The sequence below is a fragment of the Monodelphis domestica genome, chromosome 3 (assembly GCF_027887165.1).
Source record: "Monodelphis domestica isolate mMonDom1 chromosome 3, mMonDom1.pri, whole genome shotgun sequence".
NCBI classification, from domain to species: Eukaryota; Metazoa; Chordata; class Mammalia; order Didelphimorphia; family Didelphidae; genus Monodelphis; species Monodelphis domestica.
The window spans coordinates 136,963,076-137,107,254 of NC_077229.1; the positions used below are offsets into that span (position 1 = coordinate 136,963,076).

The 144,179-nt window shown below is 36.7% G+C and overlaps 1 protein-coding gene across 2 annotated transcripts; it reads left to right on the forward strand.

Annotated features, from left to right (window-relative positions):
• Positions 1–15,557: 15,557 nt before the first annotated feature.
• Positions 15,558–75,514, forward strand: TMEM65 (transmembrane protein 65). Of its 2 annotated transcripts, XM_007488295.3 has the most exons (8): positions 15,558–15,873; positions 33,581–33,661; positions 50,016–50,060; positions 56,109–56,176; positions 60,506–60,560; positions 63,135–63,177; positions 68,281–68,386; positions 69,377–75,514. In XM_007488295.3, exons 1-8 carry the CDS (start codon positions 15,558–15,560, stop codon positions 69,470–69,472), a joined length of 810 nt encoding a protein of 269 aa, XP_007488357.2. In that variant the 3' UTR covers positions 69,473–75,514. The 2 variants fall into 2 exon arrangements, with proteins under 2 accessions (XP_007488357.2, XP_003340714.2); XM_003340666.4 differs by lacking the exon at positions 33,581–33,661.
• The last annotated feature ends 68,665 nt before the right edge of the window (positions 75,515–144,179 follow it).

Sequence of the window (144,179 nt, forward strand, 5' to 3'; positions counted from 1 at the left end):
CAGAAGAGGACAATGTAACCCTGTTTGTTATCAGATTTGTTTGCTTCTTACTGATTTGATAATTTCTTCTATAGTCTACATCAGGGTCCCCAAACTTTTTACCCAGGGGGCCAGTTCACTGTCCCGCAGACTGTTGGTGGGCTGGACTATTAAAAAAAAACCTAGGCAGTGCACCCCATGGAAGACTCCAGGGAGCTGGTTCTGGGAGAATGTAAGACTAGAGCATGAATGAATATTTTACCTTCGCCTACCACATGGTTAGAAACAAGTTGAGTTTGGCTTAGGGTTGCTTCCTTTCCCTGGTCTTTAGTTTTTTCATTTATTCTTTTCCAGTCTAGGCATAAGAATCTCTAAACAGGCCCTATGCTATGGCTATGGCTGTTTTGTAGTGTAGGAATCAAGGCTGGGGGTTGCAGCCAGAACAGCAGCAAGGCCCCGAGAAACAAGAGTCCTAGGATAGACTCTAGTCCAGTAGATGCTAGCACTGACGCTGACTTTGGATGTGAACTTGATGAGACTAATACTATGTAGGATTTGAACTATAAACCCTAGAATAGACCATCCCCCTCTAGTGCCTCTCCCTGACAGGCAGTTAGGGGGTACAGTGGATAAAGTACTGGGCTTGGATTCTCCTGTCTCAGATACTAAGTCTCGGTCCCCTTACCACTTGAGAAGAATAAAGGAGTTACCTCCTCCCTCTGAAAGGAATGTCACAAAAGTGTCACCTAGTGCTGCCTCAAGCCCTTTGAAGAAATTTGTACTTCTCTGCAGCAAATGGGAAAAAACTACTCCTAACCACTTGGTTGGCTAAAGTAAGCTGTGTTTTCCTGGATGTCATTTAACTTATTATCCTCAGTTTTCTCATCTATAAAAATGAGGATAATAATAGATCTTAACTTCCAGGGTTATGAAGATCAGATAATATTTACAAGTCACTTTGAAAATGTTCAAATACCATATAAATGCTATTATCATGGAGGGGGATTATGCCCCAAGTTATTGGGAGAAGGGGTTTGAAGGAGCTGAGAAGACTCTTCATTGACATTAACTCAAACCCCCTCTAGCAATGTTCTCATTTTTAAGGACCCAGTAACTAGCATGCTTGTTCCATTTAACCACATCATTTTAGTTTATACAAAAGAGTGTTTTCTTCAAAAATACAACGGGTCTGCCCCTGAGTAGGGTCAGTCAACCATGTTACAGTAGCATATATTATTATGCAACTTTGAATAAGTGGCCTAGAGAAACATGTAGTTGTAAAAAGGAAGGGCTGCCTTGTTTTCAAGGATGGATTTTCTAATGTCATTATCCAGAAACACTGATAGAAGTACACAATTTCATTTTCTTTTCTTTGAGTAGAATTTATTTTGATGGTGTAAGTGTCTTAAGTCATGGTTTTGACCATACATTATAACATTTATTTGAAATATCACCACTGCTCCTTCCATGATCTTGGGACTAACCACATCCTAGACATGAAACTGCTGAAGATGTGGAGGGTTATGACTATATGCAGATTCTGAGAAAGATTCTAATCAGAACTTCTGACTTATTCTCAGCAATGCATTCTATCTACTCTGTGGTGAGATAAGAGTGGCTGATATTTCTTGATTTCTTGTAATTGTGGTTCTAGATGAACTCTACATTTGCATTGATTTTATGGAAAGCTACGCTCAGAATGGTTCTTAAGATTGTTCTGCTCCAGTTGTGTATATGGAAGGGGCATATAATCTTTACTTAGAAGATCCCATACTCTGTAGGATAGGTATACCCAAGAGAATGGGGAAAGACTTAGAAGACGCAGTCATTTCCACAGAACTGCCCTAACTTTTGACTGTGGAAACAGTAGACAGATTTTATGTTGTATTAATAGGAGAGCAGTTTTTTGGAAAGAGTCACAAGAATTAGGAGATCTGGGTTCTAGTCCAACTTCTGCTATTTATTGGCTTGGTCAATTCATCAAGCCTTTTTGGGAGTTGATTTCCTAATCTGTTAAAAGAAGAGTTAGGCTATATGACTTGTGAGGTTTTTTCCCCAAGCTCTCATATTCTATGATTCTATATTTCAATTTTATCTTAGTGTCCCCAAAGGCTAGCACAATACCTGGTATACTGCAGGTACTTAATAAATATTATTGGTTGATTGATTCAAAGTTGATTCCACAATTGTGTGATAATTAGAAAATGTCCTTAAATGAAAGTATGATTTGAAATAGCATGCAGCTATTGTGACTTGCTTCTTATGAAATTTATAGTATTTCTAATATAATTTTGTTGTTTAGTTGTTTTTCAGATGTGCAACTCTTTGTGACTCCATTTGGGGTTTTCTTGGAAAAGATACTGGAGTGGTTTGCTGTTTCCTTCTCCAGTTCTTTTCCAGATAAGGAACTAAGGCAAAGGGGATTAAGTGATTTGCCCAAAGTCACAAAGCTAATAAGTGTCTGAGGTTGGATTAGAATTCAGGAAGAAGAGTCTTTCTGATTCTAGGCATAGAACTCTATCCAGTGTGTCACCTAGCTGCCCCTCTGACATAATAATATGGCTAGAATTTACTTAATAGTTTAATTTACAAAGAGCTTTACACATTATCTCATTTGAACCTCACAACAACCTATGAGGTGGATGCAATTATTATTCCAATTTTATAGATGAGGAACTTATAGACATACAGATAGTAAGTGTCTGAGGCAGGATCTAAACTCAGACCTTCCTATCTTCAAGTTGATTACCTGATCTACTATACCCCCTAGCTACCTGGGTACTTTATTTTTTCAGAGAGCTATTGTATATATTCTTCAGTTTCCTTTTATCTATGATTTAAATATAGCTAAAGAGGAGATCAATTTAAATTATTCCAAAAAAGCCAAAAGGAAATCAATTGTCCTGTTTCATTTTTGTGCATTTATTTCAAAATCTTGGCATATATATTAAATACTATAAGTCTGTGATGGTGAACCTTTTAGAGACCTTAGAGATCAAGTGCCCAAACTGCAACCCTCAGGTGGCAGGTGAGCCCCCAACCTTACCCCAGGCAGGAAAGGAAGGAAGTGCTCCCATTGGGCTGCTGGGCAGAAGGGCAGGTCATGTGAGAAATGTCTTCAGGTGTGCTTAGAGAGGGAGAAGGGAGCAGCCCCCTCCAGCATGCTCTAGCATGGGTGCCATAGGTTTGTCAACATGGCTCTAAGTCCTACATTATGTCAAACATCTAAACTAATGTGGGCTGAATGATATTGTGTCTGGTAGGCCCTTAAGATTTCTATATCCTGAAGAAAACATTTATATGTCCCTAAGCCACAGTATCCAGGTTTACTATGAATTATCCCTTTGTCTCTGTATGCAGAGTTGTATGGTTGAATTTACTTAAATAAATTATATGCTTCATGTTAATTAGCTTGTATCACACAGCAAAGTGAAAGGCAGTATCTAAATGCACTAAATGATAGGGCATCATGATGAAAATGTCCCCGATACATTTCTTTGATTTTTCTTTTAAAAATTTTAATCTTTTGGGGGCAGCTGGGTAGCTCAATGGATTGAGAGCCAGGCCTAGAGATGGGAGGTCCTAAGTTCAAATTTGACCTTAGACACTTTCCAGCTGTGTGACCCTGGGCAAGTCACTTGACCCCCATTGCTTAGCTCTTACCACTCTTCTGCCTTGGAGCCAATACACAGTACTGACTCCAATATGGAAGGTAAGGGTTTAAAAAATTTTTTTTTAAATCTTTTTTAAACTTATCTGTTTTTCCAAAAATCACATTTATTTAGGAATACATCTCTTCCCTGCTACTCCACCCAGAAAATCATCCTCTGTAACAAATAATAAAAAAAGGGAGAGGAAAAAATGTTCCTCAAAACTGACCAATGCATGTGGCAAGTCTGACAGAATAGGAAATATTGCCTTCTTGTTGACTCCCACCTCTAATCTTGTCTTCCAAATTTTATTCTTGAACTATTTTCATCCCTGTGAGACTGGAATTCCCTGTAAAATTTTAATCCATGGCATCCTACTTATATGTCCTCTGACTCCTTTGAAATCACCTTTCCCCAAACTAGGGTACATATAAGACTATATCTGTATTTCCTCTCTACCTGTCTGCCTATTTAACAGCTCCCTCACTCCCTAATAGTTTTCCTCAAATGTTTCCTTTTCTAGGAAAACTACTTCCTATCACTAGGGAAACTGCTCTATCAGAAACTAGAGTTATGTGTATAGGATAGAGGAGGATTTTAAATAGTTTTGTATTGAATGGAGGTTTGGGCCTTGATTTGTATTCTAAATTACTCAAAATAGCCACAGTGAATTTAGGAAAAGTAGTAAAGGGCTCCTGAGTAATAAGTCTTAGAAATATGAGTACCAATTGTTACAAAAGAATAAATCTTCTAGATCAGAACAGTCTAGTGAAGATATGGGTTCCATTGGGATGTAGTGAAATTTCCCCAACATTAGAGGCATTAAAGGATTGATTATATCATGATGGGGATTCATGCATTAGTTAAGGATTTGGATTCAATAAGTGCCAAATTCTTCCCCAAATTCATTTTTTTCTAAGTGAATCCTAGGGTTGGATCCCAGAAAATCAATCACCCAGAAAACACAAAAGAGTTATTGCCCTACAAACTACACAAGGTTTTTGTATCTCTCTCCTGTCCACCCCTCTGGATCATCTGTAACATTGGGAACAAATGGGAAAATGTGACTCTTGATTGACTGAGAGACTTCTGAGAGAGAGAAGTATGTGAAGAAAGAGAAAGGGGGCAAAGATAGGCAAAGGCATATTGAATGGCAAGTAAGAGACTGATGGAACTTCAAGCATGTGGGGAAAAGCTGGTACCATACCATGTCCTAACATTCCTTGTACCTGAGAGCACTAAGAAGCAACTCATTGGATGAGATGGTTCTCTTCTCAGTTAAGTTGAAATTTGATCTCATTTTGGGTCATATTGCTCCCTAACTCTTGTGTATTTAATTGTCTAGACCAGTGATGGTGAACCATTTGGAGGGGTAGGTGAAATGAGAAATGTTCTCAGGTGGTCTATGGAGAGGGAGAGGGAAGCATCTTGGCTCTGAGTACCTTTGGCTTTTTAGTAATGAACTCTGGTGAATTCTGTACTGGGGTGATGGTGTGTGTGACAACAGAGAGGGCTCTGAGTGCCCCCTTTGGCACACATGCCATAGGTTTGCCACCATGGATCTAGACCAATCTGTATGCCTTTTCTGGTTGCTTTGATGTGTTTGCTCAACCTCTGTAATTGTCTTTTGTGTAACAAGGGTGTGGTAGGAGGAAAATTCACTTTAGAACCTGCATCTAAAAGACCTAATATGATTTGTTATTTAATAGAACCTGGGCGGCCTAGAATAAACTACGAAATTTTGAGTTGAGGAGCTTATGTTTGAATCTTGCCACTGCCATCTACTACCTTAACTTCTCTGAGACTCAGTTTTCTCATCAACCAACATAAATACTATATATATTCAAATTTGTTCAGTGAAGCTACTCATGAAGGACTTCCAAAAAAAGGAAGTAAGTTTTGAGATGTCTTTGGAAAGTTAAAAGACATCATTCTTGTTATGGAGAATAATAAAGATAAGAAATTTAAAAAAATATTAGTGATAAAAGTATGTTCAGGAAATTATAAAGTTCCAAAAATATATTTGATTGGCTGGAGTAGAAACTGGATGAAAAAGTCCAAGGTATGGGGTTTTCTTCTGTGAACTTTGGGTGTTATCTCCTGTGTTGAGTTGAAATATTCTGCCTTTTGAGATAATGGGAACCTTGTTAGTATTGGTTATATTTCCTTATTGTCTTTGGATAGGAAGAAAAAGTTGGCTAAGTATTACTTGTACTACAGGTGGAGCCTGAAGATCTTGATTGAATATGAAATTGCCTTTGGAAAAATGGACTAAGTTTGATCTAGAGTCCAGGTGGATGAATTTCTAGACTATAAATTCTCTATAAGTGAAGATCTTGTTTTATAAAACCTATCTTGATAACTTTATCAGGTATGAACACCTATGATAGATCAATCAAAGGCATTAAGCTAGATAGGCCAGGTGCTATACCAATTTGGGAGGAATGAAAAGCACTGAATGAATAATAATAGCTAGCATTTATAATAGTGTTTTAAGTTTTCAATGCCACTTACATGTGTTATCGCACTTGATCCTCACAACTACCCTATGAAGTAACTTTTTTTTATTATTATATTTATTATTAACCCTAATTCATAAGTGAGGTAATTGAGGTTGAGATACATTAAGTGACTTGCCAAGGGTCACAAGGTGTGAAGCAAGATTTGAACTCAGTTCTTCCTGATTCGAAGTCTAGAACTCTATCCACTGTGCCACTTAGCTGCCTATATGAAAAGAAATGATGTTACACAGGAAGCAGTGAGATTAGCTCAATCATGCCCAGTGGGTCCTTGATAAAAGTCACAAACCAGTTCAGAACCCTACATTCCCATGACTGGCCTGAAAGAAGAAACCGCTTGAACTAAATCATGTCTCCATCTCTCCTCTGCCTTTCTGATCAGAGAATGACCTTGAGATGTTCAAGGTCAAAAGGTTTTTACTTCCTTTAGGCATCTTAGTACTATCCCTGAAACAGCAGTCAGTAATGGCAACATTTGTACTGGGAGCCAAGGACAAACTAGATACACTTAGGAAAGGCATCTTCAGTTTTCTAAAAGGAGCCATGCAGAAAACTAGAGGATATCAAGATACCACAAAAGGAAGAAAAAAAAAAGACTTCTATCTACCCTAGGGCTATGAATCACTTCATTGTCCCACAAGCTCAAATCCCCTTCCCTCTGGGCTACTGATATGCAGATACATTTTACAGATCTGGGAACTTGGGGTCAAAAACCTAAAGTGAATTGCCCAAGGTCATCTTACTTGACTTTTCCCCAATTGTTATTTTTTCCCCAAGCCTGGAGAATTGCTTAAAGTAACAGTAATAGGAATAGTAATAGTTTTTCTTAGGTTATAGGCAGAGGCATAAAACTCAAATTTGATTTGTTTTTTCAAATCAAACAACCTGATATAGAAAATTGAGCACTGGATTTGAAGTCAGGAAATGGTTTTGAATCCTAGGCTTTGGTAGTTAATAGCTATGTGACTATGGACTTAATCTCTCTGAGACTCCATTTCCTCACCTGTAAAAGAAGAATCACACGTGGAATTGATAGTGTCAACATGGAATCTAGGAGTCCCAACTCTACTGAGTTCTGATGAACCCCAAGTTTCAAGTCTAGCTTATAGGTTGGAGATCCCAAAGCTTATACTTGTTCCCTGTTCCCATGGGAATCTACCCTGAAGGGAATCCCAGGCTGGCAGTTTCAGACTCAGTGGGGGACCTCAGGAGAATGACAATCCTAGTTGGGTGAGATAAGCATATACTAAGGATCCTCTTTGTCTTAGGTAGTCTCCCCTATTGTAGCAGAACCTTTCCCAAGAAGATCCACACCAGGGCAGGAACCATCTTTAGTATCCATTGTAAGTAGCCCCTTCTCTTACACCCTAGCCTCTAGCTATGATTCCTTTCCCAAGCTTGATTGTATCCTGTCAATGTAGTTTGAACACTCCCATTTTCTTTGTAGCTATGATCTCCCAAATGGTATATAGGCTCCCCAATTTCTTTTGTTCCCTGGAGTCCATCTTGGGTGGTGGTGGTACTCCCAGGGGTCAGTGACCAGAGAGGCCAGAGTTCAGTCCTGGGACTCTGTGCAGTCATGTGTAGCACGCAGCTCTGTTGTCAAGGCCTACTAGCACTGAACCCCTTTTGCCCTTGATTAAAGAGTGATTTTGACTATAAAATAGTTCTGTGTTTTTTCCCAGTTAACAGTAGCCACCCAGGGAACACCAAAAAAAAATGAAACATTTTATTTAGACAGGAAATGACTTGTTATTAATATGGGCTTGCTGAATCTGCTATCTGTTTTTTTAGTCAGACCATTGATTCTTCAAAGATAACAGAATTAGTAAAAAGAAAAGAATAATATATAAAAGATATGGAGTATCATAGAAAAATCCAAATCTTATATTATTAAAAAAATTGATTGATATTAAAATGGGAAATGAAATTACATTGACATAAATTACAATAACTTTATACAGGGGTTTAATCAACTTACATAAATTAATTGCCACAATAAAGAGACTAAAAGAAACTTAATCAGAAAACAGCAGACTTACTAAATGGAGAGATATGGTTGCCAAAGGCAACATAAACATAATATATAAACTTATCAGTAGAATCTTAATCAGTAGAAGGATGACAGATTTTGAGTAAAGAGAGAGAAAGAGGCAGTAGAGGGTTAAGTCAGTTTAAATAATGCTTGGCAAAACATTCATTTAAGCAAAACCATCCTAAGGGTATTTAAGGAAATTAATAGGTCAACAAACAGAAGGAAAAAATAAAAAAGATTTGTAAAAATCATAACCAATTGTTTTCTCCATCAAAAACTACCATTCCTGTAACTTAATATGACAATGATATATTTAAAGGGGGAGGTAAAAACTCCACTAAAATGGATAAAGATGGAAAAAGAGGCTAGATTTGGCCAAGTGTATATAGAGGAGTGTGCTGGATACATATGCTGTATAGAAGACAATTTTAGGGGCATTGTGAGGGACCAAAATGCAAAGTAACTGAGGGTATCCACATCAAAGATGTAGAAACAATCTCAAACCTTACTAATAACAAAAACATAACCAAAAGAACACCAAAAACTACTGACCTGCTCTTCCATCTATATAAAATATTTATGAGAATTATTTACATATCAACTGAAGGCATTCTAGATGCCTCTTACAAGCAATATTCAACTTTTTCAAGCAAAATTTAATAGGTCACATTGTTACCATTTCACAATTTACTGAAATGCAGATATTCCACTAAGTTTATTGCCTGTTAATAATGAAAAATTGGAAGACAAAGAAATCTGTTGCACAAAGTTGACAAAGAGTATCTTGGATACACCTTTGGTGCCTTGGCATATCATTCTAATCTCAAATGTGAAGGTCTAATCCATGCAAAGGGATGTAGCAGTTCAATCCAGTAAAGTGAGATACCACTTTATAGGTAGGTTCTTTTTCAGCAAGGCATCTCTTAGCCATCTAACAAAATCATTGAAGATTTCTCAAACTATATAATAATAGAAATAACTGACGAATCTCTGATCAGAAATATTAGGTGATGCATAAGACAAGAAAAGGTAGACTTCCCAAAGATATTCTCCATTGTGATGGAAAAAATTTCCTATGTATGGGTGGTGAGGCCCTACAGATTTTCATATTTACAGATGGCAGTGTGCTGATGGCATTAATCTCAGATATACTTCAAAGCCTCCTGGTATAGAATGGTAATCACTCAGTAAAATTTGGTTTGACCATCCACACAGGGAAAAAGCTAAATGGACAAAGTTTAATCTTTTCAAGATTATATTGTACTTTCCTATTCAGTAAACTGGATTCGATGAAGTAGTAGAGCACCCTGAGAAAGAGGTACCAGGTAGCATGTGTCAGTTGGGTCAAACCATTATCATTGCCCTTGACCACCATTTCCCTTTAACCTTGATAGAGACCCTGGACCCAAGAGGTTTGGGAACAGCAGTATACTCCAAATCACACTTGCTTTTAATCTAGCCCTCATTACTGAGCAGGAGGGATCACTGTTGAGAAGGGGCTCTCTCTGAGCACCATCAGTACCAACCACAATCACAAGGAGGAGCCCTGGAAATGTAAGTAATTCCCTTCCCCTTCCCCAATTTCTGGTTTTAGCTTGCCCTCACAGCCATTATCTAGGGAAACAAATCCTATGGAAAATCTGCTAGTCATTTCTACCCACTGTCAACTAACTGGCACCTACAGGACAGGGTGTACATAGTGTTTCTTCAGTAGGGGCCACAGCAGCTAGGACATGATGGAATTGGGGTTGGAGGAATGGAGTAGAAAACTAAAGTAGTACAGGGATTAAAATTAATGGTTTGACTGAAATATATGAAAATTATAAATAATAATTGTGGTCGCCAATTCAACGTATCATTATTCAAAGTCAAACTGCCTTTATTAGCTTTTATTTACAAAAGAGGTGGAAAGAGTGAAAGCAGAGAAATACAAAAGGGTAGAGAAGACATTAACCTATTTAACTAAATATTAAACTGGCATTCGACTCAGCCAGGACTTGTTGACCTTCAACAAGAATTAAACTCTCTTCAGAAGACAGGAAAGGAAAGCCAGCTATCCACTCACCTAACTTCCCTCCAAGAGGCAGGTCAAAACAATGACTTGAGCTGAAGGTTTACTGAGGCCAACTTTCTTCCTTGAGCTAACCTTCTTCTTGAAGCTGACTTCCTTCTTGAGGTCAAACTGTCTCGCCCCAGAAATTCAGAGCCTTTTATAGTGGCTTTGTGTCCCTTCCCCTCTTCACAAGGGTCAATCACAGCTTCCAAATTGCCTAGTACTGCCCAGGGGGCAGTGTCTGTGGGATCCACTTCTCACCTTCTAGAGGTGTGAATTCTCATCAAAAGGGTTCAGTTTCCTGGCTGATTGCGTTTCTGAGGGTGTGAATTCACTAAGTGGGCAGTCCTGTGCAATTTGCATATAGCAGGTTCATCAAACTATCCACCACTACCTTGACTAACCATCTCTCCTTGGAACCCAATGGGGATAGCCCTGGACCCAGAACCCAAGGGCCTTGGGAACAGCTACCCAGCTTAATGTTCACTGCTGTCATTCTGGGAAGTAAACCCTTGTGGAGATACAGCTTAGTAACTGTTTCTGTATAGCTACTGAAGACCCAGAAAGGAAAGTTCTTTTCACCAAAATCTTTGGTTTTGTTAAATTGTTCAGAATCAGAAACCAATGTGATTTTATCAATGGAAATTACATCAGAGAAAATGCTTCACCTGCTGCTTCACTGCTGTACTCTAAGGCCCCTGGGGCCTTTCCATCTGACTTGAAGCTAAAGCCTTCCATCTGTGTTGTCTCTCCTATGAGAATGTGAGCTCCTTGAAAACAGGCCTATCTTATTTTACTATTTGTTCTCTAGTTCTAAGCACAATTCTTTGAGTACAGGAACCACTTAATACTTTTTTCATTCATTAATTTAACAGGAAAAAAGTAAGTTGTTTGGAAGACCTTTTTGTAAAATTGCAAAGCTTCTTTAATAACCTCAAGCTTAGCAGAAAGCAAAGGTTTGCCTTTTTAATACCATTATTCTACTGCTATTGCCATGTAGAGGTAAGACATGGAGCACCAGACTCTGAAGCATTAAACTTCAATATCACAAAGAAGGCAATAGAGAGGTGCACAATAGGTATGCATAAATGGCAAAATAAAACCCATCAGGAACTCCAAAGAATAAGTAGTAAAGATATCAAGAAACTCTATGATCTGGCACATATGGAAATGTTTTGACTTCACAAATTGCTTGCTTTCTTAAGGAGAGGGGGAGAAGAGAGGCAGAGAATTTGGAATTCAAAATTTTAAAAAATGAATGTTAAAATTTTTCATACGTAATGAAATAAAGGTATATTAAAAAGAAAAAAATATATTAAATATATAAACATTAAAATATGTAAAAATATCTTTTAGAAAGAGAAAGGGTTCCATTACCCTTACAATGTAAGGGGAAAGTGAGGAAGGCCTCCAGTGTTTTGATGAACATTCTCTGGTGAATTGAAGGCCACAGATTTGCAGGCATGGATTGGTTTCAAGATATTGACTAGAGGGAACTTCCAAACCAATGCTATCATAGGTCCATTTGAGTATTCAAAATAATTTAAACAGGCCTTTCCTGATTTCTGAGTTGTAAGGATGCTTCTTCCCTTAGAATGCAAGTTCTCAGGGGCAGCTGGGTGGCTCAGTGGATTGAGAGTCAGGCCTAGAGATGGGAGGTCTTAGGTTCAAATCTGGCCTCAGACACTTCCCAGCTGTGTGACCCTGGGCAAGTCACTTAACCCCCATTGCCTAGCCCTTACCACTCTTCTGCCTTGGAACCAATACACAGTATTGACTCCAAGACTGAAGGTAAGGGTTTTAAAAAAAAAAGAATTCAAGTTCTCTGAGAGCAAGTACTGTTTCATTCTTTTGTTTGGCTCTCTGCTACCTAGTATAAGAGCTAACACATAGTAGGTCCTTAAAGTTTTGCCTGAATTGTGTTCTAGTGAGAAAAGTGCATTCTAAACCTTAAAGAGCAACAGGAAAATGAGCTTTTACATTTGTCTTTATTTATCATCCTCCAAGGTTCAGCCTTTAGATGATGCAGTGGGTAGAATGCTAGGCATGAAGTCAGGAGGAAAGACCTGAGTTCAAATTTGACCAAATCTGCTTAACAGCTGTGTGACTTTGGGCAAGTCATTTAACCCATCAACCTCAGTTTCTTCAAGTATAAAAATGGGGATAATAAAAGCACTTACTTCCCAGTGGTGTTGTGAGAACAAAATGAAATAACTTGACATATAGTAGCTACTTAATAAATGCTTGTTCTCTTCTCTTTATTAAAAGAGCTCTAAACTTCATTAGCTTTGTGAAAAACCTGGGTTCAAATCATGCCTTTGACATCTTGAGACCATGGGAAAGCCACTGAACCTCTCTGATTCTGTTTCTTCACCTATAAAATGAGAATAATAATACCTACATAATAAGTACCTATCTCTTGGGTTGTTATAAAAATCAAATGAAGTGAGAAACTCCTTTGCAAACCTTAAAGTTTTATATAATTTTCATTTTTATTCTTTTTGTAATAAGAGTTGCTCAGGGGAGCCTTTGAATGATCTGACAAATTCCCTCCCTTACCCCTAAATTAAGAGAATGAGATCCAAAGGCATTATGACTTTTGTATAAAGGGAGTATATCCCATGGAGATAAGATTTTGCCCTAGACCTTAGTTGAGAGACAAGAGCCCTAGCATAACAAGCTGAATAGTTTTATAGTTATTTTAAAGTTTGCAAAGTACTTTATATCTCATTTCAGAGTTACAAAAAAACCCTACAAGTAGTATAGGCATTCTCCTTCTGACCCCACATAGGTTAGGAATTTGGAGCTCAAATAGGTGCTCAAGGTCACACAATTAGTTGTGCCAGAGATGACAGATTGGAATCCAGGTCATCTTGACTTGAAGTCCAACTCTGATTGTATCCATTTTGCTTAAGTAATAAGCTATAAGCATAAGTGAGGGCAAATATTAAAATGGCTATTATATATAAGATTCAATGACCCAACTCCAGACATAAGGACTCTGGGAGGCAAAATTATAAAAGCTTAAAAGGAAAACAATAACTTGGTGCATAGTAATCAAGAATAAGGCTGCAGAAAATGTCAGGAGCCCTGCATTTTTGCCAGGAATGATAAACAGCTTAAAAAGGAATGACAGCTGAGTACTGGACTTTTCACTAACATATGCAGGATACAGTGATCATTATCAGAGGCATGATTTTAAACCGGTAGGGCTGTTAGGGTCTAATCTAGGCAAAATTATAGAGTAGGCATATTTATTTAGAACTTGTACAGATTCCCCTTTCTATATTCCTTCCCCTTCTCTTAGCACTCTTCCCTTTAATCCTTCTTGCTGCTCACTCATAAGACTAAATCTAGAGCTAGAAGGGTACTCAGAGACCTTCTAGACCAGCAATTCTCAACCTCTCAATTTGTAGCAATGAGGATACATATTGCATATCAGGTATTTACATTCCGAATCATAACTGTAGCAAAATTACAGTTTTGAAGTAGCCACCAAAACAATTTTTTGGTTTGGGGTCACTGCAACATGAGGAAGTGCATTGCGGGGTCACAGCATTAGAAAGGTCGAGAACCACTGTTCTAGACCAATCTCTTTTTACAGATGAAGAACCTGAAGCCCAAGGAATTTAAGTGAACAGTCCAAGATCTCTGATTGCCAAGAGCTCTCATTGGTTTCTCATTAAGCCTGTTTCCTTCTCCCTAAATGAAGGACTTCCAAATTTTTCTCTCCTCTTGCCTTTATCCCTCTTTCCCTAAGTCAAGGTTCAAATGTCTTAACTCTCCCAGGGGTATGTACAATTTAAAACCCCAGTTTGTTAACTCAAAGGAATCTTTCTTCAACAGTGAAATTTCAGAGCGAACACTTTTGTACAGAGGAACTTCACAGCTTGTCCTATCCTCTGACCTATGAACAACCTTCAGGGTGGTATTAGAAAATATGCATTTCCCTTTTTCCTTAGCTTTGGCCTGCCAGGGTCAGAAAGCAGACAGATAATTACCAGGCATAGGAAGAAAAAGCCTGTTTGTAAGAACTTGCTTGTTCCAGTGTCCTGCAGCTGTCTGTAGAGCCAAGCAAGGCTAGTGGGAACTGAATGAAGATTCCTGCTCCTAAACATTCCTGGGGGAGGGGGCATCCTGGGTGGCTGGGACTAGTTAGACCTGTCTAGCCTCGCCTGGCTGACTTTGCAATGGACCGGGATGCCAAATGAATGTCTGTGGATGTTCAGGATTGAGCTGTTGAGGCACAAGAGGCATGCCCAGCAGGGCTTTACCGATGCAGTGCAAAAGCCACGATCATCTGGGACAACCCCTAGTATATCCCAACCCAGCACCGAGGGGCAGGGGTAGTAGGGCAGGGGTAGTAGGGCAGGGGTAGTAGCGTGGAGGTGGTGGTGGTGACCAAGCCGCAGACGGCCCCCGGGGCATTTCTGGACGGACCTCAATTTTAGGCTGCATCCCCACCTCTTTCCCCATCCCCGCGGGCTTAGGGAAGCAGTTTTTGCCCAGGCCGGGCAGAAGGCCCGAAGCTCCTTCCAGCCGCTCAGGGTGTCCTTCTGCCTCCCAAACACCTTGAACTTCCAGGGGCTCAGCTTGGCGCCTCGAGCCCCTAGGCCCGGGTCGCGCGCGCGCGCCCCTCCCGCGGTGGGAAGTGGGGGCGGGGAGGCAGGGAGAAAGGCAAAGAACTTGCGCACCGGGAGAGGAGGGTGAGTTAAGGCCCGAAGGGGACGGGACTTTAGCTACAGTGACGCGCCTGCGCAGTTAACGCCCTCTTTTGCTGCCCGCCCCTCCGCTCCGTTCAACCCCCCCCCACCCCATTTCAGCTTCCTAGGGCGGCGGCGGCGGCGGCGGCTGGGTCGAGGCTGCGCGGGTGCCTATAAGACGTGGAGCCCCGTGGACTGAACGCTGAAGTCTGGGAAGAAGAGGAGGAGGAGGGGGAGCCGCCGAGGTGGCGGGAGGGCGGTGTGTGGCTGACTCATCCCTCTCCGCAGCCGGGGAGACTAGAGGCACACGCACACATATACACACAAAACCCGCCCGACCAGCTCCTGCTCAGCTCGCGAGCCCGGCCGCCTGTCCTGGCTCCATCCGTGTCTGCTCGCCTTTGCGCCCGCCCGGAGAAAGTTGTGCCCAGGAGGAGCCGCAGGGGGACGAGAAGTCTGTAGCGGCCGTCCGCCGGTCCCGGGGAGTGGATGGTGTCCCGCGCCTCTGCTGCCTGTCAGGAGGGCATCGGGGCGGGGTCGGGTTGAGCCCGGGTCGGAGTCCCTCCCCCGCGGCTCCTTCCCTTGGCCTCCCTCCTGCACCCCCTCCCATCCCCCAGCATGTCCCGGCTACTGCTGCCCCTGCTGAGGAGCCGGACTGCGCACAGCCTGCGGCCCCTGCCCGGCTGCCGCCCGGGCTTAGGAGCGCGGGCCTCGGCGCTGCTCCTTCAGCCGTCCCCCGCCTTGGCCGCCCTGACCGCTGTTGCCGCCGCGCCGCGCCCCTCTCGGGGGTTGGGCACCCACCCCCAGCGTGAACCCATGGAAGCGTTAAACACGGCGCAAAGAGCCCGCGACTTCATCTACAGTCTGCACTCCACTGAGAGGAGCTGCCTGCTCAAGGAGCTGCACCGCTTCGAGTCTATAGCCATTGCCCAAGGTAAGGGGCTCGAGCCCAGGGTCCTCGGGGCGGCGCGCTCCTCGCCTAGTGGGCACTGTCTCCTCGCCTCGCCTCAGCCAGCTGCTTGGCTGCTGCCCCCTGCGCCAGCTTCGCGTCGCTCCCGGGGCGGCCAGCGCATCGCCCTTCCCAGGCTAATTAGATAAGTGTGAAACCTGCCAGGCTGCGAGGGGCGTGACCTTCGAGATGCTCCTTTCTCTAGCCTGGGAAGCTTCTGCCTTCCAGAGCCATCGGAAGTCTGGGTTGGGCATTTTTTTTTTAAGGGGTGGGTTTGGGGTTAGGCAATGCTTTTCCTTCATACTCCCCTACACTAAACTAACTCTTCATCGTATTAGTGCAGGGAATGGCAAGTCTACCTGCTCCAGTAAGTGCTACATTTATGACAAGAATTGACCCTTTTCTAGAAACGGGACATTTGACTCGGCATTTTTTTAGCCGCTTGTTTTCTTAAAATAAAACTCGTGTAAGCTGCTCAAGGGAAATATTTCCTTTGAATGGAGAGAAGGTAGCTCAGCAATTTTCTAAGAACCAGCTTTCCAGAAGGAACAAAAAGTCAAAAAATTGAAGTTTCTGCTGATATAGATTAATGTTAGTACTAGTGACTAGAAAACACGGATTCTCAGATCAATAAATTGAAATAAATGACCCAAACTTGTGCTTCTGACTGACTCAGTTAATATTTTCTCTAAAATGGTGAATATGCAGCGTTTATTTCAGAGCATGAAGTTAGGGGCAAAAAAAATCAGGAAACTGAAATGATGACAGTGATGGACAGCCGAGATGAAGAAGAAACTGAGATGAATCAGTTTTTAAAAATATTATGTAAACAGGAGAGAAATTCTGATACGATCTAAAGTAAAAGGATTATCTTCTTCCTAGTAGAAATGGTACAAATTTTATTTAACCAGTTCACACTTTACAAAACATTGGTTTGGGATGGGAGATCTTTGCTGAAAGCATTACAAAAATATGACAGACTTATTTGGTAGCCATGGTGCAAAATGTTGTCTGCCTTAACCAAATAATACTAAACTGTTTTTACATGGTTTATCTGTGCTACTTTCTATAATTCCCAGTTGTACTTTTTACCAGCTTTTTTTAGTGCAGGGATTTTATAGTAGTTTGGGATTCCACATGCTGTTTTCATTCACCTGCATTGGACTATGGGTAAAATCCTAAACTTAAATTATTAAACACTTAGAGCAACCTAATGCTGTGTGAGACCATTTAGTTGCGTGCATATGTGTATTTGGGTTTATTACTATATAGAGACACAGACTAGGCATTTTCAGAGCAAATCATGTTTATCTTAATTTCTAATAGTTATGGTCACATTATAGCATGCTATGTTTTTGAATTTCCTCTATAAACTCAAGGCCCTGATTTTTCCCTGACTTATAAGGAGCTACTTTAAAACATTTTAAAAAGAAATATTTGACATTGCTGTAAGGGTCTATGGATATGATTATATGGCAATTCTTGAGAAACGTTTGAAAAGTTTATTTTTATATTGAGTTTATAGGGAAACTTACAAACTTGAATGTGAGGACAAAAACTATTATAATCATGTTCCAGGGTGTCTTGCTTGTGGTAGTACTCAATAAATATTTACTTGAATAGGACTGAATACTAAACACAGTTAACATTTTTTAAAGTAAATGTAATTCTTTGCATAAAGGGCCTAAAACTTTCAGAGATGGGATAGTGTTGAGTTAGTACCTATTTTTTTTTTTTTGACATAAAGGAATGCCATTCTATGGATTTTTACTAAAACCAGTGGTCAACATTGGACTTATGGAGAAATATTGGTAGGAATATATATATATAAGTGAATAGTACAATAAACTCTTGTGAAGTGTTTGAGTAGCTAGATAGTGTTGATTAATCATAAAACTTCGTAGATGTTCCTAGTAGTCACCAAACTGCTACCTTATCTTTAAATGCCATCTGAATCATTAAAGATCCAATTGTTATGTTCAATATAGTTTGTGTTTTAATATTTTGTATTCTAATCCAAATAGGTAATTTGATATAATATTTAGCTAGGATATTCAGTTTATCTTATTCATCTATTCTTGCTGCAAGAGAATTTATATTTAAAATATGTAAAGCTCATCCTGAATCTCCCAGTTTTCTTCTAGTACTGATTAACAATCAAAATACCTAAGGCTGATCCCCCCTTAATATGTATTAGTATTATAAACTTAACTGCTAAGGAAATAGGTTCATATTTAGGATGGGCCTTTTATGAGGTTAGAAATCCTCTATATGCTTGAAAAGGATACTTTATATAATAAATGATGTGGAATTGATGAGGAAACACACAGAAAATAGAAATCATCAGTAATCAGTCTTGGCTATAGGATCTGGAGAAAGTTGAGTGTTTTTAATTAGGCATTTCATCTATGTAGCAGGCTTAAGTATGACAGTATGAATATTGGGGAGAGATCTAGGTGTAGGCATTATTCAAGCATTCCTATTGAACATTCCTTCAAATGCTTTCATGGACATTATAATATTTGATCCTTAAAAAATCCTTACAGTTTTCTTGTAAGTAGGTTTTTTTTTGTATTCCTTTATATAGTTCAAATTTGTTTATTCATGATGACTTAATTCATTTAAAAATTATATGATACTTTTCATTATATACTTTTCAAAAAGTATATATATATATCACATATATATATACTTTTTGAAAAGTATATATGTATATATATACTTTTATATATATATATTTATATATACATATATACTTTTTAAAAAGTATATATATACATATATACTTTTTAAAAAGTATATATACATATATATACATATATACTTTTTATTATAGATTTTCCCATTTATCACAATCTCATGAATGTTGTGATGTGTTAAGGCAGGTTATATAATACAATTTGGATATCTTTTTGTTTGGTTTATAATGTCCATGAAAGCATTTGAAGGAATGTTCAATAGGAATGTTTGAATAATGCCTATTTGATAATTTTGTTAAAAAGGATTATATCTGAGTGATAATTTTTAGTAGAGAGAAAATAGAAAAAAAGTGGTATTTCTTATCTTTTCATTTTTGTCTTAAGGGTAAACATTTCTCAAATCTTTCATTTAATTCAGCTTAATAGTTGAAGAATGAAGCCAGAGAAAAACTATTTAAAATGTGTATAACTAGAATTCTATAATAAGGTGAATGAAGTTCATATGGGTAGTATTTGTCTGTTTCATAACGAAGTCTCTAAGATTTCTGGGTAGGTGCCAAATGGGGCTCTCTTTTCTTTATTACTACTCCTTGTTGTCTTGAGGTAGATCCAGAAGGCAATGCTGTTGCTGAAGCTAGTTTTAGCTTGATCTTTTTTTTGAGCAGTCTTCTTGGCAGCAGTATAGTTTGAGAAGACAATTATATCATTGCAGCCTCAGAAGACATCTAGTCCAAACTTTACCTGAACATATAAGCCTTCTCTATAGCATCCCAGGCATTAGTAAGTCACATCTTTTTCTTGAAGACCTCTAGTGAGAATTATGACTCTTCATTGCTCCCTTCATTTATTGTTTCCTTGACATTTTCTTAATCTAAGTCTTTTGAGTTTTAATTTTCAAGTCGATCCATTTCAGCCAGAAGTAAGCTGGTTTTCTTTACTGAGCAACATTGCTGGTCCTGTTTTGGGCAGTTTGCACAGTTGACAGAATAGAATTTGGTTATTTATTTTGTATTGCTTAAGAAAAGGTTTAGCACCTGGTGACTGGTAAAACATTACCGTCCATAGGAAAACTTGATTGAGTTATGACAGTATGAATATTGGAGTGATCTAGGTGTAGGAATTATTCAAACATTCCTATTGAACATTCCTTTAAATGTGTTCATGGACATTATAATATTTGATCTTTAAAAAATCCTTATGAAGTAGACTGGTCCCTGAGACTCAAGTTAAATGACTCACTAAAATTACTGACTCCTTTCTAGTGAGTCACAAGCTAGGACTGGAACCTAAATTAGCTTTTCCTCAGGCCATGTGCTCTTTTTATATCGCATTACAATGCTTCTTTACTTTCTGCTATTGTATATAGAAATACAGGACAGATTATGTTTTTACCTAAAAATATGCTTGCTTCCTCTGAAACTGCCACTGGCCTCCTGTATTTCTATCACCTGAGATCCTTTTCCAGCACCAAATCTATGATACTTTCTGTAACCAGATCCTAAGTGACTGGGTAACAGTAATGTCTCTTAGGTGTAGTGACCAGGTAAGAAGAATGCATCCTTTTGCCCTGTAGATAGTCTTCTATCACTACCAACAACAGTCACTTTGCTAAGTATGTTAGTGGAAAAAAATGAGATAGTCTCTCCTCAAGGGCTGGAACTAGGAAGCAGAGGTTAAGCTGAACCTTAGTTATTATAGAAAGCTTTTAGTTAATTGACAGGGATATATTAATGACAAGTTAATGTTCTAGCACTATTCTGGATGTTGGGGACAAAAGTACAAAGAATTAAACAGTCCTCATTTACAAGAAATTTACATTCTAATAAGGAGATACAAGTACACATAAATAAATAACTCATAAATATAAAATCAATGCAAGTAATTGAATACTAGGTAGTTGGGGTGGCAGGGCACTAGCATTTGGTGTGGGGGTATCAGGAAAAGTTTTATGATTGCAGAAGATGATGCTGAAGCTTCATCTTAAAGGTGAAGGTTAGGCTGCTTTCTAGACATGTGAGAGTAGTGCTTTTGGGGGGGGGAGTAGAGTTAGGACATTGGGTTTAGGCAAAAAGCACTTTTTCCAGTCGTTTTCTCATCTGAAGGAAAAGGCTTAGAGTAGTACTTCCATTTGCTGACTGAGTTATAGTCTTAACTTGTTCTTATTCTTATATCCAGATGGACTTTTTGGATACTATTTTGTCTTTTCATGAAAAGTAAATATTCTGTGGAAAGGGTTTATTAATTCATCCTCTGGGATGAGTGAAGTGAAGGAAAGGGGCCTGGGGACCTCTATTGGCAGTTTTTCCCCAGGCCAGTCCTTTTGAATTTGGATCCCTGAAGGATGGTGGGGCCTTATTATATTATCCCATTCATCCCAAATAGTGGCCCTATTTTTTCTTTTATTCCCTTTTTAACCCCTTATCAGCCTTAGCACATACTAGACTTTAGTGTTTGACACTATCCTTGAACTATGCTCTGTTTTTGTGCTGATATTCCATCACCTGCTTTTATTATTTTTCTTGACTCTAGGTGAAAGGACTTGTGAAAGTGACAAATTTTTGTTAGGTATAAATAAAAACTTTCTAATTAGTTTTCAAAATTGGAGTGGTTTTTCAGGAAGTAATGCCTTCTTTGATGGAGACCTTCAAGAGCAGACTGAAAAGACTATTTTAGGGGAGAATATTGTAAGGGGATTCTTATACAGGTACAGATTGACTTAGATAAACTCTTGAGACCCCTTCCAGCATTAATTCTCTAAAATATTTGATAGTTTGTCTAAATTTGGAAAGCAGTATCATTTATATTACAAACGGATTTATCTCCAGTCTTTGAAAAAACAATTATCATCATTTGATAACAAATTTTAACAAAATTTTAGTTTTTAAAAATTAGTATTAAAAAAACATTTTGCATGGTGAGTTTTTATTTTGCACAAACTAATATGATTATGTTACAAGTCTTGAGACCATAAATTTAAATGTTCCTTAACTAAAACTATGCTTTTTATATTAATGTGTTTCCTTTTTAGCTAAACTATATCCTTATAGTTAGATAGTTATAAAGTGTTTTTGAAGAACAGTTAACTGGTAATTTCCCAGAAACTCAGGATTTCACAGCGACCATTTGAAGTCACTGCCTGGGTAGGAAATTACAACATCCCTAACTAGTTTACTTGAAAGCTTTTATTTATGAGGGTTTCACTATCTCCCAAAGTAGCCCAGTCCGCTTTTGAAACTTGGGACACTTAGAAACTTGGAAAACAAAACAAAACCCCAAAACCCCTCACCTTTTGTCTTAGAATTATCAGTTCCAAGGCAGAAGAGTGATAAAGCTAGACATTTGAGATTAAGTGACCTTTCCATGATCACATGGCTAGGAAGTGCACAAAATCGAATTTGAACCTAGGATATCCTGTCTGCAGGCCTTGCTCTCTAATCATTGAATCACCTAGTTGCCCCAATACTTTATTTTTAATTAGCTGTTCATTAATATACTTTAATATCTCGGGAATCTATAATCTTGTCATGAATACTCCTTCTACAGACATGGATTTTATTTCTTTTCCAATGTAGTGAATTGTCTTTGAGAATTAACTGTGGCTGAGAAATTATTACTGTAAAACCAACTTGGTAATGAACCCTGAATTTGCCTTGATTGGTTCTCGGGCAGCAGACATACCAGTTATCTACTAAAAAGCATTTCTACCTTGATTGACACTGTGTATTGGTCTGATCACATAAAAAGCATTTCTACCTTGATTGACACTGTGTATTGGTCTGATCACAATCTGAATAGTGATCAGGTATGAATTACAAAGTTCTGAAAATTACTGTAGGAGAAAGTAAGTTTTAAGGTTAGAGATATTTATTGAAGAACAAACAAGATAATTCTAGAATCACTAACTCTGAAGTCTATTCCATCTAGCTTTTAGTTGAAGCCCTATTATTTAACATAGTTGGCCCAGGACCTCACTTTCCTATGCTCTGGGACATGCTGCTCACCTCACAGATACCAAATATATTCACAGTGACAATAAGATACTGCCCAAACACTGGACTGGTCAGTTTCCCTTTGTTGTCCATGTTTCATACCCTCTCACTTGAGAGAGAAATATCCATAAGAATATCATCTGGTAGTCAAGATCATCTCTGATAGTGCTTGGTCAGTCTCTAAGAGGTCCTTAATCTGATTAGCAACCGAAACTGTCTCCATATTAAGTCTATGTCTGGCATGTACAGGCAGGGACAGATTGTGTCAATGAGGAAAGGTGAATACTTGTCCTTGTTTGTTCTGGGCACCTGGGTGATTACTTAAATCAAATTATTTTATTACTAATTAACAAAGTTTATGCCCTTTCTAAGAAAGATAAACATTGTGTATCATGCTATTTATCATACCAAACAAGAATTGAACTGGGCATTGATATAACAATATATTTGTTCCCAGACTGACTGAATTATCTTTCCTTGTGCAGATTTTCTTTGAGGTAGAGGATAAGCACAGGGCATTTGTGTAGAGCAGGGCCCTTGTCTCTGAGAAGGGGTGATGGTGATACAAGAAATAGAAGAAGCTAGTTCTTGAGAAGCAGACATCTAAACATAAAAACAGGGCAGAATATGTGACTATTGTAAAATTAAAAATTAATTTCAAATTGTAAAAATATATTTTAAGGGATTTATTAATGATCATTAGAAACCAAGGGATAAAGAGGATAAAAATAAAAACCACCACGGGCTCATGACTGATTAGCCCATTTAAAATCCCTGCGCTTAGTTTACCACCATGCTTGCTACATCATGCCAAAGAGGCCCAACAGGCCTGCCCACTCAATTTTATTCCCTGTCTACAGGAAGTACATAACGACAGGAAGTCAGTGGGCTCATGGGAAATGTAATGTAGTTTTTTTTTTTTTTTAGGGTAACAAATTTTCAATTACACATGCCCCTCCTGATGATTAATTTAGGCAAGCTAGTCTCCCCAATTTGATCACTTAACATAACCAACTTTAAATTACAGTAATCTGGGGATAAAGGGGAAAAGAACAAACCCATGATTGCTAGGTGCATTGACAAAAAGCCAGTTAGGATGCAATCCCCTTTGGCATAAGAGTATACATACAAAACAAATGCATTCAACCCCACAGTTCAAATCACCACATCCCAAAGTTTACTCTGGATATTCTGGTGCAGTGTGTGGTCTGTGGAGGCATCTTCATGGTACCTTCTCCAAACAGTTCATTTTCTGGATTCAAAGAGGTAGTATGTTTCTTAACATAAAATACTCTCAAAAAGAATTTAAACTAATATATTCCCCCGAAGAGAATGTTGAAAAAACACAGGGATCACTTAGGAATGCATGGCTGAGTTATATTGGCAAGAGAAATCAAAAATGCCCCCCCCCCCCCCAAATCCACATAAAAGAGAAAAGATAGCTTCTGGATGAAATATAAACTATCAAAGTCTGTGTAAACATTTTAAGTAAAGGAAAATAAACCTACAACAGGTCTTTGACTCAGGGCCCAGTTAAAGTGAGATGTAATTATACACTTATCCAATCAGTAGCCAGGACTACAGATAGTTGCCACATTATGAAAGATAGACTAGGGACTAGATTTTTGTGTGATAGGGAAGTGTCATTCCCTGTTCTGATTTTACCTTCACTCTCAGGGATAGGGGGAGCCAGGATGATAGCCATACTTCAGTACTTGTCTGTGAGTATTTCACAGAGTGTGGATACAAGGTATTCTACATCTTAAACATGTATCAAGTGTCAACTTTGAGTCTCACACTAGGTTCAAGTCCTTTTGTATTGGCTTAGAAGTTCATCAATCCTACCTGGATTGGTTTGGTCCTTTATGACCTTGTGCTCAATTGGCACTATGCAAGTAGTTTTGTGCTTCTTTGGCACTGTGCAATGGTTCTTTTTTTTTTTTTTTTAAACCCTTACCTTCCGTCTTGGAGTCAATACTGTGTATTGGCTCCAAGGCAGAAGAGTGGTAAGGGCTAGGCAATGGGGGTCAAGTGACTTGCCCAGGGTCACACAGCTAGGAAGTGGCTGAGGCCAGATTTGAACCTAGGACCTCCTGTCTCTAGGACTGGCTCTCAATCCACTGAGCTACCCAGCTGCCCCCGCAATGGTTCTTTTTGTATTCCTTTCTCCTGGAATTAGACAGAATCATTAAGCAAAGTTCCATAATTTTTTTTAAACAATCATTGGCATCATTTATAGTCTAAAGCTATTTCAGTATGCACTGACATCAGGGCAAATGTATTTTAAACTTATATTACTACAAAATCAAAAATTAAAGAAAATCCCAATACTTGTGACATGTGCTTCAAATACAAAGAGAAAAAGTAAAACTGAAATAGTACTGCATGTGAAAGCAAAAACAAAAATTTTTTAAAATAAAAAATATATAGCTTGTAATCATTGACACACTGTGTCAGCTAAGAAAGGTTTCTCACCCCCAAAATGAGATGTATTTCCTTTTCAAATCTGGCCATGATCCACTGTGAGTGCAAGCAAATGATTTTCACAAAATAACAGTTTTTCATAAAGAACAGTAATACAACAGGTAATGCACATTAAAAAAGTATCAAAATCCCCAAAGTTATAATAGCCCATTTAATGACAATAGCAAACAAACCCACTATCATATTTTGCATTAATCTGCTGTACGACATTTAAAACTAAGGGATACTTGTCACAACTTTTTTCAGGTATAGCAATGTTTCAACCTTGGATGAGGTATTTTAAAAAATCTATTACTGCCATAATTACAAAAATGTGCCAGAGGGGTCTAGAAAAAAACAAACCTCTGTACTGTTGATATTGGATCTAAAAAAATGTCACCAATAATGTAGAGATCATTCTGATGGAAGGTTATATAGTAAGCTGAGGAGTTATAAATGAGGGATATTCTCTTGGGAGCCATCCAGGGGTACCATGCCCTGGAATCAACTTCCCAGCTCCTTTGGTATGAGACTGTAATGTCCCATTCATTCACATTTTAACAACTGCGGGAGGTAGGGATTATAATTGTACTTTACTTCAGCAACTAAAATGGACCTTACCTCTTGTCACAATAACTCAGGCAGGCAAAATGATCAGTCAGTGTTGTTGAGAAAAAAATCTAAAATTCCTGTTTGAAGGTCTCTAAAAATCAGTTTGAGATATTTAGCTCATTAAATTTTCCAAAGGTTATTATACAATTGTAACCAGTTTTGATGAAGTCCATCCATCATCAATGTGACAATTAACAAAGCCAACATAGAAAAAAGGTTGTTTATGGGCTTTTACAATATTTTATGATATTTTGTTCAGTAGTCATAGGGGAAAAGCAATAGAATATAACAGTAGTTAAAACATAATAGATTAAAATGATTCAGTGTAACAGAATAGTATTGAATACATTAATACATTAACTTAAAACCACAAAATTAAATCTTTAACAAAACAATCAGCAAAATACAATAAAATACAGAGGCTTTTACAAAACATTGGAGTCTGAAAAGGCTAAAATTTCACCTCCAGTCTCTTTAAAGTTCCTTCCCTGGGATCTCCCATAGTAAGGGAGAACATGAGTTTGAGGAATCCCAAACTGAATGAATCTTGGCAAAGGGTTGTAGGAAGATGAATTTCTCCCCTGAATCTCAGACAAGATAAGTAAAAGGATCAGTGCACTCATGAATGTAGAAACTGTTTGAAATAGGCAAGGTACTGCTCTTTCATAGAGTACAGCATGCTTGTAATCAACTTCCTGTTCGGAAGAGTAAAAATTTCTCCCTGTCTTCCCTGAGGTAAAACATAAGTTTTCCCAGAGGGACTTAGGAGGCTAAGGAAAAAGCCACCCTGTTTTTTTACCAGCTTCCTGGGAGAAGGGGTCCAAGAACACCTAGCTCCTCTGCAACAGCAATCAGCAGCCCAGCAGGATCAGTAACAGGGGCAGCTACGAGGGTCGGGAGTGGGGTAAGGGGGAAGAGCAGGAAGATAACCTATAGGCATCAAGAAGGTCAGGAGTAGTTGGCTGGGGCAACCCAGGAGGCTATATCACCAGCAGGAGCAGGAGCAGGAGCAAGAAGCAGACTGTTGGGATTTAGTAACTGGAGTGAACAAAATCAGGAGCAGCAGTAGGAGTGGCAGCAGCAAGGAACTGAGGAACATGGGCTCAAGCAGAGTGCAAGAGTCCTCAAACTGAATGGCAACTAGGCAAAAAGAAAACAAACAAATATACAAACTGGCAGGAGCAGGGCAGTAAGAGAGTTTAGAGTCTTTGCCAGTTCCTGGCGGGGAGGGGTGGGAGGGTGGATGGAAAGTCTTGGTAGGAGAAACTTAAAAATTAATCTAGGCTATCTTTAAAAAAATTGAGAATTCTTTTCTCCAAGTGGTTGCTATCACTGTTAAAAGTCAATGGGCTCCTGGGAAATGTCGTTCTTTTTTAGGGTAACGGATTTTCAATTCCACACTATTACAGCATAATGGAGTCAACTAACACTTGCTGTAATCTTCACCTCATGTCTAGACTATTAGGATGGCCTTCTGATTGGTCTTCCTGCCTTGACTCTCCACTTCAATCTATTCACCACTCAGCTTTCAAAATTATCTTCCTCAGGTCTGACCATGTCCTTCCCCTAATCAATATATTTAATTTGCTCTCAATTTCCTCCAGGATCAAACATAAAATTCTCTGTTTCAGGGCAGCTAGGTGGTTCAACGGATAGAGTGCCCAGTCTAACCCTATTCAGATATACTGCCAAAATACCAAATATGTTTTAACTAATGAAGAAAAGAATCATTTCATTTGCACCAAAATAAAAGTAGAAATGCTTTCATTCTCAGCATCATGAAAAAATCAAAAATCTAGAAGGGGCCTTGGAAATCGTCTAGTCCAAGACATACAATTTTACAAATGTGGCTATTAAGGTCAAGAGATACAAAATTACTCATCCAAGGTAAGTAGCTAATGCCATAGCTGATACTAAAACTCAGCTCTCAACTCCTAGTCCAGTGCTCCTTCTGCCACAGCCAAAATAGATCACTGCTATACAATGTATAATGCAGGCATATCTAAAAGTAAAACTAAATCTAATCAGTTTAGAATTATATATAGTAAGTTCATAGCAATCCAGAACTTGAATTTTGTAGACATTAAATATAATTTCTTGACTAGAAATTTAAATTTAAAAACTACCCTGTAATCTCCAACTAGTTCTCAGCAGTATGTGTGCAAAAATAATCACTTATCAACAGTATAGTTAAATGATCTTGGCATCTATTTAATGCACATTACCTAAGAAAAATTTCCAAAAGCCCTTTCTAAGTAGTGAAAAACTACTATTCTTCAAGTTTAAATATCTACAGGTATGCCATAGGAATGGGAAAAGGCCCTGGGCCATCTTAAGCAGGAAATGTTCAGTTAAAAGCATTGGTGCTGAAGTCGGCACAATACAGTGATTTCTCACATTCATAGCATTAGAGTTAAACAATGAAACATGCTATCACAACTCCAAAAAATTATATAAGGCTTAAAAAGTGAGAAATAGTCCAGCTATATTCATTTGCTTCAAAAAATCTTGAGACAAGTAGGTGATGCCAGGGATAGTGCTGGACCTGGACTCAAGAAGATCTAAGTACAAATACTGCCTCCTATTCTTATTATTTGTGTGACCCTGAACATATCTACACATCCCCTCTCGGCCCCAGTTTTCACATCCTGAAAAATGGGGATAATAACTTAGGATTTTTTATAAGAACTAAGTGAGATAATATACAAACCTTAGAGCAGGGGTCCCCAAACTTTTTGCACAGGGGGCCAATTCACTGTCCCTCAGAATGTCGGAGGGCTGGATTATTAAAAAAAAAACAAAACTATGAGCAAATCCCTTTGGATACCACTGGAGGTGGTGCTGGGCCTGTGGACACTGTATACTGCTGTCTGGGATAGTGGAGGCTGCAGCAATGGCTGTGATGGGCCTGTCACACCTTGTACAGGCCCATCACTGCTACCACTATACCAGGCAGCAGTATACACAGTGCAGAATCCCCTCCCCCAGATTGCCATGCTGACATCTTCCATTGTGCAGCCACATAATCCTTTGTGCGGAGCCTCGTTCTCTTTCAGTTACTCTCAGAACAAGGTGCCGCGCAACGGAATATATCACCGGAAGTAGTACTGTACGTGAGCGATGCGCTTTGCATCACCGCCACATACAGCACTCCTCTCACTGATCACCAGTGAAAGAGGTGCCCCTTCTGGATGTAACTGGGAAAATGTGGTTTCTAAGACTGTGAATGCCAAAAACTGTAAAGGTTTCAGCCAAACTGTAAAGATAAATTTTAGTGTCTTGATTTAAAATCTAAAATAAGTGGTCACCATGGGAAAATTCCCAAATATGAAAATACCCAAGTCAGTTGGGTTTTATGGAGATTTTAATTAATATAAATGAAGGAATTAAGGGAAGCACACAGAGAGAGAGAGAGAGAGAGAGAGAGAGAGAGAGAGAGAAGGGCCTAGGCCAAATGGCCTAGGTTTGAGCCTAAGGGAGAGCGAGTCAGTCTTTATCACTCACCACAAGATCATCTTCAAGCTGGGTTCTTCTACTCCGAACAGAAATTAACCTCCAAACTGAATTCAAATTGTAACTGAATTCAATAACCCTGAACTTGTTCCTTCCCTTCCTTTTAAAGAGATTTTTCTCTTATGTCACCTCCCCCAAATTTTCATGTCTACCAATCACAGTAGATGCTTTTCCTCAGGACTGCCCATTCTTAGTTCTCACCACTCTTTAGTTCTCACCTTCTCTGGGTAGATTATATCTTCTGAGTACTTCATACCTCTTTTGTTAAGCTTGCCCTTTGTAAGTTGCTTGACCTTTTAGTGATTAACCTTTATAGGTACTTAGCATCCTTTTGTATTAGATCTAAAAATAGACCACCTAGCTTAAGGTTTTGACTTTACTATAAGTATGAGTTGGGGGTTCAATCAGGAGTTTGCAACTTTATCTTCCCCCAAAGCACTGTCTGAGTAGGGTGGAGTAATTTTAAAAGTTCTCAACACATTCTTGACCAAGTACCTCCATTGTTAAAAATGGGGAATAGCTAGACAAAAATCTTCTTTTTTTTTAAACCCTTACCTTCCATCTTGGAGTCAATACTGTGTATTGGCTCCAAGGCAGAAGAGTGGTAAGGGCTAGGCAATGGGGGTCAAGTGACTTGCCCAGGGTCACACAGCTGGGAAGTGTCTGAGGCCAGATTTGAACCTAGGACCTCCCGTCTCTAGGCCTGGCTGTCAATCCACTGAGCCACCCAGCTGTCCCCTAGACAAAATCTTCTAAAGTACAGTCTGAGTAGTTTTAAGATTCACGTGGAAGTGCAGTGGGGGCCGGATAAATGGCCTCAGGGGGCCGCAGTTTGGGGACCCCTGCCTTAGAGAACTACATAAATGCTATCATTATTAGCCCTATTAAATTGTTTTTAAACAAATGTTATGGAATTGATAAAGTATGCTTCTCCTGTTGGGAAATATTTTCTCCCTTAGATGAGTGAGGGTATGTATGCTCTTGTGTACTAAGATTTCTAGATGAGGCATTTTAAAATAAAAAGAACTCATTATATATGTATATGTATTGGTTTAAACTTTCACCAGAAGTATTACTATGATGCCTCATCCACTGGGTAAAGGAGAGGCTGGGTTCTTAAAAGGTTTTTATACCAATAAAGCACAAACTCTTTAGTTCATATATTTTAACATTGTTCAACATTCAGTAAACTGCCTTCAATAAGGCAGCGGCCTTTTTTTATATTTTGGTATTTTTAGAACTCTAATGCAGTTCTCAGTATTCTTTGGTTATCCTTGTCTCTTTTACTTTCTCTCATTGATCATTTCCAGTCAGTTAGCAAGTACTGTTGACATCTATTGCATCTGTTCCCCTTCTGTCTATACCTACTTGTAGCCCTGTAGTATAGGCTCTCAATCCCATTTGCTTGGACTACTGTAATAGCCTCCTTATAGGGAAGGTCCTACTAACTGTTAATTCCTTCAGTAACCCCTCCTCCCAATATTTATAGTCATTTTTTCTTTTTCACCATTGTCAGAAAAATTTTCCTTATTCATAGATCTGTAGATCTATCTGATTGTGTCATTTTTGTGCTCACAGATCTTTAGTGATATTACCATCAAGAAAAATCTAGATTTTTTTGCCTGGCATTCAAGTCTCTTTAGAATCTGGTGCCAACCTACCTCCCCAGCTCTTTCCCCATAGTATTCCTCTGAATGCACTATAATTTCTGACAATTCTTTAATTCTTTGAACATGTGTTAATGCACTTATTTGTGTCTTCATGTCTTTGCTCACTCTTACCTAGTTTGTCTTCACTCCCACATTTTCACGTGTTGAATTCCCAGAACCAAAAAATACTATTTCTTTTTTGATACCTTCCCCATTTCTTTTCTTCTTGCCTGCCTCCTACCCTCCCTTCAGTTAAAAAACATTTATTAAGCTTCTGTTATATGGAAGACATATGCATGCATTAGTTAGGTACACAAAAACACAAATAAAAATGAAACAATCTTAGTTCTCAATTGAAAGGATACAACATAAAAGTAAAAAATGAATATGAAATGATTTGAGGAGGGAAAGACTAATAACTGTAGTAATTAGGAAAGTTTTAATGGAGGAGCTAGAACCCAAGATGAGATTTAGGATTCTGAAAGATGGGGATAAGGAAATAACATGTTTTAGGCATGGCCTATGGTTAGTCCACATATACAAAAAGAAGAATGATGGAATGGTTATTAAAGGTTCCTCAGTAATTCAAGGCATCTCTGATCTTATTAATGTGGGCATCCTTCACTTAGAGATACTGTTGTTCAGTCATTTCAGGCAAGTCTGACTCTTTGTGGCCATATTTGGGGGTTTTCTGGGTAAAGATACTAGAGTAATTTGCCATTTTCTTCTCTATTTCATTTTACAGAGGAGGAAACTAAAACAAAAAGGGTTAAATAACTTGCCCAGAATCACACAGCTAGTGTTTTGATTTGAACTTGGGTCTTCCTGACTCCAGGTATGGCATTCTATCTACTGGGCTACCTAACTTCTCACATAGAGATACAGTTCTGATACTTTTTTTTTTTAAATGAATTACTTCAGGGTACAAAGGATAGTAAAGGAATAGAAAAAAAATCATGTTTATTATTATTTTCCAGGAAAGGGGATAGATTATAAAACTACTAAGTCACATACACTAATTTCTCAATTTTTTAAAATCTTAATAAAATATTGACCTTGATGAAATTTTGGGAAGGGAAGAACGTGATGGACAAATGACCTAGTAGAACTCTACAGTGTTGCAGATGTATGGTTAGCTGAAAAGTGGAGTGAACATATGGTTCTATTGTGTTGTATTTTGATTTTTTTTTGTTTAGTTTAGCTCAGTTAAAAAAAATACACTCTTAAATCCTTTCTCAAAACAGTTTTTTGGGGTAGCTAATTAGCATGGTAGATGGTCCCAGGCCTGGCGTTGTGAGGTCCTGGGTTCAAATTTTGCCTCACATACTTTCTGGTTGTTACCCCAAGTGCAAGTCACTTAATTCTAATTATCTAGCCCTTATTTATTCCTCTTCTGTCTTAGAACTTATATTTGGTATTGATTCTAAGGCAGAAGGTAGGGGTTATACAAAACAAGTCTCTTCTACATATATTAAGGTCATATATAAGATTCCTTGATGAGGTAACTCTTCAACTACTCCCTGATCATTTATATCAGGGGTTCTCAGCCTGGAGTCCGTGAACTTACTATTTTTAGTATTCCATTGTATCTGGTTTCCTTTATCATCCTATGTGTTTTATTTTATTCATTTAAAAACTCTGAGAAGGGATGCACAGGCTTCACCAGACTGCCAAAGAGGTCCAATGACACCAAAGGTTTAAGAACCTATCATTTACATGCTATCCTAAAGTGATCACTTCAGTTGTAAAGACTGTTTTGCCCAGGGGGCAGCTGGGTAGCCTAGTGGATTGAGAGCCAGGCCTAGAGACAGGAGGTCCTGGGTTCAATTTTGGCCTCAGACACTTCCCAGCTGTGTGACCCTGGGCAAGTCACTTGACCCCCATTGCCTAGCCCTTACCACTCTTCTGCCTTGGAGTCAATACACTGTATTGACTCCAAGACGAAAGGTAAGAATTAAAAAAAAAAAAGAATGTTTTGCCCAGAATTCAAGTGTCAGTTATATGCCCTATAAATGGTGAGGTCTACTATATATTTCTTTTTGCAGATGACATTTTCTTGATTGCATCAAGTCCCAGAACAGTATTGGACTTTGTTAGTAAAGACTGAATCTCCTCAATAGGTCAGTGTAACAGTTCATACAGAAAAAAACCAAATGGATCAAAAATTTCTATTGTCTAGACTATGAGGTACAATTGGATGACTGGTCTATTGAATTAGTTCATGAGATTTTATATGGCACTTTAACCTAGAGCATTTATTATGTAATATAACATTATAGCTATATCTGTCAGTTTTTTATGCCTTCTTATACTGTGATCTCCATGAGGGCAGAATCTGTTGTTGTATCTAAATTTAACATCTACCCCAAGGCCTAGACTATATAAAGGCATGGTGAGGTAACGGTTTGTATCTCTGGATCCCCATATCATTGGTTAAACATGTATGTAAACTATCTTGAAAGCAGGATTCAGTTCTTGGGTCTTGTGAGGGGGGAAGTGTCTCTTTTTGACAGGCACTCTTTGTCAGACAGTTTGTCTTTGTTTTAAGGTGGAAAAAGTATCACCTTTCTCCCTTTTCCCACTTAGGAATATGTGGACAAAAATAGGCATAATTTTTAAAAGGTAATATTTCTTTCTCTGAATGTGTTTGGTGTATTATATTACATATATTGTTATTTATTATTTTGCTAGAAATATATAGCAGTTTATAGTAAAGGCAAACATTATCATGCAACATATAAAACTATTTATTTTGAAAATATTTTAGCATCCAGATATCCCAAACCTGATCTTGCTCTTATTCAGCGAATGAAGCAGGAGACATCACCTGAAATCCCTGATAGTTTCGGTATAGTAAATCTTTCAATATTTAAGTCTGGCAGATGTTTGCATATGCAAAACACCAGTATGACAAAGGCTTTGTGCTTTTTTGGAAGAGAATGCTTTGGAGATTATGAAAAAGTTTGCATTTTGGTTTGTTTGATTTTCTAGATTTTGAATATAATGTGTCTATATTGAGCTTTCATTTTATTATCTAATATTTTGTGAATGATTGAAAAGCCTACTGTTTGCTGTTGCATGTTTTGATAATCTAAAAGAGTCTACTTAGCTAAGCAAATATTCAAAACTACAAAAATTAGCTATATTTGCACTGTAAAAACAACAAAACATCTAGGAAGAGAAACATTCATGAAAAATAGCATCAAGAAATTTTTTTATGCCTATTGCCAATGTGATTGAGGGCCAAAAAAGCCTGAAAGAATTAAGGCTATAAAAAAAAATAATTAGTGTGATTTCATGAACAAAAAGGACTAATTCAGCATAGTCAGCAAATTGCATTAAAAAACTTAACTAACCTGAAGTAAATTTAATAAGGATGTAGGGCCTAAAAATAAAGCTGTACTTTAAGGAAAAAAAATGGACAAGTAAAATTGAGATTAAAATGGAAAATGTAATTTCTATATGTAACTTTTTCCTAGTGGATTTTTAAAATATCAGATATATCATCTCAAAAACCTGTTAATATGAAAAAGACTGATGGACTTTTTAATATGGTTTTTATTCTTTCCTAATTGATTCTCCTATTCCTCACCCTAAATTTTTTCTTTCTTAAACCTCTGTAATACTAGCTCTATATTCTCTCAGCAGGACCTAATTTTATACTACACTACCCAAGTAGGGACCATTTGCTTTGAGCTTTCTTTTCTTCTAAAAACTCCTTTACTTTTTCCATTTTTTTCCTCCTTTATTCCGTTCTTTGATATTACTCCTTTCTTTTTGTCATTTCTCCAAACCATTCCTTTCCATCTCCTGCTAGACTGCTTCCATAATCATCCCTTCAGCTAATCTTTTAAGTTCTTCCTACATGCTACTTCTTTCTCTGCAGCTGCCTGCAAACTGTGCTTATTTCCTTACTTTTAAGTAAGCAAATGAAAAAATTTTTCATTTTACCCCTTCCTATTCCCTCACGCCACTAACCATTGACTCTTTTCAGAGCCAGGATCACTAGAGAAAATTGTCTATGTTCCTTGACTTTTAGTTCTTCTCTCTCTCTTTTAGAGTTTGGCATTTGACCTAATTCTTTTCCATTTTTACAAAACTTATTTTATTCTGCCCCTCTTTCCCTGCCCCATACAATAGAAGGCATCATGCAACAATATCTATATCTGTATTTATATATAGATTCTTTCATGTTTCCATGTCTGTTCAATCTCTGGAGGTGAACATTGACAAGTTATTTTTCAAATAAATCCATAGCTATATATATAATACACTCCTGGTTCTACTTCATTTCACTCTTCATTTTTTCTCATGTGATTCTTTCTAAGTTAAAAAAAATTAATTTGCTTATTTTCAACTGAAATTGTTCTCTTCAAAGTTAGTTGATTTCTTAATTGCCAAATCTGAGGACTTTTTTTCAGTCTTCATCCATTTTAATTTCTTTGTAATATTTGTTTACCACCCTTACCTCCTGGATTCTGTATCTCTGGATTTTTGAGATACTAGTAGTGTCTTGGTTCTCCTATCCATATGACCTTTCCTCAGTTTCTTTCCTCAGTTTCTTTGTTAGATCATTATCCACATCATTCTCTATAATATGGTTATCCCTCAAACCTTTATCTTGTGCCCTCTTTTCTCTCTTTAAGCTCTTTCTTGGTGAGATCTTATATATTGACACTGACTAGTTCATTAGTCCTCTCTATGGAAATGACTTCCAAATCTATCAGACTAATCCTAGTCTCTTGAGTTTCTATTTGAGAACACTTTTAACTAGTTGTTAAATGGGCAGGCACCCAAAGCTCAACATCTAATATTTCAAATGTATTCCATTATAATACACCAAACTCACCTCCCTTTAAAAATTACCCATTTATATTGAGCACCACCCTTCCACTATTCAGGTTCAGAAACTTTGGAGGCTTCTTTGATTCTTCACCCTCCTTCACCCACATGCAGTATGCAGTACCACGGTGATCCTAGTTCAGGTCCTTATTTCCTCTTTCTTGTATTTTTACAGTGACCTTCCTAATTGGTCTTCCTCTCATCTGTTTCTTACCTCCGAAATCCAATCAATACATCGGAACTAAAATAATATTCTTAAAAAAACATAGGTATGACTATTTCTAGAATCATATAAAGATCATAGTAGTCTGGTATGTAAAGCCTTTTACAACCTGGTTTTACATTTTTATTATATAATCTCCTTTACACATTTTCTGGTTCAGCTGGATTGGCCCAATTGATTTTTCTCAAGAGATAACATTCCTTCTCACTTTTGAACAAGTTATCTATCATCAGTGCCTGAATTTATCCCCTTACTTTCCTCCAACTCTTAGAATCAGCCCTTTAGTTTCTCTCAAACTCAGTTTAGTTGTAACCTGCTACATAAGCGCTTGCCTGATTTCTCTCCTTCCCATGTAACTAGTGTTTCCCCCTGCAAAAGAGAGATGCTTTTCTGTTCATTTTGTCTGTATGTTGTTGGCCTGATAAAATACAAGCTGTTGAGGACTTGTTTTGACTTTATATTACATCACCTAATGATTTTAAGAAATTGTAGGTCAGGAGAAGTTAGGCCTAGGTTAAAAAAACAAAAGAAAAAAACTATACAGGGTTTCTAAGGATTTTTCAATAGTGAAAAGATAAAGTCTATTTGCAAAAATAGAGATACATAAGCCATATTACATTTCTTAAAAATCTGTTTAATTTTTGCATAAAATATACTATGACTTTCCTATTCTAATTTAACACTAATTTTTATGATAATATATAAATTAAGCAGGAAATAGTTATATTTTAAGTGCAAATGACTCTTAAGGGTGTTTGGATTGTTCTGTGATTAAATTTTTTATTTCTTTGGAGTCAAATTGTAAGAATTTTTATTGTTTACAGAAGATTACAGTTTTTTCGGTTTACAAAATAATAACAAAGCTTTACAATATATAGCTATACATAAATAATAGTTTAGAAGAATCCTTTGATTTATACACTTATTCTAGCAATTGTTGAGATCCCTATATAGTTTAAGCAAAACAAAACATGCTAGAAAAATTTGAATCTTGAACTTTGCATTTTCCTGTTTATATAGCAGTTCAACTCACAAAATGAGGTGGGAGGGATGACAGAAAGACCACAGGAGGTACTCAGAGAAAGGACAGTGGGGGTATTTCCTTTAAATTTTGTGCCTAGATGGTGTTGTTTTGGAATGTGGATTGTCCAATCTAATCCAATAAACATTTATTAAGGATACATGCTAGGCACTGTGCTAAACTCTAGGGATATAATAAAAAAAAAGCCTTTGCCCATAATTACTCATGATTTTGGGGAGATAACACAAAAATGAAGCAAGAAGGCAGGATGGGGGGATGGTAAGAGGGAAAGACTGGAGGGTTCCCAGAGAAGGGGCATTGGAGGCACCATGTTCAGTGGAGTTGAAACTAGATAAGAGTAGCAAATCCAGATTGGAGTAAGCTGAAAAGTCCAATTTCTGTCCTCTAAAAAGGAGAGCATTGGGAGGAGATTAGAATGCCAACCTTCAGCTGAATTGGTGTCATTTAAGGCTTAATCTGTAAAGGGAATCTTGTTTATTGGAGATGAAACCAGTCAGAGAAGCAGATACAGAGTACAGAGGGTTTTATCACTTAAGACATTACATAAATGAATTGTGCTTTCATCTTCTGGACCAGTTGCTGGTACCTAAGGAAGCTTCCCAGTTACCAGATGATGTGTAATTAAAGGGTGATCAATTCCTTTTTGAGAAGAGAAGAAAAACTCCTAAACTTAATACCATTTGGCAGTGAGGTGGCTCAGTGGATTGAGAGCAAGGCCTAAGGACAGGAGTTCAGTCTGGGTTCAAATCTAGCCTCAGATCTTTCCTAACTGTGTAACTTGTAAAGATTAAAATTTAGGGGAGACTGAGGCAGGTAGAAATTAGTTTCTCTCTGCAAGGAGTATTATATTTTATGAGGTTTATTAAAGTTAAGGATTAAAGAAAATACAGGATAAGAAAAAACACGTGCCTAGGCCAGAGGCCTAGACAAGATAACCTCACATCATGGAAGAGATGCCTCTCCTCCCAAAATGGAAGTCCAAAAAGAGAGACACAAAAGCCTTTGCAATCAGCTTAAATCCCTTCTCCATCTCGCCCCGAGAGAATTCAAAGCATTCTGGGGAAGTGGAGCAAGGGCTTCTGGAGATTGAAGTCCAGAGTTCGAGTCTATTTTTCTACAGACTCTGGGCAAATCATTTAACTCCAACTGCCTAGTGTTTACTGCTCTTCTGAAGCCTTTAAACCAATGCACAGTATTGATTCTAGGGCAGAAGGTAAGGGTTAAAAAAAATCGGTATCTTAATTTTTAGCATAATGTGATGTTAATATATTAAGTTTTTAAAAAGTTTTGAACTATTACTATTTTAGTTTCCTAGCTTCGTTCTTAAGATTATAAGAGCAATTAATTTCTTCTCCTTGTCTCCATCTCATCTCTTATTCCTTTTAGTCAAATTATGTTTTTTTCCCTTTCTTACTCATGGTACTACTCTTCTCATGCACCCAGAACAACCAAATATCCCTATTTCTCAACCCCAAGAACTATATATTTATATTTATATGTATACATAAAAATATAAATATCTGATTTATTTTAGGAAGAATCATGTAAAAAGTATGTTTGAATGTTTTTTCCTATTATAAAATTGGACACAATCCTCAGCTCTGCTCCCTCTATTTAATTTTGATTTTTGTTTAATATTTTTTGTTATTTTTTTATTTTATTTTTATTTTATTTGGTCATTTCCAAACAGTATTCATTGGAAACAGATCATTTTCTTTTCTCCCCCCCCCCCCCACCTCTCCCATAGCCTACTCGCGATTTCACTGGGTATCACATGTGTTCTTGACTCGAACCCATTTCCATGTTATTGGTATTTGCACTAGAATGTTCATCTAGAGTCTCTCCTCAGTCACTTCCCCTCCACCCCTGAAGTCAAGCAGTTGCTTTTCATCAGTGTTTTTACTCCCACAGTTTGTCCTCTGCTTGTGGATAGTGTTTTTCTCCTAGATCCCTGCAGATTGTTCAGGGACACTGCATTGACACTAATGGAGAAGTCTATTACCTTTGATTGTACCACAGTGTATCAGTCTCTGTGTTGTACAATGTTTTCCTGGTTGTTTAATATGTTCTTAATGGAGTAGGAGTTTGAATTTGAATAAGATGATAATTTATCAGTTACTGTGAGCTCTATCAATGCCACCTAATTATTAAGAGCTGTCTCTTTTCCATATCCCATGCCACACCTTTTCCCAACTAGGAATAGTATAATGGCCTCACAAGTTTTGGTTACTTTTGGAGCTCACCACTCTGTGGACCCATGTCTTCACTGAAAAGTCAGCATAGAGTGGGAGTACACACTGCTGCCAACTTACAACCCCCCTCCCCCCACTTGAGGAGACTAGGTGTAGCAAACAATATTCTTGTGGCTCTTTCATTCAGCAATCGTTTATTAAGCATCTACTATGTTCACCCCCTTCCTCTGCTCCCTTGCCTCTCAGATTATGTTGGTGATCTAAAGCAGATGAATATTTCTTATAAAAATAGGAGCAGAGGTTTGGAATGATATCGAGCGGATATATGGGTCCTTTGGTCACTAATCTAGGTACCTAGGTTGCAACCAGCTTACTCAAAGATCCCATTAGGTTTGTCTCCTGGTATAAATTTTGCTTCTTCACATAGATCTGTGGTTCTAATTAAGTTCTTGGATTTTGGTACCACAGGGAAACTTAGGTTACTGACCACCTAAACTCTCTAGCTTTTTGTTTTATACTTCTTTAGATGGTATGCCAATTTTTTTCCCCCAAGAAGTAGGGATTGTTTTTGCTCCCATTCACTAAACCCTCATGTGTAAGCCACCTGTGAGGAATTCAACATTTGCCAGCATAGGTAGTAATAAAGAAGTTTCTGCAGTGTGAGATTGCTTGCTAATTTATAATGAGATTAGAATGCATGCAGATAATGAGATGCCAGAATATTTGTTTAAAATTTCTAAAACAAACTTGGAGAAATATTTTCACTAACATTTACTATATTTTAAATTTATTTTTGAGAGGGTATTGGTTTCTTTTTAAAAATTACTTTTCTGCCTTTTAAAGTTTTTTTCCTTTGCATTTTTTTGCCACATTCATTTCTATTTGTTAAAACTATTGTAGAGCTACTTTTGCATGTCCATGTTTTTATTTGTAATTCCATTTCAGCTATACCTCTTGATTTGTGTTTTAGTAATGTGTTTTTTCTTATCTTTTAAAGATCCTTTTGTTATGGTGCTATGTATAGTTGGGTCAAAGATTACGCATAGTTTGGTTCCAAATTGCTTTCCAGAGCAGCTAAACCAGTGCAACTGTTTTCTTTTTTTCATCTTTGCTATTCTAATAGGTATGAGAGAACTTGATAGTTGCTTTTTTTTGGTATTTAATTAGTGATTTGGAGCATTTTTCATGTGAAAATATCTTAAAAGATCTTGGAACTGATCAACTTAATGTTAAAGTGGCAATCCAAAAGAATGAAGATAAAATACACACACACACACACACACACACACACACACACACACACACACACACACACACACACCCCCAATGTGGCATATACCTCTTGGTAGAGAAGTGATCAACTTAAAATGTAGAATGAGACAAGACATTTTTGAACATAGCTAATGTGAGAATTTGTTATACCTCAATGTAGCTATGGACCTCTAACCCTCTCTACCCTTCACTTCAGGGTCTGCATTTTCCTCAGTTGTCTATCTTGACCCTTTGGTGAACTAGTTCAGTTCTAGCTTGTCCTCTCAAAAGGACAATTCCTTTTATCTCTCCTGCCATATTAAGCCTCTGTCCTGAATTACTTTCATCACCTACTTACTGCCGTTACTTCTACATATGTGCTTCTGAGTGAAGCTGTAGAAAATCATGAAACTACTGACTGGATTTATTACAAATTAATGTTACATTATCTCCATTGGGCCTTCACTGAAGAAGGAAATCCTTTTACACTTCTCTGACTCACAATATCCTGTTCACCACAATGACTCTTAAGTTTTCATACCCTTCTAAAATCTTCCATGATTCCCTAAACACTGTTAGCTTGAGACCCTGGCCTCATATTTCACTGAAAAGAAATGGAGACCTTTTGCTATTAGTTCACCTTTTTCTTTTCCTCATCTCTTATCAATTAGCTACTTTGTGCCAGTTTCACCTCCTTCACTTCTATCTCACAGGAAAAGGTGACCATTCCCATTGCCAAGGCAAACCCATCTATACCTACGTAAGTGATACCATTCTATACTGTTTCCTCCAGTAAGTTGCCCTATTTACCTCATTCTCACTTATCTTTAGTCTCTCCCTGGCTATTGGCTGCTTCCCTATTGCCTACAAACATGCCCATATCTCCCTCAAAAAACCCTCACTTGATCTATCTGTCACTGATAACTATCTTCCTATATCTTTTCTTGCTTCTTTGACTAAACTTGTAGAAAAGGCTATCTACAACGGATGCTTCCACTTCCTTTCATTTCCTCCCCTTAACCCTGTGTAGTCTCATTTCTAACACCTCATCACTCAATTGAACCTACTCTTTCCAAAGTTTCAGTGATCTCTTTAATACAACAAATCTAATGACTTTTTCTCAATCTTTGGCCTTAACTTTTTTCCTCAGCCTCTTCTTAATACTCTTTTCTCTTTGTTTTACTGAAACTTTTTTTTTCCTTTTTCTACTTGTATGACTATTCCTTCTCAGTCTCTTGCTGGATTTTTAACTGTGGTCACAATTTTTAACTGTGAGTATTGAAGTAAATACTTTAGGATGGGGAAGGGTCAAACACAAGGGAAGTACATATAAATAATATCTGATTTATTAACAGATAAAGGGATGAGGGGTTTAGGATGGGAAGAAGGGAAAAGGTAATCTCTAATACTTATCACAGATATTAAACCCACTAATAACTATACTTCATCTAAATTTCTGTTTCCTAAGTTTGGGTCCAACAGGGTACCAGTATCTTACAACCAAATAAAGAGTCCTTGGTGAATCAGAGTTCAGAAGTCCCAGATGATGTCCAACAAATGTTCCCAGCAAGGTAGAGATTTTCCTCCAGTCAGGCTGTTCAGCAGGATGACTGGATATACCCTTTCACCACAGGTGAAATCCTCAGAGGCCAGTTGTTGATAGATGGATGTGAAGGATCTCTTAGCCATACCTTCTTCACCTTGCAGCTTCCAAAGTGGCAGTTCTTCAACTGTCTCTCTCAGGAATTCTAATTCAACTGAGCTCTGGAAAGATTCTGGTCTCATGCCTCTGTCAATCACTTTGCAATAAGCTTTACTTCCCATTGCAACAGTATTCCCCTAAACTTTGTTCTGTGCTCTCTTCTCTTCTCCCTCTATACCATTTTACTTGGTTTATCTCTTCAGCTCCAGTGGTTTCAACTATCATCTCTTTGATTTTCAGGTATATTTGTCCACTTGACTCCTTTGCTAACTCCCAGTCTCCTATTTCCACCTGCGTTTTGGACATTTGGTTTTCATAGACATCTTCAAGTTAGCTTCTCCAAAATTGAACTTGTTTTGTTTTTTCACTTAAAGCTTTTCCCCCTTCATAATTTCCCTGATGATATAGAGAGTGTCCCCACCACCTTCACAGGCACCTTAACTTAGAACCTAGTTGTTACTCTTGATTCTGAGTTTTAGGGTTAGTCCCCCTTAACATTAGTGGCTTCCATCTCTTCTTTCCTATTCATGTATTCATTTTTCAAGCTCTCTGTTGGTTCTACCTCTATAACTTGTTTATACATAGTTGTTTTCATGTTGTCTCTATTAGTCTGTGAACTCCTAGAAAACAGTACTGATTTTATCTTTCTTCAAGGATATGGTATAGTTCTTGCATACAGGAGGTATGTTTAATAAGCATTTGTCGATTGACCACTGAGGGTTCTTTTGCTTTGTTTCTTGATTTTTTTTAAAATTCCAAGATATTTTATTTTCTCAATTACTTGTAATAATTTTCAACATATGTTGAAATATCTTTGTATAAGGCATTGCGAGAAAATACTTGATGTCTTCATTCCCTCTGAATATTTTCAGATGTGTTCTCTTTATTTTTGTTAAATCACTTTTTAAAAAATGTATGGCATGAATTTGCTGTTTAAGGGGAAGTTTAGGTTTCTTTTCCCTTCTAAGTATAATCAATACTGTGATACTATAGACAATTCAAGCAAGAATTAGTAATCATTGTAGTTTACTTTGGTTTTATTTTAGGGAGGGTAAAATAGTATCTTTTAATATATGTCTAGACCTTGTAATCTTGTTAGCTCACTAACCTTGTGGTCTGATAACAGTATGTAGCTATCAGCTGAATAATGGAATTGAATTAATCCTTGGTCTCTAAAATACACTGTTGAGATATCTTAAAATGTTTATAAAAATAAAACAAATGTTTTCCACAATTTTCCATTTTCTTTCCTCCCCCCACTTTAAGATAAGCAATTTAATTTGGATAATAAATGTATTATCATGCAAAACACTTCCATATTGGTCATTGTTATAAGCATGCTCATACAAAAACCAAATCCCAAAATAAAACTGTAAATACATTGATGTGAAAGATAGTATGCTTTGATCTGCATCCATCCAGTTCAACAGTTCTTTCTCTAGAAGTGGATAATAATCCGCCATGAGTCTTTCAGAAAAGTGGTAAGAGCTAGGCAATTGGGGGTTATGTGACTTGCCCAGGGTCACACAGGTAGGAGGTATCTGAAGCCAGATGTGAACCTGGGACCTCCAAACTTGACTCTGTACCCACTAAACCACCTAGCTTCCCCATACATGTCTTTGTATGTTGGTTAATAAATTTACAGTGAAGTCACATAATTCTCTTTATGTAGAGGTAATGACCTCTACATAAAATGACCTCTACAAAAAAAATAGGAGGTAATGACTTCCTCATTGAAATGTTTTTTTTTTTCTTGTTTATTCAGGCTTTCATTCTTAACCAGATCTCTTGGATAGCTATTCACTCCAATGTTAGTGCATTGGATTCTACCTGTCCTTTACATGGATCTTTTTGAAATCTGAACTTTGATATGTCAGATTATACACAGATTTTCTTCATCATCAACTCATGATGGAGTAGTGACTTGCTTCCAGGGTTCATATTATTTCCTTCCTCATCAGTCAGTTCCTCTTTATTGATCAAAATCCTGTACAGAGTATCAGTTCCTTTTCTCTTTCCCTACCTATTTAAGGATGAAACTATAATGAAGACAAGTTGAGAAATTCTAAACCCATCTTGTTTTAGTGAGGGAAAAAGAAAGAGAACAAGTGTTTTAAAGCATATACTGTGTGCCAGGTACTGTCTATGTACTTTACAAATATTTTATTTGAGCTTCACAACAACCCTAGGAGGTAGGTTCTGTTATTATCTCCATTTTACAGTTGAGGAAACTGATACGAATAGAGGTTATATGGTTTGCCAGGGTCACATAGCAGTTAGGTGTCTAAGGCCATATTTAACCCAGTTATTCTTTATTTGAGACCCATTATTGTGCCTTCTTGCTGTCTAGGTAGAAAGAGAACGTATTCCAGTAGATGTGTTCAGATAGTTTTTCTCTAGCACTCACTTAATCTTGCTTCCCTGACATATTTATTTTCTGTTTCCCAAACTTTTCATTGATTTCTTCTCTCCAGGTGAGGAAATTAAATTCAGTTAAAAATCTTTGATTACATCCCTGCTATGCCCAAGATACTATTCTAGGTCCTATGGACACACAAAAAATTTTTTGTCACTGCCCTCTGATTGCTTACATTCTATTGTGAGGCATTGGGAGGGGATTGTTTGGTATATGGAATAATTGTGCCAGATTGTATGTAATGGAGTCTAATGAAGAGATCTTGACAAAATGCTTTAAATTTGAGAAGAGAACACATTCAGTTAAAGGATCAGGATAGATTTCCTGGGCATGGCAATCCTTTTTAAGCTAAGCCTTTAAGACTAGTTGAGCCTTAAGATAAAGTGAGATAATCTAAAAGGCAAAATAAGAAAGGAGTATTTTTTTAGGCACCAAGGACATATTGGAATGTATAAAAGGGAATGATATGAATTTTGGAAACGACTTAATTTTCAATTTGGAAAGGATATAGAGTACAAAAAGAATAATAATCTCAAATAAAGTTGGAAGGATGGCTGGTAGGTCTAGTATAGCACTGGTGAAGAAGTAGTTTGCACTTGGGGAGCTGCTCCTTTCCCCACTGTTTCCCCTCTTCCTGGTACTGGAGGACATTTTTTCATGCCCCACTCCGCTGTCCTTCCTGAAAGCAAGCACTTCCTCCTTCAGCTCTCTGGTGGTAATGGGGGCTCACAGACATCTTGAATTTGCCCTCTGGGCACTCAAATTTAGAAAAGGTTTACTAAAGCTAGTCTAGTCCAACCCCATCATTTTATTGATTCATTGTTTTTATTTATTTTTTAAGTAGAATTTGTTTCCAGATATCTCAGCCCTTCCTTCCCTTTCCTGCACCATAGAAGGCTTCACCTGGCAAAAGATATATAGTGTGTCTTTCATATTCTTATTTATCATTTCTTTCTCTCTCTGGAGGTGAATATTACAAGTTATTTTTCAAATATTGGCCCATCATTTCTTATGGTGTAGTAGCATTCCATCAAAAGAATGAAATTCCCATTGTTGGGATAGTTACTCATATTTTACATGGTGTTATCCAGTTTCAAAGCACTTTGGCTATCTAATAATAGTGATTTGACTGGTTTAAGTAATAGTCTTGTTTTAGAGGGAAGAAAATTGAGGCTGTGAGAAATAGTAACTCTAAAGTAAACCATTTAGTTGGTAAAAGAGCTACCAGTCAAGTCTAGGTATTTGTATTTACCACTACTACTATTACTTACTAAATAGGTAGCATTTGTATAGCTTCATGAGGTTTTCAAAGTGCTTTAGATATGTTTATACCATTTTATCTTTATAACAACCTTGGGAGGTAAGTGTAATTATTAACAGCATTTTGTGGAAGAGAAAACTAAGGCTGTGAGAGGTTAGTGACTTAAGTAGTATGTCTCTGAGGCAAGATTTGAGTTTAAATTTTCTTGGCTCCGGATCTATCACTCTAATGGCCTAAGCAAAGGGTGTCTGAATATATGTCAGAGGTATTGCCAAAGACATTCCAGAATTTGAAAAGGCTTTGGGTTAGCTACCCTTTTGAGTTACCCTTCAACCGATTGAAGGAGAACTTAGAAGTCATTTAGGCCAACCTTTTTATTTTACAGATAATAAAACTGAGGCCGAAGTGATTTGGTCAAAGCCTCATAGTTGGTAGTAAATAGCAGAGCTGAGATTGTGATTCCAAATCTTGTGCTTCTTTCTTGTACCTTATTACTTACTTATCTCTATTGAACACAGAGTATTATTTAATAAAGTGTGTCTTTGAAATAGATGATCAACTCTTTATTTCTAATGTTAATTTCACATTGGCGTGCATCAGTAGAGGGAATTTCCACACCTGGAATTCCATATGCTAATGAAACCACAAATCTGCCCCCCAAAAGATTCATTTTGAATATAATATAGTTCTAGTGGGACATTGTTATTTAATTACCTGTAAATTTTTTCTATGTACCTCCTTATTTGGAGAATAAAATAAGAAATATATTTTTATGAAATCTTTTTTCCCCTCTCCTTTTATCTATTATGTAGTTCCTTTTCTTCTTTGGAACAGCAACTGAGCTGCCAGCGAAAAAAAGCTTATTTAAGCAGAAAATACTGTTTTGCTGGGGCATGTAGGGGCTTAAATTGAAGCCATATGCCTTTGAATGAAGTTGGCATAGAGAACAGCTCCTAAATATTTGTTTCTCTAACTTGGCCTGGCAGCTTCTCACCTTATCTTTGTCTTTTTCTCACCTTCTTTGGATTTTTGTTCTTCCTCTCTGAGTGTACTTCATTTCATCCTCTCCCTCCTCCCTCCCTCCTATCCACTCCCCAGGTGAATGTAAGCTTCTTGAGGGGTGGGACTATTTTGTTTTCATCTTTGTAGCACCTTACCTGGCCAATGGTAGGCACTCTATATATACCTCTTAAATCTAATTGAATAGGAAGATTTAAGTAATGATCTCTTTTAATTGCCTGAGTCTTCTTCTCTTGGACCAGATTCTGGAGAAGAAACTTGAAAGAAAAGAAATCATTAGTTTTGAGTCATTTACATATCATATTCCTTATTTCTCTCTCTCTTTTCTCTCTCTCTGAAAATAAACATATGAGGTTCTGCCACTGATTACTAGAGATAAATCTGCATTTTAGAAAACAAAGGTGAGGGTTAATGAATATTCTTCAGGTTGTAATGGGTGAGGATATATATATATATATGTATATATATATATACACACACATATATGATAATAGGGACCCCATATATATGTGTAAATATATATATATATATTTCATTGTTCAATATTTTCTATTGTTCAATATCTTCTATACTCCTAGTTTAAAAAAATAACCCTAGTTTTTCTTAGATCTCTTTCAGTGTAGGTCACATCAATCTATCTTTAGGATTTGGTATAATATTCTAGTACATGTTTAATCTCTAAGTAACACATTTCTGTCATAAGTTATTTGTTTTCAACTTTTTGAAATGGAAGGTAAACTCTGTTAAGGTTGGTTATAAACTACAAATTAAGTCAAATATTCTGAAGAGTTTTTTTCTCTCTTGGTAAAAATAAAACCCAGGAGCATTCAAATGTTCGAAAATTACAATATAAATTAAAAAAGTATGTATGGATACATCCCTAATATCTTACTTTAATGCCTCATTGGACTTGGAGATAAGTTTAGTTCTTGAAGGCTGTGCCTACAGAGTACAAACTCTGGTAGAGTATCAAACAGAAAGGCTTCTTGAACATGTCAGTGGAGAGACTTTGCACAGGATATTTAATCTTTTGGTCTCAAAGACCTACTATATCTTAGCAGTTTTGCAGTTGGAGGGAGGACCCACATTGATTAAATCCATAAACCCTTGAAGTATCTATGAATTTATTCTAACTAAATTTCTTTCACTTAATTAGAATTCATTATTTTACTTTCTTACTATCAGCAAGTCTTTTAGACAAGAGAATCTATTCTAATCATGGATTTGTTTCATCTATTTGTCAATTCTTCTGTTTCATCTATATATCAGTTCTCCTTTGCTCTATCTTCCTTGCAATATTTCTTTTCTCCCTCCATAACTTTGATTTTCTCATTGCCTTTATTTTTTAGATCTTTATGTGTAGAAGGAAAGAAGAATAATTATTAGAGTACTTGACATTTTCTCTTTACTACTACACATTTATTCATAAACCTGTCCCTTACACCTTTTCTTTTCACATGGTATAGAACATGTTAATATATTTGTTCAGTATTCAGGCAGTTTGAAGAGATGGAAGCAAGGGTTCCATATATTTTCATGCCATTGGGAAGGTCGTGCTTATTGAATTTTAGGTATTCCAAGAAGTTCCAGTCAACTGACAAGGACCTCTCCTCACAGTGTCAGAACTGTGGTGATGATGAGAGTAATGCAACTAACAGATAGTGCTGGTATGTAACCTTTGTTTTGCATGTTTATTTCACCAGAAAAAATATATGGACTACACGGGTAGATTATATTTCGAAAAACATATCAGAAGAAATATATTTGCATGTCTTGAAAATAGGTTGTGGTGTACTGGGAGAAGAGAACCTGTAGGGAAGAAGAATAAAGACTAGTATGTCCAGTTTCTATGATGTCCCCTATATTTCTAACATTAAAAATTATATTCCTGGTTTATTTTCCAACTAATTTGATATCAACTTGACTAATGGTGAATTTTTTTGTGCCTATTTTTAAATGGTTTGATGATATTCTTATTGATGTATGAAGTCACAAATAAATGCTATATTGTTTCCTTTTAATCTTGGATTATAGATCCATCTTGTTTTAATTTTCACTTGAATTCTTATTGGCTCAACTAATATTTTTCTGTTTATGTTTTTCATTTTTTTGTAATAATTAACTTTAAAGCAAAGTTAAATCTTTAAAAGAAAATGAATCCTAACAGTTCTTCCATGTTTGTTCTAAGCTCATTCTTTTTGTTGGAGGCATTAGTTACTGTGTAACAGTTTATTTTTATCTTATAACTGGTGATATTATTACTTTCAGAGTAGACAGGTTGCTGCTTTGCTCATAGAGTAATTATGTAGTTTTTATAATTGATAGTATTTTAAACATTTTTTTCAGCTTTTACTAAAAGTAATTTTGTATAATTTTATTACAAACTAGTATATTTGCTATTATTAGAAATCTTAGTTATAGCACTTGCAGCTTTTTGACTTTGACAACTTAGCTCTTTGAATAAAACTATTTTGTCCCTTGTTAATAATAAACTAATTCTTTTTTATTTCATCTATGAAAAAAAAGATTAAGGCATAGAGCATAAATCTAGGGATGTTACAAATTATTTTAAATATATTCCATGGCTGTTCCTAAGGTTATCTCAAAGATGTGTTTTCTTTTTCCATGCTGTATTTTTTAGGAATTTATGAAAAATTGCAGGATAACTTTCTTAAACCCTTCCCTTCTGTATTAAAATCAATATGGATCTAAGGCAGAAGAGCAGTAAGGGCTAGGCAATGGGGGTTAAAAGTGACTTGCCCAGGTTCACACTGCTAGGAAGTGTCTGAAGTCAGATTTGAACCTAGGACCTCCTGTCTCTAGACCTGGCTCTCAATCCACTGAGCCACCTAGCTGCCCCCAAGGATAACGTTTAATGTAGAGATGAATTTTGTGAATCCTTAATTTAATCAGATTTGATATAATTGTGAATAAATCATTTATGGTATGTCTGATACTAATTGATGCACACAGCTTCCTCAAATTGTGAGTGACCTCAATAATTGGCTGAAGGTCATAAAACGTAGTAGATCCTGGATTATTCTTATTTATTAGCTCTGAATGATCATTTTCCTTCTCCTAATAATAATTGTCTTTAAATATATATAAATGACTAAAATGTAGTGTGAGTAAATTAAGATTTTTCCTCTTTTGAAAATTCCAGCTATTAAAAATAAAATGTTTCATACAGTATTGAAATCAGAGATATATGAAATAGTAATTAATTGCATCATATGCTTTTTTTTCTCCATAGAGAAATTGGAAGCTCCACCACCTAACCCGGCACAGCTGAGATATGGTAATAGTTGTATAAATGTTGAATATATATCTTTTGCAGTTTAATGGTTTTATTCTTCAGTACAAGAAAGGGTTTTGGTGCATTAAATATATATTATGTGTGTCATAGTGGCATATGTGGTTATTATACTGATATACAAAGACCTTGTTAAGAAATATTAGTATTATGAAATATCTTATTGACAAATTGAATTTAAAATACTGTAAGTATAATAAATCCTTTAGAAGGGAAAAAGCTGTTTTGATGGTTGAATTTTTCAATTCCTTAAGAAAAAACATTTATATGCTCTTTTGGTTAATAGGCTCATCTTTTAATGAGTTAGGAATCATAAGACTTGAACATATGGACTATAGGTTAGATTGTTCTCTGGTGGGAAATGCTTTCTCCAAGCATTGGGAAGAGTAAAGAGTAAAGAGTAAGGGTTAGAGTGAGCTGAGAACACTAGAAAAAGCCTTTCTGCACAAACTTGTGTCTCAAGTATATATTGTCTGGAAAATATTGAAGTTTTAGGAAGATTGGAACTGGGATTTAAAACTAAACCTTTGACTTATAGTCAAAGGAAAAGAGGCTTATTTAACTTTTGATAATTTGAAAGGGTTAAAATTTTGAGTTATATATTGAATGTTGATAGAATAATAGTTATGGCTAGATTATGTAAAAAATGGAGACTTGAATCCAGGACTTCAATCCCCAGAGTCCTTGCTCCACTTCCCCAGAATGCTCTGTAATCTCACTGAATTCTCACCTGGGCTGAGAGCAAATCATTATTTAAAGGGTCTCTGCCCATGGCAGGCTCCCTTTTCTTCCTATCTCCGCTGGCAAACAGACCCGTCTCATGATGTGAGTGAAATTTGGGTGGGCCTCATGGCCCACCTGGCATGTGCCTTTTCTTGTATTTTTCTTAAATTCTCAACCTTTAATAAACCTCTAAAAATATCATACTCCTTGTGGAGAGAAACTAATTTCTAATTGCCTTCAGTCTCCTCCCCCAAAAATTTTAATCTTAACAATTATTGAATGGTTATTTTCCTAAAGGGTATATGAGCAGTCCTTATGACTTACTAGGCTAAATTAAAGAGTTAATGGAGTGCAATACTTCGTAATATAGACATTCCATCTTTCAACTCTGGTCTTTTGCATAGGCTGTTCTCTTTGCCTGGACCATTCTCCTTTCTCACCTTTGTCTAGTAGAATATTAGTTTCCTTCAAAGAATAGTACAGGTGTTACTTCAGTCTGTTAATAAATAAGCATTTTTTAAGTGCCTACTATGTGCCAGGCACTGTGCTAAGGGCTAGAGACAAAAGACAGTCTTTGACCTCAAGTAGCTTACAATCTAAAAGCAAATAGGTACAAACAAACTATATGCAGGATAAATAGGAAATAGAGAGAAGGCCTGAGAATTAAAAAGGTTTGGAAAAGGCTTCCTGTAGAAAGTGGACTTTTAGTTGGGATTTGAAGGAAGCCTTGGAATCCTTCAGGAGACTGAAATGAAAAAGAGCATGGCAGATTGTGGGGGACTGCCAGAGAAGGTGCTTGGAGCCAAGAGATGGAGTATCTTGCTTGTGGAAAGGAAAGGAAGCCAATGTTACTGGATTAAAGAGCATATGCTGGGGGAGTAAGGTTTAGTAAGACGGAAAATGTAGGAAGGGCTAGGTAATGGAGGACTTTTAATGCCCAAAAGAGAATTTTTTTGTATTTGGTCTTGGAGGCAATGGGATCCTCTGGAGATTATTAGGAGGAGGACATGATTGGACCTGCATTTTAGGACAATCACTTTGATGGCTGAATGGAGGATGGATTGGAGTGGGGAGAGACTTGTGGCAGCTGTGCACACCAGCAAACTCTTCCAGTATTATGAGGTGATGAGGGTCTGGACCAGGGTTGTGGCAGTATCAAGAGGAGAGAAGGGGATATATTTGAGAGGTGTTGCAAAAGTGAAATCGACAGGCCTTGGCAACAAATTGGATATGAGGGTGAGAAAGATAGTGAGGAAACAACTCCATGGTTGTAAGACTGGGAGTCTGGAAGGATGGTGGTGCCCTTGACAATAATAGGGAAGTTTATAAATGAAGAAAGTTTAGGGGGAAGATGAGATCAGTTTTGGACATGTTGAATTTAAAATGGGCTCTCTACATCAAATTCCAGATGTCTGAAAAGAAGTTGGAGATGTGAATTTGGAAGCTAATAGAAAGGTTGGCAAAAAAGGTAGACTTGAATTGTCAGCATAGAAATGGTAATTAAATCCATTGGAACTGTAATAGATAATAATAATAGACTATATTTGGTTATTAATTTATAACTAACAGATCAGGCAGTTATCTTCTTTCGCCTTCTCTCCCTTCCTCCCATTTCCTCCCTCTCTCCTAGCCTCCCTCTTCTTCAGCCTCTTCAGGTTCTCCCCCCCCCCCCCCCTTCTTCTCTTTATAAATCAGTGAGCGATGATGTTTCAAATGAAATAGTCTTTATCTTTTATCTTAAGTAAGGGGTTTATTTGGGGAAGACAGGAAAGGGTAGAGAATGCAGCTAAAAGGAATGAGGATTTCCCTAAGCCTTAGGTTGGAGGATATTGGGATAGAGTTCAAATTGAGAGGAATGATTGATAGGTCTGGCAGTTTAGTCACTATCATAAACAGAGTGATATCTGGACTATTGTCCCTCTTCCTTCTGCCTTCAAAGCCACCAGGCCACCTCCAGCTTGATTCTCCAGAGTTCCTTCTCTGATACAAGGCAACCAGGAAAAGTCTGCAGTTGGCTTTGCCTTCAACGGTTTGTCCCGGTAACTTTCCAAATGGAACCTTCATTTGATTGATAGCTGCTCCAAACTCAGCTGCTACAAAATCTCAATTTCTCTCTTCCACAAAACTAATGAGTGCACCAAGTGAAGTAGTATAGAAGGTGAAGGAAAGAAGGGTTCAGGATAGAACCCTGAGAGATACTTATGATTGGAGGTGTAATCTGGAGGAGGATTCAACAAAAAGGGGGTCAGATATGAAAGAACAAAACCAGGAGTGACTTCTTCCCTAAGAAAACTTTTTTGTATACCCTCCCATGGGGTGCTCTCCTCACCTCATGACTTTGTATTTATTTTTTCTATAGTTTGCATATACTATTTGGTGCATGAGTTGTCTCTGTACCTTCTCCCTTTCTCCATTCCTTCTTCTCTCATGTAAGCTCAAGGGAGGTTTTTTGTCTTTGTATCAAGGTCTAATATTGTGCTAACACATAATAGGTGTTCAATAAATGATAATGAGCAAGATATGCTATCAAAATGAATTTGTTCTCCCCTTTCCTTCCCATTCTATTGAAAAGTACTTTTACCAAAATCAGCAATTACCTTCTTTTTGTAAATAATAAGAAAATCTACCTTCCCCAAACATTTATGCTTTGTCTTATTTCTTAATGTTAAATAAAACTTAAATTTTCTGTTAAAGTACTATCAGGCTAAGTAAATATGAAGATATTGTATCGTTAAGATTTCAAAGTCATCTTTTGCCATTTTGCTTTCCCTTGATAACTTTTTTTGGAGTGAAGGGTAGGTTTTTTTTTTCTATTTAAAAATAATGACTTTCTGATCCTTTCTTAATAATTAAAAATATTTTATTAGTATATTTTTTATAACATTTATATTTTCTTCTGTACCCTTCTCCCAGAGAGACATTCTTTATACTGAAAAAAGTTTTCATTAAATGTTAAGATATATGTTTATAACTATTATAATTCTATCTTAGAGATTTAGATCAAACCACAAATTGTAAAATAGACTATATAAGGTAGCTTCACCTACTTATATAAATTTCATAGTTACCTCATGTGGTCCTTGTATCTCCATATGAGATCGATTTGATCACTATATTAAAAGATATTTTTCATGAAATGTTTAGAGCTATAGCACCCTTTTTGGCGCTCATAATATAGTTAGTACAATATTATTAGTGTTTGTCAATGACTAATTTTTCTTCTCTTTATAAGAACTGTAGTTGTCTTACATTGTCCTGTCTTATTTCATCTGTCAGTCTCTTTTTCTTCCCCAACCTGTCACTTATTTCTAGCCCAGCTTGCATACTTTTCCCTCTCAACCTTTCTCTCCTCCTCTTCCCCATAAGAGTCAATTTAAGGAATTGTAGAAATAGGAACAATGGATTTAAGTTCCAAAGTGGCAAACTTAGGTTTGATATAAAGAAAAACTTCCTAAGAATTAGAACTGGACTCCAAAGTGAAATGGGCTGCATTCTTAGGGAATGACTTCCTTCTCATTTCAGGCAAAGGCCAATTCACTACTTTTTTGGTGTGATGTGTAAGGCATCTTATTTATTTATTTTTTTGGATAATGGTTTAGACTAGATGGCCTCTGAGTTTTCTTCTCACTCTGAATTCAGTGATTTTGATTACTCTGACTTTTTATGAATTCCTTAAAATGTTAATATTAAATATCAAGTCTATTTAAGGAAGATGAATGATTAGGAGACAGAGGTTGGGTTAATTTATATTTCTTTAATTGAAAGAATCTATTGCACAGTTTTGGAAGTTTGCTGTGTTGTTTTTTAGATTTTTATCATTTCTGTCACCTTTTTATACAATTAAAGATGCTATTTAACTAAAGTATATTTTCCTATAATTCCTACCATAAGTAGATCATAAGACATAGTGAATATGGAAAGAAATTAGTTTATGATTCACTGTTTTTCTCGACCTTAAAATTCTTGGTAGTGACCATGAGTAAGAAGTTCTCTTTACCATTTGCATTTAGCCAAGAAAGATTTTCATTTTTTGGTATAAAGCTCACAACAATGAAAACTGGCTTAGAGTGTTCAGTTAACAGGAGTTAAAAAGAGTTCTAAAAGCATTAAAACATACTACTGAACTTCTTTGGCTATCTCTTGGCTTTGCTTTATAATGTTAACTTTATATTATACCCTTAGTTAAAACTTTGTGCTAACTACTCCTTGACATATGCTGTCATGTAAAATTTGTTTCAATGCTCTTAACAAGTGTCATTTAGGAAAAATGACAGTTTAAGGAGAGTTTTTTTCCTTATTGGTTAAAGAATCCCAATATAATTCATTATAGTTTTTGTAAGTCGAGTAATACAAAATTCTATATAGAATGTTGGGAAATAGGTATGAAACAGTAGAAAGAGCACACTGTCATATTTAAAAATCTTGTCTTTGACACTAGTTTTGTGATCTTAGACAAGTGACCTAATTTCTATGGATCTCAGTTTCCTAATTTGTAAAATGAAAGGGCTTAGAATAGATGACTTCTGAGGCTACTTTTAGATAGTGATTCTATGAACTCCCTCTAAGTGGGTGTTTGTTTATACTTTAAGAGGCTTTAAGACTAATTTCAGATTAATGTGGAAGCTGGATTATTGCTACCTTTGGTAGGGATCCTATTGCTTTCCTTTTAAATAGAGCAGTCTTTGCTATGGTTATGTGAGCTGAGCTCCTAGGAACTGATGATAAGCTGAGAGAAAAATTATATTTGAAAAGTAAATGCCTATAACTTATGTGAGGTTGTCAGTTTCCCATGATATTTTGAAGTGTTCCTTGTTAACCAAAATGATTTTATTTGGAGTTCCTGTTTTGGTAGGCTATTCATTACTAAAGCTTATATATATTCTTATTTTGAAATTAATATACTGTATCTTTATGCATGAGAAAGAAACAGGTTATAGTTCTACCAGCATTGGTTGCGACCAGTTCAAACATGGAAAAGTTGTAAGTGTGTGCCTGTTGAGTTTATACCAGTATAAAAATGTAAATATGGTAAACAAATATTTTTTACATATTATATGCAGTGTTTAGAAGAATTTGGAGCTTTAGTGTCTGTGCCTGTTAGGCACTATGACTATAAATATTTATTAATTATTTTGTTCTGGGAAGTACAGAAATACTGTATTAAACATAAGCTCCATAAGTTTCAAGGACTTTTGGAAGATTTGACCATATGTTTTTCTTTTTTTTCCTTTTTTTTGTGCTAAAGTTGTGGCAGCCTTAAACTATATAAGGTATTTATTGCTTTTCTGTTTTTTTTTTGATGTTTTTCAGTATTCATCCACAATGCATTACCTTTCGTAGGGTTTGGCTTTTTGGATAATGCAATTATGATTGTTGCAGTAAGTTCCTTTTTTTCCCCCCCACTTCTTACTTAGTAAAGGAATTAATGTGATCTTAAACATTTCCTTGTTTATTCATATATGAAATTTTAATTTACTTAATGAAAATATATTTTATTTGTTCTATTTCTTAGAAACTGTTACCTTAGTTAAATTTTAAGAAATGATTCAGAAGAAACATTCCATTGTGATGTGCAGCACTGATTATATCATCAATTTTGTTTAAGTTTATATTTTCAATTGCATATTATGTTCAATCTTATTTTGAATGAAGAAAACAACTCTAGAAATGTGTATGTATATTTGTACTATACATAAATGTATGTACAGGCACAGATATACATATACATGTCTATATTTTCTGATGTTCTTTAGAGGCATATATAGATAATTCCTAGTTTATAAACATATTTTAAGAATGTAAACATTTTCCCTTAAAGCATTTTATATGCCCTTACTTAACCTCATTTGATTTTCATAACAATTCTGTGAGGTAGATATACAAACATTATCCCCATTTTACAGATGAGGAACCCAAGACTCAAAGAAATTGAGAACCCATAATCACATAGCTGAGATAGTATTTGAGGCCTGATCCCTTCAACGCTTTAGGAAAGTACTTTTTTCCCACCATCTCTCAATAGGTGAAGAAAGTTGTAGTTTGTTGAAGAAAGTTGAAAGTTGAAGAAAGTAGCATTTATTAAAAAATGAACAGAAATGAACTTGGTAGTAGAGAATTAAAAGAAATATTCCTTATGCTTTGGAGAGGAGAATAGGAGGGTGAATGAAATCTTTTCAGTTCCCTGAGATATGAAACATATAAATACACTAACTAGGACAATTTAATGTTTTGTGCTTGCAGTCCTCTTATCTAAGGGGATTAAAATGTTTCATAGCTGTGACTCCTCAGTGTTAATAGTAACCCAAAGAAGAAATTGAGGGATAGCCATAGCAAATTAGTTTTGAAAGTGGAAATAAGGTTTATCATAAGTACCAAATAATACCTCAGTCCATATTTCTTCTTCTAAATTTTAAAGGTATGAATGAAAATACTCAATTTCAGAAATGGAAGTCCTTTTCCTGACCCGAGGTTGATTAATTGATTAGAAAATAACAAGAAATCTTGGAATAGAACTTAATATTTAGAAAGTCATATGGAACTTTTATCAAAAGAAATTCACCCATAATGTATTTATATTAAGTAAATATAGTTGAGTATAATAACAATCATTCTAAAAATTTTAAAATAATAACTGAGCATTTAAAAATTTTGTTGTGGTATGGGTACTTGACAATGTACAATCTTATATCTGTTTTATCAAGTCCAAGTATCTAGACATGAAAAACTGAGATGATTTAGATAGAAATCCTAGGACACTTTAAACTTTCTTTAGAACAGCTCTTGACCAGTTTTGTGTTATAACCAGTATAATTATTAAAAAGCATTAGGAAAAAAACACAAATTCACAGATCCCCCTGAAATCTCTCCAAATGCTTCTTTTAGGAAGAATAAGATAGGACTAATAGTGGTGGAAACATTCAACTCTAAAATGTTTTAATTTGTAGTTTAATAATAAGAAGTTGATAAGCATTTTGTCAGAATGAGTGTTTACCAGAAGAAATTGAGACTAACTGGATACTCTAAAAGATTGGAGTAGGTTACATAAGGTGAGCAGTGGATTTCATCTCTTAAGCATAATTTTAAAATCTAGTCATTTTAAAATATCTGTTGCTATTTAGTTGCTTACATTTACATATTAGAACAGAATTTACCATGAAATGTTGATAACTTTTATGTGTCTGAATATAGCTTGTTAAGCTACTTACTTAATGCCTTGTAATATTAAAGTAGTTAAAGAGTTCAAATATAACTATAATAAATATATCCATGATGAATTGTTGATATTACAAAGTAAGGTTAATTTAACATGCTCACAATGTGATATGCCTTTTTTTGTGGCAAAACACATTGTGGCTTCATTATTTTATTTTAAATAAATTCCCTAAACACCTTGTCTATTTAAATATTTATACAAAAGCACACTCTGAAGTCAATCATAAATTTTGGGGGAAATATTTAACATTTTAAATGATTCATTACATTGTTTTTATAAATATGAGAACTAGCTGGATTTAAAGGCTCTAGATATATGCTCCATTGTAGAAGTGCTTCAATGATTCAATTATGCTTACACATTTAATACTGTGGTGTTTGTCTCCAATTCTTATGTAACACCATAACAAAAAATATGAAGCACCAAGTGCAAAGAGAACAATTAAATGGTAACTAACCTGAAAGAAAATTCATCTCATGATAGTAACAATGAAAGTAATACAGAATATCCTATATAGTTTCTCCTGACACCAATAAAAGAAAAGCCATTACTGGGGAATTCTTGCAGTGATAACCAAAAGAAATCCTCCTTGCTTTTTCTTACAGCTGCCTTCTAGTGCTGCTGTGCATAGACCCTGTGTGCTTGGAAAAGCTTCCAAGATTCTTAGTTTTCCTTTCTCCTGTTTCACAGGGCACTTGAGGACCCCTAATTCCTTATTATTTGCTTCCCCAGCAGTGTTCATGGAAAAATTCCCATTCAAAAGTCTGTGAATGTCTCAGGACTAGGATATGACCTTACTGGTTTAGAGCTTTGGCTTATACAAAAATTTCCTCATATGTCTCCCTATCCCATTATCATATTATTCAATACCCTCTTTCTTATAACAGTTTATACACACACACACACACACACACACACACACACACACACACACATATACATATATATAGTATTGAATAACTTTTGATCTGGTTTTATTAGGATAGATATTAGCAGATCTTTGAAATATGAATTATTTAAGTTTGGTTTAAACAATTGTCTAGCTATATTGAAGTAATACTTTGCCCACAATTCTTTTGCTTTATTTGGGAATTTTCAACATCTTCATTGCTATTTAGAAGGCAAGTAAGTCTCTTATGTGATACTGAATTAGTAGCTACTTGAAAAATAATTTTTATTTACATTTTCCTCAGACTTGACTAATGTTGTATCTGCCCTTTCATTGCTCCCAAAGAAGCAATACATATTTTTATATTCCTGAAGCTGCTAGTTATTTCTCCTTTATATGAGTACCCAAGTTACTTTTCATCTATGGCATATTAAAATACATAGTCATACCTATTTTGCTTGCATTTTCATTTTTTCTTTTCTAATTTTATTTCTTTGAAAATTTACTTGGGTTACTACCTTGGAAGCAAAAGTTTCTACTAAATTTTTTTATACATCAGCTTACTTGGGGCAGATGTATAGCAAGTATTAGATATTAAACAAAGAAGTCTTGTGGGGGAAAAACAAAATCAAAGAAGCTAAGGTAAAATTAGCTAAATTTTCTTTGAATCATGTGAAAAATTCCCAACTGGTAGTTTTAATATTCCCTTAATCTGTTTTCAGAGAGAATGTAATATGTTTTCAGAAATGAGATTAGAGATTTCCTCTATCCCCTCTCAGACGGGAAAGAGTGTGAGAGATAACCTTTAAGAGGTCAGTTCCTTTTTAATTGTAGCAGGGTAGACTGGACTGGAAAATGAGAACTTGGGATTTACTTTCTAGTTCTACCTAATCAATCCTATTGGATAATTTAATATTTTGTTGCCCCAGGTCCCTCATCTGCAAAAGTGGAGGTAGTAATATCTAAACCCCTTCCCTTCCTCAGGGCAATAGTGAACACATCTATAAAATGCCTTTGAATACCTTAGATTAAATGTATTATAGAACTAGAAGAGGGCTTTGTTTGATGCTCTAGATTCATTGGCTGAAATATCATTGCTTCTCTTCTTAAAAAACCATCTAGTCTTAAATTGTCTGATACAACACACACACAATTTAATTGTTAAAATGATTATTATTAAAGAATAATTCAGAGGATCCCTAGAATTTGAATGTCTTTTTAACCCTCTTAATAAAAAGTAAATTCACAAGAGTCACCATTCAATATTAAAATCATATATGACCAAGTATTTCCTCAGTTCAAAGATTTTCCAAAATATCTTTCTCTATAAAATATAACTGATTTTGTTTAATATGTAGCGTGGTACATATTACTTTTTTTCTTTCCACAAATAACATTAGCTAATTTTAGCTAAAATATCTTTTCTGAAGTCATCTCTGCTATGTTTTTTATATAATACCAAACTATATGTTAGAAATTTGATTTTAAGAATTTTTAGATATTTTCATTATATAATTGTAAATTTATTTTATGATTTTCTGCATTTTAATTTTTAAACTTTATTTAAAATATTAAATATGTATTTTCCCCATTTTTCACTTTTAGGGAACTCAAATAGAGTTGTCTATTGGAATTATTTTGGGGATTTCAACTATGGCAGGCAAGTAATATGAATAAAAGGTTCTTATCTTATTGTTTATGCCCTGAAAGATTTTCTCCCCAAAAGTTCTTGTTGAAGAAGATAATTTATTCTAAGTAGATTTTGTCATATTATTGAAATATCTTTTAAAATATTTCTCATTTTGTATTTATAACTTTGTAGAACCTCAGAATGTTTTAGTGTATTTTACTCAGCAATAGATTGACTCCCATTGGGCATGCCCTTTGTTGTACAGATTACTCCTTTTTCTCATTCATTTCTCCTTTACCTTCTCTGCAGTACAATCTGTCTTTAATAAAGGTTTACATTTTTGTAACATTTTTGGTTACAAAGTCTTTTATTTGTATTCTCACATGAAATAGGTAGTAAAATATATATTTCCATTCTGAGACCCATAAGTTGATTTGCTCAAAATAACATGGATAAGGGGTAGGGCTAACTCTAAGTTAAGTGACTTCTTTAAGTTCAAACAGATAATAAATATCAGACAAAATTTGAACTCATGACCGAAAACTCCAGGGCCAGTACCATTTTCACTGCTCTGTGGTTGTGCTGACTAGAAATTAGATGTTTTCGAAGATCTGGGGAGAGATAATCCAGGAGGCATTTAGAAATGCAACATTGGCATTCTAAAGAGAGATTGAGGATAGAGAATTTACATTTGAGAGTCATTTGAATAGAGTTGGTAATAATTGTAGATGGTCACCAAATAAAAGAGAAGTGAAGAAAAGAAAGGGCTAACAACAAAACTGTATAATCTCAGTTAGAGAAGCCCCCTCAGAGGCAGTCTAGACCAGTACTTGTCCAAGAATGCTTTCTAATATAGTTGACAAATGGCTGTTTAACCTTGAAGACTTAAGTTCGGTATACAAAGACAGATATAATGTATAGTCTATTCTTGAATTGCTTAAAATCTATTCAAGGGAAAAACATAGGCAAATAATTCTAACATGGGGAGAAAGTGATAAGAAGTGTCTTTTCACTTATCAATAGGGAGTCACTGAAGGGACTTTGAGTAGACTTTCTACTTACTATGTTGGGAGAAGTTTTAGAGTCAGAAGATCTGGGTTCAAATCCTGCCTCTGATATATGACCTTGATTAAGCTATTAACCTTCTCTCAGCCTCTGTTCATATGTAAAATAAGGAGGTTGAATTAGGGTCATTTCCAGCACTAGGTCTGTGATCCTTCATGTACCACACTGCCTGGTTCTTCAGGGTCAAAACCTGAGTCATTTTCATCTTTTCTGTTCCTTCACCTTGAATAAACAGATGTACAAGGGATATGGGGAAAGAGAAGCCTCTTGAGTTTATACATCCTTCTTTTGTATGGCTGTGCTTGTGAACTTTTTACCAATACCAAATCTATCTGCTTCTCTGTAATGTCCATTAATTGCTTCTACTTCAAGCTTTTGGGGCCAGGCAAAACAAGTCTTTTATACATGGCTGCTATTCTACTACTTAAAGATAGCCAAAATGATACATCAAAAGTTTTTCTTCCAGCTCCATGTCCCCAGTTTCTTCAGCTGACACTTGCATGATATGGGCTCCAGTTCTTGTTCCAGCTTGCAATGCCGAAATAAACACAACTTCACAGATGGGCTAATCAGGGAAGAGCATGACAGAACTATCAACTCCCTCATTCTAGGATCCTAGGATCCTAGTTTTAGAATTGGAAGGGAACTTAAGGCCATTTTGTTCAACTCCACTTTTTAACAGATGAGGAACTGAGAGAGGTCCCCTGTGACTTCCCCAGGACTAAACAAACTAGAAAGTGGCTCAGGTGAAATTTAAACTAGTTTATTATTGACTCCAATTCCAGCATTCACTTGTTACCACTATGTTGCCTGTTAAGTGTTGATTTAACGTTTACAATGTGTTTTATTATATGATGATCAAATGATACATTAGGTAAATGCTGCAAATATTTTATTTCTTTCAGAAGAGATCAGGACTCAGATGTTAAATGATTTAAATAAGGATACTGTGCCTCCTAGTGCATACTTGCATGGCATCCAAAAAGCTGTTGGCTCCTTGAACTCATTATCTGGTAGTACCCCTGAGTTCCCTATCTTTTTTAGACCAACAGCTGTCCATCTGGCCCTCCTAAATCCTTTTAGTTTTTTTAACCCAAGAATAGAACTTCATATTTATCCCTATTCCATTTCTTCTTATTTGATTTTGCCTAATCATTCTAGCCTATTAATATTTTGGGATCCTTCCGGTTTCTTGTCATCTGCAGATTTGACAAGTTGCCTTCCATGTCGTGTAGCACAAGACCAAGGAAATATTCCCTAATATTTCTGCTAGAGATCTTCCTTCAAGTTGACATCAGTTGCTAGAACAAAACAAAAAAAAAATAGGACTAATTATTGGAGATAGAATAATATATTCTCAGTGAAATTACTTTTGCTTTTTTATTTGGGGGAGAATTTCTATCTTGGTAAATTTTTTTATGGCCATAAGGTCACATAATTTGGGAAATATATTAACTGTATTGGAATCTCTGAATTATGATTTTTTATAAACATTTTTCTAATTGTACTATTCAAATATATTTTTTTTCAATTTTTTAGCTGCGGCTTTGGGAAATCTTGTTTCAGATTTAGCTGGACTTGGGTAAGTTTGGGATTTTTAAAACTTGAAACATTTGAGAAAATATGAAAATTTTATTTTTAAGTGAGAATGACAGAATTTTCAGAAGTAAGGCTTTATGGTGATCTCAAGAACTTCGGAAACATATGTAATAACATCACAGCCATTCACATAGTGCCTTAAGGTTTGAAAGGTATCTTATGTATTTTCTAATCTTCATAATCACCACATGAGATACAGGCACTGCAGATTAAGTCATTGAGGTTTTAGGGGTTAAATTACTTGCCTATAGTCATAGATAATAAACATCAAAACAAAATTAGAAAAGTCATTTTGTTATTCATTCCCCCTGTTATAATTAAAAAATAATAATATTTCTACCCAGATATATATTTTATAAAGTTTATTAGGAAGGGTGGACAATCATTCCTAAGTAACCTGGCCACGTGGTGCCTAGCCTGCATGTATCTTCCTCATTCCCCCCTCACCTCCCTGCTCTCTCTCTTCTCATGGTTCTCTCCTTCATCTTCTCATCGGTCTGCCCCAAACCTTAACTTTTATTGACTTGCTGGTAGAAAAGTTTTTGCTGACTAGTTCTTCAAGGAATAAAAACTTGATGAGATCTTAGGGGCCATCTCAGTCAAAGAATTAGCTTGTGCAAGGACTTTCAGGTAATAAGTGGCAGAGCTAGCATTTAAGCCTGGTCCCTTTCACTCAAAACTTTGTACTATGCTGTTGTACTAAAGTTATCACATGTAATGCTGTGATGAGATATTCTAAAATTTGCCATTTAACTTAATCTGTCACCACTGTTGGTGCTTTCTGATGTATTGAGTAAAGATTTTGAGTGAAATCAATCCAGTTAAATCTTTTTTTTTTTTTAATGCCACAATGTACTGAGCACTGTATTAGATGCTGTGGGAGAGACAAGGTTTTCATAAGAAATGATCTCTCCCTACATGGGTCTTATAATCTAATAGTGACTTAATTCTCTCTCTTTTTTAAAACCCCTACCTTCTGTCTTAGAGTCAATACTGTGTATTGGCTCCAAGTCAGAAGAGTGGTAAGGGCTAGGCAATGGGGGTTAAGTGACTTGCCCAGAGTCACACAGCTGGGAAATGTCTGAGGTCAGATTTGAACCTAGGAACCCCCCCTACCCCCCCCCTCCCGCCTGACTCTCAATCCACTGAGTCACCCATCTGCCCCCTTAATTCTCTTTTATATTTATAAATTAATCTCTGAATTAAAATGCAACACGGCATGGATTTGATGTCTTTTAGATTTGAGAATCTTTGGTATTTTTTTCCTGGTTCCTTTAGGCACTATCGTTTCTTTATGTATCCTTAATGCTTTCCATGGACCAAATGGTAAAGATGCTTTATATGACTGCCTACCATAACATATATTTTAAACATAAAACCGTACAAAACCTATCTACCTTTGGAATCAATGAATTTTTGTAAAGGTAGTAGTGAATTGCTCATATCAATTACTTTTATTGGTTGGCAAGATTTCAAAAAAAATGTGAGAGCACTTATTTACTGGTATGATTTTTAAGTTGTAGCAAATACATTTAGAGAAATGTGCCTTACAGCTATAAAATTACTTTCATCTCATTACTTCCTGTTTTCTGAGGAAGCTTGACTTGTTCATGACCCTTTCTCTTTTCCCAATTTTCAGTTTTTCCTTGTCAGTTGACTACTTTACTTTTTAAGTGTTTAAAAATGCATCTAGATTGCCTGCATCCTTAAAAAAATTTCACTTGATCCTAACTCCCCTGAATACTATTTTCTTTATTTTCTTTTTTAAAGCCAAACTTATAGAAAAAGCTGTTTGTGTTCAGTATTTTTTTTTCCTACTTCACACTTAATTCTTGGTTCCTTGGTTTGGCCTTATTGTGCAATCAAATGCCAAACCAGGAAATAGACATCTTTCTTCTACTTGGTCTTTCTTTGTGGATAGTCAGGCTCAGCTCCTTCCAATTAGAATTAACCTTCCCAGGGCTGGGAAGGGGGTGGGAGTGGGGATCTGCAGCACTCCAGTGTTTGCCATGAACAACACAATGCCATCTATAAACAGGAAAATTCTGACCTCCCCAGGGCATCCCTCTTCACTCTATACTGGATCATTTCCATCACAGTGTCAGACATCTTTCTCAAGGATCATCTTAATTGATATGTCAGTGAATCAAGCAGTGGTCATTTATTAAGCACCTACTATTGATAGACGCAACAATCCCTTCTTGGAAGGAGCTTATATTCTAAGGGTGTTTGAACCAGGTTCTTGAAGAATTTTGATGCATGGATGGGAGAAACTTTGTAAAAAACACTGTACCATAGTGTTTTTGTTCTGCCTAATCAGAAGCTTTTTCCTAATCAACAAATAGGCACATTGGGATCTTTTGTTCTCTACATCTTTCAGTTAATTGTGAAATGGTAAAGCTGAGGCCTGTTATTGAATGTCACTTGCAAAACCCTGCCTTTTCCTTCAAGGATGTTCTTAATTAATGTGTAACTGTCTTAAGATTTTTTTTTACCCTTACCTTCTGTCATAGAATCAATACTGTCTTATTGGTTTGCAGACGATGGGGGTTAAGTGTCCAGGGTCACAAAGCTAGGAAGTGCCTGGGGTCATATTTGAACCCAGGACCTTCCATCTCTAGGCTTGGCTCTCAATCCACTGAGCCACCACTGTTGAAATTTTTATAGATGGAAATGTAGGCATTATTGGTCAGTAGTTAATTGATCTTTTAATTACTTTATAATTAGGTTTGAGATTGATTCTATTCCTTTGGTATCTTTCCTTCTTCCAGAAACTTGGATGATGTCTCAAGGACCTCACAATAATGGCTCTTCAAAATTAATCCCTACTGCATACACTTGATATAATAGATACCTTTTTCATCCTTGTTCTCCTTAGTGTCATTTCTAACAATCTCTCTAAATACTTGCAGAACTGTGATTTTAGAGTTCTAATGTAGCAATTTCTTGACAAAAAGTTTGTCATGATGAGTTCTACAAACTTTCTATCTTTTCTATTTTCTTGTTCTTCCATTTTTTATTCTTAGATGCCTTTGGAATTACTCTGTTTAGTTGGGTGTCTTGCCAGATTCTCTTTAAGCTGGTTTTTATCTTTAGTTCTGGTTTCTGTTTTATGAGATGTTTCTGCTTATAATCATGCAACATTCATCTTTGTAAGATTTTCAAATGAATTTATGTTCTACCTTTGTTTGGCAAATAAGTGAAATGTTTTCTGATTTATTCTCTTTCTCTACACTCATTCTCCTTGTCATGGTGATTAATTTACATTAGCTAAATTTTCTGATATTTTTATCATTGCTGATGTCAGAAATACAACATGCATTTTAATGGACAATTTATAGAACTTTCTTAGTATTTCCAGGATTTAGCACTGTGACTGGCACACAGCAGGCACCTAATTTATTATTTATTTATTAATATTAATATTATTAACATATATTATATATAATATTACATAATATAATATTATGAATATTAATATTTATTATTTATTAACATTTATTGTTTATCAATGGAGTAACTGACTCATTTCACTGTCAAAATGGCAAGAAAAAGCAAGGAAAACTTCCAGCTTGTGTGATTGACTTCCTTTGACAAATTTATACAAGGATATAGGCAAGAGGAATACAAGATGGGCAGGAATGAATGGGTTTTGTTCTGTATAGTTGGAGGCAGTGTCCAAATCTATAAAATTATAAATTCATTTGAATTTTTGGTATGTGCTAGGCATTAGGAATTCAAAGACAGAAAAGGGCTTCCCTACTGCCAAGGTACTTTACTTGCATTCTCTCTATAATGAGAAAACTCAAATTATTGTTCTTTCCACATTTATCAGCGATCTATTAATTACTTGAAGTGATTACCTTTTTAATTCCTTATTCTCCATCTTTTTGCAGGATTTGGCATTATTGACCACCTCATCCTTCCAAATATTCTTGCCTTGAATTTCCATGACACTTCTCCCCTGGTTCTCTTCCCACTTGTCTAGTCATTTGTTCTCAATATTCTTTGTAGACCCACCATTGTTGCCTTATTCCCTATACTTGGATGTGCCTTAGAACTCCATTCTGTGTCCCCTGTTCCCTTTCTTGGGTATTTTATCAGCCCTTATAGGATTAGTGATCAACTCTTTGCAGATTTACAGATCCACATATCTACCCCCATCTGTCACTAAACATGTTGAAAACAGGACTTTGTTTCTTCCTTCACCCCCATGCCAACCTGATTTAAAAAAAAAAAAAAAAACTTGCCTAAGTCTGTTGAGGTTCCTGCTCTCCTTTAATCAGTCAGGTTCATAGCCTTAGAGTCAACATGGACTTAACATATCCAAGTCATTTTGATACTGCCTTCATAACATCTTCTATATCTTTTCTCATATTTCCTTCAGTAATGCAGGCCTTCCTTCATTACTTCTTGCTGGTTCTAGTGTAATGGCCACCTAATTCATCTCTCTTCCTTTAGCCTTTCCTTTCTTCAATCCCTTCTTCACATACTTGTCAAATTGATATTGCTAAAGCACAAGACTGACCATGCCAGTCTCCTCTGCAAAGAGCTCCAGGGCTACCCTCTTTCTTGGAGACGAAAATACAAAGTCTTCTTTTTGACCCTTTACAGTCTGGCTTCACACTTTCTTTTTCAAGGCTTCTAGATACTACTTTCCTTCACATACTTTGCATTACAACCAAAGAGGATTCCTTGTGGTTCCTAGCATTCACATTCTTTCTCTCATCTTCCTGCTTTTTAATAGATTCTTTGCAAATCTGATATGTGCTCTCTCCTCACTTCTACCTCATAGACTCCTAATATTTCTTCAAAGCTCAGCTGAAGTGCTGGAAGCCTAAATGCCTTTCATGCATGAGTATTCTTCCTCCCATGCCCTGATTCTTTTGTAACTATTTTGTATTTTTTTCAATATACAGTAAATGCTATATATAAGCTTCTTGAAGGAAGAGACTGGTGCAGAGCAGATGCTAAATAAATGTTTATTGAGTTTCGTTATTTTTTCATGTTTTCATGCCTCAGAAAATTGACTGTATCAACAATAAATACATTATATCTACTTATCTATTTAATTTTTTTTTTTAAGTCTTGCAGGCTATGTTGAAGCTTTAGCTTCCAGGTTAGGCCTTTCAATTCCTGATCTCACCCCAAAGCAAGTTGACATGTGGCAAACTCGTCTTAGTGCACACTTGGTAAGTATTTTTGTAAGCAATTGGTAAGATTGTTCATGAGAAATTACAGTGTAGTAACATGATCCAGACTTTGGGCAATCCATAAGATAGAACTGAATTCCAAAAATTCCAACAAACTATTCCTTATAACAGAGAATGGAGGAGGAGAAAAGAAAGCTCATACATATGCACCAAATCTCTTAAATGCAGCCTTCAATCCTCATTGTTCCCTTCTAGCTATGAAGAAGGGAGGGAGGTGCATTTTCTCCTTTTATTTTTCTAGGGTTATTACAATTATTCATTGTTTAATTTCATTGTATTGTTCTTTCCATTTACATTGTTGTAATCATTATAATATGCTAACTTTTAAAAAAGTATAGATTTTAATTAAATAAATTCAATTAAGAAAGTATTAAGCCTAATTTAGTATGTTGATAGGAAGTGAGCCAACCTCAAAAATACAAAAAACCTTATCTACTATTCCACAAAATATGCATTTAAGAATAAATTTAGTGGTTTATTAGTGTCTTGTCACAAGAATTAAAATACCACAATTTCTGAGCATGGGGTCTTGGAGGGCAGAGGAGGGATCTTACCTCTCTTAGACTGAAAATAGTGCCTTTGGCTCCAGGGAACATCCCTGAGGACTTGGGCCAAAGAGACTTTCAGAAGAGAGCAGTGGGCTTCTATCAGAAGTAGTATTAAATGGGCAGTGCCAGGCCTGGGGTTGGGAGAACCTTGGTTCAAAATCTGGCCTCAGACATATTGGAGTTGTGTGACCCTGGGCAAATCACTTAAATTGCCTAGCTCTTGCTGCTCTTCTGCCTTGGAATCTAAACTTACATTGATTCTAAGATAGCAGGTAAGGGTTTTTTATAAGAAGAAGAAATACTAAGCTTAAATTGATAATGTATTTAAATCATTTGATTGCATAAATAATGAACAAATCTCTTTAGGAATAAATTTTAAAAAGGTGGTGTTAACTTTTTAATTTTTTCTTTGTTTCCTTAGGGCAAGGCTGTTGGAGTGGCTATTGGTTGCATTTTAGGAATGTTTCCTTTGTTGTTCTTTAAAGAAGAAGAAAAAAAACTGGAAGAACAAAATTAAACCTTTTAGAATATCTACAAAAAGTTGTAAAATAATGTACCTCACTTAAGAATGCTGTCACAATATTTAGGAAATAAGACAGTAACTATGTATAGATATGGGAACAAGCAATTAAGCATGTTTTATTAAAACACTAACTTATTGTGGCTTGATGTTCTTAGTACATCTTTTTATAAAAAGAATAGCTTCTTATTTCATAAAAATTGTTGAAATGCCTTTTTCATTTTCCTACTTTTATTTTGCATATCTCATGGCTAAACTATTTTAAGATTTGAGGTTTGCTCATTTGTTATTAAGCATATGTGGTTGCATGGAAACATCCTCTCTTATACATGGCTGTTCCAAGGCTACTTTAGACTTTTTCCATTGTTAAAAGTTTTTATTTAATTCCATCATTGTTCCTGCCCCTAGAATCCATTTTGTCCTGATTTGAGATAATGCTTTTCTATTCATGCACAGTATTTCTCTTTCCTCTTTAACTCATTCAGCTAATGTGGAATTGAACTATTTGTTTCAAGTATTGCTGGTTTTTTTCTGTCATTTTTTTGTTCTGATCCTTTTGAGTCTTAAGAGCCAGAAGTTGAGCATATCTTCTTCACGTATATAAAATGCTCCACATTACAAAATGTATTTTCTAATTTATTTTTTCTTCTGTTTTTTTTTTTTGCCTCAACACTCCCAATTTTGAGTAATTGTGTGCTGTTTTTGGCTTATGGAAAAGAAAAACTAATAATTTTGTGGTATGTTTTATGGGGAAAATTATCATGGAATTAAAGATACTGCATTTTTGTAGTTAATGGAATTGGAGAGAACAAGGAAAATGCAAATTGTATTGTGAGAGTTGAAAATTATACATGGGTTCTGTAGAGAAAAAGAAATTAGAACCAAGGCAGCTTCCTGGGACAAATAGTGAAATTGATTAGAACAGAAAAGGTTCTTGTGCTACCACTTGTTCTGCTGAGGAAAGGGGTTAAAAAAAATTATCTTCAAGGTTTCCATTGCTGAAATATCTAAATCATGCTCATACTTGATCTTAACATGTACATTTTTTATTGATGGACTTGCTTTCTAGGAAAAAAAAATATTTTGTTGGGACAAAAGTAGCCTTTGTGAGTTTTTTTTATTGTGTAGTTAAAATTGAGGAAATTTTTTTGCTTTGTTTTTCTTTGTTATTCAAAATAAGTTCTAAATATAGAAGTTGCTCATTTCTATTTTATATCTCATTGAAATTTAGTTACAAGTGAGACATTTAATTTTCTCAATCTTTATAGCTTTTCAGCATAGGACTGTTAATTATTTAATTATGTAATTATAAATGGGAATCAGTTAAGCCAATTTCTTACCTTGTATGGTGTTTTAAAATGTTATGGGAGAATTCTCATATAGGAATTTTATTTTGGCCATTCGTGGTCATTATGCTGCTGCTTTGGCTTTTAAATCTTGTAGATGACTGTAATATTTACAGGCATATGTTAAAGTTATATTTGCAGTTGGCATTTGTTTACTTATCATAGCTCTTTTTTAAAAACAAGAAGCTAAACTATCACATAAAAGAATTAGTTATAAATTACCTCTTGACCAATTCCACATATTCAGTGCCATTTAAAAATCATTTGTGAAGAGAGAAAAAGAAGCAGAAATAGTAACCTAAAAAATTTTAGGATTTAAAATTAGTGAAATATGACATATACTTTTTATGATATAGAAATAATTTGACAACTTGAACAGAAGTATAGAATTTGAAACCTTTCCAAAAATTATGATTTATATTGTTTTCCCATTCAACTATTAGGCCATTGCAAAATTAGCTGGACTATTTGGTATGTGAGGAGTATGGTGTGTTATTTTAAATGAAAACTTATTTAAATAAATGTTTTAAATACTTTTGGCGCTCTTGTGTATAACCAATTTCATCTATTTTCATACAAATGTTTCAGTGTGGTGCTTGCATTGTTTTTAAACTTACTATTTCAAACTACCTACTATTGTCCAGAAATACTTTGTGATATTTTTTCATCCTCAAATTAATGCAGTCTTACACAATCTGGCTTTTGTAGTCAGTGATTTTTTTTTCTTATAAGAACTTGAGTGCAACCTTTTCAACATAATTTATCCTTTCACGATAAATTCCTAATTTGAGACTTCTAAAAAATTGGATCATCCAGATAATGAGTTCTCATTAAAATAAATGAAATGCTTGTGCTCTTGCCAAAGGTTTTTTTGCTCAAAATCATAATCTTAAGTATGGTGCTTTGTACAAAGTGGTTTCTCATTTTGGCTTCTCAAGATGATTTCTTCATATAAGCTTTTTTTTTTTTAATTGTTAGGAATCTTCTGTCATAGTATTTTTCTACCATTAATAATAGAGCTTTCATTTCTCATGCTAATTATGTATTAATGATTGAACATTGAACCAACAATGAAGCCAAGAATATTAACTGCTATAGCAGTATTCACTCGCTATAATGTGTCAGTGTGTTAGTTTTTGTTTAATTTGTGAATGCATGTAAGTTCAGAGTTGCTGCTGTATGCTTACTTACGACTCATTTTTTAACTAAGATAAATTGAACAAATAATATTTTAAGAGGTTTGAAATATAGTTTTGGTTTTGAAATTTTAAATGGATAATATTATTTCTCTCCAAATAGTAAAGATCTTTAAGACTTACAGGAAATTTATGGTAATCCATGCTTATTACAGACAAGTAACCATATCCCATAGAATCTATCTTTGGAGTTAATGACATTGGTAAGGGAGAAAGAATGCTATTCTAGCTTTCTGGTAGGTCTTTAAGAAAAAATCAAGGATACAAAAACATTTGAAAATAATCAGAATCCCAACTGATTTTTAAAAATTTTCTCAAATGAAGGAAAGCACTGCACAGCTAATTCAAAATTATTTTAAAATAGCCCATCATTTGGCATCACTGGAGAAGTTGGTTCTAATAGATACTTCTTTTAAGATAGGGAATAAAAATTATATAGCACCTGTTATGTGCCAAGAACCTGTTAAGCACTTTAGAAATAATATCCTGTTTTGATTCTAACAACCCTGCAAATTCAACCCTGCAAATTAGGTGCTGACTATTTTTGCTGCAAATCTTGAAAAAAAATTCTATTTTGCTTCCTAAGAGTTCCATGAAAATAATTTGATTTTTTAAAAAATGCTTCAAATTTTCCTTTCAGAACACTCATCATTATTGTATTGTGTTACAAGGAAGTGATGCTCTTAAAGTATGTTGAGATTTTTAGGGATATTTGTCCCTACAATAAATAACCCTAGATGGCAATGCTTTTTGAGTTCTTGGGTTAGCTTTTTAATGATTCATCCTGTTTCTTTTCTAACTATTAAGTCATAAAGTAGCCTATAGCTTGTTTTTATGTTTGAATTTGTGATTTCATTTGTTGGAGAATGCTAGTGGGGAAATCCCCTTTACCAGTATACATTGGCAACTGTTCTGGAATTTTATAGTCTTAAGAATAAGTTTGTTGAGCACTAAAAGGCGAAGTGAATTGCCCAGGGTCACACAGCTAATATTTGTCAGACAGAATTTAAGCCCAGATTTTCCTGACTGAGGCTAGTTTTCTATTCACTGTTTAGAACTAAATTATGCTTTCATTATAGATTTATTGGAATTTAAGGTTAGAAGGGGCCTTAGGGATTATCTAGGTCAGCTCTTAAGTGACATATTTATCAGTTGTGTAGCATCCTGGACAAGTGACCATCTAGCTACTTTGGAGACTTCTAATGGTAGAGTACTGACTGTTTCTTAAGACAACTCATTTAATTATGAATGAAGTTATTTTGAGACAAAATCTATACCACTCTTAGTTTCCACCTAGTACTCTAATCTAAATAAACCAAGTAGAATAAGCATTATCTTTTCATATGACACTTTGACAAATATTTGAGGATTATAGTAATGTCTTCCTCATGTCCCATTTTTGAGTTAGACACCTCTAATTTAAGCTGATCCTCCTCCAGATCAGACTTAGAGTCAAACTTGATATGTTGTTCATATTCATCTGGATATATTCTAGATGTCAGTGTTCTTCCTCTAAATGTAGCCTTCAAATCTTAGTAATAGTATTGTATGTGTGATCTGACCCAGGAAGAGTACTGTAGGAATATTGTGTCCCCCATTTTGGACATTACACCATGATTAAGAGTTTGTGGAATTTAGTGTATCCACCTATGGTAATAATTCCTGGCCCATCCATTTCACATATACCTCAAAATCTACAGTTAGTTATGAACTGTGGGCCTAGAAATCAGACAGCCAAGAGTATAATTAATTATAAATATTCATTGGGCTTTGAGTGAGAGTCCTTCAGACTCTTGTATGAATAAGTGTAGTGAATTTAGTGCCTAAACTCTTAAATAGCCCAAACTTACAGCCCAGAGTTTTTGGTTTTGTTTTTATCATTGCTGTTTCATTTTGCTTCAGTGTTCTCATTTGTAAAATGAAGAATTTATTACTAATAGAAACCATAAAGAACATCTAAATCATTTTTTGTTTTTAGCATTGATGATTTCTGAATAATGCAGTGAAATGATTGAATCTCTGCTTTCGGGATATACCTTGAAGGAAGTAAAATGATCATAAGGATTTTAGTGCCTTCATCTCAAGCAAGCTTTCTCTCCCCCCTTTTTTTTCTGGCTTCTTTCATTTATTGCAGAATTCTATTCAGATAGGTTAAGGAACTTAATAGCATGGAGGACATTACCAAATTTGTTGGTGATATAAAGCTAGGAAGAATTGCTAAGAGGAAATGTTAAGATTAAAAAAAATTCACAAGTACAGATTGGAAGTATGTGGCTATCTAGCATTTAGTCTGAAAAAGATAAGGAATTTTGAGTGGATTACGGTAAGGCTAGATTAATTATGGTAAGGCTAAGTTAATGAAATATAAGACTGCATTGAGAGGAATGATGTGCAGAAGTAGCAAAATGATTATGTTGCTGAATTTTCCTTGGGACAAACCACATCTAGGATGTTTTATTCTGTTTTAGGCACTCTATTAAATAAAGAATCATGCCTGTTGATAAACTGGAGAATATTCAGAGAAAGGTGACCAGAAAAGAGAAAGGACCTTGAGATCATGCCATGTGGGAATTAGGTGAAATAACGGGATTATTAATCTAAAGAACAGACTTAAGTGCACTTGAGAGGAGCTTTCCTTTGTAGGAAGGCTTTTATGGAAGACATGAAATTTGTTTGCCACCAAAGGGAAGTAGAAGCAAAGGAGGTAAAGTTACAGAACTAGCAATTTTGGTCTAATGTAAATAAAAAAAAAGACTAATAACAAATTAAGTTATTAACAAGTATAAAGGGCTGCCTGAATAAGAGGTTAAAGAAAAGACATCCTCTTGCCAGGCGTGAAGAAGAGGTATTCTATTTTAGGTATAGGTTGAACTAAATGGCTTCTGAGGTACCTTCCTATTTCCAATTTGTGGATTCAGCAAAAAATCAAATATTTTAGAATTAAATATTATGGATGAACAAATAATGTCCAGGGCATAGTTCAAAAGCATCTAGTCAGCCTTGGCCTTTTGACATAGTTTGACAAAATGGTCCTGCCCACATGCAATTTATATTCCTCTAACCACATAGCTGATTAACTGGGCAAATTACAGAGAAGAGAGGGGGAAAGCCTATTTATTACTTTTCAAACAAGCTTGGAAAAAAAAAGCCTAATACCTTTCAGAATTCATATAAAGCAGATAAATTCCAGGAAAATTTATAAGGATAAAATACAGAAAATTATTAAAAATATTTATTTTGTCTCAATAATATTTTTCATAAAGATCTGTCCTTTTTAATGAATGTCAAACTTGTGGGTTGAGAATGGTAAGTATGGCATGGTGGTAATATAAAATGCTCACTTGGTGACTATAAAGATACAATCCTTTTAAAAGAGGTTATTTACAATGGAAACTTTTAAATGGAGCACTTTGTATTACAATGTAAGCATAATCAGCAATTTATTGTTCTAAAAAAGTTTGTTTAAATGCATTTTTAAATAAACACATCATAACTTATTTATTCAAATGACTGTTTTCCTTTAAATTATCTAAATTAGGAGGTTTTGCACTTAGACCAATTTGTCTGTGTCCTGGTTCAAAACACTTTGGTAGTATCTTTTTTTAATTTATTTTTTAAAACTGCTTTCAGAACCAGTTTTCCAAATTATACAAAAGGACTAGTTTATTTTGTAGAACACACCTTTTTGGTCCAAAGTAGTATTCTCCAGTTTGGATATGTATTTTATTTAGCATTATAACCTGTGACTTCAAACTAAAGCATTTTTTAACTTGGGCTGACTTCATTCTTTGGGCTTTGCATTAAATATTTGTCTTTGTGTCATGCTCAGTTGGGGTTATCTCTCATGTAATCATTCTCTTTTGACTTGTGCTTCCAATCCAGGTTTGCTCTAAAAACATCAAAATTTAACATAAGTAACATGGTAAAAAGAGTTAGTCATCTGCCATCCATGTTAAGTAGTTAGTTTAACATACCATCAAATATATTTTTTTTCCTTTTAGTTAGACAAAAAAACCCACATTCAAACTATATTGAAGATAATTTTCATTTCACTACAGTGGATGTCATCTTCCCTGGCACTGACCTATCTATTCAGCTATTTCTCAATCACTTTTCATTAAAGGAAAAACACTGAATTTCTAGAGTCCAGGTCTCCCCCCCTTTCTTTTTTCCTCTACACTCATACTGACTATGTATAGATCTATGTATCATTATCATCTGTACATATGTATCTATGTATCTGAATTATTTTAGAATTATCCACACAGTTACAGAATTTATAAAGGAACTTCAGGGGCCCTCTAGCCCACCTAATTCCTGAATGGAATTCACATGATATACTGGACATGTGGTCATCTAAGCCAATTAATCCACTCTACAATGTCCTTGACTTTCTTGACAGATGGCTTCTATTTGAATATTTTCAGTGATAGGGAACACTTTCTATGAAGCAGCTTTGTTGAGGGGGAATCCCAGGTATTCCCCATGTTTTTCTATCCATGTTGTGAAAATTTGACAAGAAAATGGACCCAAGACTGAGAACCCAGTCTATAGCTAAAGTGATCAGGGAAAAAGGAAAATAATATCTATGCTCTAAAATATTGACAGAAGCTCTCTGTGGTGGCAAAGTACTGGAAATTGAGAGAATGGCAAAGAACTGGAAACTGAGGAAACTGGAGAATGACTAGTTATGGCATAAGATTGTGATAGAATACTACTATATCAAAAAATGGTGAGCAAGTTAATTTTTTAAATGAAATTATAAAGAGGGAAATAAGCAGAACTAAGATATTATATACCACAAGGGAAATACCGAGGAATGGTTTATGTGGATAAAATACAAAATGTAAGTCTTATGTCTAAAAAAATCTAAGTAAAGGAAAAACAAATCTATAACAGGTCCTTGAATCAGAGCCCAATTAAAATGATTTAAGATTATGCACTACCCAATCAAGTTTGCCACACTATAAAAGTCAGAAAAGGGATTAGATTATAGGAATCAGGTAGGAGCCAAATTTGAGATACTTGGTAGAATGTGGGACAAGGAAGACCTGCCTTTTAACACATGTGAAATAGCTGCAACCTCAAACCCCAAACACATTCAAGTCCTTTTGTCTTGGCTCAAAATTACATCAATCACACCAGGATTGGTTGGTCTCTTTGACCTTGGGCTCGATTAGCACTATTCAGTTTAATTTTCTGCTTCTTTGGCACTGTGCAATGGTTCTTTTTGTATTCTGTTGTCCTGGAATCATTAAGCAAAGTCCCATAAAATTTTTTAAACAATCAAGGGCATCATTTTGATAAGTCTAAAGCTTTTTGGGCATGCATTAATATTAGAACAAATGTATTTAAAATTTACTGCAAAATGAAAAAAAAATAAAAATCTCAATACTGTTGAAATGTGCTAAAAATAACAAGAAAAATAAAACTCATATACTATGTTACATATGCAATAAAAAATAAAAGTTTTTTTAAGTTTTAAAAATCAAAAATATAGCTTAAAATCAGTGATACACTGTCAGCCATGTGTGAGTATAAAATGATTTTCAGAATAAAACAGTAACACAGTAGATAATCAACACTTAAAGAAGTACCAAAGTCCCCAAAATCGCAATAGCCCAGTTAATTATAATAGTAAACCCACTGTCATATTTCACATAAGTTGTATGACATAAAAAACCTATAAACTGATGGATATTTGTCAGAGGTCTGAATTTCCTCCTAGAAGCAGGGCAGAATCTCCACTCTGCATATTGAGAGCAGTTAGGACTTTTAGAACTTTGTCAAAATGTTAGCATAAGCAGCCTAGCTTGTGGCAAATTCTTGAGGTGAAGGAAATAAAGTGGGAATTCTCCGAAGAAAATAAAAAGTCCCAAGAAAAGAATTAAGCAGATCCAAACTGCACTTTTTAGCTCTACCAACTCAAACTGTTGTTTCAGTTTCAAGCATGCTTTGCAATAGCATTTTTCCTGAAATACTCTGAATGGGGTTTGTTTAAAGAGGGAAAACAATAGCATATTTGCATTTGAGAGAAAAAATACTTCTCCTTGGTATTTTGGGTCAAGAGAAAGAGGGGAAAAAAATCAGGCTTATTCCCCAAAACTGATTTTAAATCTACTAATTTGGAACAAACTGCCCTCCCTGTGAAAAACCTTTAGTAACAGCCTTCTAAACTAGGAGTCCAGGATCAATTTAAAAAAAATCTGCTTGAAAATTAGAAGGTGTGGGATTCTTTTCTCCACACTGAAAAATGGCTATGGCAGACTAGAAACATACACATGGAGTGTGGGAAGGGATCGGGGTGGAAAGATTATTATATGTCACCCTCCGTGGGAAAAAAAATATGGCTGGAATTGGCAGGCTCTTGTGGCAGGTCTGGTCTCGGGAAGAGGGGGCTCCAAACTGGGTGGAGAGCAGTGAGGAATGCTGGTCAAGCAGATGGACAGGAGAAACAGCAGGCAGGCGGCAGGGTGGGGCAGGAGCACAGGCACACGCCGCCAGGATCCTGGTGGGCAGTGACCAGGAAAGTTTAGTATCTTTACTATAAGGCTATCTGCTCAATTTTTTTTTTTGGGGGGGGGGAGAATCTGAAATCCCTTCATGGTAAGTCAAAAGAGACAAAGAGATAGATGGAGTGCTTTGTGTGAGGAACAGCAAAACAGCCAGTTTGATTGGATCAAAGAGCAAGGGAAGGAAAGTAATACATAAATCTGGAAATATAGATCAATGATACCACGATCCTGCCATCTACTCACACAACCTTAAAGTAATCCTCAGTCCTTTATTCTCCCTTAATCCATTACAATATCAAATCAATCTCCAAGTATTTTTAACTAAACCTCCACAACCTCTTTCCCATCCATTCACTTATCTTCATTCACACTTTAATCAAGACCCCCATTGCATCTTGCCTGGACTATTACAGTAACCTTTTAATTGGTTTTCCTGCCTCCAGCTTCTCCAATCTATTTTCCATGAAAATACCAATATTTTGATATATGTTATATATTTTATATTTATATTTAATATTTTTTAATTCTTGCTACTTGGCTCAAGAAATTCCAGAGGATCTAAGTTAGGATAAAATAGAATACTTTTTTTTTTTCATTTTAAAGCCTTCAAATCTGACTATACTATCTAAAATTGTTGCATTTCTCTTTCACACACTATTTTGTAGATAAACTTATATTTGCTGTTCACTGTACATAGTCTTCCACTTCACACTTGGTATGACTTTTCACAGTCCATTCTTCATGCCTGAAAGGTATTTTCTCATTTCTATCTTGCAGCATCACTAGCTTCTTTCAAGACTTAAGCTCAAGTATTACCATTTGCTTGAGCATTTCTCTAGTTGCTAGTTCTCTAGCCAAGAAATTGTTTTGTATTTACCTCTTATATAGTTTGCATTTACCTGTTTGTATTCATGTTATCCCTTTTCCCCATAATGGCATATAAACTCTGTAGAAAATTAATATTAAATTGTAATATTGAAGCATGAAATGGCTAAGCTACAATCTCTAGCCCAGGCTATGAAACTGAATTGGGTCCTCCTTTCTTTTATCTAGATCTTTTGTCTTTGCTAAGGATAACAGGGATAAGGGGCATATCAATGAGCTGGCTTTTGTTATAGGATGAAGCCCTGCTCCTTGTTTATCTCTAAATAAGAACTAACTTAAGTAATAAGTCTGTCATCTCTAGAGGACATCCTGAAAAGTATGGTGGTCTAGTCACCTGGTAAGAAGGAATGTGTTCCTGTGATGAGGTAGTGAGGGAGTAGTTGAGGTCTCTGAGGCCACTTCCTGCATGCCTGTTTTCCAATCTAAAGATGATCCTTCAGATCCTTCAGAAGGAAGACTCAGATTCTCTCCTCTAGTGGTCTAGTCTTGTAGCTTCTCTCTCTCTCTCGCTCTTGTTCTTGTTCTCTCTCTCTCTCTCTCTCTCTCTCTCTCTCTCTCTCTCTCTCTCTCTCTCTTGCTCATTCTGTCTCTCTCTGTATCTCTGTCTCTCTGTCTCTCTCCACTTCCCCTTTTCACCTGCTAGCTAGTTAGAAATCTAGAGTGGAATTTTAGTAAATTAATATTTTTTTAGGACGATATTTTATTTGGTCATTTCAAAACATTATTCACTGGGGACAAAGATCATTTTCTTTCCCTCCCTGCCCCCCCCCTCTCCCATTCCACTGGGTATCACATGTGTTCTTGATTCGAACCCATTTCCATGTTGTTGGTATTTGCATTAGAGTGTTCATTTAGAATCTCTCCTCAGACATATCCCCTTAACCCCTGTAGTCAAGCAGTTGCTTTTCCTCAGTGTTTTTACTCCCACAGTTTGTCCTCTGCTTGTGGATAGTGTTTTTTCTCCTAGATCCCTGCAGATTGTTCAGGGACATTGCATTGACACTAATGGAGAAGTCCATTACCTTCAATTGTACCACAGTGTATCGGTCTCTGTGTACAATGTTTTCCTGGTTCTGCTCCTTTCACTCTGCATCACTTCCTGGAGGTTGTTCCAGTCTCCATGGAAGTAAATTAATATTTTAAAATGACAAATATAGCCTCCAGAGAATTTCTTTTGTTACAACTCCTTGAGGGCAGGGATTATTCCATTTTTGTCTCTTAAAAATAAATTGGCAAGTTATAAAATAAAATATTTAGTTGGAAAAACTGTTCCAATATAGGTTCAAAATTTTTCAAAATCATTTAACTCACCACTCAGGTTCAAACTGTTTAGATACTTTTGATAGAGGTAATCAAAAGTATCCTCAGTGATGAAGTGAAGCTCAAATGTGAACTTCCCTTCAGGGCCAGGTGCAAGGATGCTAAAGAGACTCTTATTATAAACATAAAATTTTTATTGAAATATATAAAGATAAATATAGGATTTCTAATTCTAAGGGATTCTAAATCCACCCAAATGAACTCTCAGGTTCTGCAAGGAACCACTTCTCCTGTGTTTTACAGTCTACACTAATCCTCCCTAATCTGACTAATCCAAATTTATACTATCTAAATAAAAACTACCACTATTATCTTTATAAATCTTAACTTCGCCTTCAAATTATAAAATAGCAAAGGCTAGCTGGTTGTCTCAACAAGAATCAAGTTAGGACTCTGAGTCTTAATAGACTCATAAAAACTACAATAGATATTTAATAGTGTTTCCCAAGTTGGGATAGGAAAACACTGAACTTCAGATCTTTCCCTCTGACAGAGAGGGAGGCAAAGATGTTACCTCCTCCAGCCCTGAGATATAGTCCCTGAGTATGTGTCTCTGCCAACTGCCAGAGAGCAACTTCCAACTGCCAGAGAGAGTAATTGACACAGAAAAATGGTTATAACTGTCAGCAGTTGAAATTAACATGCTCTCTCTGCTCTGCTTCAAACTCTCAAGTCAGCCACTTTACTTCTTATCCCTAAACTACTAAAACAATACTTATTTTCTAATATCATCCTTACAGTCTATATCCCCATTGCCTATTCCAGGGTCTGGTACATGGAAAGAAAATCATCATCATCATTTTAATTAGCATTTACATAGGACTCTAATGCTTACCAAGTGTTTATGTATGCACACACACAAACACACACATATATTCTCATTTGACCTTCACAACAACCTTATCAGATAGATGCTGTTGTTATCTCCATTTGATAAACTAGCATACTGAGGCTAAGCCCAAGGCCATATATCAGGGAAGCTTTTAAGGCAGAATTTAAATTCACTTCTTCCTGAGTCACTTCAAGTCCTGTGCTCTAACCTCTGTGCCACCTACCTGCCTCAATAATGATAATGAATGAGTGAATGAATAAATAACATTTCAATTCCATCTCCTCTATTGTTATAGAAGGATTCTTAATGCTCTGTTTTATATGATATGATTAATGTAAAACCTAGTGGATGAAAAACTGTATTTTTGGAATTGGAGAAAATATAAGAAATCATAAAGTCCAGGAGATCTTGACCTGGGGTCAGTGAACTTGATGAAGATATTTTGATAACTGTCTTTTGAAATAGAATAATAAACTACAGGGAACCTGACTGCTTATTTGTAATGGAGTAGGAATGAGAAATGCTGAGGGATGCCACACAGGGATGCTGGTTCACAGGGGATTTGCTCTAGGGTATGAGCTGGGGTTTGCCTATTGATCCCTACTGATGGCTGATGGATCAATCTATTTTCTAACCCCCTTCCTCCCTCACTCCCTCCCTTAACCACCCTCTTCTGGAAGCCTTTGGCTTCTTCCTTTCCCCTGAGTGGACTAAAAAAATAGTCTTTTCTTTCTCAGGTAAGGGTTTATTGTGATAACAGGATGGGAAACAAGTTAGAGGGATGAGGATTTCCCTAAACTACAAGGATAATTTAGGAGGGTTTGAGGAAATATTCTAGTCACAAACTGTGACTCTAAGACAGTTAAGGAGATGGAGGACAACAGCAGTTCAAAATCTTCTTTCTTCTTCTTCACAAATCAGCCAGGGTCTCTCAGCTTAACCCCAGTGAGAAACAAAGCTCAAAGTCTCTCAGTTTCTCCTGGCCAGCTCAACTCTCATATAGACTACCAACTCAAAGGCCAAGTTTCTCCTTATTGTCAACTTCAACTGTCCAAAGCCAGAGACAAAGTCCCTCAAAAACCAAGTCAGCCCCACCAGGGGCTTTCAGCCAGGTTTTAAACCTCCAGGGAGAGTGAGAGAAAATCAGATCCTCTTCCTAGCCAGCTCAACTCTCAAAGAGAAACCAAAGTCCCAAAGTTTCTCCCTTGATTAGCTTCAACTGCCCAGAGCCAAAGACCAAGTTAAAAGCCTTTTAGATCCTGCTTCTTCCCCTCAGTGTGGCCATAGACTCCCAATTGCCATTCCTGGGAACATTCCGTTGGAACTTTCTCTTGACTGACAGCTAGGTCTCCAGCCTTGGTTCTTGCAAGTTCTCTCTTTTCCCAGCCCTCTACCACACTTTCTTAAAAAAAAATTGTTTTAAAATTTGTGCCAAATTCTCTTCCTTCCTCTAGTTCTCCCATATCTATTGTGAAAGCAAGAAATGTGATTCCTATTATACATATTAAATCATGCACAGCATTTCCACATTAGCTGTGCTGTTGGGTGGAGGAACAAGGTGGTGGGGGGGATCATATGCTTTAATTTCCACACAGGATCCAATAGTTAATAGTTTTCTCTCTGGAGATAGCATTTTCATCATGAGTACTTTGCAAATCCCATGCCTCATTGTATTGATCAGAGTGGCTACATCTTTCACAATTGATTATTGTTACAATATTTTTATTACTGTTAATAATATAACAGTATTGTTAAGACAAAGTATATGTACAGTTTGATAGTCCTTTGGACATGGTTCCTTACTGTTCTTCAGAATGGTTGAACCAGTTCACAATTCCATCAACATTACATTAGTGTATCTATTTTCCCACATCCCTTCTTAGCATCTCTCATTTTCCTTTTCTGTCATACCAATCTAATAGATATCAGGTGCTACCCCAGAGTTATTTTAATGTGAATTTCTTTTTTTATTAGAGACATAAAACTGTTTTTACCTGATTATTGATGGCTTTGATTTCTTCTTCTGAAATCTGTGTGTATATCTTTTAACCATTTATCCAATTATCCATTTTAACCAAGTATCAATTGGGGAATGGCTCCTATTTTTATAAGTTCCCTCAGATCCCTATATTTGCTATAACTAGTACTACTAGCAATTTTTATTAACTGAGGCAAAATCTGAATCCAGGCCTCCTTAGCCCTGAGTCTGGTATTATTGTCTTTCCAAATAATTGGTTTCCTTTGTATGCCTGTTGTCAAGTACTAAGGTATTAACTGCCTTCTTTTTCATTATGATCCTGGCCCCTTACTTAATGTAATTCACAGCCTGTCCAAAAGCTGTAAGGGCTACAAAACCTTGAGAAAGGATCTGCCACAGAACTGAAAATTCAAGAGGTATTTTGTTCCAATAATTGTTCATGTTAAAAATGCTTCCTATAGTGTCATTTATCATGACTGCTATAGTATTGCATAGGAAGCAGTATCCCCAGTATGCCATTATAGCCCCCATCACCATCATCCAGAACATTTTTTGAAACATATTTCTTCTTTCCTACACTATCCCTGTCCTTATTTGTTGTTTTCAAGATGTCTGATTCTAAGTAGTAACTGCCTCAGTGCTGCTTCTCAAAATGGCTGCTCTGCCCAGGGAACTCTGTCAAAAGATGGCAGTTGACAATGGCTTCTGTCAATCATCTGGGATGCCATTTGTAATAAAGGGGTGTTTGGGGGAGATAGAGGAAGAGTATTGAGTCTTCCCTTCCTCAAGGCAAAGGACAAAGGAGGAGGAGGAGGTGTTGTTGTGGTTAAGCCAAAAGGGAGAAGGATGAGTCTGTCTTTTCCCCGCTTCAGCCCTCTCTGAATAAGCCCCCTCACTATGGCTGCCTTTTCACTCTCAACTGCCAGGCTCTCCTAAGGCAACAAGCTTCTTTCTTCTGGGGAGAGAGAGGGCACTTCTCTCTCCCTTCAGCTTGGGCTGCCTTTCAATGAAGCTTGAGTCAATTCTAGATCCTAATAACAGATTTTTTTTTCAGGAGAGACAAGGATAAGGGACAAGGCAGAATGGAGGGTAAATTGGGGTTCAGGAGGGAAAGAAGAAGAAAGGGGTTCCTATCTAGATAATACCCTTCCCTCCAAAGTTAGGCAATTCAGGTCTGGTGGTCTGAGCCCCGGAGGGGTTCAGAATAGTGAACCCTGGCTTCTTGACTGGCACAGCAGGTGTCACCAAGTTCAGGGTAAAGGGAGATTGTAACAGATATTTTTCTTAACAAGTCTTTTTCCACTTTGGTCTTTTAAGGGGGTTGAGATCAGGAATTCAGGGAGAGAAAGGTTTCTGGGATTGGGATCCAGTCAGGGATTGAATCCTCTCCTCAGGAAGTCTCAAGTCAAGAGAACAGATCCAACTGTCTCTCTCAGGGTTTTCTCTCCTTTCAAAGTTCCAAACCTTTTCTGTGCTGAACCCCCACTGCTGGTAGAATCCTTGCAGCTCATCCAGGCTTTTATTCCAAAAGTCTCTGGGTTTCTCTCTCACACTTTGTAATTGTATGTATTATATTTATGTGTTTAAATGTGATGTTCTTAGGAACCCATGGACTTCATTAGCCTGTCCATCACATAAATTAGGTTAAGAATCAATAATCCTTAATTTAATTTTATAGATAAGGAAATTAAGGCACAGAGAAGTAAAGTGATTTGCTAAAAGTCACACAATAAGAGCCATCAGTCCCCAAGAAATCTCCTGCTTTTAAAAAAAATACCACCCATAAATTAAAATTGTAGCTTTGATGTATATTTCCAGATTATGTGACTGTTAGATAAAAATAAGTCCCTGGATTGCACCTGAGTTATTCTTATTTGGTTAAGTATTTTTGGAAATAAAGTGAAGGCAAATCAAATCTCAATCTGTCAAACAAGTTTAGTGAATCCTTTGTCAACAATGAAGACTATCTTCTTGCAGTTCTTTGCCTTTTTTCTAAAAAAAAACCAAACAAACCTTCATTCTTCTCAGATAATGTTCAGAATAGTAAATATGAGAAAACTGATTGGAGTTGGAGTTTCCTCTGTAAGAATGGGAGGACATATAATACATATACCAGAGCACTTAAATTTATATTGATCAAAGGAGGCAAATGTAGAATGGGCTGCTTCAAGAAGTAGTGAGTTCTCTGTCCTTGGAGGTCTTCAAGTAGATTGTTGTAGACTTGTGAGGGATTTTAGTGGAAGGGATGAATATTCCAAGTTGCGGTTGGATTATATGAATCACAGAATCAAGCTGGAAGCATTCTCTTTTAGAGATCATCCAGACCAACTCTTACTTGAACAGGTATCTTCTATAATAATAAAACTCGGTGTTTTAAGCTTGTCATTGTTTAGTCTGTTCTTCAGTCTTTTTTTTTTTAAACCCTTACCTTCCATCTTGGAGTCAATACTGTGTATTGGTTCCAAGGCAGAAGAGTGGTAAGGGCTAGGCAATGGGGGTCAAGTGACTTGCCCAGGGTCACACAGCTGGGAAGTGTCTGAGCCAAGTTTCAACCTAGGACCTCCCGTCTCTAGGGCTAGCTCTCAATCCACTGAGCTACCCAGCTGCCTCCTATTCTTCAGTCTTGACTGATTCTTTGTGACGTCTTTTGAGGCTTTCTTGGCAAAGATCCTGGAGTGGTTAGCCATTTCTTCTGCCACCTCATTTTATAGATAAGGAAATTGAGGCAAACAGGATTAAATAATTTCCCCAGAGTCACACAGCTTGTGAGTGTCAGAGGCCTGATTTGAACACAGTATGTATGAGGGGTCTTCCTAACTCCAGACCCTGCACTGTGCCACTTACTATCTTTATTTCATTCTCATAACAATTGCAAGGCTTGGAGTCAGATCTGACCTCAGATACTTATTTGTTATGTCACCCTGGTAAAGCCACTTAACTTCTGACTGCAATTTCCTAATCTATAAAATGGGTGTAACAAAAGCACCACCTTCCCTTGGTGGGTGTGAAAGTAGGATAATTTTTTAAAAAACTTAAATCTTTGTAAACCTTAAAGTACTAAACAAATACTATTAATATTATTTTTCATGAGTATTATTTTTAATTTCATTTTACAGATGAGGAAACCAAGGCAAAGAAATAAAGCGATTTATTCAGGGTACAGTGAGTAAAGCCCTATAAATGGTGTCATGAGGACATGAGTTCAAGTTTGGCCTCAGACACTCAGTAGCCATATGACCCTGGGCAAGAAACTTGTTTGCCTCAGTTTCCTCAACTAGAAAATGAAGATAATATTATCACTTATCTTCCAGGGGGTTGTGAAGAGTAAAATGTTTTAAAATATTAGAACTGTTATTAACTTGGGTTCAGGTAGCTCTGAGTCTGAAATTCTATCTACTGTACCATAGAGGTAGATACAGTATATATACTATAACATTATTGACAAGGAGTCATTCATTCTTTATTTCAACAACTCCAGAGTTAGGGAAGCTCATAATTTCCTGAGGCTGTCCATTATAGGCATACCTTGTTTTATTGTGATTTGCTTTATTGTGCTTCCCAGATATTACATTTTTTATAAATTGAAGGTTTGTGGCAACCCTGCACTGGGTGAGTCTAGCAGCATCATTTCCCCCAACAGTACACGCACACAGCCTGTCTCTATTTTGGTAATTCTTGCAATATTTTAAAGTTTTTCATTATTATTATATATCCAGTGTTCTGGTGATCTGTGATCAGTGAACTTTGATATTGCTATTGTAATTATTTTGTAGTGCCACAAACTATGGCCATATAAAATGAGGAACTTAATTGATAAATGTTATGTGTGTTCTGACTGGTCTGTGTACAAGGTGTTACTCCCTTACTCCTTTCCTAGCCCCCCCCCCCAATTCCTTGAGACACAACAATATGGAAATTAGGTCACTTTAATAACCCACAAATGGCCTATTAAGTGTTCAAATGAAAGGAAGACTCAGTTGATGGAGCAAACTTCATCACTGTCTTATTTTAAGAAATTGCCAAAGCCATCCCAGTCTTTAGCAGCCAATATCCCGGTCAGTTAGCAGCTATCAACAGTGAGGGAAGACCCTCTACCAGCAAAAAAGATTTTCATTTGCTGAAGGCTCAGATGATGGTTACTATTTTTTTTTGCTATAAAGTATTTTTAAATTAAGATATATACATTTTAAAAGACATACTACTGTTAAACACTTAATTGACTACAGTATAGTATAAATATAATTTTATATGTATCGGGAAGCCAAAAAATTCATGTGCCTAGATTTACTGACATATTTTCTTTACTGTGGTAGTCTGAAACTGAACTCAAAATATCCCCCTTTACATTTTACAAAAAAGATCTTAATTTAATCTCCCTCTCAATTACATGTAAGATTAGTTTCTGACATTTTTCAAAGAATATTGAGTTACCAACCAGCCCTGGAGTCAGGAGGATCTAAGTTAAAATCTGCCCCTCAACATTTCCCAGCTGTGTGACTCTGGGTCAGTCACTTAATTCCAGTTGCCTAGCTCATGCCCCTCTACTGTCTTAGAATTGATACGAGGAGAGAAGGTGAAGGTTTCAAATAAATAATTAAACTGAATTTATTGAATAGATTAAATGTTTTAAAAAAGAATAGTCTCTAATTCTTCCCCTCTCTCCTCCCTTATCCCTGCTCATTGAGATGGTAAGCAATCTCATATAGATTTTTTTTTTGCTTCCTCATAGAGATTTTACATGTGCAATCATGTAAAACATTTTTTAATATTAATTCTTTTGTGGAAAGAAACAAAAAATTAAGAAAATAAAAAATATTCCAACATTCTCTGGAATCAGATAACATTTTTTCTCATGAATCCTTTGGGATTGTTTTGGATTATTGTATTGCTGAGAATAGCTTGTTATTCACCATTGTTCTCTATATAGTATTCCTATCACCATGTATAATGTTATTCTGGTTCTGGTTATTTCATTCTTCTTCAGTTTGTGTAAGTCTTTCCAGGTTTTTCTGAGCTTCTCCTCCTTGTTATTTCTTATAGCACAATAAGTATTCTATTACAATCATATCCTATAACTTACTTAGCCATTCCCCAATTGATGGGTATCCCCTCACTTTCCAATTCTTCATCCCCACAAAAAGATCCCCTCATACATATAGTTCCTTCCCATTTTTGTTTTTTATCTCTTCAAGATATAAATCTAGTAACGGTTAGTAAGATTATAGTTCTCTGGAGTCTTAATTTATAACTATGATTTAAATAATAAAAAGTAGGTCAGAGAAAGAAAAGGCACCAGCCACTTGTGGCTGGTTTTTCCTTTCACAAGCCTCCTACCCTAGCTAACTTGAGCTTGTGCTCCCCTTATTGTCTTGTCTCACTGTCCTTTTTCTTCACCCCCCAAAATGAGATTTTCCCCAAATCTCTAATTTATATCCTTCATGATGTTATTTTTCTGGGTCCCCCTGATTTCTAGAAATTTCCTCGGTCCAGTTCAGAGGCCAGTCTTCTGAATATCAGGAGTTACATGGGACAAGAATCAAACATCTTTTAGGTGCCAGGGAGCCACAAGGCTTCTGGCATTCTTCCAGAATATACATACATCTCCCTTATACAGATAAACCTCAGACCTTGCTCTTAATCAGAAGATGAGGTTGAATAGCAACTCCAAAAGAATAGGGGTTCAGAATAGCAAATTCTCACAATCTCCCCTCTGATTTGTTGGGAGACATAATAGTCTCCCCAGTGAATCATTCCATATATAAAATCTATATTTTTTTTGGGATTGTCTCACCAGAATGCATAAGGGCCCCAAAATAATACATTCTACATTGGGTGTTTCTTAACATATTAAAAATGATTGATAGGTGCATTGACAAGGAGCCATTGGGGGCATTCTCCTTTTCTGGCACAATGGTTTTACAACCAAATTAAAATATTGATGCATAGACAGAAATAGATGGAGGGCCTAATCCCCCAGAGTTCATTTTGTTATATCCAAAGGGTCAATCAGAGTCTCATGATGTAATATCTGATTTCAGAGGACATCTTCTAATTCTCCCATCATTTTAGTCCATCTAGAAGAGGGTCTGCACATCATTTCTCCAGGAGATCTGCTTTCCTGGTCCATGTTATTGGTGATATCTTTCCCTAAAATTGCTTTTAAAAATCTTGTCTATGGACCTTTAGGGTAACTTCACTTTATTCCATAATCAGGAGAATTAGATACTTCCCAAAAGCTAATACTACATACAAGCACATATATAAAATGATTAATAATATTCCAAAATAATGTTCCAACATGGTATATATTCTTTTAGAATGACAATAAACTTGTTATAGAAATGGCCAAGTAATCATTTAAGAATATATTAAAGAAGTCACCCAAATAATAAACGAATCACCTTTCTCCCAAAAGAGAAAAAATAAATAAAAATTATAACAAGTTCCTGATATTTATCCAAGGTCTAGTGGAGGTAACTTATACCCTATAAGCATGCAGGTCAGGTGAAATAATATTGCTGTTACCCACCACCTGCCATGACTAAAGAAAGTTGCTGTATCAAAAGAAAAAGAGGGATAGAAGTGTGACAAAATAGAGTGTGATCCCTTGGTCTGATTTCTGCTATACAAGAGTCATAGGGACAGCAAGCCAGGGTCAGAGCTAAGTAAGAATATTCTCAATGTCTTACTAGGTTGAGTCAGAAGAATCCTGCCTCAGAGTCTTTGCTGAACAGTCACACTTCTGACTCTCCCCAAAACAGCTTTCTTCACTTTGGCACTGATATATATTACCCCCACAGGGGTTGTTGATATCTGTGATCATTGGCTTATTAGCTCTCCCTTTGTAGCTTACTTGGAATCAGACTCAAACCTCAATTAAGCCTTACTCTTAACTCAATCAGAAGGTGAGGTTGAATAGCAACCCCCGAAGAAAAGAGTTTCAGAATGGTAAATTCTCACATGGTATTGCTGGGTCTGTTTTATAGCCTTTTGGGAATAGATCTGTGGGAAGGAAATTTACCCTCCCCCTTTCTGGGGTTGCTCCTGTTGACTACTTACATACTTAGCATGAGCCTGAACTTGACTGGAGGCGAGGATTGTGTGAAGGAAATCACTGAGTGGTTTGGGTCACAAGGATAGAATGACAGCTGGAAAAAGGCAGCAATAGAATCAAGAGATCATGAGACAGGGGGCAGGTTGGACATCCTCTGAACTGCCCCCTGGACTGGCCCCCTGGGCAGCCCAGGCAAAATAGAAAGCCACAGTTGGCTCTTGAGATATGATGTGTGAGAGTTAGTGGGTGGATAAAAAGTTTGATAAACTGAGGCGTGAGCAGATTTTACTCTCTTGTTTTCTGTGTTTGTGGCTGGATGGACTTTCCTGTGAGTGTGGCTAAGGGGCTCTAGTGGTGGCCATAGATTAGCAAGCTAAATGGAGCAGCAGGTAAAGTAACCTATATCTTTCCTATTTTCCCATCTTTCCCCCCTACTTTTGATTTAATAAAATTATTAAGTTATGGCCAGTCTCATAATTTTCCTTCTTATGGATCCAAATTGCTCTCCTGAATGGTTGAATCAGTTCAAAACTCCCCCTAAAGTACATTATTGTTTCAACTTCCCCACATTCCCCATAAGTTTTGTCCTTTTTTGCTCTAATATCCAATCTGATAGGTATGGATGGTACTTCAGAGTTGTTTTAATTTGTAATTTCTCTAATTAATAATTATTTAGAGCAGTTTTTTGCATGACTATAGAAAACTTTAATTGCTTTGTTTGAGGACTGCCTGTTCATGTCCTTTGACAAATTACCAAATGGGGAATGATTTGTATTCTTATACATGTATTTGAGAAATGAGACCTTTATTAGAGAAAACTGTAAATTTTTTTTTGCACCATTATGGTTACTGTGTATTGCCCTCCATTCTATTTTCCCCCATTTAGTTTCTGACCACCACATCCCTCAATTTTCCCTCTTTTCTATCAGCTCCACTTCACTTCTCCTATCCCTTTCCTCTCCTACTTTCCTGTAAGGTAAAATAGATTTCTATATCCAGTTGATTGTATATGTTCCTCATTGAGCCTATTCTGATGGTAAGGTTTATGTGCTTCCCTCTCTACCTCCCACATCTTCCCATCCACTGTAAAAACTTTTCCATGCCTCTTTTATGTGAAATAATTTACTCCATCCTATTTTCCCCTTTTCCCTCTTCCTAAGACATTCTTTTTCTCATGCCTTAATTTTTTTTATAACATCTTATTATATTCAACTCACATACTTGCCCTTTATCTATGTGTATATATATATATATGTGTATATATCTATGTATATATATATATACATAGATAAAGGGCAAGTATGTATTTGTAGCTACTCTAATAATGATAAAGTTCTTAGGAGTTACAAATATCAGCTTCTCATATAGGGATGTTAACAGTTTAATCTTATTAAGTCTTTTGATTTCTCTTTCCTGTTTACCTTTTTATGCTTCTTTTGAGTCTTGTATTAGACTCAAATTAGAGAGTCAATTTTTTCCATTTAGCTCTGGTCTTTTCATTAGGAATGTTTGAAAGTCTTCTATTTCATTGAATACCCATTTCTTTCCACTGAAGGATTCTCAGCTTTGCTGGGTAAGAGATTCTTGGCTGAAATTCTAGCTGCTTTACCCTTTGGAATATCATATTGCAAGTCTTATTATCCCTTAATGTAGACACTGCTAAATTTTGTGTTATCTTGACTGTAGCTCCATGATGTTTCAATTATTTCTTTTTTGGTTGCTTGTAATATTTCCCCCTTGATCTGGGATTTCTGGGACTTGGTTATAATATTTCTGGGATTTATCATTTGGGATCTCTCTTAGGAGGTGATTAGTGTATTCTTTCAATTTCTATTTTGCCCTCTGATTCTAAAATATCAAGGGAGTTTTCCATAATAATTTCTTGAAATATGATGTCTAAACTCTTAAAATTTTTTTTATCATGACTTCCTAGTAATACAATAATTCTTTGATATTCTCCCCTGGATTCATTTTCCAGGTCTGTTGTATTTCCAGTGGGATATTTCACATTTTCTTGTATTTTTTTTTGTCTTTGGTTGATTGTTTCTTGAGGTCTCATGGAGGTATTAGCTTCCACTTGTTCAATTCTAATTTTTAGGACATGATTTTCTTGAATGAGCTTTTGTGCTTCCATTTCCATTTGGCCAATTCTACTTCACAAGAGTTCTTTTCCTCTTTTTCCTTCTACCTTTTAAGAAGTTCTTTTCTTTTCTTCTTTTAAAACATTATTTTATTTGGTCATTTCCAAACATTATTCATTGGAAACAAAGATCATTTTCTTTTCTTCCCTCCCGCCCCCTACTCCCACCACCTCTCCCATAGTTGATGCGCAATTCCACTGGGTATCACATGTGTTCTTGATTCGAACCCATTTCCATGTTGTTGGTATTTGCATTAGAGTGTTCATTTAGAGTCTCTCCTCAGTCATATCCCCTTAACCCCTGTAGTCAAGCAGTTGCTTTTCATTGGTGTTTTTACTCCCACAGTTTAAAGAAGTTCTTTTCTTCAGTGCATTTTTGTATATATATTTTTTTCCACTTGACTAATTCTTCTTTTTAAGGAGTTCTTTTCACTGTTTTACCAATTGGTCTATTTTGGCTTTTAAGATATTAATTTCTTCTGTATTTTTGTGCCTCTTTTACCAAGCTGTTGACTCTTTTTAAAAATCATTTTCCTGTATCACTCTCATTTCTTTCCTCAATTTTTCTTCTACCTCTCTTATTTGATTTTCAAAATGCTTTTTTTGAAAACCTCCATTAATTATTTTTGGACTTGAGAGTAATTCCTATTTTTCTTGGAGGTTTTGGATGCAATAGTATTGACTTCATTGTCTTCTTTTTGAATTTGTGTTTCAGTTTTCCCTGGCACCAAAATAACTTTTTATCTTGAGTTTTTTTTATTGTTTACCTATTTTCAGAATTTTTCTTTTCATAAAAACCCAACTATTAAAGTTGGGCTCTGTAACCGTGGTTAAAGGAACATTGTTCTTTGTGCAGCTGCCTTCAGAGCTGATTCTGGGGATCTGTCTGCTTTCAAAGTGGTCTGATGTAAGAAGATTTGTGCTTACTACCCTTCTAATCTGTCCTCTGTTCTGTGAGTAACCACACTCTTTCCCCTCTTGGAATTGTGACCAAGTCCCCTGCTCCATTGTGGTTTCAAGTGCTGGTATATGCTACTGCTTCACCCTGAGGCTGCATCCAAGGATTGCTACCTGGATCTCCATATGGACAATTCAACAAGAGTCCTGCATATAGAACAAAAAAGAGATACCTGTCATCTCCTGAGCAGTCATCCAATTCCCCTGTGTCTGTGACTAAGAGCTCTGGAAGAAGCCTTTGTTGCTGATTCAGCTTCTCTCAAGGCCTGTTACCAAGAATGAGGCTCAAGTTGGTGTGATGCTTTGCTCTCCACCTCCACTCTGGTGAACTGAATCTTTTGTCCTGGCCTTCTAAGTTGTTTTGGGCTGAAAATTATTTCATCTGGTCTTTTTATGGATTATGCTGCTCCAGAATTCATTCTGAGACATTATATCATAGTTTTTGGGAGGATAATTTGGTAGGGATGAAGTGGGCTTGTGTATCTTCTCTGCCATCTTGAGTCTGTCCTCTAAAAATATCTCTGAGATATGCCTTTATATACTTTTGGATAGTTCTAATTATTAGGAGATTTCTCCTTATTTTGAAGCAATTTCTGTCCATTGCTTCTAATTCTATCTTCTGAGTCCAAATAGAACAAATTTAGCCCCACTTTATATAGCTATTCTCGAGTGTTTAAAAGACTGTCAACATGTCCCCCAGGTCTTCCATTCTTCAGAGTATATATCACTAGTTTTTTCAAAAGAGCATTATATGACATGATTTCCTATTTCTCGCCATCTTTGTCACCCTCCTTTGGACTTATTCTAACTTCCCAATGTATTTCCTAAAATATATCACTCAGAACTGAACTTAAAAGTCCAGATATGATCTGATTAAGGCAAAATGCAGAGGGAATGGTACCTCTACCATTCTTGGCATCAAAACTTTATTAATTCATCCTAAAGGTTGCATTAGTATTTCTGACAGTCATATCACACTGGTGACTTCAAGTACATTAAAGATCCCAAACATTTTAAAAATAATTTTTATTGATCCCTTTTATTTTTACATCATTTATAATTTTAAATGTACCCCCCACCCCTACCACCATTCCTATTCCTAGAGAGCAATGCTTTATTAACAAGCATAACAAGAAAAGAGGAAAAAACAGTTTAAAAATTAATCAACCTATTTTAAATTATATGCAGTGCTCTATACCCACAGTCTCTGTTTCTTCAAAGAAGAATGGAATGCCACATGGTCAGGCTTGGTCATTTTAATTTTGCAGCCTTCATTTTGTTGATTTTTTAATTGCTCTTTTCATTTACATTGCTAGAGTCTTTGCATATATTGTTTCCCTGCTTGTATTTATTTCACTTTCTGTCAGTTCATATAAGTATTCTTATGTTTTTCTATATTTATCATATTAGTTATTTCTTATAGCACTGGAGTGCTATAAGTCCATTACATTTACACACCACAACTCACTTAGCTATCCCTGATCAATGGTCATATAGTTTGTTCTCAGTTCTTTCTTTCTACAAGAAAACACTGCTATAAATTTGTTGTTGTTCAGCTTTTTCAGTCATATCCAATTCTTTGTGACCCCATTTAGGTTTTCTTGGAAAAGATATTAGAGTAGTTTGCTGTTTCCTTCTCCAATTCATTTTACATTTGAAGAAACTGAGACAAACAGGGCTAAGTGACTTGCCATGGATTATACAGCTAGCAAGTGTCTCAAGTTGGATTTGACCTCAAGTCTTCCTGATTCCATGGCTGGCACTCTATCCACTATGCCACCTGGATTAATTCCTTTTACCAAAGGTAAAAGAAATCTTACAGTTGCTGCCCATTCTCTGGTATATCTGAGTTCCTTTTTTTTTTTGGTCATTGAATACCTTAGAGTATATTTTTCCTCACTTAATATTTTTAAACACAGATTATTGATCTATGCTTCCCTAATTCCATATCTGTATAGGACTTTATTTGTTTTGCTTTTTTGTCTTAGGTAGCAATTGCTTAGAAAGAACCTTAAAGTCAGAAAGACATGTTCAAAGCCTATCTTGGACACATATTGACTGGTGACCTTGGACAAGTCATTTAATCTCTCATGGCCAGGCGAGTAACTTTAAAAGTCTCTAAGTTAACAAATACTTTTTGGTCTGGATTTGTAAGGAAATCTTCGCCTATGAGATCACAAATCTGAACACTCGTCTCCCAAAGGATCTATTTGTTCAACACATTTTAGTCTATTGAGATATTTTAGGATGAGAATCCTGTTGTCCATCATGTTATCTAATCCTTTCAATTGAGTCAGCTCCTAGTTTGAGGAGTATATTTAAGCCTTTATCCAAGCTATTGATAAAATATTGAACAAAACAGGACCAAGGACAGTTCCCTATGTATTTCTTTCTAGGTTAACATTAATCCAATCAGCATTATCCTTTTATTCTGGTTTTCCAACTAATTTTGAAACCACTTAAGGCAATTCACATCTTCCCATTTTTTTTCTACAAGTATAGGATGAGAAAAAAATTTTTTTAAACCCTTACCTTCCGTCTTGGAGTCAATACTGTGTATTGGCTCCAAGGCAGAAGAGTGGTAAGGGCTAGGCAATGGTGGTCAAGTGACTTGCCCAGGGTCACACAGCTAGGAAGTGACTGAGGCTGGATTTGAACCTAGGACCTCCCGTCTCTAGGCCTGGTTCTCAATCCACTGAGCTACCCAGCTGCCCCCTAGGATGAGAAATTTTGTTAAATGCCTTGCTAAAATCTTGATATACCGTGTTTTTGTTAATCTTCTAAGTTACTAATTTAGGATTCCAATTAAACAGAGAAATGAGATTAGTCTGTCATAACACATTCTTTAAAAAAAAAACTTTTTCCTTCTGTCTTAGTATTGAATCTAAAATAGAAGAGTGACAAGAGACAGGCAATTGGGGTTAAGTGACTTGTCCAAGATCACAGAGCTAGGAAGTATCTGAGGCCAGATTTTAACCTAGGTCTTCCTGACTCCAGGCCACACAGTCTATCCACTGTGCTGCCTTGCTACTCCAGTGACACATTCTTGATCCATGCTGACTATTTGTAACCACTGCTTCCCTTTCAAAGTACTCATAAAACATTCCTCTAATCAGTTTGAGGATTTTTCCAGTAGTTAAAACCACACTTCTAAAAAGTAGACTGATGTCTGAGTTTTTTTTTTTTTTGTCTAGCTCTGAATCTGTAATACTAAGAATAGCTCTTGTAACTATTTGTGAACCATGATGATGCTGATGATAATGGCAATGATTATAATATATCCTGCATTTAATAATGATGAGAATGATGACTAGTGTTTATATAACACTGTGAAGTTTATAGTGCTTGATAAATATCTCATTTGTTCTTCCCAACAACCCTAAGAGAGAGGTGCTATGATTATCCCAGTTTTATCTGTGAGGAAACTCAGACAGACAGAATTTTAGTGACTTACTTGCCATGGGTCACACAAGTAGTAAGTGCTTGAGGTCAAATTTGAACCGAGGTCTTCCATATTTCAGGTCTAGATATCTGTCCATTTTACTACCAAAAACAAAACTCAAAAATACTTCAAAATTAATGCAGCACTTTATATTTTGCAAAGTGCTCCGCAACAATTCTATAATAAGTACAAGTATTATTTCCATTATTTTACGGATGAGGAAACTGATCCTCAAAGATGTTAAATGACTTACTTATGGTCATATGGCTCGTTTATGGCAGAACCACAACTAGAACGCATGTCTTCTGGCATCTAAGTCCAGGAGTTGTCCCCTTTTACATTTATTTATTTTTTCACTTTTACATTTATTATCTATTCTTCTTGACAACTTTGGAAGGAAACATAATGAGGAAGTGTTAGAAGAATTGAAAATAGTCATTACATATTATCATTTACTTTCCTTTATATATAAAACACCCCATATTTTAAAATTAAAATGCTTCCTTTTGAGCTCTTTAAAATAATCTCTCTCCTGTAATAGAAATAAATACTGTGGGAGATATTTCTAGTTATAATAACTGAGATAATCTGACTGACTAGAGAGATACTAGGGAAAACCTGAGGGTTCCTAGTTGTAATGGAGATAGAGATACTTCTGAGAGATAGAGAGATGCTACTGGAGGGGATACTCTGGGGTTGCCTATTGATCACTACTGATGGCTAATAGATCAAGATATTTCCTACCCTCCACACTTCACCTCCCAGTTTTCCACCCACGCCATCCCCCCTGTTAGTCAGCCACCTTTCTATGTAACTCAAAGGTTAGAAGATACTTTCCCCCTCTTTCTCAGGTATGGAGGATTATTGGGAAAAACAGGACAAGGATGGAAATTGAGGTGAGAGAGATAGGGTTGTCCCTAGTCTATAAGGAGGGTTAGGAGGATTTTGGAAAATGTCAGTTCTGTCACAACTGTGACACAAGAATCTGTTAGGGAAATGGGAGGACAGTTGTTTAATCTTCTTTCTTCTTCCTTCAAACTCAAATCTCAAATATACAATCAGTTCTTCACACTCTAAGCCACCAACAAAAGTTAATTTCTTCCTAGCCTGGCTCCAGAAGCTCCCCCAAGGGTCCTTCAGCCTAGGACAGAAGCTAACAGGGGTTCAGTTCAGAGCTTCTTCCCCCTTCAGCCTGGCTTGACTCTCCAACTGACTTTCCTGGGAACATTTCATTTGGAATGTTCTTTCTTGATTGACAGCTGAGGTCCTTTACTTTGTTTTGCATGCTTGAAATTCTCTCTTCCTTCATGCCTCTTCCACATTCCCCTGATTCAAATCAACACAACTCATTCAGTGCTTCAAGGATCTAAGTTTCACTTGTGTGGGTACTCCTTCCATGCTGAGGTGTATAATGTTGCTGAGGCTGAAAAAATAAAACCATTACCTAGTGGGTAATATTCTGGTGATAAGTTTCTTTAGGTTGCTTCTCCAGTGATAGACATAGATCCAATTACTTAGACCATTCCTAAACCTTTTCCAGCTTGGGAGCACCTCTGAGTTCTCTGCTGGCATAACCCCTAACAATTGAACATTTCGTCTACTCTACAGTAGAAGCATCAGAATATGACAGTAGGAGATTTCTGAGGACTTTTTTTTAAAACAAATTCTTTAATTTATCCTCTAGATGAATACCTTTTTCCTATCAACAGACCATCATCTAATGTGTAGCTTCTTTTTTTTTTTTAAACCCTTACCTTCCGTCTTGGAGTCAATACTGTGTATTGGCTCCAAGGCAGAAGAGTGGTAAGGGCTAGGCAATGGGGGTTAAGTGACTTGCCCAAGGTCACACAGGTGTAGCTTCTTTTACAGTTAGGCTAAATGCTCTAGATTGGATTGTAGCTCAGTTCACATTTTATAACTGCATTTCAATATCTGAAAAGTCTTTTCCTGTCAAGAGCTGCTAAATAATAACAATTGTGGCTAATTTGAGTTTTCTTTCCAGCAAAATCTCCAATCACAAGTATTTACTGAGTGGTCCTGGATTCATAAAGAATTTGATGTATAGTAATTTTTGATATATTTATTTTATTTGGTTCCAATAAATTTATCAATAGATGATAAAGCATTCTAGTACTATTTATTTGAGGTCATTTTTACTTCAGTGCTGGTATCTCTGGCCAAATGCCTGACCTTTTAAATGAAAATATTTCATTACCAAGTGGATAAATTGTGAACCAAAAATGTAGCAACTTTAGTGAACAAAAAGGATAGCTCAGTTGAAGTTGGTCAACATGTGAGATTATTCTGTGTCTTTGTTTTATTTAAATATAGTAGAGATGATGTAGTAGAATATTTGCTCAAATCTTTATACCCTTTTCTCCATTTTGAGGGAGAAATGCATTAATCTTTCCACCCCACCACCACTACCAAAATCCCACAAAAAAGATATTAAAATACCAAAATGCTGGTGGGAGAGTAATAATTATGAACTTCTGACAACTTGGTAGCATTTCTATTCTGTTTTAAGGTTTGCAAAGTACTTTATGTGTGTTATGTCAACCTCAGCACAGCCCGGTGAGGTAAGTGCTATTATTATCCCTACTTTATAGGTAAAGACACTGAGAATGAGAGAGCTTAAGCAACGTGTCCATAACCATTAAGTATTTGAGTCAACTTACTCTTGACTCTCTGCCACTTAAGTACCTACTATGTGCCAGGCAATGGGCTAAGGGCTGAGAATATGACAAAAGGAAACAGCCAGTCCCTGCTCTCAAGAATCTTACAGTTTAATGTAGTCCATCACTTCACAGTTCTAGCAGATGTTAAACCTTACTTGCTGAAAACAAATGGAAGCATTTAGCCAATGTTCACATCTCTTCAAGTTCTATTATAAAGATTTTAGTGGCTATCCTCTGAGATGTAACCAGTGGTATTTATCAGTCATAACATATTCTAAAGTCAAGTAATGTATTATTGATTTTCAATTTTTCTGGACCATTCCTAACTCTAAATGGGACTGCTACTGATCATGGCCAATGCTATAAGTCAGTCTCCATTAAGAAATTAAAAACAGGGCCCATTTTGAATCAGGAATCTTCAAGGAATGATATCTTTTCATAATTTCTCCCTTCTTTCCATTTTAGGCACAATAGCTGGAAATCCTGTAAATGTATAGAATTTTTTTGAGTTGGGGAAGACAGAGTTTAGTAAAATGAAGCTAGCCTTCAAAATAGTATTTCATTATTTTGTCTGAAGTGTGATTCCTTGTCAGGCATGTTGTAAGAGGAAGGTCCATGTATTGGGCAGGAATTTTTTCTAGGAGATCCCTTAGATCCCTTTCAGCTGAATGAGATGCTTAAAATGGAATCTGAGGGATTCAATAACCATAACATACTATAAAGTTAAATACTAACAATTTTTAGGTTTTTTGGACCATTGGTAGCTGTCTTTTATCAGGGATCATCCAAAGATTACTTTTATTGTGTTTTTTAGCTCCTCTTTAAATGGCATAAACAACTACCTTCAAATTTTGTGGCAGCAGCTAGGTGACACAGTGGATAGAATACCAGTCCAGGAGTCAGGAAGACTTCTTGAATTCAAATCTGACCTCCATTATTAGCTATCTGACCCTGGGCAAGTAACTTCACCCTGTTTGCCTCAATTTCCTCATCTGTGAAATGAGGAAAAGGAAATGGCAAACCACTCTACTCTCTTTACCTGGAGAATCCTAAATGGGCTCACAAAATGTTGGATATGCCTGAAAAATGACTAAACAATAATCATAGGAGGTGGATATTTTGAGGACTATTATCCCCATCTTACAGACAAGGTCATGGAGATTTAGAGAAGTTAATTGACTTTTTTTTTTTTTTATAATCACAGAGCTACAGAGGTATTCCAAGGGCAGAGGAACTGGGGAGTTATCTTAGAGGGATAGGGTTAGGGAGGGGTATGATTATTACAGTTTTGCCTAAAGGGTCTTGCTTTTCCTCCTGGCCTCTGCATTCCTCATCACTGTGCTCTCTGTTTTCTTTTCCCCCTCTTTAGGGTTTTGGTGTGATAGTCATGTTGACAAGCCTGGGTATGGACTCACTTAAGGAGTCTCTCTCTCTCTCTCTCTCTCTCTCTCTCTCTCTCTCTCTCTCTCTCTCTCTCTCTCACTCTCACTCTCTGTCTCTCTCTCTGTCTCTGTCTGTCTGTCTGTCTCTCTCTCTCCCCCTTCCTCCACATGACTATGATTGAATTAAGTTGGACTGTCCTCATAATCTTCTAACTACTGTTTAACTGAATTTGTGCCAGGTTAGATTTTCTAATAATGACTCTTTAAAGCTAGAAAATATCAAAAGTTAAGATCAGAACATTGGTCTATCCTGGATCAAGTTTATTACTCTTTATCCTACTCCATACTGCCTACTTCAACATGAAGGCCAATGGCACATCCAAAAATATGCTTCATGTCATAAAAGGGACTCTTCTATTTTCCTTACAATCCTGATTCTTCCTCTTTTCTTGCACAACATTCTGTCTATAATGAGCTTAGATCTTGAGTTTATATAGACTCTTCAGTACTACTGCTTTTAATGGTTCTTAGTGTTGGCTCCAATTCTTCCAGCAATCACTTATGAAAGATTCTTTTAGCTATAGAAGAGTGAATTGAATTCTTCATTTGCTAAAATCTTTTTTCCTGTATCAGTGCTTGGAATTGATTTTACTCCAAAAAATAGCTAGATATTAGTCCCATCTGCTCCCAAGGGAGTGTGAGCAAGCATTGAAACATGATTTTGTTGCTGATGAAAAAATAATAGATGGATATTGAAATTGAAGCCATTTGAGTATTACAGGAAGGGAATGACAATTAAGAGGAATAAAAACTTTAAGATGTCTTTGGAAGAGTAGGCAACTTTTATAGTTTGAGTATAAGGGCAGAACTAGAGACTTGAGAGGGATATGGTTGTTTTTCAATTGTGTCTGACTCTTCATGACCCCATTTGGGGTTTTCTTAGCAAAGAAGCTAGAGTAGTTTGTCATTTCCTTTTCCAGCTCATTTTACAGATAAGGAAACAGAGGCAAACAGGGTTAAGTGATTTGCCCAGGGTCATAGAGCTAGGATCTGAGGCCAGATTGAAATCAGAAAGAAGAGTCTTCCTGAGTGCAGGCTTAGGACTTTGTCCACTGTGCCATGGTTACAGACTAGAAAAGAAAGTACTACAAAAATATGATATGGGGGTATCTGGGTGGTTCAGTGGATTGAGAGCCAGGCCTAGGGACAGGATGGTCCTAGGTTCAAATCTGGCTTCAGCCACTTCCCAGCTGTGTGACCCTGGGCAAGTCACTTGACCCCCATTGCCTAGCCCTTACCACTCTTCTGCCTTGGAGCCAATACACAGTATTGACTCCAAGACGGAAGGTAAGGGTTTAAAAAAAAAAAAAGAAAATATGATATAACCAGTTTGCATGAGGTGGGGAACACTATATTCCCCAGAAGTTTTAGTCATTGAGAGTGATTATTCATTGGCAACAATTTCCAGGATTCCTTTTCTTATGCTTGTAATGATGACTGATTGTATCATTAGGAGTCCTATGAGTGTGAGAGTTGGAAAAATGATCCTCAAAGTTCATATAGGATTTTTTTTAAAAGAAGAGAATGGGAATAGAGGAAGTATAGCCACTAAGTTTATAAATCTTTTTCTAGGATTTTTGTTAACAAAGGGTTGGGACAAGGGGCAATAAATAGAGTATAGCTATTACCAATCTAGCTAATGGCAACTAGTGAGGATTTAAATTTTTTAAATTTATTCATTAATTTGTTACATTAACATTCTCCCCCCTCTCTTTCTCTCTCTCTCTGTCTCTCTCTCTCTCCCTCTCTCCCTTTCTCTCTCTCTCCCTCCCTCCCTCTCTCTCTCTCTCTCTCTCTCTCTCTCTCTCTCTCTCTCTCTCTCTCTCTCTCTCTCTCTCTCTCTCTCTCTCTCTCTCTCTCTCTCTCTTTCCTCCCTGCACTAGGGAAGGTATCATTTCTGTATATATAATACTATGTCTTGATTGTTTTTATTTGTTATTTATAGGTGAACATACACAAGTTATTTTTCAAAACAATATTTCTGTTGCTGTATATAATGTTCTTTTGGTTCTGCTTGTTTCATTCTTTAACATTTCATGTAGGCCTTTCTATGTTTTTAAAAAATTGAGCTGCTTGTTATTTCTTATGGAGCAGTGGCATCCCATCACAATCATATGCCACAACTTGTTTAGCCATACCCCAGTTGATGGACATCCCAAGTGATGATTTTTTAAAAAGATACTAGAGATTTAGCCAAAAGAAATAGAGCCAATAAATAGGGAGAAACTGAAGATTAGAGAGAAGAAGAATCATTACAAAGTCAGTCTACTTGGGCAAACTGGGAGGACTGGATCAAAGGTAAACTGAGAGCAGTTGGCCTTGGTAAGAAGAAGGGCCACATCTTCACCAGAGATTAGAGAAACTGAGGAACTGATGAGAAATGAAGTCAAGAGTTTGTGAGTTGAGAAAGAGATGGACTAATATTTAAGGGAATCAGCAAAAATAAGACAATTTTGCTGTATTGCCAACTTCATGTAGGGGAATAAACCTGGAAAATTAGGAAAAGGCCAGGTTGTAAAGATTTAAATGTCAAATAGAAGTTTATGTTTGATCCCACAAATAATAGACAGCCAATGGTTTAGTAGAGGTACTGTCAGATTGGCTATAATATATTTTCAAAACTTGAATTTGTTCCAACAGAGAGTTGGAATTGAAGTAGTGGTAATTGCTGTCTGTCCTTTGTTTTTGAAGAGGACCAGTGACATCCCAGGATGATTTCTTGACTTGCAGGTGAATTGGATTTAAGTGAGGCAGAGTTGTACAAAGTTGCCAGCTTCACTCTCTTCCAGAGTCATCAAACTCCACTGACGACAGAAATCAGAATGGCTGCTGATAGTTCCAGCTTCAGTGGATGACCCTGGCTTCTTTTATGTTGCACAAACTCTTAAGCTCTCCACAGCACCTGATTCAACTGTCTTTATGACCATTGGAACAAATTGTTCTCATTCACCCATTGTACTGAGGGATGTCTTCATCTACCTGGGGACAATATATTTTTGACTGCATTTCTGTCATTAGACTAGTAAACAGGAAAATATTCACAGATATCAGCTCACAGAGTAAGCAACAGCACTGTACAAACCATTCTAATTACTCAAGGAAAAGGAATTTCTTAAAAATATCCCTCTTCAAATGCAACCTTCTAAAGTATGTTTGAAGGGGAGAACACTGACTGAGTAACAGCAAAAGGATGTATGAGCCCAGCCCTATATTCTCATTTCAAATAGCTAAAAATTCATAAAAACATCTAAAAGACAATGACTACATGATGGCGGAGGAAGGAAACAAATCTTTGAAAAATAATTTCCATGGATGGTGCGTAGATAAGGGACACTGTAATATTTATAGTGAAAATGGGGGGATTGAAAAAACAGGGGATACTGAAGGTTTTGTGCAGGGAAATGGAGGAGTTGAAGGGAGAGACGGAATATGGCTGCCGGTGAGGTAAAAGGAGAGCGATGCCCCCTGTTGAGAGGCTATTTTTGAAAAATGGAGTTCCTGAGAAATGGACCACTTTTGATAGCCTGAGGGGACATCTTCTCTATGGATTGATGCTGAAGATGCCCCAGAGCAGGTAAGCACAGACCCTCCTGAGGGACAAGCCTTCCCCAGACCAAGGTCACCCAACAGGGGTCCAATAAGGACTGTTTATAGTTGACTGGCTGTCCTGAGGTTCAGCTCCCTCTCTGTCCCCTGAAATGTTAGTCCTCTTATCTGACTGTGATATTCAAATAAAGATAAATTTTAATAACAAGTTGGATTGGGAGGGTATCAGGGAAGAGGGAAGAGGGATTCCCTAGATGAGGTTTGAATCTCTCTCAGTTTTTGAGCTGAGTCCAGGCCTCACAGGCTGGTGGAGGGTTTCTGTGATTCCTGTCTATGCTATATCTGTGATAGCTTTCTTAATTTCAAAGTCTGAGCAGTAGACAGTGAGAGGAAGAAAAGTTCTGACTTTCAGAGCTGGTTGGGTTTGTCTCTTCAGGTTGACACCCCTAAATACTGGCCTTACAGTTCAACCTGCTTCCCTTAAGTCCTTTTGTGGATGACACAATCACAGGAATCCAGGGAGAACACACAGTTGGGAAAATCAGAAATAGAGCCATTTCTATCCAGAGACAGGGAGAAAGCTCTTTATGGTTCCAGGGCCAGGAAGGAAGTGCTAGTCACAAGACCAACTGCCACTCCCAGTTGCCCCTTCCCCCACCAACTGTCAGTCTTGTCAATATCTTCTAATATTCCCACAGTTGTTTGTTCCAACTCAGTGGCAGAAAATCCAGAACTTGTTTTAGTTTTCCTTTTCACAACACACACACACACACACACACACACACACAATATGAGTAAACAAACTAGAACAATGGAAATACTATTTTGGCAGAGATAGATAAGTAGATGAATGGATAGATGGAAAAATAATAGAAAGTAGAAAATAGAAAGACAGAGATAAATAGACTGATGCATGCATGCATACATATACACATTATTTAAGGACTTACTCTGTGCTAAACACCAGGTATAAAAATACAAAAATATGAAAGCAAACCCTGGCCAAACAGTGGACTATTTAATGCATCATATGTTAAACTGTATGTAAATTCTGCTTTGTAATTACCACTGGTATCCCCCTTCTCAGGAAGATTTCGAAGACTTCTTAAAAGTCCTTCATAGGCCAAAGGCCCAATCTTGTGTGGGTGGAGAGTTGTAGATGGATATCAGAGGCCATCTCAGTATTTTCTGGTTTCTGACAGTTCATTAATTCTCCTCTGGTCTATAACTATCCTGTTCCACAAGGTATTGTGGCCCAGCTACTACTAACTCTGTAAGATGGGTGATTTAAGCATAGACTATTATTCTACTAGGAGATAAATACTGAAAACTCTTGTCCAAGCCCAAATCCCATTTGCAAAAAAGTGTTTTACTCAATCTCCAAAATGACACAGCTGTCTTCAGAGATGTAGTTATTAAGAGTAGTTGTTTTATATTGTCATTTTAAATGAATAAATATTGTTTTGCTAAAGGGATATAGGATTTTGAATAGTCACCTGTTGTTATGGAATGAATTAATGATTGAATATCATATTTTCATAATAAATACAAAGCTACTCTTTGATTCCTATGCAATTTTGGTTTAAGGCTATTTGTATGAATTCTTTGAGGATAGATACCAACATAATTAAAGCAACCACACAAAGGCAGTGATAGTACAAGAATTTGAGCCCATATTAAATTATGTGAGGAAATTTTGATTGATTTAGAAAAGTTTTTTTTAATTAAATTTTAGCTATAATGACATTGAATTATAAAAGAGGTGACCAGAAAAAGACAATTGAATTTCTATTCTTAGAGCCTTTAGAAACAGAACCAAAATAGTTTAAAGAAAAACTTATATCCTTTTACATACACACACACACACACACATATATATATATATATATATATAAATAACATGTATTATGCATTTTCTTTTCTGACAGAGTCACTGTGGTGTAGTAGAAGAAGCCTCAGAAGGGAAGATGAAAGACTGAACTAGTATAGGTCTTGTATTGATCTCACACAAAAACCTTGAGCAAATCATTTCACCTCTCTAGGCCTCAGTTTCTTCATTCATAAAAATGAATGGGTTGTTAGCTAATTTCTGAGATATTCATGGGGTTTCTGTGGCCTTCATAAAGAAAATGTCTAGTTCTTCCCAATGAGTTCAAGACATATGTCCTGTATAGACTAACTGTGCTATCAGGGTTCTTTGCAGAATATGGCAAATTGGAGAGGGAACTGGAGATAGGCAAATGTTGTCCTGATTTTAACAAGGAAGGAGACTTATTCTTCATACTAGAGGACAGTAACAAGATGGAATAATTTTAGAAAAAGGAAGTCAGGAGGGAGAAGGGACTGAAATTGAAGCTATGGAATCATTTGAAGAAATTAAAGATGGTTAGGCTAGAAAATGAATGTTTTAGCACAGAATAGCTGTTTTCAAAGTCTATTATGTGAAAGAAGAACTAGGATCCCGTTTGACCCCAAGGGGAAGAACTAAGATAGATATTATAGGGAAATAGTTTTTGATTCAACACAAACCCCAAATGGATTACCTCAAAAATTAATGTCTTAGTTCCCTTTCATTGATTTGATGCAGAGAGACTAATTAATTTTTTTATCCCCATTTTACAACTGAGAGAGAGAGAGAGAGAGAAGGAAGAAGAAGAAAAAGAAGGAGGAGGAAAAAGCAGTGAGAGAGAGATTGAGAGAGAGACAGAGAGAGATACACACACAGAAAGAGAGAGGGGGGGGAGGAAGGGAGAGAAAGGAGAGAGATTAGTTAATAATTGTTGTCTGGACATGGTTCTGGACTTATATCTAGTCTACATTCTCCCTATTGTGACACTTAGCTAATAAATAGAAATCTAGGACAGGGTCATCTCTGCAAAACTGTCACAGAGTCGAGGTCATGGGATATGAGGAGACTGAGGCACTGGTATATTAGGCTCTTTGAGGGAACATCAACATTCATGTGTAAATCTAGCATCTCCCACCCCAACCCCAGTAAAAATGTCATAGACACTATTCAAAGTATTGAGATATGAGCAGAGAGATTGCTTTGGAGAATTAAGGAAGTTGTCTAGGGAGACAGCCTTTGAGCCTGGACTTGAAGAGTCAGTAGGATTTTAAGTGATGCAAACAACTGTATTACTTATGTACTGATTATGTGATTGTAGATTTTCTAGGCCAGGGATGAAATAAATTGAATAGTGTATGTAAAATGGGTTTTAGTGGAGTGACGATGAGCAAATCTCAGAATTGGTTAAAAAAACCAGAAAAGTATTTGTAAAAAAAGGGAAGAAAACAACTGCTCTGAGTGTTTCCTTATCTGTAAAATGGGGGAATAATCCACACTGTCTGCTTTTAAAGGTGGTTATGGGGAAATGGTTTTGGAAATAATCAGTTGCTACATATAAATGTTTATTGTAATTATCATTAACTAGTCTAGCTCACAATTCTACCAAGAAGAAACCAGACCAGAGAGATGAAGAGCCCTATCAATGATCACACAGCTTGTTAGTATGGCAGAGACAGTGCTAGCATTATTCTTGATCTGGCTTTCTTTCTTTCTTTTTTTAATAAGTTTCTGCTTTTCTCTCATTTATGCAGACCATTCAGACAAAGACTGGAGGCATTGAAATAATTATGAATTTGACCATCTGTGCTGTGGTTGCCTAGCAATGACTAAATAAAACTGTAGTGATAATGACCATTGCAGAGCTTCTCCTGGATCAACTACCTGTTCATAAAGATCCATCTGGTACCCTTGTCTTAAGTCACTTAGTCATTTCTGTAGGGAATGGAAACTGCTGAAGCTGTTGGAGGCAGTCCTGGACTTTTCAGTGTTATGCTGACAAAGGAGAGCTTTTTGGCCCTGCTCTGACTTTGCAGGCTGAGGGTATTCAGATAGCTTTCTAAGACAGCTTCCTGCTAGCTTTAATTGCTGCTGAAAATAAGGCAAAAGTGGCATATGTGTTATTAGTGTCAAGCAAGTGAATGTGGATGTAGCTGCAAAATGGATTTCAGAGTTAGGTGACCTAGGTTTGAGGCTGGGCGCTACCATTGATTTGCATTTTGAAACACCATCTAGCTCATAAGGGTTTATAGATAATGGCTGTAAAGTGCTTTGAGAAGACTTTCCTAATATCCCTCTTGGTACTGAATGACCTTCTCCCTTAGAGTTTACATAACATTTTGCTAATATTTCTCCCATATATTAATGATATAATGTATATTTTACTCACTTGTGTTTGTATCTTGCTGTCTCCCCATCCCAGTCATATATATGTATATATAGCTGTGAACTCTATAAGAGAATGGATTATGGTTTATTTTTAAGACACATTTTTATTTCTCTTCTAATTTTTAAATAATCCACATTTCACAATATATCCTTCTTTTCCTTTCCCAAAGGTCCATCCTTATAACCAAGAATAACAATGAAAGAAACAATTTTCAGTAGAACTAACCCACACATTTAAAAAGTCTGATGTTATAGAACAGTCTCTATGGGTACATCCATAGTACATTATTTCTGCAAAATAGGTAGAGAGGCAACTGTTCATATTTACTCTTGGGGGGTCAACCTGGGATTCACATTCTATTTTTAAACATTGTTTTCATTTGTCTGTATACATTATAGTAGTCATTGTGTATATTGTTTTCTTGGTTCATCTTGCTTTGTTTTGTATCAGATTATATGTGCTTTCATGCTTCTCTGTAGAAGTTGTTGGAACTTGCTATTTCTTGTAATTAGGGTATGTGAGAAGAGTATACAAAAAGGAAAGAGATGGAGGGAAGTAGGCATCAGATAAACTCTCTTATCTGAAATTTATAAAGAAGAGTTGAACACACACACAGTGCAGAAATACATCAAACTCAGAAAGGAAACAAATAGGGATGGGGGTGAGGTGGTAGGGATAATGAAAGAAGATAATCCCAAGAAAGGAATAACCTCAAACAACATAGACTTCCTCATCCTGAAGTAGTTGAGAGGAAAAAGGGTGTTTAGCATGGCAATATAAAAAAAAGGACATTGAAACATTTTAAAACATTTATAAAAAGAAGGAAATAAGGGAAACAAACATTTATTAAATACCTATTATGTGCCAGGAACTATGCTAAATACTTTACAAATATTACTTTATTTATTTCTCACAACCCTGGGAGGTACATGTTGAAGCAAGACAGTTTTGAAAGTAATTTGTAGAATTTATTGTATGTGCATATATTTTTCCTTTTTTAAATAACATTTTATTTCCATACAATTATATGTAAAATAATTTTTAACATTAAAAAATTTGAGTCCTGAGTTCTCTCTGTCCTTCCCTACCCTCCCCTTTTCCATTCAGTGAGACAGGAAACAATCTGATATAGATTTTACATGTGAAATTATGGCAAACATTTTCCAATATTTATCCTTTTGAGGAAGAAAACTCGAACAAAAAAGAAGTGATCAAGAGTGAAACATAATATATTTTGGTATGGATTCAGACTCCACCAGTTCTTTCTCTGGAAGCAGCTGGCATTTTTCACTGAGGGTCTTTTGGGATTGTTTTGGATCATTGTATTGAGGAGAATAAGTTATTCACAGTTGTTCATTATATAATATTGCTGCTATTACTGTGTACAATGTTCTCCTGGTTCTACTCACTTCACTCACTTCACTCTGCATCAGTTCATGTAAGTTTTTCCAGGTTTTTCTGAAATCCTCTTGCTCGTCATTTTTTATAGCACAATAGTATTTCATTACAATCACATATCACAACCTACTCAGCCATTCTTCAGTTGATGGGTATTTGTCCACTTTCCAATTCTTTGTCACCACAAAAAGGGCTTCTATAAATATTTGTTTACATATAGGTCCTTTTCTTTTTTCTTTTTTATCTCTTTGGAATTTAGACCTAGTAATGGTATTGCTGTGTCAAAGAGTACATTCAGTTTTTATAGCCCTTTGGACATAGATTCAAATTGCTTTCCGAAATGGCTGAATCAGTTCATGACCCCCTTGGCAGATAATTATTTTGTCAATATATGTATATATTTTAAAGCAAGTGACATCAAATGGATATTTGTGGTATCATAAATCATACTCCTTTTGTGTTTTTGTATGCATATGGAAATGCTACTTTTTGGTGTTTAAGTTCAGAATTAAAAAAAATTAAAATTGTGTTTCTAAAATGTTGAAACAATTTATGGACCCTCTGATTTTGTAGTATAGGTGGAAATAGTGATGCTTTCCTTTTAAACATATTTATAAAGCATTTAGCACAGTGCTTGACATATCTTATTCCCTTCCTCTTCCTTTCTCCTACTCTGTGGAAGGGTTCTCTTATCAATAGAGAAATGACCCATAGGAAATTCAATTCAACAAAACTATTATAATTAGAATATTTTGTACACATAATTAATATTCATTGAATAAATGCATATCTTTTCATCATGAATTTGAGGTTCAATCTGCCATTTATGTTTGCTGCATTCTATACACTAGAAACACAATAGGCATTAAACATTTGGTGATAGTCTCAATTGTTCATGGTAATGGAAGAAATGAGAACATGGTTTTAATCTTTTCTTCCACCAAGTTTTTAAAGATTATGATTAATTTTTCCTAGATGCTGCTTCCAAATGTGATTTTTCACTTCCCATTGCTTTTCTTTTCAATATAATACTTGTAAAGTTCTCAGCACAGTGCTTGACATATAATATCTTATTTCTTTCCTCTTCCTTTCTCCTTCTCTATGATAGGGTTTGCTAATCAACGGTGAAATGGCCCATGAGTAATTCAATACAATAAAGCAATAATTTATTAAATGTCTACCTATGTACTGTGTCATGGTGAAGAATGGAAAGATGCATGGTGGTTTCAGAAGGAGTTTGCAATAGATATTTAATAAATGCTTGTTGAATTGAATTGACTATTACCAATTACTACTTCTGTGTGGCAATTGGTATAAAACAAAGACTAGAAAGATTGTGAGCCAGTTGTATAGTGAGAATAGACATCTGTGTGCTGCATTAGTGCCAATGAGATAGTAAAAGAATCAGAGGAAAGCCTCTAGTATGTTGGGAAAGTCATTTTTGAATGACCTGTGGAAAAGAATGGACAAGACTTGCAAAGATTGCATAAAGTTTGCAATATCTAAATTTGTGGAGGAAATAGCCATACTAATGAAATCATAGGTTCACTGGAAGAAGTAGGCCACATGAGATGCTTTGGAAGAATCAAAGATTAGTAAGACTAAGCCACTATTTTTAGGAACTTGAAACCATGTTATAGAGATTAGGTAGGTAGAAAAATATTTAAAATAGCTCATAGGTGCATAACAGGAATATAGACCCAATGCTAAAGGAAACATCTTGACTGATAGGGGAATTAGGAAAATTATCATGGCAGAGATGGAATCTGAGTTGAGTTTTGCAGGATAAGGAGAATTCTAATAGTAGGGATCAGAAAAGGACAAGAAAATTAAAACCATTAGTAGCAGAAAGTGTAAGCAAGAAAGACTATAGAGAGACTAGAAAAATTGCTCTGAATTTGAGTAACAATGAATAGTACAATTTGAGGAACATAGTGTGAGAGTGTGATAAGCCTAAACAGAGTTTGGAACCAGATTGGAAAGGCCTTAAATATTAGACTAAGGATTTTATGCAGTGAACCCCTGAAGGTTTTGAATAGTTGAAGTATGTACTAATAAGATTAAGAAAGCAGCAGAAGGTAGAAAAATAGAATCAAGGATGTGGATAATACAGGAACTTCATAAGAAACACCTGAAAAATCATGAGAATCAGAGAATTTGAAAGCTGAAGAATTTGTAAACTCCATTTAGTCCCATCCCCTAAATTTGTAAAGAAACTGCTGAGGCTTAAATTAACAAAAGCCACATAGGTAATTCATTTTTCCTAATATGTATATATACATATATATATATATATATCAGATACCAAATTTTTATCTGAGAAATTTGATACAAATATTTGTTCCCAGGCTACCATTTCCCTTCTTATCCTAGAAGCATTAATTATGTTTGTGCAGAAGCTTTTCAATTTACTGTCTAGCCCAGACTGTTAACAAGGTCTAGAGTCTCTTGGTTCAATGCTATTTCCATATCTGCTTCCCTTAAAATGGCACATTTGTGAAAAGCTTCTTAACAATGGCTGAATTCTAAATCCGCTACCATTTTCATTGCATACTTCCCATTCATAATATAAGCTGTTTTCAAGAGAAGGAAAATGGTTTTCTACAACAGTGTATATATTTCTTAAAAACATTTCCTCTAGTTAGAGCAGTGGAGGAGAACAGATGACAGTGGATGAGCTAAATGAAACTTTTAAAAGTTTTGAATTACAGATGTATGTGAAATGTTCAGATCAAGAATTTCATATAGCACTTTGAACAGGGAGTTCCAAGACATCTCATGTTCCTTTAGTTTATAGTTGGGAAAACCTCTGCACTGTCAATATGGTGATGTGCTGATTTCAACTAGGGGTGCCTTAATGTGAATGAAAAGGTTCTATCTATGAAATCCAAAGTTAAATCCCTGAAGTCCTGCAAAGAGAGATTTGAGCATTGACACATAGCTAGAGGTCAGTTTTGATGCTCTAATATCTCTCACAACCATCCCCCTCCTTTCCACTCTCACTGGTTCAGTTGTTTCAGTCATCACCCTATATATGGGATTTGCTTGGCAAAGATACTGGAGTGATTACCATTTCTCTCCAGCTCTTCTTACAGGTGAGGAAACTGAGTCAAACAGGATTAAGTGACTTACTTAGGGTCTCACAGCTAGTAAGTATCTGGGGCTGGATTTAAACTCAGGAAGATGAGTCTTTTTGACCCTAGTTCTGGCACTCAATCTGATAGGCCACCTAGCTGTGCCCCATTCTCATTATAATCACTATAATTTAGTCGCCCATTTTCTTTTGCTTAGGCTACTATAATAGTCTCTTAGTCTCATTGCCACTAACCTTTCCTTCTTCAATCCTATGCATTGCTGCCCAAGTAATCTTAGGAAATTGTAGATCCTATACTAAAGAAAGAAAAAAATGTTAATAATTCCCCGTTGTCTATTGAATAAAATATAAACTCTGGATTCTAATATTCAAGGCTTGCATAATATTTCCTCAGTTTACCTTTCTAGGTTTATTTCATACTACTCACTTTCATATTCTCTAAATTCTAAACCAGATTATGCTTTAAATCCCATTCCCAATCTAGATCTCCCCTAAACACCCTTCCAAGACAAAAATGAAATAATCTCTATACTAAAAAGTTTTTAAAATTATTTATTTATTTTTGGTGGGGACAGAAATACTATGAAGACAAGTAAATATGAAGTATATGCAAAATAAAATATATACATTTATACTCATTACACACACATACCTAGAGAGAGAGATAAAGAGACAGACAGACAAAGATAGAGACAGTAACTAGGGAGGATCAGGAGAGGTCTCATGTAGATCAGAGCTCTGCTTTGTAAAAAGCTATCAATTCTATGAGACGGAGGTGAAGAAGGAGGGCATTTCACATGTAGGGCATTACTCATACAAAGGCAACGAGGGGGAGATGAAATTCCATGTGTTAAGAATAGCTAGCTGGTCCAGTGTAACTGGAATCAAGAATATAGTATGCAATTAGACTAGAAAAGTAAATAGTAAATTGGACAGGCTTTAAATGCCAGGCTGAGAAGCCTGTATTTTATCCTAGAGTCAATAGTGAGCCACTGAAGAGTTTTAAGAGGAGGTAGAGAGGAGTTGATATGGTCAGAGCAGTAATTTAGGAATATTGAATTGTGAACTGTATGAAGGAAGGAACAGAAAGGGGAGAGACTGGAAGCAGGGAGTCGAATTAGGAAGCTGTTGCTGTAGTCCAGCAGAGAGGTAATGATGACTTAAACAAGGAAAGAGGCAATGCTGTGCTGATGAATGTTCAAACAAGTGACTCTGAAAATAAAAATGTATGGCATACTTTTAAGTTCAATCTACATTATTAACATTTTCTTCAATTTCTTAAGTCAAGACAATCAATTCAGCAGTGACTTGAGCCCTGATTTGTAGTGTTTGCTCATTTTTGGCATGTAAATGCTCTTGCTGGACATTAGTTTGAAGAGGAGCCTCTAGGGTATCTCTGGGTAGAGACTACACGAGTGTAGAGAAATGGGGAAATTTTTCTTCTATAACTCCAAGTCCAAAGTCCATGGCAAAGGACTCTCTCCTCATTAATAGAGATGCCCTATGTGAAGGTCAGGGTGGAGATGGCAGGAACAAGAGCTCTTTGATCTTCTAGCTTTTTTCAAGTCATCTCAAGCCTTGCAGTCACTCCAGAAGCTTCTGGTTTCCAACTTTAAGAGAGAAGATGAAGACTAATCCTACTTTAGGTTGCTGAAGGAAAAGGCTCCAGGGAGACATGAGAAGAATGGGCAGTCTCTACCATGTCCCTATTCCCTACATTAGATACTTTGTGAAAGTTCACCTTGGGTAAGGTCAAGGACACTCTCTCTTAGTTGCATTATCTCACCCCCAGTGGGAGAGTTCCTTCACTTTGTATCATCTGGTACATATTCTCCTATGTAGACATTCTCTGATTTCTATCTTGTTATTAATTTAGATAAATGTATTTCTTGGCTAAGTGCTTTGTATATTCATTGTGGAACTGGTATTTTGTGAAAAAAAGGGTCTTAGATATAAAGCTTGGGGTCCTTCTTCCCTCAATAATGAAACAAAGATCATAAGTTAGATTGAACCTGAAAATTACCTTCCCAAGATTGATAATATTTAAGAGATCCAAGAGATATCATTCTAGCCCAATTCCCCCTCTCTGTCTTAGGAGGATAGAGTGTCAAACGTCTGCCTTCTACTCGCTTCTGCCTCTGTCAGGAAATAAAATCTCCCTTGGAGAAGAGTGGAGTGAGAAGAGGCTAGCAGTGTCTATTTGGCCTCCTTTCAAGCTGAACAATGACATTCCCATGACACATGTGAGGGGATTGGTCCTTGAAACATGTGAGGCCGGTGGAGAAAATATTTATTATTTATCTTTTATTGATGTTATTAATTCTAAATTTATGTAGAGACTCAGGATCTGCTCAAGGAAAAATGCCTTGAGCAGAACCTGAGTCTCTACATTGTCTTCATAGACCTGACAAAGGCTTTCAACACAGTGAACAGGGACGCATTGTGGGTGATCCTCAGCAAGCTCGGTTGCCCAGCAAAATTCGTCAAACTGATCCAGCTCTTTCATGTCGACATGACAGGGTAAGTCCTATCTGGTGGAGAGACTTCTGATCGCTTCAACATCTCCAATGGTGTGAAACAAGGCTGCGTCCTCACTCCGGTACTATTCAACCTATTCTTCACCCAAGTATTAAGACATGCTGTGATGGAATCTAGACCTGGGCGTCTACATCAAATACTGACTGGATGGCTCACTATTCGACCTTCGCCGCCTGACTGCAAAAACAAAGACAACAGAGAGGCTCATCCTGGAAGCTCTTTTTGCAGATGACTGTGCTCTCATGGCCCACCAAGAAAATCATCTCCAAACCATTGTGGACAGGTTCTCCACCGCAACAAAACTGTTTGGCCTGACTATCAGCCTCAGCAAAACAGAGGTGCTGTTCCAACCTGCACTAGGGAGGCCAACTAACCAGCCGTGCATTACAATTGATGGCATGCAGCTTTCTAACGTCAACACTTTCAAGCACCTGGGCAGCACCATCGCCAACAATGGGTCCCTAGACTTTGAGATCAATGCCAGGATCCAAAAGGCCAGCCAGGCACTCAGGCGGCTGCGCTCCAAAGTCCTCCAACACAGCAGTGTAAGCACTGCGACGAAGCTCAAAGTGTACAACGCAGTGGTCCTCAGCTTGCTCCTGTACAATTGTGAGACATGGACACTGTACCGGAAGTACATGAAACAGCGGAGCAATTCCACCAGCGCTCTCTCTGGTCAATCATGAGGATCCGATGGCAGGACTGAATCACCAACCAGGAAGTCCTCGACAGAGCCAACTCCACCAGCATCGAAGTCCTGGTCCTCAACACCCAGCTACGATGGTCTGGACACGTCATCCACATGGACCCACAGCGAATACCAAGACAGGTATTCTATGGCGAACTGTCAGCTGGACTCAGGTGTAGCAATTCACACCTATCTAGGGACAAGGGAAACAGTTAGAATGTAAAGATTGTCTTAGAAGAGAGCATGCTCAGTCTTGTGCATGGCTAATAAAGCCTTTCGACCCTTGATCCCAGCTTCCCCCAGGTTAGGTGTGAAATCAGGTTTCTTTGTGTTCACCTGGCTGAAACAAACCACACCTATACCTTGTCATTAACCAATGATAATACACTATGCACTCATCCCTATGTATTGTGCACATTTGCATCTCAAAGGAAATAAATAGGAGGGCAGAAGGCCAGCTCTCTTGTCACATCACCTCTCACCTATGTCTTTCTTTCCTGGGGCTTGGCCTCTGGCCAAGCTCCATCTTTAACTTCCTCCCTCTCTCTCTCTCTCTCTCTCTCTCTTCCTGAAAGACCTTTCCTCCTCAATTTCTTATCCTCAAGGGGTTCGTGCTTAGAGTACCAGCTCTAAGGAACCAGTGAATTCTTTCTTGATCTCCTCTCCTCAAGCTGGACTGATCCGTACCTGCAGCCCAGGCTGCAAGGGATCGGGGTTTTCCTCTCAGCTAATCTCTATACTCCTAGAGCTACATATTGTTAATTTAGGACTGCTTAGCGGTATCATGTCCTCCTGATAGCTAAGTGGTGGGGGGCTTATCTGTGGAGCTCCATTGTCAAATATTACATGTGTGTCTGCCTGTTCCTTGTCCATTTCCTCGACTGTAGTCCTTCCCCAAGGGCAGCTTTCTTTCTATCTTTCCTATTTGTGGGAAGGCTGCCGGCCAGCCTTCCTTCTTTATCAGGAAACAAGGTTGACCAAAGAAAAGATTCAAGGATCAGCTAAAGTCCAACTTGAAGTGGGCTGGCATTAAATCAAAGCAACTAGAACTCGCTGCCTCTGTCAGAAGCAGCTGGTGAACCCACATTAATCATCCCGCCACCACCTTTGAAGAGGAGCGATGTCGATGTCTTCCCACTGCACGTGAACGCTGACACCAGGCCACAACTGCACCTCCCGCAACAACTGGCGTCCCATGCCCCATGTGCCACAAACTGTGCGCCTCAGCCTTTGGACTCCAAAGCCACATGAGGGTACACTGTAGATGAGACTGCACAAAGACAATCGTCATTCTCGGTCACCGAGAGACTACCACTATATGTGGCTAGAAAACTGTCTAACCTAGAAGATGACTATAGAAGTCAGGCTGACTTCAGAGACATCCCAGGGAAACTGTATGGTTATAATGAATGTTTAGATTCCACCCAGTGCTTGTTTTGGACCATTCAGGTCTCATTTTGGGTCCAGCCAAGTTTGTGTTTTGGGTACCCCAAATAATATTGATTTAACTGTTTATTTACATCTCAAACTACCCTTCTCTTTGAGGCTACCTATTGACTATATAAGGAAAATCAAGCAAATATCCTTGTCTGGACTTTATGTAATGCCACTTAAAAAAGATGCATGGAGGGAAATCCCAGGATTAAGATTCTGTGCAGCTTCCCACATTAGTCTTTCTACTTTGATTAAAGACCATTATTATAACTAAAAAAAAGGAAAAAATTCATGGAGGAAGCTATATATTCTTTCTGTCTCTCTAGTAAACAACCTACAAAATCTTTCTATTTCAAATTTTGGGGTTTGTTCTCATGACTAAAATGTCCCACTAGACTAGTATCATAGATCCCTTTCTAATTGTTCTTAAGATATAGATGAAATGCTGGAAGGGATTTTTTAAAGACCATCTAGTCCAAACCTCTCACTTTATAGATGAAGAAATTGAAGCCAAGATAGATAAAGTGATTTGTCTGAACTCACACAGGAAGAAGACTGAGCTAGGATTTAAACCTAATTTGTATGGTTTTAAATTTAGTGACCTATGACTCTTCACTTCTGATGCCTCATTATATGTAGAGATGGCTTTGGGTTCTCAAAGACTATACCAGAGGAGGGAAAATTCTGATAGTCAAGTCAAGCTGAAAGGTCAGTTGTTGGACTCCAAAATAGACTGTGTTTACATCATCCAAGAGTCAAGTTAACAAACATTTATTATGTGCCAAGAATGTAGTAAGTACTGAGTATACAAAGAAAACCTAGAAGAGAGAGAATCTTGCCCTCAAGGAGCTTTTATTCTAATAGGGAAAATAGCACATAAATAAGGAGCTAAAAAGTATGTGTGTATGTATAGGAGCATGCATGATGCTGAAGTCCAGAGAATGAAGGATGGCTGGTCTGGATCCTTCCTCAAAATGAAGGTCTTGGGAAGAATTCACCTAGGAGAGAAGGAAGCCACAGAGGAAAAAGAAGTCTCTAAGACTTGGTGCTGAAGTCTAGAGAATTGAGACTAGCCTAGCTAAATTCCAAGGGATTCATCACCAAGTTGGTAGCTAGGGGATGGATTTTTTTGAGTATAATAACACTTGAAGTCTATATATTAAATTACAGAATGGTTGTAATCTATGCCAGTGGAGTGAGTACACAACAATGAAATCATGAATTCTTGAGATACTTAAAAATACAGCATCCTCTCTATGAACATACTTTTCCCCTTCAGTTCCTTATGGGGGAATACATCCTAGCCATGTTGATGAACCTATGGCATGTGTGCTGGAGCATGATGAAGGGAGCTGGTCTCTTCCCCTTCTTCTCACATGCTTGAGGATATTTCTTACATGACCTACCCCTCTGCCCAGCAGCCCAATGGGAGCATTTTCTCCCTCCCCTGTCTGGGGTAAGGCTCACATGTGGCTTGTGGGTTGCAATTTGGGCACTTGTTCTTCTGAGATCTTTAAAAAGTTTTGCCATTACTGTGACCTTCGACTACATAATACCTTTTCTTTATTGCCTAGAACACTTCGTATCTGTCCTTCCCAGTTTGATTCCATTCAGCAAACCTTTATTGAATATTTAACTGCAAAGATCTATGCTGGGCACTAAGATGCACAGAGATGAATGAAGTATAGTCTTTGCCTTAGATGAAGGTAGATATATCACCCCAGAGCATTCTAGGCCAGAATCCCTCAAACTTCCCCTCACCTCCCAGCTCTTATTATCTGAATCACTCATTTGACCATTAATCTTTCAGTGCTTTGTGGTATAAATGTGGCTGATACTTAACATTTTTATTATTTGTTCACAGGTGGGTGAGTCTTGTCCTGAACTGATTATGATTCCCTTGGACTCAGATTGGAGAGGCAGGATTATAAATTAGAAAGAGCAATGGTCTTCTGGGTAAAAGACTTGGTTGGAATCTGGGTCTTGAGCCTGGTTAAAGTGCTATACAACTGTGAGCTATTATCAGCAGAGTCTATGCTTTCTTCCTCAGTAGATAGATAGACAAACTGATAGACAGATAGGCAGAAAGACAGATGATAGGAGGATGGAGAGAAAGATAATAGTCAATAGACAGACATAGAAATGTGTAATTCAATTCACTTCAATTCAGTAAGCATTTATTAAGTGAATATGTAAAGGGTGAAATTATGGTTGAGATTGAAAAAAATCTAAATTTAAGTGGTTGTCAAGGGGAATCCCAAATAATAAAATACTCAAGTCAGCTGCCAAATTTTATGGTGATTTAATTGATATAGTAGAGAAGATTTTAACAAGAAGGAGGAAGGAAGGGGCTAGTACTGGGCAGGAAGAGAGGAGATCTAGAAAGTAAGGTTTTGAGTGTGAAGGAGGAAAGAATCAGCCTGACCTCCAAAAAGGCTTAGCTAAGATGCCTGATCCTGAAATCAGCTCCAGGGCAAAACTCACCACCCAATACTCCAAGATGTTGGAATGCTTAGCACGCTGCCATTCAGAGTTGTCTCTCCAGGGAAAGAGAAAGAGGCAGAACCTGATGTGCCTTATATGGAAGTTTTTATATCACTTTTCTGCATCTCAGCTATACCAATGAGGATTTAGCTTGACTTAGGACAGCCCAGAGGTCTGTCCTTTTTTTGCACATGTCTGTTGAAGGCCATCTCCTCAGATAATCAAATCTTGAGTTTGATGTAGACCTTTCAAAATCTTGTTAATCTGAGTAGGGTGGATAATGTAGAGTTTCCAAGACCTGATTCTGTTATTCCAAGTATCTCCATTGTTATCGATCAAGAAATAGCTAAATCAGATCTTCTAAAGAATGATCTGATTAGGGTGAATTTTAAAATTCACAAATACTATGTGTTAGTCCCTGTGCTAGGCTCTGGGGATACAAAAAGAAGCAAAAGACAGTCCTGTCCTCAAGGAATTTACAATCTAATGGGGGAGATACTATGCAAAGAAATATGTTAGAGCAAACTATGTATAGGATAAGTAGGAAATAATTAAAAGAAAGAAGATAGTAGAATTAAGGGAGGTTAGGGAAGACTTTCTGAAGAAGGTGGGACTTTAGTTGGAACTTGAAGGCAAGGAGGTCAGTAGTCAGAGCAGAGAAGTTGGAATGTGAGAGATAGCCAGAGAGAATTCAGAAGTCTAAGAAATGGAGTGACTTGTTTGTGGAGCAACCAGGGGACCACTGTCACTAGATAGAAGAGTACATACCAGAGAGACAGAGACAGAGACAGAGATAGAGGAAAGAAGGGGACAAAGAGAGGAGGAAAGAGGAGAGAGAGAGAGACAGAGAAAGAGACATACACACACAGATATTAGTGAATAATTGTCTGAGAATGGTTTTGGACTTATGTCTTCCTCATTCCAAATCTTCCTTCCTCTCACTCTATCAACCATGTGGAAAAGAGATGGAGGAAAAGCAAAGTAGCCAATAGTGCTTAGAATGTAACACATGGGAGAAGCAAATGGGAGGATAAGTGAGACACACAACAAGGAATATTCCATCATTAATTTTCTATACATTTATGAATCTGTGGGCTCTTTGATGTGGGCACTCCATACAACAATGCAAATATTACTTTTTATAAATGAGTATATTTTGATGCCAGAAAAGATAACAGAAAAATAATCTTCTGAAGGCACATAGGTTTTATTTTGTGGTAGTGGAAAGACATTTGACATTTTGGCTCAGCAAATCAAAATGGTTTTTTAAAAAAATCAATAAATAATAAGCAAAGGGAAATCTTGTGTTCTTTGTACCTTTCAGGAAAATTATGTGACTGTAAAGATATAGTCTATTGTGCAATATTGTTTTTGAAAGCCTTCCTGTTCTCTGCTCACACTTCCATCAAGTATAACCTTACTCTCATAAAGATTTCATGTGTAGGGCTTTTAGGACCCTAAGCTTCCCCTTAAAACAAAAACCCATCTGTTGAATGTCAATATTCTTCCAGTGATGCTTTAGGGATGTGAGTCATATAATTCCATAGTCTTGAAAGAATTAAAATTGTGAGTCTTCAAGAAAACAATTGAGAGACGTGATAGAGAGTCATCCTGGGATCCTGGCTGTAGCATCAGGATGATCTGTGTTCAGGCCTAACTTCTGACACATTGTAGCTTTATGATTCTTGTGGTATTTATCTTCCTGAGAGTTTTCATTTGGGGATTCTTTTAATTTCTATTTTCCTCTCTGACTCTAAGATATTAAGGTAGTTTTCCTATATGATTTCTTGAAATATAATATCCAGGCTATTTTTTGAGTTCAGGTAGTCCAATAATTTTTAAATTACTATTTTATTTTTTCCTCAATTACATGAAAAAACAATTTTTAACCTTCATTTTTAAAAATTGGAGCCAATTTCTTCCTCTCTCTTCCTCTTTCTCCTCTCTTCTCTTTGAGACAGCAGTCAATCTGATATAGATTTCACACATGTAATAGTGTAAAATATCTTTCCATATTAGTCCTTTTATGAAAGAGAACTAAAATAAACAAAATAAAAGTGAGAAAATAAATTGCAATATAGTATGTCTCAGTCTACATTCAGATTCATTTAGTTCTTTCTCTGGAGGAGGATGGCATTGATCATAATGAATACTTTAGGATTTTCTTGGATCTCTATATTGCTAAGAACAGCTAAGTCATTCATAAATGTTCATCATATAACATTGCCATTACTATATATAATGTTTTCCTGATTCTGCTCATTTCACTTTGCATTAGTTCCTGTAGATCTTTCCAGGCTTTTCTTAAGTCATCCTTCCCATCATTTCTTATATCATAGTAGTATTCCATTACAATCACATAATTATTCAGCCATTCCCCAATTGATGGCCATCCCCCCAGTTTCCAATTCTTTGGCACCACAAAAAGAGCACTATAAATATTTTTGTTCAAACAGGCCCTTTCCCCTTTTAAAAAATATCTAGGATATAGGCCTAGTAGTGGTATTGCTGGTAAAAGGATATTCACAATTTTAAAGCTTTCTGAGCTAGTCCAATAATTCTTAAATGATCTCTCCCTGATCTATTTTCAAGGTCAATTGTTTTTCTGATGAGGTATTTAATATTTTCTTCTATTTTTTAATTCTTCTGACTTTGTTTTATTCTTCCTTGATGTTTCATGGAGTTATTAGTTTCTAATTAACCAATTCTAATTTTTGAGGAATTACTTTTTTCATGAGCTTTTGAATCTCCTTGTGCATTTGACTTATCTTTCTTTTTAAAGTGTTACTTTCTTCCATATTCTTTGTGTCTCTTTTACCAAGTTGTTAATTTTTTTCATGATTTTCTTGCATTATTTTCATTTATTCTTTTTCTAATTTTCCTTTATTATTCATCTCTTTCTTTAACTCTTCCAGAAAGTTTTGTTAGATTTGGGTTCAATCAACAATGTTTCTTTGAGACATTGCTTTTAGCTGTTTTCATTTTATTCTCTGTTTCTGAGTTTGTATCTTGGTCTTTCCTGCCACCACAGTAACTTTTTAGTCAATTTTTTTTGTTTGCTCATTCTTCCAGCCCATTTTGTGACATTGAACTTTCTATTACAATTGAGCTCTGTTCACATGGGGGTGGGGAGGCACTATCCTGAGCTTCAAGCTTTTTCTTGTTGCTTTTTTCAGAGCTGGTTCTAAGGGTCTGCAAGTTTTCAATATTTCCAAGGTGGTGTGATTTGGAGAGAAGAGTGGTCACTGCTCTCTTAATCTGAGCTCTAGTCTTGACCCAATAAGGACCTTTGCTTCTTTGCAACCATCAGCACTATTACTTCTCTTGGCCCTGGAATTGTGATCAGGTCTCCTGTTTCCTTGTCACTGAGTACAAGTGTTCCTTCCTACCCTGGAGTTGTGACCCAGGACTGTGTATGAGCAATAAAGTGGCTAGTCAGCACCAGCTGCACTTAGTGCCATAAAAAGTCCCTCTAATCTCTTTTTTTCCTAATTGTCTAACTCCTTTACCATATCTGGAGTGAGGGATCCCAAAGCTGCCGTTGCCAATGCTGCCATTACTCTGGCCACACTGCTGTTGCTGCCATGATATCTTTGTACTCCAGACAAGCCTTCACCCCAGTGTCACAGAACTCTCCTGCTAAACACCTAACTTTTCTTGGGTCAGAAAAATATTTTGCCTTGACTTTTTGTCAGCTCTGCCACTACAAACTTTGATTTTAGGAATTGTTTTAAAGCTCTTTGAAGGGAAATGTTGAGAGATTTTAGCTGAACTACTGCCTCTAATCTACCATCTTGACTTTGGCCCTTGTTAAGTCTTTAAGTTGCAGAACAGTTGCTAATCTGTTTGAGTGGAATGAATTTTCTTACTTGGGAGCTACTTACAGAGAAGAAATTATATGTCTAGGTCCAAGAAGTCTAGTTGTGAAACCATATGGCTATGAATCATGAAAAGTCCTTATCTCAGGAGAATTAAAATTGTAGGTGTGCCAAAAGGTAATAGAAAGATTTTAGTTGGTTTGGACTAGACTTCAGTGTATTGCCATTTATTATTGGTACAGAAAAAGTGGCTTTGAAAAAACTATCAAGGAAGTATGTAATCAAGAAGGAGGGAGACTGGTCATGCAGAATGAACAAAGGATAACAAATAGCCCAAATATTTTTATGGTATCCATAAAATTTTCAAAGATGGAGGGAAGGCCATTGAGGGGATTTTCTCTTGACAATGAATGGAAATATAGAGACAAGAAATTCACTGAATCAAATAGAGTGGGTGGGTTAATATTTGCATTGGAATATGGGAACAGGGAATATCTGCATCAGTGAACTCATAGATCTTTTAATATATTCTGCACTTAATGATATTTTTTATTCTACTTTATACAGGTCAATCATAATTTCAGAGAGTATCAAGGAGAAGAGAGTGATTGAATGTTAAAGGCTGCACAGAGGACAAGAAGAATGAGGATCAAGAAAAGGTCATTAGGTTTAGCAAATCAGAAATCATTAGTAACTTAGGAGAAAGCAGTTTTGGTGGAATGATGAGTTTGGAAGAAAGACTATGAAGAGTGAAAAAGTGATGGAGGAAGGGAAATAGAGGCACTTGTAGATAGCCTTCTTGAGGAAATTAGCCATAAAGGCCAGGAGACGGACTAGATGATAGCTAGTATGCTGAACACATTTGTGGAGTTTTTTTGAGGATGAGGTAGATGTAATTACCTCTAATTCTGATTTTTTAAATTGTCATACAAAATACAATTCCCCATTTGTTATTGTTGTAAGAGCAAACTCATACATAACCAAAACTCCAAAATAAAACTATAAATATACTGATGTAAAAGATGACTCCAACAGTTCTTTCTTTGGAAGTGGATAACAATCCCTGACATAAGTCTTTCAGGATTGTCCCTGATCACTGCATTGACAAGGGTAGCTAAGTTTTTGTAGATAATCATCATTCAATATTGCATTTACTATGTACAATATTCTCCCAGTTCTGTTTATTTCACTCTGCATCAGTTCCTGCAGATCTTTCCTAGCTTTTTCTGAAATCATCTTGCTTATCATTTCTTATAGCACAATAGTATTCCATTACTGACATGTATTATGATTTGTTCAGCCATTCCCCAATTGATGGACATCCCCTCAATTTCTAATTCTTTGCCATCATAAAAAGAGTAGCTATAAATATTTTTGTACAAATAGTTTTTTCCCCTTTATTTATTATCTCTTTGGGATATAGACCCAGTAGTGGTATTACTGGATCAAAGGGTACATACAGTTTTAAAGCCCTTTGGGTATAGTTCTAAATTGGCCTCCAGAATGGTTGAATTGGTTCACAACTCCACCAACAATGCACTGGTGCCTGAATTTTGCCACATCCCCTACAACATTTACCACTTTTCTTTACTACCATATTGGCCAAGCTGATAGATATCAGGTGGTACCTCAGAGTTGTTTTAATTTGTATTTCTCTAATCAAAGTGATTTAGAACATTTTTTTCATGTGATCATTGATAGCTTTGATTTCTTCATCTGAAAATTGCTTGTTCATATCCTTTGACCATTTGTCAATTGGGGAGTGGCTTATAGTCTTATAAATTTGACTTTGTTCTTTTTAAATTTGGGAAATTAGACCTTTATCAAAGATGTTTGTTACAACATTTTTTCCTAGTTTGTTGTTTTCCTTCCAATCTTGGTCATACAAAAGCTTTTTAATTTAATATAATCAAAATTACTCATTTTATATCTTATAATACTCTATCTCTTGCTGGTCATAAACTTGTCCCTTCTCCAAAGATCTGATAGGTAAACTATTCTGTGTTCCCCTAATTTGCTTATGGTATCACTCTTTATATCTAAATCATTTGTCCATTTTGAGTTTATTTTGGTATAGAGTGTGAAATATTGGTCTATAGCTAACTTCTGCCAAACTGGTATTCAATTTCCCCAGCAGTTTTTATTAAATAGTGAGTTCTTATTCCAAAAGATGGGATCTTTGTGTTTGTCAAACACTAGGTTGCTAAGGCCATTTGCCTCTGTATAGTATAAATCTAATCTGTTCCACTGATCTACCATTCTATTCCTTAGCCAGTACCAGATTGTTTTGATGATTATTGCTTTATAGTATAATTTGAGATCTGGTACTCTAATTTTGATTTTTAAAAGATCTCATGATCACTTACCTCTGATCCATAGCCATATATTATGACTGGAAGAATACTGCTATCAAAAAGATGGTCCTTTGTGGTAGATTGAAAGTTTGGTATCATTGAAAATATTGTCCAGTTTTCCAAAGGTGACTCAATTTGGTTTCTTCCTATTTGACTCTGGGATACATGTATGCACTTTGAACTAATTCAGTAGCTTTTTGGTTTGCCTATCATAATCTGGGCATTATGTATTCTTTTTTCCATTTAGTTTTTTCCTGTGGAGGTGGCTAGATTGACCTTTTTTTTTTAACCCTTACTTTCCATCTTAGAATCAATACTATGAATTGGTTCTAAGGCAGAAGTGTGGTAAGGGCTAGGCAATGGGGGTTAAGTGACTTGTCCAGGGTCACCCAGGTAGGAAGTATCTGAGGACAGATTTTAACCCAGAACTTCCCTTCTCTGGGCCTGGCTCTTAATCAACTGAGCCACCCAGCTGTCCCCCAGACTGACCTTTTGGGTAAATGTCTTCATAACAAAATAGCAGATGTTGTTAGTCACATAGCTACTCTAACCGATGACTCCTTAAATATGTCAGCACTTATAAGTACTGGCTCTCTACAGTAATCTCCTTAAAGTTTATCAACTGGCTAAGTTCAATTAGCAAATGATTAAAATATTATGTTTTTACTGACTTTTTTTTAAACTTATGGTTTCATTACTTAAATCTCTGGAGTACTGAGATTTAAATATTCCCTTTGGGGAGGAAACTAAAAACGAGCACAATTTATCACTTTTGGGATTCATAAAAATTTTGATAATCAAAGAAGCCTACTTAAGACAACAGAAGCCTACTTAAGTCAACAGACATCAATTAAAAATAAGCTATGGAGATCATAAATTTAGAGTTGGAAGGGGATGTAGAGACAAATTTATACAACTTCCTAATTTACAGATTAGGGAACTGAATCCCAGAGAAGTCCAGTGACATCGAGAGCCCATAACCAAGAAATATCTGAGATGGTACTTCAACCTAAGTCTTCCTGATTATTATTCTACTACTCTGTCCATTATGCTATGCTGTCAACATGAGGAAAGTTATCATCAAAATGGCTGTGCTATGTTAACTTACTGGTCCTTTATAATTGCTGGCCAATCAATGGATATTCTTGGAAGGGAATGAAAATCTAAGACTCTTTTCCTATCTGATATAGATCTGACAGTTATCTGATTCAACTCTAGAATTGCACTGTTATTCAGATTCAGTGTGGAAGCTCAAGTCTGGCTGAACCTTCCTTTGGTGCATTATCTACCAACAGACCAGGCAGGAACCTTAAATCAAAGAGCAAAACATTTAATTAGGACAGATTAGGCAAGTGTACAATAGAAAAATAAGATAATAGAATTGTTATCAGCATCCCTACCTCCACACACAGATGCATACAATTTCCTACATAGGTAACCACATGGATTTTTTAAAAAAGGAACCAACTTCACAAGTACAGAATGGGGGTAATATGATTAGATGCTAGTTTATCTTAAAAAAAATTCTGGGTGTTTTAGTGAACAGCAAACTCAGTATGTTACCAGTATTATAGGGTAGTCAAAATTCCTTTAAGAGGGGCATAGGCAACAAATTGGGAGAACATTTTTATAACAAAAATCTCTGACAAAGGTTTAATTTCACAAATATATAAGGAATGAAGTCAAATTTACAAAAAAATCAAGTCATTCCTCAATGGACAAATGGTCAAGGGACATGAATAGGCAATTTTCACATGATGAAATCAAAACTATCAAGACGCACATGAAAAAATGTTCTAAATCCCTCCTGGTTGGAGAAATGCAAATTAAAACAACTTTGAGGTACCACCTTATACCTAGCAGACTGGCCAATATGACAGCAAAAGAGAGTGATAAATGTTGGAGGGGATGTGGTAAAGTTGGGACACTAATGCATTGTTGGTGGAGTTGTGAATTAATGTCCAACCATTCTGGGGGACAATTTGGAATTATGTCCTGTTTAAAAAAAAAGATATATAAAAAAGGAAGGAATGTAGTCTAGAGGGGGAGGCTTGGACCCCGAGGTATGGAGAAGGGGGGGAAAGAGAGAATACCTCCTTTTTCACAAAGTGGGGTTCGGGGGGTGACAGCAGATGTAATGGATTGGCTCAGAGAGAAGAGAGGGGGTTTGAAGATTTTCCCCCTTCTGCCTTCCCTCCTTAGCTAAAATTGCTCTCCTCAATTCTCTCTTGTCCCTCTTGTCCCCCCTCCACTATTTGAGACCAAAAGGTCTCCCCTTGATTCATTCATTCACATTCAGCTTGGGGAACAGATAACTTTTAATATTAACTCAGTCAGGTAATATAAAAGGAATAACAGGCAGGGAAGAATGGGAAAAAGAAAGTAGGAAAAGGGGGTCCCTGTCCCTATCTAAACCATTTCCCCTCCCTCCTTGAGTTTGGGGGGGAACTCGGGCCTTGGCAACTTGAGCCCCCCTGAGAGAAAGTCAGGTTGACTCACCCCTGGGCAACAGGAACTGAGGTAAGTCTGCTTAGGTTTTTCTTCAGAAAGTCCCTTCAATTGGGAAGTGTTGAGGGGAAGGATTTCCAGTCACCAGCAGGAAAAGTGGGTAACCCTCAGGAGAAAGTCTTTATCCACCTTCTCTCTTTGATGTCTCAAGATGGAGAGACTCTCACTGCTCTCCTCACCAGAGTCTTCTCTCCTCAGGATTCCACTCCTGGGGTCCCTCCCCCATCGAGGTGATCAATTTCATATACTCTTCAGTCTGGCACTTTTTCTCTAGTGCCAGCCTCTATAACAGTCCAAAGGGCTTTAAAAGAATCCTTTGATCCAGCCATACCACTACTGGGTTTGTATCCCAAAGAGATAATAAGGAAAATACATGTACAAAAATATTTATAGCCAAGCTCTTTGTGGTAGCAAAAAATTGGAAAATGAGGGGATGCTCTTTGATTGAGGAATGGCTGAACAAATTGTGGTATCTGTTGGTGATGGAATAATGAACTGGAGGAACTCCATGTGTGAATTTTAAAAGTCTCCATCTTGGTCTAGCACCCAAAAATTGTGCACACCCACACTACATGGGCATGTGCTAGTCAATGACAAATCAGAAATAACTAACTGCCCACCTGGGCTGTCCTAAGCCAAGCTAGAGCCAACCATTGGCACTTGTGAGACACAGGAAGTGAGGTAGGGAACAGTCTCTGGAATTTGCTCACTTCCTGTGGAGAGAGCTAGACGTGAGTTGGTGTTAGGAGCTTGGACAGGGAGGACGCCCACAGACAGCTTTCCTTCAGATCACTCATGTGAGTTAAGGACTGACTCTTTCCACCTTGGCCCTTTGGGCCTAAAACTCCCTCTGCCTTGGTCAGAGGTTGAGTAGCCCCTTTCCCTTTTCTCTTCTCTCCTTCTCTCCCTCTCCTTTCCCTACTCCCAGTGTGATTAAACCTCCATAAACTCCATTCTGACTTGAGTGTTTCATTTTAGGAATTTCATAAGTAAATTACTTGGTGGCCATTGTTCAATATTACACCAATCTTAAAAAGGTGAAATTTTCACCATTACACATGTGAACTGGAATGACCTCTAGGAATTGATGCAGAGTAAAAGGAGCAGAACCAGGATAACATTGTACACAGAGACTGATACATTATGGCACAATCAAATGTAATGGACTTTCTTATTAGCAGCAATGCAATGACCCACGACAATTCAGAGGAAGTTGTGAGAAAGAATGCTATCCATATCCAGAGAAAGAACTATGGAAATTGAAATTAGAAATTAGAAAAATATGTGATTGATTACATAATGTGATAGGGATATGACTGGGGTTTTCATGTTAAAGGATTGTGCTACTGCAGATACGAATAACATGGAAATAGGTTTTGAACAATGATAGATGTATACCCAGTGGAACTGCTTGTCAGATTCTGGAGGGGGGAGGAAAGAACAGGGAAGGGAGGGGGAATCATGAATCATGTAACCATGGAAAAATATTCCAAATTAAAAAAAAAGAGGGGCATAGCTTCTGGGAATAAGAAAGTAGGAAGACGTCTTCTTAAGTTTAAATCTGGCCTTAAACACTTACTGACTGTGTGACCCTGGGCAAATCACTTAAGCCTGTATGCTTCAGTTTCCTCATCTGTAAAATTAGCTGCAAAAGGAAATGGTAAACCACTCTAGTATCTCTGCCAATAAAACACCAAATGGGGTCAAGAAGAGTTTGACAAGACTGAAAAATGACTGAACTAGAACAATACTCATCTATAAAATGGGCGTGATAATGCTTTTTTGAACACACCTCAAAGAATTCTGTGTGAATAAAAGTAGATAATGCATTTAAACTGATATTGAAAGTAAAATAAAAATTTTATGACAATTTTGTTGTACCTACTTCCTCCACTAATGTAACCTCACGGTGCCTTAAGTAGCATGACTTGTTGTGGTCAAAAACTTCATCATTTAGTGGCAAGCCCTCTATTGATGAGTCTCTCTGAATGTAGACATGCTGTTTCAAGGGTCAATAGACAAATAGCCCATTAACAGGCCCCATCCTCAAAACCTTTCTCCCACAGTAGAGTACATTGGAGCTAATGTTACCCTGGAATAGCATCTAAGAAACTAAAGTTACCTCTCAGGAGGGGTGAGGTATAAGAGGAGGTTGTTTGTGGAGGTTTGCTTGCATCCTGATAAAATAATAGTATTCTATAATTTACAAGCATTACTTGGCTATAAGAATTATGAGGTATAGATGAGATGGTTTACTGAGGAAGATCACACAGCATTCCCTAGAGACATCTAAAAAGGTGACATTATTGAGAATATGATAAGCTAATTGATGGTCCAACTTCTAGTTCTACGTTCAGTTCCCTCAAATGATTTAAGAGGCAGGTAATGAGAAGACTGTTAATGAGGCTAAAGGAGTTGGATGTCAGAATGCAGGAATTTTTTCAATCCTCAGCAACTGATTAAATCCTTTCTTGTTGACAGTGACTGATTGCTGAAGGGAAATGAGCTTCCATCCTGCTTATCATTGGACAACAGTTCACATCGCCAACTAACCCTTAGTGTTATCACAAGTGGAACTTGTTTTCTTTTCTCCATTCTTGTCTCTCCATCTTGACCTAACTGTGATTGAAATCTCTCAAAAGAGGCAGAGTATTGATTGGTCTGTGCATCCTGGATGGTGCTCTGGTCACCTGGAGACTTGGATGCATTGGCAAGCAAGGGACTCTATAATTATGCATGATAGAAGTTGTTGATCTATAATAGGACAACTGGGGTCATGCTGCATGTATGCTCTGAAGTCTAGGACAAAAGCATTTTGGTCATTCCCAAGGAGGGAACTATCCAAAGTTTTCAGCACCTTCAATGGTCCCTTCAATTTTTAACTCATCCTTCAGCTGCCTGAATAGTCTTCATTACCATAGAATAGGTCATCTTACTCTGCTCCACAGTTTCCAGTAGTTCCCAATTGCTTATATAGTTAGTTTCTTTTCCCTGGTATTCTGACTTCAACTGCCTACATTGATTGAATCTAGTCCAACTGATGGAGGCTGGCAGTGGGCAGTGAAGGGCAGTAATAGGAACAAGAAAGACCTTCATGCTCTGAAATCTTGTATTTCTCACCAGTTAGCACTAGTTAAACATTGAATGAAAATCTGTAGTTTCAGCATTAGTCAGTCATGAATTGCAGAATCTGTATTATTGATTGCTTACCCATTCTATACCATCAATCACCTGTACTAGATCTGTAATGGTCTAAACTGGGCTTCAGCTTTGTGCCTAATTTGTTTTATTAATTATTCATACTATTCCTTATTTACTTTAGTACTGAACTGTCAGACATAACTAATTACCTATAGTGGTCATCTACTGGGCTGCGTCCGCCCCCTCTACAACCCCCAAATTCTCACTCCAAAAGGGTAGCTAAACCTCTCCTACATTGACAAATGATGACAAGGTGGAGAATATGGGAAACATGGGACTTGTGCACTAAGGGCTTTGTCAGTCCAGAAGGATCCCCCAAACATGTGCATACTCCTTATCTCCTATGATATACATGTCAAATCCTAAACCACACTTCTCTCTGAATTTGGTCATGTCCATTTTCTAGGGGTTTGGGGAAAGGTGGAGACTTCCCTGGAACCAGAGATGACTGGCTCTCTAATAAATATTCAAACCTTGATCCACAACTCAGGTTGCTACTTCACACCTTGGGTTGCTACTACACAGATGGGGTTGCAACTCCACACCAGGACTGCTGCTCCATTACCTATTGGGCTATTCCATAAGCTCCAAGGACTACTTCATCACCCTGAGAGCTGCTATTCCATCAGTTCCAGAGAGGCTACTCTTCTAGCTCCTGGGCTTCTCCATCAGCTCTAAGGCTATCTGATTCACTCCCCAGACTAACCCACCAACAATTAGGCTATTTTACTGCCTTAAATCTCTTCTTCAAATAAAATTCTTTTCTTACTTCTGGATTGAATGGAGTTTGAGTCTTCTATTCCTGAGGCCAGACCCTGCTACAAACTTGGGTGTGTTTCTCCCACAACACAGCCCCCTAATTTTTTTAAGATGAGGAAATGAGGCTTAGGAAGATTAAGCAATTTACCTATAGTTTCAATGTTAGTGAGTTTCTTGGATGGAACTGTAGCTTAGATCTATTTGATTCTAAATTTACCTCTCTATACATATTCAGTTTCTTATGGATGCCCTAAAGTTTGTCAAAGCCCTTCCTAAAATGTGTAACACAGAACACAATACTATGGTCTTGAAGTAGTCCAAAAAGGGGAAGATAGTAAAAACTGAAATTGATAAAACATAAAAGCCCTGTCAGCATTTCTTAGGGAACAGACCTGGCTTCCCTCCCCCAGGAAGTCAAGCTGTTTATGCAAACAGCAGACCAGTCTCTACTTAGCTTGGGGGATGTGAATTAGATAGGGCAGGAAGACAAAGAGGAATTTCAGGAATATCAAAAAGGTCATGATGGAAGCAAGATAACATATGACTGACTAGGGCTAAATGACTAAATGTATGTGAAAATAAACAATCCTAAATAACAACCCTCAATAAATCTGAGAATTGTCCCCCCTATCACTGACCTCACATTCCTGTGTTAAGGTTTGTTTTATTGTCAGATAAGAGCCTATATGTGAAAGGAAATAACTCTGTAACTTGTAACTTTATATAAACTGTTTCCTAATGTTAACCCGAGATAGCCTCCACTAGGGAAGGCTGTCCCAGCTGGTAGATTCTTTATTTGTTCTTTTTTAATAAATTGAGGTTCCAATAATTGAAATTCTGGGTGTTTGAACTCACCTTGTGAAGTGCACCACTTCAGTCTGGCCAGTGTATATGAGTAATTAACTCCTAAGTTTGTCTATTATGCCTTTATTAATTTAACCCAAGATTTTTCTTTTTTCTTTTCTGGCTTTTATTGCATATTGCTGTAAAGAGGAATGGTTAGAACCTCAAATCCAAGAGATGTGATTATGAGCAAAGATCAGAAACTAAGCATAAGAGTGGTCTTGAGTCCCTAGGTAAGGAGCTGACTGCTCATCTAAAGAGCCTTCTGTGCCAAACATTATACTAAGTGCCTTATTGATATTTTCTCATTTTATACTTACAACAACTGTGAGGTAGATACTATTATCTCCCTTAAAAGTTGAAACCATGAGACAGATGCTAAGTGATTTGCCCAGCATCACACAGTTGGTATCTGAGGCCAGATTTGAACTGAAGTCTTTCTGACTCCAGGTACTATACACCTAGATTCCGTAAATTCAACAATTTACTTCAGGAAATCTGTTTCAGAAAAATTGAAGTGATTATCCTGTTGTCAGATGTTGCCGAAGTCTCTGTACAGCTTTTGGCTTCAGGAAATGTCCAAATTGAAATGCAAAGAGCTGTGTGAGCAAAGAGTATGGAGTTATTGATGATCCTCCAGGCTATTTAGGTAGTACTGAAAATAATATGGTAGAAGATTTGACCCCTCGGCATTTCTGGCTGAGTGGCAAGCAAAATGTGTAAGATAGATAATAATAGCAAGTGAGCAATGTAGATTGGGTGAGTGAGGAAGTTGGCTCTGTGAATAAGGAAGTGAATGTGGGTGAATAAGGAAGTGAATGTGGGTGAGTGAGGGTACGTTCAGGTGGAAAGGATCTGATCTGATTCTGGCAACTGTGTGAAGAGCCCAATGGCTTTTGAAAGATTCTTGATTTGTATAACTTATTGGGATTATATTGATTTGATGGGAAGAAGGCTGACTATTTAGTAAATCCAAGGTTATTCCATTTCTGAGGAAAATCCAAACTGCAGAATAGTGATGAGTTTTGAGAACTATAGGTCCTTGCAAGGAAAGTTGGATTTACTGGAGAAGGAAGTCAATATTTAAGAGCGTATTGACTATTTTAGGGTACAAATGGGAGTCATTTATGTTTTGTAAATGGTGAGGCAAAGGATGTCCTTTAGCTGATGTGCACTATTACCTTTCTGGTCTACAGCAGAACTGTAGAAACTGGGACAAGAGCCGTATTATGATGTTTCCTAGAGGAATCCTTGGATGGGAGCAAAACAAGACAGATGCATGAATATGTGAAGGTAGCTTTGTAAGACCTTGGTCCATGAAAACCTGGAGCCTGTGGTGGAATGGAGGAATAAATGCCCATATTGGACTCTGAGTTATAGTGCATATGCCATCTAGGTTAACATTCCTCAAAGTCATAGAATCTTATCATTGGAAAGCACTTCAGAAATCATCCATTCCCACCCAGACCCTAACCCACCCTCCACCTCAAGATTTCCTGAGATGTGTCTAATATTGGGAAACACATTTTAGAATGAACATCTATCATAGTCATCCACATTCATATTCATCATTAAGTATGGAAAATCTGTGTTTTGTTCTCTTCTGCCTCTCACTGCTGGGTACTTCAGGCTAGTCACTTAAGTCCTATATTTCTCTGATGATTACTAAAATGAGGGTTCAATAACTCTCTTGGTCTACTTGGGGTGACTTCCTCAAAACACACAGATGAATTGAAAGAAACTAAAAAAAAATTCTTAGGGGGCAGCTTGGTGGCTAAATGGATAGAACCAGCTCCAGAGATGGGAGGTCTTCGGTTCAAAGCTGGCCTCAGACACTTTCCAGCCTGTGTGACCCTGGACCAGTCCCTTAATCCCCATTGCCTAGCCTTACTGCTCTTCTGCCTTAGAACCAATATACAGTATTGATTCTAAGACAGAAGGTAAGGGTTAAAAAAAATCTTAGCCAGTCAAGTCAGGGGAAGTTATAGAGTGTCAAATTTGGGTTTAAGAGTAGGAAATAGGGGGCAGCTGGGTAGCTCAGTGTATTGAGAGCCAGGCTTAGAGACGGGAGGTCCTAGGTTCAAATCTGGCCTCAGACACTTCCTAGCTGTGTGACCCTGGGCAAGTCACTTGACCCCCATTGCCTAGCCCTTACCACTCTTCTGCCTTGGAGCCAATACACAGTATTGACTCCAAGATGGAAGGTAAGGGTTTAAAAAAAAAAAAAGAGTAGGAAATAATTTCTTGATAATTAGAGCTATCCAAAAAGTAGAGAGGACTGCTCTGAGCACAGGGGTGTTGTTGGATATTAGGCTATAAGATACTTATAATAAAGTACTTCATTTGTCTTTTTTTTTTGTATTCCCAGTATTTAACCCAGTATCTGGAATATAGTAGGCATTTAATAAATGCTTAATGATTGTTGACTGACTGGCCTTGGATCAATAGTAAATTTCCCATCCATTGAGGTCTCCAAGCAGAGATTTTACAATTTGTTGGGAATGTCTTAGAGAGGATTTTGGCTCAGATAAAGCCTTTACATAAAGCCTTTCCTGTTTTCCCCAAATGCTGGTGTGCTTCCTCACTATTTATCTTATATATATTTTCTGTTTATTCTGTACATATGTGGCACACATATATTCACATGTATATTCTTATATGAATATAAACTCCCACTTTCTCTAGCTGCCCATATTAAAATGTTATTAAGGTGAGATCCAAACATATTTTTCTGACATTATGCTTAGGAGTCTTATATATTTTTCTGTTGTTCATGTCAAGGCATTATTTTTAATTAAGAATTTTCTAAGTCAATGTAGCATAGTCAACCTAGTTGTTTTCCTTGAGAGAAGGTAAGCCCCTTTGAGAACAGAGATTATTTCATATTTATTTTTATTTCCCCAGGGCCCAGTACATAAAGTTCTTGCTCAGAGATTGCTTCAATACACCCAGGTTTGGAGTTTAAAATGAATTTACTAAAGGATACATGAGAACTTTAGGCAAATGTAAAATTCCTAGCAGTTATCTGTGACACAGAAGAGTCCTAAATATCACAGTCATTTAAGCTCCCTTCACTATGACCTAGGCCAGTGATGGTGAACCCATGACACAGGTGCCAAAGATAGCATACAGAGTGCTCTCCATTGTCATGCATGCATGCTCCCCTCCTCAACCCAGATTTCATTGCTAGAAAGACAGAGAGACTTGGGCAGAGCTGCTCCCCTCACACTCTCCACCCAAGTTGAGGACATTCCTCACTTCAACAGCTCCTCTGCCCAGCAGCCCAATGGGAGCACTTTCTCCTTCCCCTTTGTAGGGTAAAGGGAGGGGAGCAGGTCATGGCACACAGTCTCTAAATGGTTTACCATCACTGACCTAGGTAGTAGTAAAAAGCTTACAAATTCGCAGAATATTTCAAACATAACTATGTATTCAGTCTACCTAGAAATTGGATAAAAAACATTGAAAAATACTACCAGACAGTGGATATCCTTCCCATTCTGAGAAGGGGGGTTAGATTATCATGGCCCATTTATTAAGCTGTGTGTCCACCAGGACATAACAAAGGACAAATGTCCAAGATCAGCCTAATGAATTATCTCATTTGTTAAGGCAAGAAGTATCAATTGGCACTGTGAGAAGTAAAGAAATACAGAATTAATTCTGCAAATTTTACAAAATGGCAACTTCTAGATGAATGGGGACCAGAGAAAAACCAAAATCTTATTTAAAAATTCCTCTTTCATGACCAAGTTCTCCTTTTCAACAACAGCTTTCAAGAATAGTTATTTTGAGATTTAGTTCATTCTGATGGGGTGTGGAAATCCCCTTCCTTTTCAACAAAAGAAGGAGAACAGTTTACAATTCACTCTTAGTCAGGAGTCTTATGTTGTGGTCAGCTGGAGAGAATGAAAAGCCAAATGGGAAAAAAGGAGTAGCAGCCCAACCAAAAATGATGTATGGAGTGTATTCATTCACCTCTTCTCTTCTGTTCTTTGGTCAAAATATGTGAATTTCTACTATGTGAGATTTAAAATATTTGAGTTCTGAGAGTTCATGAGAGATTTGGTTCTGAATCATTGTTTATATTTATAAAGTGCTTTTAGATCCTCACAAGAACTCTGAGAGGTAGGTACTTTTATCATCTTCAATTTATAACTGGGAAAACTGAGTCATAGAGAGTTTGTGACATGCTAGTGTCACATAACTTTGTTAATTCAGTCATGTCCAACACTTCTTGACTCCATTTGGATTTTCTTGTCAATGATACTAGAGTGGTTTGTCCTTTTCTTTTCTAGCTCATTTTACTGATGTGGAAACTGAGGCAAATAGGGTTAAGGGATTTGCCTAGGATCACAGTTAATAAGTGCCTAAGGTTAGATTTGAACTCAGGTCTTCTTGACTCCATGCCTGATGCTCTATCCAATGATGTATCATATAGCTACCCATACTAACATGTTATTAAGGTGAAATCTAGACTCATACTTTTCTGATGTTATTTGTAGGACTATCTGGTATTTTTCTTTGCTTGTCATATCATGGCATTGTATTAAGAATTGTCATCCTAATATCTCAAAGTAAGTCTCAACTTGCTCTTATGTGGGTGGATTTGACAATTTTGTTTTGGATGATACAGTAGAGTCCCCCTTTTCATTTTCCCAACAGAATCATAAAGTCACAAGAGCTCAGAGAAAAAAGGTACCTGAGGTCTAGTCTAAAATGTATTTGATGGGGGCAGCTGGGTACCTACTCAATCAGTGGATTGAGAGCCAGACCTGGAGACGGGAGATCCTAGGTTCAAATCTGGCCTCAGACACTTCCTAGCTCTGTGACCTTGAGCAAGTCCCTTAACCCCCATTGCCTAGCCCTTACCACTCTTCTGCCTTGGAACCAATACCCAGTATTGATTCCAAGATGGAAGGTAAGGGTTTAAAATAAATGAATAAATAAAACAAAATGCATCTGATCATTAATCATCCCTGCTCCAATAACTTAGGGTTGTTTCTGTACTCAAGGCAGCCAATAGGAGGACATCCGTTTTCTCTGAATAGATTTCACCTCTCATTTCTTTCCTCTCCCTGCCCCCATTTATCCTTTTACTGTCTTTAGCACACAGGCTAGCAACCATTCCATTTCCCCAATTCAAATGAATATCTTAATGTTGGCAAATGAGATAATGGTAGCAAAGTGCTCAGTAGAGTGTCTGGCACATAGTAAGCACTTGTATAAATGTTAACTATTATTATGCAGAGCTCTAACTAGAGTAGAGTAATTGGAGTTTTTGTCAGAGTATGAGGGCCCCCTTCCATTACTAGCCCTCACTGCCCACTGTTGGCCCCCCAGAACTTCTTGTCTCTAAGCTGAGATCCTTGAAAGGATCAATGCCCAAAGCTATACAGTGAGGGTCACTTAGGGAGAAAGGACAGTCCAGGGACTGCGAAGCACCTGCCTGCCCCACAGGATAGGTTTGTGAGGCTGGGTCTTACAGGGAAGGAAGACAGTCTCTATTTCTACTAAAGGGCTTTCCTGGAGACTTTAGCTTCTTTCATCCCATAGATCTTATTTATCCTGGAAGGTTTATCTGTATTTCAAGCTCTCTGAGGGGTTAGGCAGGATAGCCACATCTCTTGGGGTCTGTAGGGACAGGGTTGCCCCACAGATAAGAGAAATGTGTCCTCATTCCTCAAAGTTCCCTACAGACTCTTGGCATTATTTACCTCAGAGGTGAGTTAGCTGTTAGTTAGGTGAGGGGTATTAAGTAAGTGCAGGGATGAGGACCGAGCTTAAAATTGTAAGTTAGATACAAAAATATTCATAGCCTTTAGCCCCAATAATTCCCATGTTAGGAATATAACCTGCATAGGGACATGGATTAGATGTGTGATATTTCATCGATCGCCGGGAATTCCCAAATGAGGGAATTCCTTCTACCAGTGCAGGCAAGCACCTTTTCTCCAGTCTTAAGAGAGTTTCCTGGAGCATAAGAGGTTATATGACTTGGCAAGGATTGCATATCTAATAGTGTGAGAGGCAAGATTTGAATTCAGGTATTCCTGACTTTTGAGGCCAGATCTTTCTTCATTACGCCAGGATTGTCCCTGGAAACACGAGAAAAACAAAAAGCTATCTATTTAAAGATTTTCAAAGCAATGCTAAGTGCAGTTGTAAAATCCTGGAAACAATTTAAATGTCCAACTACAAGGCATTGGGTAAAAAAAAATTAAAATGCAAGTAAGACCAACAAGCATGTGGAATAATAAATCTGTAAAGACTTTTTTTTTTAAACCTTTACCTTCCATCTTGGAACCAATACTGTGTATAGGTTCCAAGGCAGAAGAGAGGTAAGGGCTAGGCAATGGGGTTTAAGTGACTTGCCCAGGGTCACACGGCTGAGAAGTGTTTGAGGTCATATTTGAACCTAGGACCTCTCATCTCTAGGCTTGGCTCTTGATCCACTGAACTACCCAGCTCCACCTTGTAAAGACTTTTATAAAATAATACAAAGAAAAAAAGCAATTAAAATATTGGAGAACACATAATCATATGAGAGAAGGAAAAGCAAATAAAAATTGAATAGATGAAAAATTATGATGGAAACTTTGAGTGAATAACTCAAAGTGCTCTGATTTTCTGCCTTGAAATTAATTAAGTGTAAATAGTTACTAAGTTAAATTGTTTATATTGATGTTCAGTGTTTAGTGTTAGTATTAAAAATACTAACAAGTTCATTTATATTTGACTCTACCTTAGTTCAACTTCATCATAAATAAAATAAATGAAATTTCATTGAACTTCCTCTTTTTAAATTTCTTGAAAATGAAATTATAATTTTTAATATTCTTTTTAAAAATTTGAATTTTGATTCTCACCCTCTTACATATCCCTCCCCCCACCAAATTGAGAAGGCAAGAAATGTGATATCAATTTTACATATGAAATCATGCAAAATATTTTCATATGAACCATGTCACAAAAATAAAAAGCAAGAAAAACGAGTGGAAACTATGTCTCAATCTGTACTCAGACTCCATCAGTTCTTTCTCTGGTGGAAGACAGCATTTTTTATTATAAGTCCTGCCTTGGGTCATTGCTTTCATTAGAATAGCCAAATGACTCATAGTTAATGATCATAAAAAGTTTTGCTTACAGTGTACTGTGTTCCCCTGACTCTACTCACCTTACTCTGTATCAGATCATATAAGTCTTTATAGGTTTTTCTGAAATCATTCCTACTCATCGTGTTTTATGGCAAGATATTATTTCATCACATGGGTTTATGGGGTGTTCAGGGAGGTCTAGCACCTTTGGGGGTAGGGGGTACCAAGCCCTTTTCAGCCCTACTTATCTACCTTTGGCATTCATCTCAAAACCAACTCTTACCTGAGGCTCCAAGAACCTGTAGCATTCATAGAAACTACATCCAAGTTAAAACATCTCAGCAGATGAGTTATACCAGGTTGAGGGTACCTGATGGGCCTGAAACCCATCTTTAAAAGATGTCTACTGAAAACATGTGAAAAGTGCCTCCTAGATGAATGGGCAAATGAGAACAATTTGTTCCAGTGGCCAAGAAGACAGTTGAAGCAGGCACTGTGGGGAGACTTAGAACTTGGTCAGACTTCAAGACCAAGGTAATCCATTGCATTCTAGGCCATTGCCAGCCATCTTTTGTCTTGCCACTGGACTTGGATGGCTCTGGAAGAGAGAGTGAGACTGATACTTTTGTGCAACTCTGCCTTACAATGACAGTTTAGTAAATTGTTTTACATAACTATATATAGATATATATTTATATACATATATTATCATGCAAAACAAATTCCTCATTAATTATGTCCAAAAGAAAATAAAGGAGAGGAAAAAGGAAGAAAAGAAAATATGTTTCAATCTGTATTTTGAGTTCATCAGATTGGACAGCAAGTTTTATAATGAATACTTTGGAATGGTGGTCAATCATTATGCTGTTCAACATTCCTAAATGGAATATTATTAATTTAAATTATTGATTATAACACTAATATTAACTATATAACTAATACTTTAATTATATAATTAGCTTTATTAATATAATTAAACTAAATAATTATTTGTTGTTAATGAAATAGATTATGTTTATAATATATTTGATATTACCTAATTTATTCTACTGGTTCTTCTCATTTCACTTTGTATCAGTTCATATGTTGTTACTTTTTTAAACCCTTACCTTCCATCTTGGAATCAATACTGTGTATTGGTTACAAGACAGAAGAGTGGTAAGGGTTAGGCAATGGAAGTTAAGCGACTTGCCCAGGATCACACAGCTGAGAAGTATATGAGGCCAGATTTGAACCTAGGACCTTCCATTTCTAGGCCTGTCTCTCAATCCACTGAGCCACCCAGCTGCCCCCTATATAAGTCTTTCTGAAACTATTGCATCATTTCTTACAGCCCAAGAAATCCCTGCTTTTAAGTTTACATTCTAATGAGAGAAAGCAACATAAAAAGAGGAACTAGACTGGGTAGAGATGATGGCATGATTTGGAATGGTCAAGAGGTGATGTTCAGACCTGGTTCTGATTGAGATAGGCTGAAAGTTTATCTGGCCCAGCTCATGTTCCCACCAAGAGCTTGAGTGACCTGGTTTGGACCTAGAGATGTTTAGCATTGAAAAGAATGATTTGGGATAGAGGAGAATGGTTTATAAATGGAGATGAACCCTAGACTTCATGCCAAAGGCTGGACAATATAAATTTTCTCTAGTCATAGTAGACCAATTGACCAGATGGCTGGAAGCATTTCCTGCGACTCAAGCCACAGTGGCTTTTGTTGCTAAGGTGCTTTTAAAAGAGATTATTCCTCGCTTTGGCCTGCCAGCATGTATTGATTCAGATAGAGGAAGTCATTTTACTGATTCTGTTCTAAATCAGATATATTCTTGCTTGAGGATAACTCCCAAATTCCATGTTCCATATCATCCCCAGAGTTCAGCCAAGTTGAAAGAATGAACAGAGAACTTAAAAGTATGATAAGCAAATTATGCAGTGAGACACATTTAAAATGGCCTGAAATTCTCCCTCTGGGTAGGACTGATATACTTCTAAGCCAATACAAAAGGACTTGAACCTAGTGTGAGACTCGAGGTTGCGACGCTTGACATATGTTAACATGTAGGACTTCCTTATATCCACACTCTGTGAAAATACTTACAGACAAGTACCAAAGTTTGGCTATCATCCTGGCTCCCCTTATCCCTGAGAATGTAGGTAAAAATCAGACCAGGGAATGACACCTCCCTATCAATCTCTATCAATACAAATCTGGTCCTTTTTTTCCCCCTCCCTTATAGTATGGCAATTTCCTGTAGCCTTGGAGGCAAATGGTAAGTGAAATATTACTGCATTCTGTCCTATAGACTTGTGGGATTAGAAATTACTTTAATTGAACCCTAATACAAGGGATTGTTTTGGATACATAGATTTTTGATATTTGGATTCTGAATTTGAATTCATCCTTCTTAAAAAAAAGTTTAATTTTTCTTCCATTATTTTTTTTCTTTTTGTTTATTCTTTTTATAATTGACTCACATACCCCATAACTCAACCTTGCATTCTGAGATGAACTGGGTGTTTCTCAACACCCTCTTCAGGGGGAATTGTATTTTTATAAAATCCAAGATTTAGAATTTTTGTTTGAGACCTTCAGCGAAGAAGCTTTCTAACTGCTAAAATCCAGAGAATGAACTGTTTGTAGAAAGATGCCTAAAACCTTACACTACATCAGGAAGATCCAGAATGAACCTTGGGGTGCAGTTGATTGAACTGAAGGTTGATTGAACATTTATTTCGAATGCATTTGTTTTGTATGTATACTCATGCCAAAGGGGACTGCCCCCCAACTGGCTTTTTGTCAATGCACCTAACAAGTATTGGTTTTGTTCTCTTTTCCTCTTATCCTCAAATTATTTTAATTTCATAGCTGGTATATTTACAAGATCCATTAGAGAGACTAGTCTTCTGTGAGTCTCAGGGGGAATGAAT

What these genes read in the sequence shown, in the direction of transcription:
- TMEM65 (XM_007488295.3), top strand. Translation starts at nt 15,558, where the DNA reads ATGTCCCGGCTACTGCTGCCCCTGCTGAGGAGCCGGACTGCGCACAGC. An exon ending in TGAAATCCCTGATAGTTTCG is followed by an intron (nt 33,662 to 50,015) that starts GTATAGTAAATC and finishes TTTTCTCCATAG; the next exon opens with AGAAATTGGAAGCTCCACCA. An exon ending in ATGCAATTATGATTGTTGCA is followed by an intron (nt 56,177 to 60,505) that starts GTAAGTTCCTTT and finishes TTTCACTTTTAG; the next exon opens with GGAACTCAAATAGAGTTGTC.